The 144,179-nt window shown below is 37.1% G+C and overlaps 6 protein-coding genes across 6 annotated transcripts; all 6 read right to left on the bottom strand.

Annotated features, from left to right (window-relative positions):
- Nucleotides 1-5,340: 5,340 nt before the first annotated feature.
- On the bottom strand, nt 5,341-18,962 carry LOC108699024 (vomeronasal type-2 receptor 26). Its single transcript, XM_018230882.1, has 6 exons — nt 18,793-18,962; nt 14,166-14,457; nt 11,408-12,202; nt 8,964-9,185; nt 7,931-8,054; nt 5,341-6,245 (listed from the first exon to the last, which is right to left on the bottom strand). The coding sequence occupies exons 1-6, from the start codon at nt 18,960-18,962 to the stop codon at nt 5,341-5,343; spliced, it is 2,508 nt and encodes an 835-aa protein (XP_018086371.1).
- An 8,380-nt stretch (nt 18,963-27,342) lies between these two features.
- Nucleotides 27,343-43,162, bottom strand: LOC108699023 (vomeronasal type-2 receptor 26). The gene is made up of 6 exons (XM_018230881.1): nt 42,966-43,162; nt 39,827-40,118; nt 31,564-32,364; nt 29,827-30,048; nt 29,361-29,484; nt 27,343-28,259 (listed from the first exon to the last, which is right to left on the bottom strand). The coding sequence occupies exons 1-6, from the start codon at nt 43,160-43,162 to the stop codon at nt 27,343-27,345; spliced, it is 2,553 nt and encodes an 850-aa protein (XP_018086370.1).
- Nucleotides 43,163-49,302: 6,140 nt separating this feature from the next.
- LOC108699022 (vomeronasal type-2 receptor 26) lies at nt 49,303-66,573 on the bottom strand. The gene is made up of 5 exons (XM_041573937.1): nt 66,508-66,573; nt 54,022-54,825; nt 52,627-52,848; nt 51,422-51,545; nt 49,303-50,192 (listed from the first exon to the last, which is right to left on the bottom strand). Exons 1-5 carry the CDS (start codon nt 66,571-66,573, stop codon nt 49,303-49,305), a joined length of 2,106 nt encoding a protein of 701 aa, XP_041429871.1.
- A 948-nt stretch (nt 66,574-67,521) lies between these two features.
- On the bottom strand, nt 67,522-74,854 carry LOC108699313 (vomeronasal type-2 receptor 26-like). The gene is made up of 5 exons (XM_041573936.1): nt 74,669-74,854; nt 72,219-73,004; nt 70,440-70,661; nt 69,842-69,965; nt 67,522-68,423 (listed from the first exon to the last, which is right to left on the bottom strand). The coding sequence occupies exons 1-5, from the start codon at nt 74,852-74,854 to the stop codon at nt 67,522-67,524; spliced, it is 2,220 nt and encodes a 739-aa protein (XP_041429870.1).
- Nucleotides 74,855-91,350: 16,496 nt separating this feature from the next.
- Nucleotides 91,351-120,058, bottom strand: LOC108699021 (vomeronasal type-2 receptor 26). Its single transcript, XM_041573935.1, has 7 exons — nt 119,985-120,058; nt 109,785-110,076; nt 104,691-105,479; nt 101,727-101,948; nt 97,645-97,837; nt 94,527-95,389; nt 91,351-91,674 (listed from the first exon to the last, which is right to left on the bottom strand). The coding sequence occupies exons 1-7, from the start codon at nt 120,056-120,058 to the stop codon at nt 91,351-91,353; spliced, it is 2,757 nt and encodes a 918-aa protein (XP_041429869.1).
- A 5,901-nt stretch (nt 120,059-125,959) lies between these two features.
- LOC108699020 (vomeronasal type-2 receptor 26) lies at nt 125,960-137,227 on the bottom strand. The gene is made up of 7 exons (XM_041573934.1): nt 136,992-137,227; nt 134,214-134,391; nt 131,415-132,203; nt 129,617-129,838; nt 128,605-128,728; nt 126,690-127,189; nt 125,960-126,349 (listed from the first exon to the last, which is right to left on the bottom strand). The coding sequence occupies exons 1-7, from the start codon at nt 137,225-137,227 to the stop codon at nt 125,960-125,962; spliced, it is 2,439 nt and encodes an 812-aa protein (XP_041429868.1).
- Nucleotides 137,228-144,179: the final 6,952 nt, after the last annotated feature.

Below are 144,179 nucleotides of genomic sequence, written 5' to 3'. Positions count from 1 at the left end.
AACCGGGACTATTACAGCTCTCCTACTTTACTGTAGAGTCAGACTGATCCGAGCAACCTAACTCCAGGTTCTGGCTTAACTATTACATTACACCTACAGTTTACACATACAGTATGTGGTGTTACATCAGTAATATACTAATTACAAGAAGTTATAATATCCAAAGGGCAAGTAAAGTTGAAATGTTACATAGCCAACATGATTGAGGATAGGGTACATCACAGTGGCCCTGTTCTGTGTAGACCACAAGAACATTTATAAATGAAGGTATATCTGCATAACAGCACTGATCTGCCACAGTTCTTGTTTTTCAGTGTGGGTCCATTCTTCTAGGCTCTTCACTTTCTTTCAAAAGCATCCTGTTAGGGTGATTAATTTCATCCAATTTTGTATTACTTTAAGGGACCCATTAACTAAAATTAAAATTTATATTTTTTTCACAAGTCAAATAATTTCTCTAAAAATTGTCGTATTTATTAAGTGTAAAACCCACTAAAACTCTAATACAAAGATTTGCCAAGTAAAAGCAGTCAAGGTTCTGCTGAAATCGGTGTGAGCTGTGCTGATCTTTAGTGATGGGCGAATTTGCGACGTTTCGCTTCGCCGAAAAATTTGCGAAATTCGCAAAACGGTGCCGGCATCTCGTTTTTGACGCCGGCGTCCGTTTTTTCGGAAAAAAAATTTGACGCAAGCGTTTCGCGAATTTATTCACTGGCGGTGACTCGCGCGAATTCACGCCTGGTGAATAAATTCGCCCATCACTACTGATCTTACAAGATATTTTTGTAGCCATTCAGACTTTTAGAGGTTTTTGTAAATTTTTTTTACTAATATTTGCACTAATTGTCTGACAAACTAGACTTTTTAGAGGTTTTTGGGATTTTCATATCCAGATAGCCCTGAATTAAGGGAAAGTCACCACCCACCTCAATTTTAATCAATAATAATGGTTTGTTTTCTTAGGGCAGGACTTGCTACTGGGACTTAGTTTGTTCCAGGCTCCTCAGCAGATATCCAACTCAGCAATAGGTGGAGGCCAAAGAGGAAGAACAAGGGCTTCAAAATCCCTTTATTGAAGCTAAACAGGAAGAAGTCATACACTCCAATGAGGAATTCTAACCCAACCTGGTACTGAGGCTTAGGAATAGAGGGCAAATAACAAGCCATAGGGAAAGGTAATATTATATACTGTACCTACAATTGTGAGACAATTTACCTTTGATAAATATCCATCTTAGAAACAGGACTCCAAAAATGTGAAGAACACACCAAATTAACTTCTGGATTAAACCAAGCCAAGCAGTCACCTTTTCAAGCGTTGCCCAATAAATCAGTTGTAATGTAATTTATGCAAAAACAATTTATAATATTGCACTTTTATAATGATTATAAATAGGGATTGAGCTGAGCATCAGGCATCATCAACCTGGGGTCCAAGAAGGATAATTAAATAAAAACATTTAAAAAAAAAAAAAAAAAAAAAAAAAAAAAACATCAGATTCTAGATTTAGCCATTTTGGAAGAATATGATTTGCTTAAACACATCAGATTACATTAAATATACCAACAGAGCAAACTTTATTTTGACACACACACAAACCATGGCAAATCATCGCATACAAATACGTCTCCATGAAAATCACAACAGCTACAAATACTTCTCCATGAAACTGAGAATGATGACCTATTTATACATAGCATTATGGAACATGATGGGGCTTTCTTGGCTAGTGATGGGCGAATCTTTTCCGTAACGGCTAAAAATTTTTGAAACACATTGAAGTCAATGAGTGTCAAAATAATTTTGATGCACAACACTTTTTATGCATGCGACCATTTTTTTGTTGCTTTGAATTTTCGCTGCAGTTTTGTGGGTGATGAAACGTGGAAATTCGCTGCCAAATCCATGCCTGACGAATTTATTCGACCATCACTATTCTTGGCAAAATATTTAGATAAAGTTCTCTGATTACAGCAATCACACATCATTATAAGTATGATGTTCCCTAAAGAATCAGTTTTCTGCACTGGAGCTAAAGGGATACTTTCACTGGGATCAGTTACAGGGAGGGGCAGGAATTCAGCAGGTTATACATTGAATGATTGTAATGAGTAATTGGTTGGCTTTCTCTTCACCAACAGTTCCTTCACAGCTCTAGTACCACCTCCTCCACTAAGGTCTACTAAGAAAAGAGCCATTAATGTTATTCTAAATCAATGCAACCCCATGTCAGCTGTTCATCATGAGTCTCCCTCTTTAAATGAATTTGGGGTATATTGGAAGGAGCACACGTGATATATAACAGCTTGGTTTAACCATAGCCTGTCTAGTCTCTTTAATCTGTACCACTTTGTATGTTGTCTGTAAATATCAAGGAAGACATCGGAAGGGAGAGGGAAACTGTATGGGATACTGGTACCTTCCCATCTTTAAGATAAAATGTAACTTCTATTTATGCTTCTAAAACAAAGGCCAGTTAAATTGCATGTGCGCTGTGTGGGTTGTCTGGGTATTTGCCTATGTGTAAAGCCTAACTTGCAAGTAGGGGAATATGGAAATTATGTAAAAACATTGTTGTTTGTAGAGGAAAAGACAAAAGGTGGATATCGCCATGTGTCAGAGATAGGATAGACATACAATGGCTTAAGCAGACTGTTACAAACTAAAATTTGCATAAAATTACAGTGCCACTTGACATCATCTTGACCCTTCTTATGGAACCCATCCAAGACACCCAATTGTGATTATGGAATCAATATAGGCAAGCTATGTATACTAAAAGGGTTTCCCTTACCTTACACAATTGCACTGGCACTGGAAATGGCCTCTACTGCATCTGTTTTCTGTTTCACAAATTTTTGACGAAGCAGGTCAGATTCACCCATCACTAATTTTGACCCATGTGAGTACACAGGGCAGGAACTAGGGGTAGGCAGAAGAGACCTGCCTAGGATGCATTGACAGGGGAGCACTGGGCAGGTACCTGTCAAACTGTCTTCTGCCTACCCCTAGTCCATGTTCACTGCACTTCCTCGGTCTGTCTCCCTCTCCCACCCCTCCATCACTCTCCCTTGCCTTCCTCCCCTCCATCACTCTCACCTCCCTCATCTGTGCGTCCCTCATCTACAGTACATGTGCGCACGCTGTTTGTGGTCAGGGGCTCGTGTGCACAGTTGCATTCAGGGGCATGCACACCCACGGGGAGAGCGCAGTGGCTGGCAGGGTTGCCCAGGGCGCCCGGCCGGCTTGGCCCAGTGCTGTGAGTACATCCAACTTGTAGGATGTGATCCATCAATCAGACACCATCCTACATCATCCTAATCTTTTTTAGGTATTTTAGGTTAATTTATAAAACTGTGTGCAGTCCAGATTGATTCAGACAGTGAATGTATTTGCCCTGCTCATGGTTATATTTATAAAGCTGTATAAGAGTGGTGTATTTAATATGCAAACAGAATTATGAATTTGATTTAGTCTATGAATGTCGTAAGAGCTTTTTAAATATGATATAATCACACATTGTAAATATTTCTGTGTTTGAATAATGCAAGCAAATTTGATGGCTGAGAAAATATTTGCAAAACAATTACACAAAATGCAAATTTACTGTCACTGCTATTATCAAGCACACGAGCCTTGCACAGTGGTCGCACTCATGCAAACACCCGTCTCATTTGCAAGCTATTTGTGATTATTTGTGCTCAATGTAAATTCACATAAAATGTAAGATGGGCACAGCAGTGCTATGTTTTAGCATTCAGGAAAAAGCATACTATTGAATACTATTCTCATATCTACAGTTAGTAATGCACGTGTCAGCTGTTAGGGAGCTGTTATCCTATTACCTTGCCATTGGTCTGTTTGTTGCTGGGAGGGAAAACAGCAATTTACAGTGCAGCAGTTAATAGTGACTAAAGTTTATCAGAGCACTTGTCACATGACTGTGGGAACCTGGGAAACTAGCAACATGTGATTTATTGCTCAGAGAAGAAGGTATTGTCTTCATAATATTTGTCTTTATATTCTAGCTTTCAGAGCAAACAATTAAGACAATATTTGATTGCCAAAGAGAGCAATACCTAGCAATAAGGAAGCAGCATTCATCTATTCCTAGATGTTTTGCTATTATAGTCTTTTTTATTCATCTTCCAAAATGTCATTGATGTCACTTGTAGGTTTTCTATGGTAAATAGTACCTAAGCAGGCAGATAATGCATTGTAAGCAGGAAAACTTCAGAATTTAATAGCATGTTGACCATTGGTGTAAAAGTGTATGATGGCTCCAAGCATTACATGGTTCATGAACTTTCAGCATATAATATTTCACTGACTGAAATGGTATAGTGACCAAATAAAAATAAAACTATAAGTTACAAAAAAAGTGACATTAAATATTTAATAGCACTATCTACCTTCATATTAAGTGTTAACATGACACCCTCAATTACAAGGCTGATCTACAGCATTAAATGGAACATTGTCCAACAACATAAAATAATACAGTACCCACGCATTACATAGTAGAGTTACCCACAGCATTAAATTGAATTAACTTTCACTGAACACTAACATTGATTGGCATAGTGACTCCTAGCATAAAATCATACACTGCTCTCTGTCACTGAATGGCACAGTGACCCTCAGCATAAAATTATTGTTAAATGATATTGTGACCACAACACACAAGGGGGATATTTATTAAAGACCTAATGCCAAATTTTTTTTTTACTATAAATATAAAATCAGAAAATATTTAGTGAAAAAAAATAGCATTTTTCAAGATTTATTATATCGTGAGTATGGAAAAAGTCAGAATCTGAAAATATGGCATCTCAGACCTGCCAATGTTGTATATAAATCAATGGGAGAGGTCCCTATCCTATTTGTAAATTTCTGTGGTCTGCGCTGAAATTAGCCCCGAAAATTAGACTATATGATTATTTTTCAGGCAAAACTCAGCTCAAATTTTGTCTTAAAAAAATTAGCGATTTGGGGAAAAACTTTTTTTTTTGCTCGATTTTTTTATGTTTGTCCCCAATCTGATGAAATCATGCCTTTTTTTAATAATTAATAAGGTCCAATCTAGTTTGGTTGGACTTTTTTTATCAAAATACTAAAATTCGGATTTTGATAAATATGCCCCAAAATGGCAGAGTGATCTTTAGTTCATTACTTTAAATGGCACAGTGACCTTTAGTATAACATGGTACATATTGATGCTATTCATTAAAGGAACTTACATCCATGCACATTAATGTTATTCTAACATATTTATGATCTGCGCCATTGTACAAGGGCACAAAAAAAATGTACCATAATTATTACACAATAGCTTGATCCTAATTATAGTTGTATTCTAATAAATGACCTCTAGTGCTTAATGTTGGTTTAATAATGATAATATAACATTTAGGGATGAATATGAGGACAAGAAGTCCTGCACTGGAAATATGGATGGAAAATATCTCCACTGCTGCTAAATATTTGCCTTTGGTGCTCACATAGGCCAGGATGAAGGAGATCCACACACTGCAGAACAGTAACATGCTGAAGGTTATATATTGTGCTTCATTAAATATGGCTGGCAATTTACGGGCAAGATAAGCAACAAAGAAACTTACAAAAGCCAAAAAGGAAATATAGCCAAACATACAATAGAATGCAACTGTTGATCCCTCATTGCACTGCAAAATGATCTTCCCTATTCCAGAGCGAGTATCATTTTCAGGGAAAGGTGGAGAGATTATGAGCCAGAATGAACATATAAAAACCTCAGGAAGTGTACATAATATAAGAATATATTTAGGAACCCTAGCTCCAACGTAGTTCCTGAGTCTGCTTCCAGGTCTAGTGGCCTTAAAGGCAATAATAACAGTGACAGTTTTTCCTAAAATGGAAGAAACACAAATAGCAAAGTCAATCGCAAATGCAGCTTGCCTCAATAAACAGGACACTTTAGTAGGTCTTCCAATAAATAGTAAGGAGCAAAGGAAGGACACCAGGAGGGAAAGAAGAAGAATGTAACTGAGCTCTTGATTATTGGCTTTCACAATGGGGCTTTTTCTGTATTTTATGAAGATGTAAAAAACTGCAGATGTGCAGGAAGACAAAAACAGAGCAACGATGGTTAAGGCCAAACCTAGAATGTCCTGATAAGAGAGAAAGTCAATAGTGCGCATGATGCATTTACTTCTTTTCTCATTGGACCATTGGTCTTCATGACATTTTATACAAGTTTCCATATCTAAAATAGGAAGATGATGATATTAATGTGTGTACATAGAGATATTAAATGATAAAGCTGGCATATTAAAATGAATATGTTTAACATGTAACCAATCTTTTTTCTGAGACTATACTAATAGGAGTTTGACCTAACTACCAGCATTCTGAATTTAGCTCACTGATCTATGCCGTGGTGTATGTATTACTGACCCTATAGTTTTATCTTTGTCTGAATTGCCATTCTGTCTTTGGAAAACATGTTTTTTTTTTCAAAACACATCTATTAATAGTGCTACTCCAGCAGAATTCTGCACTGAAATCCATTTTTTAAAAAGAGCAAACAGATTTTTTTTATATTCAATTTTGAAATCTAACATGGGGCTAGACATTTTGTCAATTTCCCAGCTGCACCTGGTCATGTGACTTGTGCCTGCACTTTAGGAGAGAAATGCTTTCTGGCAGGCTGCTGTTTTTCCTTCTCAATGTAAATGAATGTGTCTCAGTGAGACATGGATTTTTACTATTGAGTGTTGTTCTTAGATCTACCAGGCAGCTGTTATCTTGTGTTAGGGAGCTGCTATCTGTTACCTTCCCATTGTTCTTTTGTTTGGTTGCTGGGGGGGAGGGGTAACATCACTCCAACTTGCAGTACAGCAGTAAAGAGTGATTGAAGTTTATCAGAGCACAAGTCACATGACTTGGGGCAGCTGGGGAATTGACAAAAGTCTAGCCCCATGTCAGATTTAAAAATTGAATATAAAAAAACCTGTTTGCTCTTATGAGAAATGGATTTCAGTGCAGAATTCTGCTGGAGCAGCACTATTAACTGATTAATTTTGAATAAAAAAAAAAATTTCCCATGACAGTATCCCTTTAAGATTTTTTGACCACAAGATTCTTAACAGTAGGTCCTTCCAGCTGATAAGAGGGCACCCAATCTGATTAAAAGAAAGGAGGTTCAGGCTAAATATTCGGAAGGGTTTTTTTTTTACAGTGTAGCTATGAAGATGTGGAATTTTCTCCCTGAATCAGTGGTACAGGCTGATACATTAGATAGCTTTAAGAAGTGGTTGGATGGCTTTTTAGCAAGTGAGAGAATACAGGGTTATGTGAGATAGCTCATAGTTGAAGATAGCTACACAAGTTGTTGTAGGGACTGGTTCCATTGGCATCTTGGAGTCAGGAAGGATTTTTTTCCCCTCTGAGGCAAATTGGAGAGGCTTCAAATGGTTTTGTTTTTTTTGCCTTCCTCTGGATCAACTGGCAGCTAGGAATGTTATATATAGACTTAAAAGGTTAAATTTAATGGGCATGTGTCTTTTTTTCAACCAAAATAACTGTGGTACTTTGTTATTATGTAACATCACCCCATGGAAATTTCTCGTCAGACTAGGGGGATTAACACAAATGGGATCCCATTCCCATAGGTTTTCTCAAAACGTATTCATAGAGCATATGTATTCCCCTATACTAATCACAATTATGCTGACAATGTGCTTGTATATTTAGTCTTAAGTGAACCCCAACATTTTCTTAGAGGATCTTTCCTTTTAGAGGAGTTTTTTTACATCCAAGCAGGTATTGCAGTCATATGCATGGGTTATCATTATATTGTCCAGTCATTTGGACTTTGGGGCCCTGTAAATTTAATTTTGTAAAAAATATTTTAACTTATTTAACAGACCAGCATTTAACATTTTCTACCTGGCACTGAGGATATTTCCCCTTCTGAGCACTTAACACAGTCATAGCAGCAAATATGTTTTCCTTCCATGAGAGATTTTCTATAACCTGGTGAGCAGCTGGCACTACAACGTGAAGTAGGGATCTAGGTATTTAAAAAGAAAAAAATGAATGAGGATAAACATTGGTAAGGTCAACATTAAAGGCCTAACATTTAAAAAGGAAGCTTATTTAAAGGAACAATTAGTGATGGGCGAATTTATTCGCCAGGCGCAAATTGGCGTGATTCGCTGCCGGTGAATAAATTGTGAAACAGGCGCAAAAATTCCCTGGACGCCGGCGCATTTTCGCCAAAAAAAGGACCACCGTTGTAAAAATACGGACGCCAGCGTCAAAAACGGACACCAGTGTCAAAAACTAGACGCCGGTGCCATTTTGTGAATATTTCACCGTTTCACGAATTCTTCGAATTTTTCGGCGAAGACGGCGAAACGGCGCAAATTCGCCCATCACTAGGAACAATAAGTAATCAAAACTTTTTCTGCATCAGAGTAGCATCTACCACCATGAATTCCAACTGGCATGGAGATGCTCTATTACGTAGAAGAACTAAGTGATACAATATTCCATGCATGATAAAAAATGATGCTATACCCAGCTCAGCACGGCAGAGGTACATGTCACACTGAACGCTAACGCTAAGTTATCAATTGGTCAGGAGAAGGCAGGGGTGAGTATTATAAAAGATATCCCTGCCCAGCAGAATTTACCTACCATAGACTGACAGACATTTCTATGAATTTGGTAACATCACTTTTAATGCCTTTGCAGTACCTTACATATATATGGGCCATTTAATATATACAAAAAATAGTTGATCTTTTTCTAACAGGTGTCTTCATGGTATTTAAGAAAAAAATGACATGCAACTAATGGTTGGGATGTAATGCCCTGGGCCTTTTTCTAAACATACAGAATATGTTTTATGATTTGATTTTCTATACATTTGTTGTAATCAGATTAAATCTTTTGGTTACATAAATGTTTGTAGTACCCCATTAAATCGAGGAGCCCAAAAGATAGCCTCTTTATCCATGACAAGTTCTGGAATTGAAGATGAAATGAAGGTCCCAACTTGTCTTTCAGCTACTGTTCCATTATGGAAAATGTTCCAGTTAAGTATATCAAAATGCCTCAGAACTTCACCTTTGTGGTTAAAGGAAATGTCACCCCCAGAAGGTGTTTTAAAATGGATTTTCTTCAGGTAGTGGTTTAACTATAACACATTAAGAATATTTATTTAAAATGGCTCATATACTTATTTAAGGAGAAGTAATACCTAATATGCAATTAAAGTCTAACAATGATTGCGCAAGGTTGCTGTATGTATTTACTGAGCATGCCCATATCTAGTCACTAGCAAAAGTCCATGAGGGATTAGAATTTTGGGAAAAACACTGTTAACGTATATCCTTCCTAAAGCAGGGCTCATTCTTTATATATTAGAATATCAGAATATAGAGCTTTTGATAACACCATTTTCAACTGTTCTTATATAAAACTATTGAAGGCATCAACATTTTTATTGAAAATAAAACACAGGTTTATGTAACACACAGAGATAGCATTTGCACAATACAATGTTGTCATGGAGGTATACGGGCTGCTGTAACACACTGACACGACTATGGTGCATCTAAAATACCTTTTAGTGGTCCAGACCCCATCCATTGAAAGCCTAAGTCTCTTTCCAAACCACGGTCCCTTTATTTTCAAGCAAAGTATCACCTGTGAGAACTACCTTCAGTCTGTCAATCCTAAATTGGAGCTTAGGGCTGCTTTTTATAGCTGACTTCTCACTCTTACACTCCTATGGGTATATTTATCAAAAAGTGATTTTATGGTATTCTTAAAGGCGTATTTATCAAAGGGTGAATTTCACTATCTCCCTTTGATATATAAGTCTTTAAAAATCCCATAGAAATGAATGGAGAGTGGCGGTAGTTCACTCTAGTGGACTGTAGTGATGTCTAACTTCACTCTTTGATAAATATACCCCCTAGAGTGTACTATTACAGGCTCTGTACCATCATTGTGTAATTGCCTGGCTCTGTTCCCATACTTGCAGAAAGAATCCCAAGGCACACAGGATAATTGCAAGCAAGCTGCCTTGCGTGTTTATTGTGAAGTGCAACGTTTCAGGGTCACGCCCCTTTCTCAAGCATCTTGAGAAAGGGGCGTGACCCTTAAATGCTGCACTTCGCAAGGCATCTTGCTTGCAATTATCCTGTGTGCCTTGGGATTCTTTCTGCTAGACTTTTTGTGAGGCGGCCGAACCTCTTCCTTCGTGCACCAGGTGTCATTATTTCAATTTACTAAGAGTGTGCGAGAGCCATAGTTGAACTACCACTCTGTTCCCAGACTTGCCATAAGGACTTGGTTCAACTAGGGCAGTGGTCCCCAACCAGTAGCTCGGGAGCAACATGTTGCTCTCCAACCCCTTGGATGTTGCTCCCAGTGGCCTCAAAGCAGATGCTTATTTTTGAATTCCAGGCTTGAAGGCAAGTTTTGGTTGCATAAAAACTAGGTGCATTGCCAAACAGAGTCTCAATGGAGGTTGACTAACAAATGACCAATCACAGCCCTTATTTGGCACCCCAAGAACATTTTTCATGGTAGTGTTGCTCCCCAACTCCTTTTACCTCTGAATGTTGCTCACAGGTTCAAAAGGTTGGGGATACCTGAACTAGGGTATTCTTCTTTACTAGGATATTGTGTCCTAGGCTCCCCACCAGCATCCACCCCTCTCAGCAGTTGGAGGCAAACAAAGAAATGCAATGTGCTCCATGTGGGTGGCAGTTACCCAGTAGGGAATATATCCCTACAGGTCCCTACAATACCATATCAGAATAGTTTAAAATGTTCATAATGGAATTATGGGTCAGATATTTCCCACTGTACATTTATGGAGGAATGTCTGTGATATATTTGAGTATTCCTGAATCTATTCCTTTGGGTACCACATTTGTCCTTCTTTTCAGTGGTAAGTGATCTTTTCCTTTTTTCTTCCTCTAATTCCTCTATATTTTATTACAGAATGAAAAACTGTAGCTTCCAAGTACAGAAACTGGGAATTATTCCTGAGCACAAACAGCAAATGTACAGACACTAACTTTACAGATATGCATAGATAAGTCTATAAAATATCCACCTTTAACACTGACATGTTCCATAGCCAGCATAATTGAGGAAGCAGTACATAACAATGGTCCTCTTCTGGGTAGCACTAGTGAAAAGTTCACATGAGCACATATAAATGGAGGGATATAGACATAACTGTGTGGCCTCAGTTCTTGGAAAATGGGTTCAACCAGGGAACTATTTGTGACTTGTAAATTATTATAAGTCTTAAAGCTTCACAGAATGTTATTTTAGCTTAGTTGCCCTATCCCTTTAAACAAGCACCTGTAACATTTATATTTATATGTTACTTCATACCTGTGTTGGCATCAGTCCATATGTTGTTTTATCAGAATACAAGATAGTTCCACCACTGGTTTTATCAGTATATATAGAATGAAGTGCATGGGCCACGGCATATATAGCAATGTACATACTGTATGTTACTCTGAAGTTATACACGTCATATCCATAGCTCTCATATTGCTTCAGGGTATGATTGGCATTGCATTTTTCATAAAACGCAAAAGATGAATTAGAAAAGGCATTGCATGCAAATATCTCTAACCAAACTGCAGCAGTGAATGGATCATTTGGAAACCTCAAAGGATTAGCCTTGTAAAGAAAGTCCTTCAGACCTGGGATAGTTTCATGATGAAAGTACACTACAAGGGACCCATTAAATATATTTAAATTGAGGCCCCCTAAAGCCGATGACAAAGGAGATAGCATCAGCCATACATGATTTCTGGTGTCATTCATCTGGACGAACATATTAAGCAAGATGGTGAATCTACTGTAAAGTATAACAACATTGGCGGTTGACTGTATTATGGTTTGCCTAGCTACTACTAGAGTCCGATAATCATTTTCAGCAATCTTAAATAGATATGCTACACATATTCCATTCTTAAGGATTTCATTCCTCATGTCTTCACTGTTCTTTTGGTAACTTTCATCATTAGATGTTATAATTCCTACCCAGTTCCAACCAAACATCTTGATGAGCTGGATGACTACTTTAAACCGGGCAGTTTCACTTGGCACTGTCCGGTAGAAATATGGAAAGCGGATTCTATCACTGAATGTAGGATCCACAGCTCCGTAACTCACCTAGAACAAACAAATTTAAATTGTGTTATATAAGCAAATAATACCCCTTCATTACTGACATTCCATTGGCCATAAAGCCTTCTATTTAACCAATAATTAATGCTGCTAGTCTGATGCTCCTCAGACTTCCCATGGTTTTCACTTAACCACACATAATAAGGTATTCATACAGATGAGATACTTTTTCAACCTGGTACTATTTCGCTGTGAAATTCAGGTTTTTTCCAGTGGCAGAAACCTTTGGAAATTCATGCTAGAATTGTGCCTTGTATCTTCCTCTGGGTAAAATAAGTGGTTTTTTTTTCCACCAGAAAAAATGCATTAAAAAACACATTATTATGCACCCCTTGTCTTCCATATCAACTATCGAAGCCCTCTACAGGCCTACCCATAGGCCAATGTGTTTAGGACAAATCGGCAGCATGCAAGCTTTTTTTGTGAAGAACAGTTAACAAGGAAGGGCAATGAATATGCTATGAAAATTTTTTTTTAATACAAGCAGTTTGGAATTTTTTCAGTTTCACTCATGTATTTGATATAAATGTCAGTAACACACATCCTTTGAGTATGCACATGCAAAAAGTTAAGCAGTCTCTTAGACAATATATATATCAGGGATAGGCAGCAATCAAAATGGTCAAGAAGAGACAGAAAGGTCAGAAACTGGAAAATCAGAATAGTAAAAAAAGCACTGGCACTTACAAGAGAGCACATTTGTTTTTGAATATGGCATCACTTGGCAAAGTAATAAGAAACATGTAAGCTTGAGCATATTAAAATAGTTGTCTGTGCACCCATTCAGTAATGGATCAATGTGCCAGCCTAGAAGTTCAGCAGCTCTTCAATAGTTCATGAGGGTTATTTGCTAAAATCCGAATTGATTTCATTTTTTAAATAAAAAAGCACAACCAAACTCCCATGCCCAATTTTACCTTATTTATTATTTAAAAAGCTTGATTTAATTGGTTTGGGTAAAAACTCGATAAAATTGAGTGAAAACTTGAATTGTACCATTTTTTCCCTGAATTTTATGATTTGTTGGGGCTTTTTCCTGAAAAGGCAGAATTTTTCGCATTTTTGCCTAAAAAAATCCAAAATGGTAGGACCTTCGGTCTAATGCCAGCGCAGACCACAGAAACTTCAAAGTAGGATTGGGACCTCTGCCATTGACTTGTATACTCAACCTCGGCAGGTCTGAGATGGAGGATTTTCTAATTCAAGCTTCTTGCTGCATAGGGCTTTAAAAAATCTTGAAAAATATAAGGTTTTTTTTTTTAAAAAAAATTAATTAAAAAAAGCCAGACTGGAGTTTAGTAAATAACCCCCATTTGTTTAAAATGGCCACATCCTTCGGATCCTTTCAGGTCATGTTTTGTCAGTGTTCAAGCTTAGTTTGTTCTTTCGTTGAGAAGTTTAGTTGAAGAGTCCAACTTTGCAAAAAGTGATGATACAGGGTTGATTAGTAATCATTTGTGATGTCTGCCATGTAATGTGAATCAAAAGTATTTACTAATCGGCCTTGTATTATGCATTTTATATTGTATATACCTGTGTATTGTCAGTCACTAAGCTCATGTAACTGACAGTAGTTCAGTGAATGTGCTAGGAATGAGCAATGTCTAAAAATTCAAAGAGTTAAGCATAAGAGGCAAGGTCCAGTTTTATTCTGTGTCTCTTAAGCTTATTGGATACATAGATAAGAATTACAAAGCAATATTTCCATTGTTAGCAAATTGAACATTGGAGAATAAAATATAGAAATGTGTAAAATCAATGGAACCACATTTTACTGTAGAACAGAGATGTACATAAAATTGCAATTATAAAACAGCTATTTGAATACCCTCAACCATATTGGTTCAGTAATACAGGTAATAGTGATTGTGTTTGCTGTTTATTTATTTATAATGACTCCTCTGCAGTTCAGTTTCTTCCAAGGACAACAATGTATTACATTCCATACCTGTGGAAATCCATATAAACCAGTAAGCTGAGACATGGCATTTGATACTGAAGACAGTAGGTGCCCTATGAATGCAGTGGAAATCCCTTTCTGGGTGCACCTGTAGTTAGGCACATAATTATTGCTCCCTGTCAGCATACTAAATATACTGCTAATTGCTTTTTTCTCATTTGCCCAGGAATCTTGGATATGAAATCCCAAGGTCATGTTCGGTAGAATATTTGGACTCTTGTTGATTTCCTCAATTGCATAAATGGCGGCCTGGAGGTGACGATAAAGCTGGAGGGAAGAACTAGTACAAGAAACATACATGTAAATTATATTTCAAGATTTTAATACATTTTATGACATTTGCGGTTTTCGAAAAAGTGAGTTTAGTTGTGGTTTCAAAAACCTCTAAACCTCTAAATGGGCCTCCATGTATAAATATAAGTTCTGTAAGACCACTTACTCTGTTGCTTCAATAAACACTGGTTAGTGGCAGATAACATTTTGCAGACGGCAAAGCTTCTTTTTATGTACAAATGTTACTGTATGATGCAATATTGGTGGTAAGATAATCCTATTTAATGTTTAAATTATTTTTTGCTAGGTGCTGTATGGGGATCCAAATTACAGAAAGATCACTTATCTAGAAAATCCCAGGTCCCAAGCATTCCAGATAATATCTAGTATTAGTGATTATAGAGCAACTGGACTTGCTAAATAATCATTGAAGACGTTTCACTACTCATCCGAGCAGCTTCTTCAGTTGCCAGTTGACTGGTATGGGAAGTGCACAGATCTGTACATTATGGAGTCCAGTTGCTTAGAATTACTTACACAAGATATACCATGACCTGGATGAATAAAAGTCTAAGTCAAAGTCACTCCTATACCTGTGAAAGCTATGAGCTTTTAGCTGATTTGTGTTGGACTTTACATAGAAAATGTACCCACAGTTGATTTATGGAGTTTATGGAATTTGATTACGTAGTTCTTGAAACTACTTTTTTTTACTTTTTAGATGATTTGTGAACTATACCCAGGGCTTGAAATGATTAGTGCAAATGGGCTGTTACTTTTTGGTGCACTGGATTCGAGATCCAGTCTTATACACAGCACATGGGCGTTTGGTCATGAATTCCCCTGCAGTGGATTTTTCATGTATTCCTCTGCAAGGGACAGTGGCTTAACTATCGGGGGAAGCTTCAACAGGACATGTTTTAAAGCAGCCCATTCCTTGCTATTATTTTCTACAAGCTATCTTACATCAACAAGTTGCATTCCACCTACATTTTTACACAATCAATTTTTTTATTAGAAATAACCTAGTTTGTTGAGTTTTCACTTGTTTAAACAAAAGCATGTGATTTGAACACACTGATCTGCCACACTGATCCTAATCTCCAGTTTTCCAATCCCAGGCAGGAAATGTATTTATTTTTGAGCTCGTACATGATTAAAAATTAAGATTTATATTACTGTTATTGATAAAAGGATTCATTCTTGGGCTACACAACTATTTTGTAAGGGTTTTTATATTTCTCTTAACCTACCAACTTGTTTTTTGGAGTCTTTTATTTCTGTATATAAATTATGTATATAAACAAGGGCACACTCTGAAGACATTGAATAATGATGTTAATGCATGTTCTTGAATGCAGACAAAACCTCACCAATATAAATGCCACAGATTCTTGAATAGTTTGATGAAATGCATATCATTTATTTACAAAATATGTGGCATGTAAAGGCTCCTGAATAAGAATAGTGCCTTCTGATTTTCTTTGACTTTTGCCTCTGGAATTGCAAAATAACATATACAGGTATGGGACCTGTTATCCAGAATGTTCGGGACCTGGGGTTTTCTAGGTAGGGAGTCTTTCGGGATTTGGGTCTCTATACCTTAAGTCTACTAAAATATCATATAAACATTAATTAAACCCAACTTCAATACGCCTTCAATAAGAATTAATTATGTCTTAGAGGGGATCAAGTACAATGTACTGTTTTATTATTACAAAGAAAAAGGGAATACTGTTGATTATAGTGGAGTCAATGGCAGATGATATTCCAGTAATTCAGAACTTTATGGATAATAGATCCCATACCTGTAATGTTAGAAACTATATTGTACATTCTGTAGCTTCCCAAATAGCTAAATATGAATTTCACTTCACTCTGTATTAAAGTACAAGCAGACATGGCGCAAGCATACAAGGTATATGATATATAACACTACAGGGCCATATTTACTAACATTTAAATTTCAAATTTTTTTTATAAATCTTTTTATATCTAAAAATGTGTGTTTTTTTTATTCCTGGAATAAAAAAGAAAAAAAAATGTAGGGCAGACTTCCTCATAAAGTAAAAACCATTATTTATTATTACATTAAAAAAGCACGGTGACTACGGTGGAAGGGTTGTCTAATTTGTTTTGTGAACACCCTTTAATCATGGGCGTCATGTCACAGCAGCCACTTGTGCTTTTATAATCTAATAAATAGTGTTTTTACTTTATGAGGAAGTCTGCCCTATATTTTTTAATGTTTTTGTTCTGGATGATCACAATCTTAGTTCTGCTTGAATGCAGGCGCACTGAAATGTGGAGCAGGGGTCAGGGTTAGGGTCTGAATTGAGAGTCTAAATTGGAGTCTGAATTGTTATTACAAAAAGTTTTTCATTTCTATATGAAAAATACCATAAAAAATACACAATTTTGGCAAGTAAAAGTAGTTAAGCTCCTATAGAAGTCAAAAGTAATTGAGGGTTCCCCTGCAGGCCAGCAATCAAATAAGTCCTATTCCTGTGTAAAAATCCCTCCTGGTTGGCAGACTTTGTCTCAGTGTTCATTCCAGAGTTGTATTTTCCCCACAAAGAGACCTAATACCCTATGCCGTGTGTTGTGCAATTTCAGATTGACTGTATATGGAGGGGGTTTCTCAGTCCTGATTGATGGTATGATATTATTGATACTTCTCATAATCCTGTTATATCATTCTTATTTCAGAAACATACAACTGCTGTAGTGCTCTATATGTATATATATACATGACTGTAAGGGGCAGATTTACTAAGGTTCGAATGGCAAATTAGAATTTTCAAGTTGGTTTTTTGGTCAAAATTCACAATTTCGAGTTTAAAACCACCAACTTGAATTAGAATTTGAATCCGAAAGTTATGATTCCCCTCCAGTGGAAGTAACTCAAATTCGATAGGGAACCACCTAAAACCTGCCCTGAACCTGAAAACTTAATTCAAATTGCGTTTGAACTCCATTCAAATTTGATTAAAATTTTCGGGTCGGTATCATTCGTTCGAATTTTAAACATTTATTTTTTCTTAAATAAGATGCTATTCGAGTTTCGAGGTCATTCTAGTTCATTTGAGGTTAAAAAAAAAAAAAAAACTCTAACACTCAAGCTTTGATACATAACCCCCTAAGAGTTCTGAAGCCTATAAACATTTACTAAAATAGGAGATAACTATCTCTAGTGATGTTTAAAATCTAATTGCTAATTGGTTGCTATAGGAAATATCACCCGTGATATTTAACTCCATTGTTAGTAAACACAAGCTCAAAACTTTGCCTTCTTCTATGTAATATGGGCTAATATAAATATCAACCATTATTGGAGTGTTGCATGTATCTTTTTATGCAAATAAGAAAGTTTCACTTTTATTTGTCCTACTTTCTAAAGACAATTAAGGGGTTATTTACTAAAACCATAATTAATCTCATATTTTATTAAAAATATCATGCCCAATTTTATCTTATTTATGAATAAGAAAACTTGATTTAATTGGATTGTGTAAAAACTCAAATTTTTCAGGATTTTTTACCAAATTGCTCTACTTTTTCGTGTTTTTTCCTGAAAACCATGAAAAAGAAGCTTGAAAATCTAATAACGTTTGGTGCTTCTCCCATTGACTTATACAGGACCTCAACAGGTCTGAGATGGTGGATTTCCAGATGCAGGCTTTTTGCAGCATTGGGAGTTTTTTTTCTCTAAAAATTCATGTTTTTTAGGGGAAAAGTTGAGTTGAGATTTTTGAGATTTTAACATTTTAATAAATGACGCCCTGCATATAGAGACCATAACGTGCTAAGACAATCTTCATTTAGTCTTGGTTTCAAAATATTGGACTTTCTGCCCAGTCATTTGAAACCAAATTTTGTGTTTTGGTCTAGGATTATCAACCACAAAGGTGAATAGAATAAACAGGAGAGGACCGGAATTCATACAGTAGATAACCATTAAAAATAAATAGTGATGGGCGAATCTGACCCTTTTGCTTAGCAGAAAATGAGCAGAAATGCAAAAATGTTCAGAAATGCATTGAAGTCAATGGGGGACAATTTTTTCTGACAATTCTTTTCACCCATTGGAGTCTATGGGCGTAATTTTCATGGAGAAACCTGGTGAAAAATTTCAATCATCACTACAAATGATTAAAAAAACTTAGTTCAGAGGAAATAACAGATCCATAGGCAACAAAAAAAAAAGAAGACAGCAGACTTGTATGGTTTATGTCCTTCTGCAAATAATAATTGAAATTTGAATTTAGTTGTCTGCGTTACTTCTATAGTGAATACAGTTTTACAAGTTCATAGAAATATGTCTAAAATTGCTACTACTCACAGTGAAAATACGATTTTCTCTTTCTTAGGGCCAAATTTCAAGTCTGCCGGGCAGAAACAACGTAAAGCAAAAATATCTATTAGAATGCCAATCATGATGTCCCCTTCTTGCATGTAGCCTTCCACATATTGCCCATTCAGTGAGCAGGCAGGGAAATTAGGGTCTCTCATTGCAGTGGACTTCACTAACATCCAAGGAACAACAGTCCAGGCTTGAGCTTTTTAATGATGAACAACGGTTCATTTATTATACTCAATCAACAAATTTGCATAACTGTTTGGATGCTGCTCATCATCCTTCCCCAACTGGAGTAAAACATTTACAAATATAAATTCAGGATGCACATGACAAAGACTTAAATGTTTGTGATTCAGCAAAACTATTCAATTTTAGCACAAGGGATGCAAATACTGGAGTTTTGAATAGCATTTGCATTGAGTAAAATGTGTAACTATGATGATAACGTATTCTAACCATTATAAGGGTAGTAAGATTCAGGCTCTCTCCAGCATTCCATAGCAGTGTTATGCTGGACAGGCTGGGAGCACCTCCTTACAGTATCTTTTCCAGGCAGAGGCATCTTTAATAGCTCCAAGCCTAAATGTTCAGTGCAGACATGTAGGAAGTTTTTTTATCAAAATCTGAATTTTTATACATATAAAAAGTCTGACCAAACTAGAATCCATGTTTTGCCCTTATTTATCAATAAAAAAACACAAAAAATTGGATTGTGAGAAACTGCAACTTTTTAGGATTGTCGAGCAAAGAATCCAAATTTGACACCCGAAAACCACAAAACATTTGAGTTTTCACAGAAAAACCAGAGTCGAACCCCGAAAACTCCAAACATTTCATGATGGTTAAAACATCTTCAAATGTTTAAGGGGACATCTGCCATTGACTTTAACATGAATTTGTCAGGATTCAGACTTGGAACAGCTTTGGGATATAATAAATCACAAAAAAATGGGGTCTTTTTTTACATTGACTTTTTCCAGGTTTTCGGCATCTAAACAGACACAGCAAAAAAATTGTGCCTTAATAAATAACCCCCGTAATGTTCAAGAGTATTGAAATTGAGCATCAGACATCACAAATCTGGCCTCCAAAAAAAGGTAATTAGACTAAATTGAAAAAAAAAAAACAGATTCTGTTTTGGAGGCTAATATGATTCCTGTATTGCATATACAATTATTATTTTACATTAAACATGCCAAAGGTTCACACATAACTCAAGAAAACCATGGTATATCACAGCCCAATGGCTGAAAACTCATGTTTCCATAAAAAGGAGTATGATGACCTATTTATATGGAATGACATGGTGGGATACAGGGCCACCTTCGGAAATCACGGGGCCCTGTACGGCAACATTTTCTGGGCCCAAATCCCTACCCCATATCAGTAAAAAGGCCACACAAAACTCAGAGCTAAAACAGTAACCCCCCCTAAGTTATAAAAAGCCATTGGTGGCCCCCACACCTGTTATAAAGAGCCATTAGTGATCAGGGGCCCCCTGCAAGTAAAAAAAAAAACAATTATTGAAGGCCTAGGCCACCTCCGCAAGTTATATAAAGCTATGGGTGATCTCTCCCCCCTCTTTTGCAAGTAAAAAAAATACTGATGGCCGGGCCCCCCACTCCACAAGTTAGAAAAAGCCCCTGGTGGCCAGGACCCTCGTTAAAGTTAAAAAAAAAAAAACATTGGTGGCCAGGCCCCCCAAAATCAAAAAATGGCTTGCCAGGGTCCTCCCATACATTTGGCTCTTAAGGGGAGCCTGGCCATGCTTCACTTACTTGATTAGCCAGCCCCCCCCCCAGCTGTCAGCCTGCTACATACTTCTAATAGGGAATAGTCCAAATTCGATCTGAATTTAAAAAAAGAAATTTAAAATTGTGATATCAAAATTTATCATGTACTGTCTCTTTAAAAATTTGACTTCGACCATTCGCTATCTAAAACCTGCCGAATTGCTGTTTTAGCCTATGGGGGATCTCCTATGACCTATTTGGAGTCAATTGGTGGATTTTTTGGGGAAAAACTTCTAATCAAGTTCGATCGAATGCGATATTCCTTTGATTCGTGCGATTCAAATTCGGCCAAATACAGACTTACTCGATCAAAAAAAAAACCCTTTGACTTAATTTTGGTTGGTCTTTTTGAATTCGAATTTTTGAATTTTTTTGAATTTTGAATTTTTTCAATTCAAAATTTCGACCCTTAATAAATATGCCCCTATGTGTACTGTCAACCAGACCCACCTGTAATCTGCCAGTCCACATTGGGCCTACCAAATAACCAATTACAGCACTTATCGGCACCCCTAGGAACTATTTTCATGCTCCCCATCTTATTTTATATTTAAATGTAACTCACTGGTAATAGATAAGGTTGGGGACCCCTGATATACAGTAGACAGACCGTAATTGCTTGGCTTTGACTTCACCGGCAATCCCTTCATACCTCCACTAACACCTTCTCTTTTAAAAATTTTACCCCACATCAGCTGTTTATCCTTAATCTCCCTATTTAAAGGTTTCTGGGGTATCTTGTAAGGAAAATGAACTGAAATTGACCAAGTATATTGTTTGACCCTTAGGTTTTGTGCCACTTGGATGTTACTTGTGAAGAGCAAACTGTATATGTGCAATTTATACTTAAAGACTAGTGATGGATGAATTTGGGGCATTTCGCTTCGCTGAAAAATTCACGAATTACCTGCGAAATTCAAGAAGCGGCAAAAAAATTGCGAAACGGCAAGAAAAACGCAAAACAGTTCCAAATTTTCGCTGTGGTTTCACAAATTTATTCTGCAGCAGCGAATTGCGGGAATTTGCTGCAAATTCGCCCATCACTATTAAAGACATACTGCAGATATGTGTTATAGGGAACTTTGGAAATTATGAAACTATTCATTTCCTTGGGCTAAACAAAGGAAGTAAAGTCTGCCATCTTCTCTAATGTGTAGGCTGTTGGTGAGCATTTGTATTGTGCTTCTACTGTCCCTTACGGACCATAAATATATATACAAAGAAAAATATATGCATACATTGATTCTGTCTTGTGCAGGATTTTTAATCTAGTACAGGTTGTATAGTACAGATGCAGATTGTAGATGCAGTGGGAAATTTACCTGTGATCCTACAGCATAAGGAGAATCAGAATACCCTAAAGGGTGTTAGAACTAGGAAGGGAGGGATAGTTAATTGGGATACTGATACCCTTCTACTAAAAAAATATCACTTTAACCTCTGCTTCAGCTCCTAGGTCAGAGTTTCCTGAAGAATAGGGCCACAAATATTAGATAAGTACAAACAACCTTAACATCATGTTAGAGATTTAATACAAAGCCTTCAGGCACCAGCTTGTTTCAAGTGCACCTAAGTGCATCTATGCCTTCTTCTATTTACTGCCTGATTGCAGTATAGTACTTACAGTTCATTGTGCAAGCATGGTCTCTTCACAAAGCATTACTATGGTCTAATGATTTCATTTTTATTTATACATCCTTCCAGTCATCAGCATGTAACAAGGTGATCTAATAAACAGAATCATGTTTTGCTCTTCAGCAAATATGGCTGGAGGTCCTGTGAAATCATTTCTGTTATTTGTCAGTTATTGAATGAACCACACAGTGAACTCATTTATATAGTCAGAAAATGAATGTGTGACGGCTGGAAATAAACTTTCTTAACCGGTATTGAATGCTATTGCTGAAATTCCCCAGGAATGAGACATGTTATTTCTAGGCAGTAAATACTCTTTTGCTTTCTAATTTTGAAAACACTGAACTATAGTTGTGCATGTTCTTCACAAAGTTGACTTAAAGAGATATTGGAGGGAATTAAACATTCTCACCATTGTTGACTTGATGCAAAAGTCAATTGAGTTGCATGCGTGAGTGTGTGTGAAAATTTATGTTGTTGTTAAAGTTGGTTAAGGAAGGAATGGAATAACCGAAAAAAGGGAGCAGAGGGGAGTCCTCCATTCTGGTCAAAGTCAGAAATAGGGAAAGGAGCCTATGTTCTACAGGGTGAGATTAGACAGAAAGAAAAAGATGGTGTGTCAACTCAGAGCAGAGCCATTAGTATTTTATTGGAATTTTAATTGTGCACTTTTAAGAAGTGCTTGAAGGTGACGTCATCTTTTGGAGCAAACTTAACAACTTTTTCGGTAAGAAGTTTTATTACATTTACTGCGCACTGGTGCAAACTATAGAATTCGCAAACTTTCTAACACTGTTGGAAGTGGTCCCTAAACAGTTTCTGGGTTCTCAAAGGCTATATTAAATTAAAGACACAAGCATTAAAGTGTCCCCCTACAAGTTAAAATAAAGAACTTCGGTGCCCAGGGCCCCCCTACAAGTTTTGATGGTCAAGGCCTCCTACAAATTAAAGAAAAAAATTGGTGGCCGAAGACCCCCTACAAGTTTAAAAAAAGCATTAGTGGCCAGAGCCCCTACAAGTTATTAATAAAACACATTTGGCCAGGGCAGGGCACCTACAAGTTATTAAGAAAAACATTTGGCCAGAGCAGGGCCCCTACAAGTTATTAAAAAAACATTAGTGGCCAGAGCAGGGCCCCTACAAGTTATTAAAAAAAAATTGGCCAGGGCAGGGCCCCCACAAGTTATTAAAAAAAGAAATATTTGACCAGGGACCCTACAAGTTAAAAAAACAAAAAAACTGCACTTACCTTAGCCAGGGAGCTCAGGTGCCGGTATCTTCAGTTTCTTGTGCTCTGATTTGCCAGTGAAATGTAATTGTAATGAAATGTCATGTAATAAAGCAGCGAGTGTCAAAAAAAAAAAAAAAATGGTGCGAGTCAAAATTTTAACCCGTAGACTTTAATGGGCGTCTGCGACATTTTGCCGGCAAGCCTTTTCGTAGTGTGGGGAAAAAATTGCAATTCTGTTTGCACACTTATTCAGCTTTATAAATGTAACCATGTGCAGGGCAAATATATTCACTGTGAGAACCAATCTGCCCTGCCCGAAGTTTATAACTGAGCCCCACCGACTTATTATTATGTGCCTTCCTGATACCTTCCTTGAACTTTACATGTGCAGTGCGGGGTTGCCTGGGTGAGAATATGACAATGAGGAAGAGTGGGCATTTTATTACAATTATTATTTATTATGACATTATGGATTGCTAAAAAAGAGAAGACAGAGATAGGGCAAACCTTAAGCAAGCCATGTTATCTCTCTGCCATATCATAGTAAGAGATTTTCTCTAGATTACAGCAAGGGCTGGTCGATCATCTTAAAGGGATTTTGTCATGATTTGTATGGTTGACTTTTTATTTCTAAATTACACTGTTTACATTGCAAATAATTCACTATACCATTTAAAATTCTCTTGAACCAAAACATTTATTTGTTTTATTCTTTTTTTTTTAGCTGTAATATTGGTGTGAAGGCAGCCATCTCATTGTTTTTTTGCTTGATTCTGAACTTTGATAAGGAGGATGTAACTGCTTTGAGACAGCTATTGTTTCTCCAGTTACATTTAAAAGAACAGTAACATCAAAAAATTAAAGTGTTTAAATAAAGATATACTGCAGTGTTGTCCTGCACTGGTAGAACTGGTGTGTTTGCTTCATGAACATTACTATAATGTATAGGCTGCTCTATAGCAATGGGGGCAGCCATTCAAAGGAGGAAAGGGTCAAGTTAAACAGCATATAGGAGATAAGCTCTGTAGAACATAATGTAATCTGTTATCCACTATTTATCCTGTGCCATGTAGCTATAGTTTTTTTTTCCAATTTCCGCCATTGCTATAGAGCAGCTTGTTTATATGAACTATAGTAGTGTTTCTGAAGCAAACAAATCAGTTTTACCGGTACAGGGCAACAGTATATTATATTTTCATTACTTTAAAACACTAGGTTGTAGTGCTATGCTCATGTCTACCACTAGGTGGAGCTTTAGCAAGGCTAAAAAAATCTTTCAGTAGATGTGTCAGGTAGCTGCTGTCTGGTTAGCTGCCCATTGTTCTGTTGATATGCTGCTGATGGGCCGCTGTGGAGGGAAGGGAGGGGGATGATATCACTCCAACTTGCAGTTTAGCAGTAAAGCATGACTGAAGTTTATCAGAGCACAAGTCACATGACCTGAGGGCACCTGGGAAACTGACAATATGTCTGACAATATCTCTAGTCACATGATCTGAGGGCACCTGGGAAACTATCAATATGTCTAGCCCAATTTTTTTTGCCGTGCATATTTTTTTTTTTAACGCACACCACCTTACAAGTCTATGGGCATCATTTTTCTGGTGAAACAAGGCGAAAAAATTCACCCATCCCTATGTATAATCTGACAAGTAAGTAGCCTATCATATTAAAAATGCACGATCCCAATATACTTCACTTGCTGTTCTACCCAATAACCTACACATCACCCTTTCAACACCCATCCCAGACACCCCATGTGGACTCTGGTGTCTACTAATTTCTGCATAATAAGTTTCTGCACATAAACAAGATGTGTATCGTAAGGCATGTGATATTTCTCATTTACAGTTTTGAATATTTAGACTATGTATTTACAATTCAGCATTGTAGGATAGCTCTTTTTTTTTTTGCTGTAGATCAATAACTGCCCATATATGTTCAAGGACAACACTCCTTAAAAAAAGTCTTTATTTATTGATGTCAGTAGCTTAGCAGGCTTCTCTTTAATAAAATTTCAATTATTGTAAGGTTACATTTTTATACACATTCCCAGCATATGATATACAATGTCAAGTTGCAGTGTTAACGCATACAATTCTATCAATTAAAAACAAATATTACAATCTTGTTATTTTATTCTATAATTAAATATAGTTTGTTTATTAATAAAACATTTTAAAGGAACAGTTCGGTGTAAAGATAAAAACAGGGTAAACCAGTGGAAACCAAGATAGCTGCAAAGATACTGAACTGTTCCTTTAAGTCAAATTCCTGGGAAAGTTCCCAATTTTCCTATAGTCTGTTGTCATCACACCTTGGCTTAGACCCCATATCAACTACCTGGGATTTAGAGTATGTAGCCACAGTCATTAAAGTTCCTAGCAACTGGTTGATCTACACTACTATTTTTGGCAAACTTATGCTCTGAGTTTATGTTTTTAATTGTTCCTGTAGTATTACCAATAAAAAAACTACAAACATCTAATCCCATAAACTACATATGTGGAATTATAAGTACTAAAGTACTTAATTTCTATAAGAGTACAATTTAAGGCATGATACAGCTACTGCTATTTCCTCAGTACCACAACTTACAGCCATAATAATGTTTATGTACATTTTTGAGGCACAACAAGCTTTTGTTTTAGCATAGTTTACTTTGTCTACAATAGTCTAATATTCTAATATGTGTCATTAAATTTGCAAACATGGTCTTTCCATTTCACAATTTTAAGAAACATCAAAATGACTCAAACATTTAAGAAACTATAGTGAACTATTAAACAAAGTAGAGTAAAATTCATTATACCTCACCACTTAATATAATGAGAATATAAAAGGAAATAAATGTTTATTGGTCCTCATTTTCAGGAGCAGAACTTGGAAGAGGCATTTTCCCTGGCAGCAATGGGCAGGGGGTGCCATCAGAGAGGAGAAAATGGTGGGGAACAAGCAGGGGGTAGGGGAGTGTGTGGGTCAAGCATGGGGGAGGAATAAAAGAAGTGTGGGTGGTTAGGGGCATGGGCTCCATCTTGGACTCAACATTATGTCAGTACATTCTATTTACTGTAAGATTATGGTCACTTAGAGCAGGCTCCAAAATCATTATAAATATACATAATGAATAATTTAGTGACATAGCATGAAAGGGCAGAATAATGCAACCATAATGTAGAAGAGCAAATCCTTGGTAGAACATTATCACATACCTCAAGAGACACCCTCCTTATTGTCCTCCACTAGGTTGTCAGACAACTCATGTCTGTTGTGTACAAACTGGAAACTAATGAAGGATTCCCCTGGGGATATTCCCCCCAAAAATGGTAAGTTATTAAGTTTTAAAGTACTTGATTGCAGCCTGCAGAAACGTCCAGTAGGTCCAAGAGAATGTACACATCTCTTGTCTCAAATATGAATATTTGGAAGGCATTATGTTCCTCAAGATTATAAATACATTATTCAGCATAAATATATAAGGTATATGATGAGATATAGTTTTTGTGGCATCTATAGAGGTTTACACATGTAATAAAAGATACAGATCCTGCCTCCATAGACAACAACGATTATACTTAAAAGTATGGGGGCAGGTTGTGTCAAAATCAGGATGACCCATCTCAGTGATAGATCTAGCATGGGTTATTACATATATAGCTGTCTGTTACCACATCATATAATCTTTACCACATCATATAATCACACTGCAAATGAAGTCTAGATTTTATGGCACAGATTCTGAAATCAATTAATCTTTTTTTATCTAATGAATTGGTCCCATAGATTCTGATGAGTATGATCTGTTAGATGGTGATCTGTAAAGTGAAGACACCTTAATTAAACACACTTAATTATAATGGCAACGTCTAACTTCTACATATAGTTTTGCTTCTGTTTTGTTTCCACTAAATGACCTCTAGCACATGCAGGTGGTTTAAATAAGATAATAAAGCACTTAGGAATAAATATAAGGCAAAGAAGTCCTGCACTGGAAACAAGAATGGCAAATATCTCCATTGCTGCTAAATATTTGCCTTTGGTGCTCAGATACGCCAGAATGAAGGAGATCCACACACTGCAGAACAGTAACATACTGAAGGTTATATATTGTGCTTCATTAAATATGTCTGGTAATTTACGGGCAAGATAAGCAACAAAGAAACTAACAAAAGCCAACAAGGCAATATAACCAACCATTATGTAAAATGCACAAGATGATCCTTCATTGCACTGCAAAATGATCTTTCCTGTTACAGAGTGAGTGTCATAGTCAGGGAATGGAGGAGAGATTATGAGCCACAGCGTGCAAATTAAAACTTCAGGAAGTGTACAGAGTAGAAGAATATATTTAGGGACCTTGGTACCAACAAAATTCCTGAGCCTGCTTCCAGGCTGAGTGGCATTGAAAGCAATCATAACAGTAATTGTTTTCCCCAAAATGGAAGAAAGATTAATAGCAAAGATGAAACCAAACAAAGCTTGTCTTAACAAACAGGTCACCTTCATAGGTCTTCCAATAAATAGTAAGGAACAAAGGAAGGACACAAAAAGGGAAAGAATAAGAAGATAACTGAGCTCTTGATTATTAGCTTTTACAATAGGGTTATTTTTGTATTTTACAAAGATGCAAAAAACTGCAGCTGTACAAGAAGACAAAAACAGAGCAGTTACAGTTAAGGCCACGCCAAGAGGATCTTCATAAGAAAGGAATTCAGTGTCACGCATGATGCATTTATTCCTCTTCTCATTGGACCATTGGTCTTCAAGGCACCTCATGCAGTTTTCCATATCTAAAACAATTGAAAATAGTGTTCATATAATCTGACTAACATCAAAAGAAATTTCTAATCTGTGGTCCTCCAGCTATTTTTGAATTTCAGCATTATATCCAGTGTTGTCTGGCTACTTTTGCTTCAGCATTTTAAAGCAAAATTATTTGCATTGAACATTCAGCTACTCTGTATTTCACCATAGATCAATGTTTTTTAAAAAAAATCATAATGAATACCTGTAAATTTAAGGTTCACAAATAACACAGAGATTGCAGGGAAATTAATTATTTTAGCACTCTTCCAACTAGAATGGCATTGTGTATGTAAATCAAGCCATATACAGTACATATTTCAATACTGCCGATTTGGTCCAAATAGGCCACCAACAGTCCACATGAATAAGACCCCATGAATTAAATTCTAGTGTTTTTTGTACTGGATGTAAGTTTTAAAAATGGATTTTATAGTTGGCCAACAGTTTAATTGGTAATGGACCATCAGCCAAAGACCTAATCTATTTTTCATTATATAATTTGTTTGAACAATTAAGTTGATGCCACTTGACCATGAAATTGCTTACAAACTGGTCATTTATTTTGCAAGCCAATTCAAATCTTTTCTGCACTTTACATTTTTATAATAATTTAGGCTGGAGCCACTAAGGTGAAAGTTAATAAGTTGTCTTACCCCCCAACAAATAAGAAAATAATCAACAATTAGTAACACATTATAAGTCTTGTCTTGTAAGTCTTATTGTGACTCTGGTTGATATAGCTATACTGTATATATATATATATATATATATATATATATATATATATATATATATATATATATATATATTTACATATATTTACATAGTCTACTTCTACAGCTTTTAACCCATTTAGTAGTGATGGGCGAATTAGCGAAACCATTGAAGTCAATGGGCGTCAAAATTATTTTGATGCACGCCCAAATTTTTTCATTGCAGCAGATTTTTCACTAGCGAATATTTGAAAATATATTCACTGGTGGTGAAATTTTGTTGCAAATTCGCGCCTAGAGAATTTATTCTCCCATCACTACCATTCAGTTCTATTTTTTCAATCATAATTTAACTTACTCATTACTACCTACCTGGCAATGGGGATATTTCTCCTTCAGAGCACTGAACACACTCATAACAGCAAATTTGTTTTCCTTTCACCAGAACTTTCCTGTAACCAGGGAGACAGCTGGCACCACAACTTGAGGTAGGGGTCTAAGCATTGAAACCATAAAATAATTACATCAAGGTAAAAAAACATACTTTAAGCCTCTACAGAATTATTTGCATTGTATCATGTTTGTTGGTGTATATAGTTATCTGTGTTTCCAATGTAATTTCCAGACCTAGTAACAAAAAAAGGTATGTGCTTAATAAATAACCTGCTTTCTTTAACAAGGAACCACAGTCACTATATTACACCACGTGCTTCATCTGTATCTTTCACACTGTAACAAATTAATTTACATGACCTGGAGTATAGTTGACTGTGATGAATGAATGATGAATGACAATGAAACAAACATGTTCTTATTTATTGCAGTGCATATACAGTACCCGATTAAATGGAGGTGGCCAATGGATAGACTCTTTGTCAATAACAAGTTCTGGAGACCGAGAGGATACAAAGGTCCCAACGTCTCTTGAAGTCACTGTTCCATTAAGAAAGATGTTCCAGTTAATTATAACAAAAGATCCCAGAACTTCACCGTTGCCGTTAAAGGAAATATTATCCCCAGAGGAGGTTTTGAAATTAACCTTCTTTAAGTAATTGTGTAACTACAAAGATAATAAGTTGCCACATTAGCATAGCTACGAGCTATATAAATAACATACAATATATAGGCAAAGGATATAGGAGTAATTCTTGATGTCTGGGGGTGCAAATGCAAGAGTGCACCAAATGTGCATTGTTTAGTTCCTGAAGCACTTGCACCCCCTCTGTACTGAGCAAAATATATCAAAGTAATTTCTGGAATGGCCAGCCCTACACTGAAAAGTACTTGATTGTATTCATCTATTTGTCCTTTTTGTACAAAACGTCTTAACGTCCATTTAGAAATGTGTAAGCACAGATGTTGTTTTTGCTCTGTGGATGAATTATGTGGTCACACCCACACTGCATGTACAGCAAACAGTGATGTACATTTTATTAAGCCTTTCAAATAAATGATCACTGATGTTGATTTCCTGCATATTGTAAATTTACAGTTGGAGGCCTATTTTTTAAAGGACATTTAAAACAGCTGCCATATTAGCTTGGTGTGACATAACTTCCTGCCTAAGTCTCTCCCTGCTCACTCATAGCATTGGGCTCAGATTACAGCGGGGGGGGGGAAGGGATGGGGAGACGGAGTGAGGAGCAAACTGAGCATGCTCAAGCCCTCTACCTAAAAGTCTGATTAAAAATGGTCTAATGGGATCAGGTAGCTCCCATTAACTTCTGTGTGATTTTGAAAGCTTTTTCTTGACAAAGTTTTGTATTTTAGTTTTTTGTGGTTTTTACACTTAATAAATCTTAAATTTTTAGATTTTTAGAGAAAATCCACAAAATTTTAAAGAAAAAGTACAATTCAAGAAAAGAAAGAAATTAAAATTTTTGTAAATTGCCATCCTAAAGCAAAAGACAAAAGCTTCCCTAACTAATATTCTTGTACACTACAAGATAGTATTATTATTATTATTATTATTATTATTATAGTATTTATATACACATTTTATCATGACACTACGGGGCACATTTACTAAGGGTCGAAGTGAATTTTTGAATTAAAAAACTTCGAATTTCAAAGAATTTTTTGGGTACTTCAACCATCGAATAGGCCAAATTCGACTTTGATTCTAATTGAAAACACTTTGAATATTCGACCATTCGAAAATCAAAGTACTGTCTCTTTAAAAAACTTTGACTTTGACACTTCGCCACCTTAAACCTGACGAATTGCTATGTTAGCCTATGGGGACCTCCTAGAAGTTTTAAAAAGTCAAAATATTTTTTTTTGAAAATCCCTCGATCGATCGATTTTCTTTTTTGGCCGTTTTCAGTCGAATTAAAATCGTTCAATCGATCGTAGAAATTTCTATGATCGATCGAACGATTTTAATTTGACCGAAAACGGCCAAAAAAGAAAATCGATCGATCGAGGGATTTTCAAAAAAAAATATTTTGACTTTTTGGCCAATTCGATGGTCAAATATTGAAGTTTTTTAACTTCGAAATTCTACACTTGATAAATGTGCCCGTACTATGATGAAATATCATATATGTGACAAACTTCATAAGAAAACTCATACCTGTGTTTCCTTAAAGACCTGTGTTGTTTTGTCAGAAGGCAGGGTACTCCCAACAATGTTTTTATCAGTGTACATAGCATGAAGTGCATGTGCCACAGAATAAATTGCAATGTACATATTGTATGTTCTTCTAAATTTATTTATATCAAATGTTGAATCGAATTCGTGTAATGTATCCCTGGCATCACATACACGGTAGCTGGATGATGATTTCCTAAAGGTTTGCTCAGGCTGGCACTTAAATTTATTTAACCAAAACGAAGCCGTGAATGGATCATTATAAGGAGACCTTGAAGGATTAGCCTTGTAAATAAAGTCTTGTAGACCTGGTATGTTTCCATTGCGAGAAATTAAAAAAATTGATCCATTAAAACTATTGGTATACATGCCATTAAAAATAAATGGTGAAGATGCCAGGATTAACCATGCCACATGCTTTGCTAAGGAACTCTTATTAATAAGGATCTGCAGAAAGAGAACATTTGTGCTATACACGATAACAACTTTGGCAGTTGCCTTCTTTAAAGTTTTTAATGCAAACCCTATACTACTGATTTGTTCACTAACATAAACAACAAAGGCAGCACAAATGCCATTTCTAATAATCTCATTCTTCATTTCTTCACTGGCTTTCTGGTGACTCTCATCATCAGAGAATATCATCCCAACCCAGTTCCATCCAAAAATCTTGATGAGCTGGATGACTGCTTGGTACTGGGCAGTTTCACTTGCCAATGTTCGATAAAATAATGGATAGTGAATTTTGTCAGAGAATGATTTATCCACAGCTCCGTAACTCACCTTGGCAAAAATAAAATGTGTGGTTTATAGACAATATAAAGCTGTTCTCCAGATATATTGTGTCCTACGACAGGAGGCCCATTTATTAACATTAACATTGTTGAGGTTTTAGAAACCACGAAAAAACCAATTTCTCTTAAACAATGAATGCCATGTCATTTATTATATGCTTAGAATATATAAATTTAAAAAAATGATGCTCAAAGAAATACAAAAAAAACCCTCTAAAAATGTTTTGCAGGCATTTACTAGAGAAAAAAATCTTAAAACTTCTAATGGGGGAATGTAATTTCTTTCGTTAGTGAAATAAATGTTTGTGATAATAAGCGACCATGTTTGCATTAATTTTGACCAGTAACTGACCTCAACGACCTTGCAAAGTTTGTGACCAAATAGCTTTTGCAGTCTATCTAATAACATTTTTCAATAGCAAAGTGTATTTTGCTATTAAATATTTAACAAAACTCCAGAGCAAGGGTTAATTTTAACCTTTGCTTAGCTATAATGTGTGATTTAATATTCACCAGCAAATTATTTTAGCAGTAATAAACATTCACAAAAATGCAATTTAAAACATCACTTGGGATATTTAATTACATTCCCCTATAAAATTCTTAATTGATTAAAAATGGTCCAATAAGATCAGCTCAGCTCCAACTGATTTCTATTGGACCTCAACAGCTCAACAGCTTTTACTTGCTTATATTAGAGTTTTTTGTGGTTTTGTGGTTTTTTGTGGTTTTTACTCAAGGGGCAGATTTATCAAAGGAATTTTCGAATTCGAAATTCGACCATCGAATGGCTACACTTCAAATTCGAATATCGAAGTCAAATTTTTTTTTTACCGAATTTGAGCTTTTTGCGGGCGAGGTAAAATCGTTCGATTGAATGATTAAAACGTTCAGCGATTGATTGAATGATTTTACTTCGACTACAAAAACTTAATCGAATTCGAAGTAAAATCGAAGTTGTAGTATCCTAAAAAATTACTTTGAATTTCGAATTTTTTTATTTCGAAAATTCCCTCAAATTCACTTCAACCTTGATAAATCTGCCCCTTTATAAATTGAAATTCTTAGAGTTTGAGCGAAAACCCACAAAAAAAGAAAACAAAATCCAAATTTTTGTAAATTGCCCCCCTAAAGCAAAAGACAAAAGCTTCCATAACTAAAATTCTTGTACACTACACGTTATTATGTTGGCTATGAAATAGCCAACATACTGTTCTTCGAGTTCAGCTCGTTCTTCTTATTATTATTAGTGGTGCTTGCGAAGCAAAGCATCACTACTGTTATCTTGCAAACTTATTTTTATTCTTCTTCCGTATGAAAGTTTGGCGCGTAACTAGTCCCGCACCGTTTGTCCTAGACCCATGAATGAGGTGTCAAATCGTGCGGCTTAATCGGGAATGGGGTGGTATGACTTTTCTAAGGGGTGGGTGGTTAATTGCCCCTTGCGGGGGCAATTAACCACCCCGAAAAGTCCCATAGATTAACATTGAGGCCAACTTTTGACGGATTCTAGCGCAGAGAGGGAATCTTGTAGAAACGTTAAATTTACCACATTTGAAGAGGTTTGTGACCTGTGTCAGATGATACCCCACACGAGGGTATAAGTTTTACCCCCGGGGCAGGAGAGGTCCCCAAATTTGCCCCATTGACTTATAATGGGGAATTTATCGAATAATTAGTTTGTCGCAGACCCATGAATGAGGTGTCAAACCGTTCAGCTTATTCGGGAATGGGGTGTTGTGACTTTTCTGTCCTATTTTGGGGACCCAAAAAAGTGAGCGGAGCCGCAAACAACCAATCAGATTTTCCCTATTGACTTCAATGAGAAAATGTAAACAGCTGTAATTCTCACAGTAATAAAGCCAGAGCTCCCAAACTTGGCACCGTGGGTCACTGGGTGACTGCGGCCAAAATTTACCTAAAGTGGGCGGAGTCTACAACAGCCAATCAAATTTCAGCCATTCAATTAAATAGGAAAATTTTAAACTGCTGCCGCTCTTAGACGGTTAATGGCAGGGTCCTCAAAGTTGGCACAGTTGGTCACTGGGGGACTGGGATTAAAATTAAGAAAAGTGGGTGGAGCCAAAACCAACCAATCAGATTTCTTTGATTGGTTTTAATGGGAAAAATTAAGAAGGCTGCCATTCTCTCAGTATTGATGTCAGGGACCTTGAATATCACAAATGTGGTCGCTGGGGGTTTCCACTTCAAGTTTAGAAAAAGTGGGCGGAACCACCAACAACCAATCAAATTTCATTCATTGATTTTCAATAGAAAAAAATAGAAATGCTGCCATTTTTACACATTAAATGACAGCATTCCCAAACTTTGGAATGTTAGTCACTGAATGACTGTGGTTCACAATTAGGAAAAAAAGGGGCGGGGCAACAACAGCCAATCAGATTTGGGCCTGAGTTTTGCCACGGCAAGCACCACTCACATTTTCTTCAGGAAATGTACCTCTCTAGTTAAACCATAGAATTCTTAATGAATCAGATGAAAATTGAGCATAGGACTGGCCAGATATGGGATGACTTTGACGTAGTTGGCCAGCTTAAATATATTGCAATATATGGACAAACAATCCCTGTGTTGTTTAAAGGGTAAGGCATTTTTCAGTAGCAGTATGTACAAAATGTCTCTGTCTTAAATATATTGATAATGGGTTGAGTGCAGAGGAATCTTGTATTTGTCTATATGTATTTTGTGGTCACAGCCTCATTGCACCCCCGCCTAATGTTTTTAAAAACTAGTGGTGAGCACAACTTTCCCTTGTTTGTTATAGTTCTACAAGAGCAGTGACCAGCTCTATGTTGTAGCTCCCACCCCCTCCAACTATAGTCAGGTGATCCCACTGGTGCCTAATAAAAGGGCAGCCAAGTTTGGGAGTTTTACTTTGAAAGCAGCAAGTAAGTTGCAGGTAAAACGTATTCGTCCCTTTTATAAAATGTATAATTAAACCATAGAATTCTTAATGAATCAGATGAAAATTGAGCGTAGGACTGGCCAGATATGGGATGACTTTGACGTAGTTGGCCAGCTTAAATATATTGCAATATATGGACAAACAATCCCTGTTTTGTTTAAAGGGTAAGGCATTTTTCAGTAGCAGTATGCACAAAATGTCTCTGTCTTAAATATATTGATAATGGGTTGAGTGCAGAGGACTCTTGTATTCTTCAGAAACGACACCCTCTAGTTATTATTGGCGAACCCCATTTTCTAAATGCTACTCCTCCTACAGTTTTAGGGGTGCAAGCGCCAAACTTTCCACACTTATTCCTCTTATAGCAAAGTACGTTGCTTGTGCTTTAATAAGCGATCTCACCCACCCCGCCCCTGTGGCGACCCCCCGACGACCCCTTTTTTCCCGTTGAGATTGACAGGGAAAAATTTCAAATCGCTGCCACTCGTACAGTTTTGAAGATACAGTCCCCAAACTCGGACCACATATAGTTGATGTCACCCCGAATAAAAATAAGTATTTTGGGGGGGCACCCCAAAGTGGGCGGAGCTACAAACGCCCAATGAAAATTTAGCAATTTTCTATACGCTACTCCTCCCAGAGGTTTAGGAGTACAATTATGATACTTTGCACACTTGTTCGGCTCATACCCGAATAGGTTGCATGTGCTTTGTTAAGCGATCCCACCCTCCGTGCCCCTGTGGCGACCCCCCGACGACCCCATTTTTCCCCATAGACTTTCATTGGAAAACTTGAAACTTTTGCCACTTGTACAGCTTTGAAGTTACACTCACCAAACTTGGGTCATTTAGTCATGGGGTGAAGCTGAAAAATTCTGTCCTATTTTGGGGACCCACCCCGCCCCTGTGGCGACCCCCCGACGACCCCTTTTTTCCCATTGAGATTGACAGGGAAAAATTTCAAATCGCTGCCACTTGTACAGTTTTGAAGATACAGTCCCCAAACTCGGACCACATATAGTTGATGTCACCCCGAATAAAAATAAGTATTTTGGGGGGGCACCCCAAAGTGGGCGGAGCTACCAACGCCCAATGAAAATTGTGGGGACCCAAAAAAGTGGGCGGAGCCGCAAACAACCAATCAGATTTTCCCTATTGACTTCAATGAGAAAATGTAAACAGCTGTAATTCTCACAGTATTAAAGCTAGAGCTCTCCCAAACTTGGCACCGTGGGTCACTGGGTGACTCGGCTAAAATTTACCTAAAGTGGGCGGAGTCTACAACAGCCAATCAAATTTCAGCCATTCAAATAAATAGGAAAATGTTAAACTGCTGCCGCTCTTAGACGGTTAATGGCAGGGTCCTCAAACTTGGCACAGTTGGTCACTGGGGGACTGGGATTAAAATTAAGAAAAGTGGGTGGAGCCAAAACCAACCAATCAGATTTCTTTGATTGATTTTAATGAGAACAATTAAGAAGGCTGCCATTCTCTCAGTATTGATGTCAGGGACCTTGAATATCACAAATGTGGTCGCTGGGGGTTTCCACTTCAAGTTTAGAAAAAGCGGGCGGAGCCACCAACAACCAATCGAATTTCATTCATTGATTTTCAATAGAAAAAAATAAAAATGCTGCCATTTTTACACAATAAATGACAGCATTCCCAAACTTTGGAATGTTAGTCACTGAGTGACTGTGGTTCACAATTAGGAAAAAAAAGGGGCGGGGCAACAACAGCCAATCAGATTTCAGCCATTGACCTTAATTAAAAATGATAAACTGCTGCTATTATCACGGTTTAAATGCTAGGTGTACCAAACTTGGCTCAATTACTCACTGGGTGACTGCGGTCAAAATTTAGGAAAAGTGGGTGGAGCCAAAAACGGCCAATCAGTTTTCACCTATTGACTTCAATGTAAAATTTTTGATTACTGCCGTTCTCACAGTTTTAAAACCAGAGGTCCCAAACTTAGCACTGACCATGACTAGGTAACTGGGGTTAAAATTCAGAAAACTGGGCGGAGCTTAAGACAGCCAATCAGATTTCTTTGATTGATTTTAATGGGAACAATTAAGAAGGCTGCCATTCTCACAGTATTGATGTCAGGGACCTTGAATATCACAAATGTGGCCGCTGGGGGTTTCCACTTCAAGTTTAGAAAAAGTGGGCGGAGCCACCAACAACCAATCGAATTTCATTCATTGATTTTCACTAGAAAAAAATAAAAATGCTGCCATTTTTACACATTAAATCACAGCATTCACAAACTTTGAAATGTTAGTCACTGAGTGACTGTGGTTCATAATTAGGAAAAAAAGGGGCGGGGCAACAACAACCAATCAGATTTCAGCCATTGACCTTAAGAAAAATGATAAACTGCTGCTATTATCACAGTTTAAATGCTAGGTGTACCAAACTTGACTCAATTACTCACTGGGTGACTGCGGTCAAAATTTAGGAAAAGTGGGTGGAGCCAAAAACAGCCAATCAGTTTTCACCTCTTGACTTTAATGTAAAATTTTGTATTACCGCCGTTCTCACAGTTTTAAAACCGGAGGCCCCAAACTTGGCACTGACCATGACTAGGTAACTGGGGTTAAAATTCAGAAAACTGGGCGGAGCTTAAGACAGCCAATCACATTTTACCAAACGCTATTCAATGGGAATATTTAAATTCCTGTCAATCTTACACTGTTAATGTAAGAGTGCTCAAACTTGGTCCATTTGGTGAAGGGGTGACTGGGATGCAAATTTTTAAAAGTGGGCAGAGCCAAAAATAGCCAGTTTGTTTGAATGGATTTCAATGGTAAAATTGGATTGGCTTTAAATTTCACCGTTTTAATCCGGATTCTACCGACTTTGTGTACTCTCTAGGCACCGGGAGCGACTGGGCAAGACACCTATAGCGTTTCATAGCCAACATCCCGTGGTTTCTTCAGAAACGACACCCTCTAGTTATTATTATTATTATTATCATATATTATGGTTTTTACTCTTAATAAATCTAAATTTTTAGAGTTTTAGAGAAATAAAAAACCCACCAATTTTAAAGATTTGTGAAGAAAATAGAAATTCGAATGTTAGAAAATAGACCCCATAGCTGCCTCTTCACACGTGTCCACATCAAATAAATTTAAATTTATCTCCACAAGTTCCATTACACATTATGACATAGTAACTAGGAGAGTTGCAAAAAGAGGAATGTTTCCACCAGGGGCAGGATGGCAGTACTGCTGTTACAAAGAGGGAAAACTCTGTGTTGTCAGTCCTTATATGAGCATGAGTTTATTTAGATTTGTTGTCTGCTCACAACTATGTTCCCAATATGTGTTATGGGACTGCAATTAAATAAATTCAAGGCAAAGCCCTACTGTACTGCATTTTTGGTGTCTCTTTCTCACTTGTGTACCACTGTAAAAATCTAAATCACCCACATACACTTAACAGTTATAATCCCAGTTGCCCTTTGAGCTCCACAAATAACACTTACTAATCATTGATCTAAATGTTCTCCGCTAATAGTAATCTCCTAGTAAGTCCACTACCTTAGCCCTTCACTGTCGGGTCAATTTAGTTAGGGGCAAATGTATTAAGGGTCGAATATTGAGGGTTAATTAACCCTCAATATTCGACTGGGGAAGTAAAATCCTTCGACTTCGAATATTGAAGTCGAAGGATTTTGCGCAATTCGTTTGATCGTACGATCGACGGATTTTAATCCATCGATCGAAGGATTATCCTTCGACCAAAAAAAGATAGCCAAGCCTATGGGGACCTTCCCCATAGGCTAACATTGACTTTGGTAACTTTTAGGTGGCGAACTAGGGGGTCAAAGTTTTTGCTTAAAGAGACAGTACTTCGACTATCGAATGGTCGAATAGTTGAAGGATTTTTAGTTTGAATCGTTCGATTCGAAGTCAAAGTCGTAGAAGCCCATTCGATGGTCGAAGTAGCCAAAATAACACTTCGAGATTCGAAGTATTTTTTCTTCTATTCCTTCACTCGAACTTAATGTCAGTAAATGTTACTGAGCTGTCTTGATTATTTACTGTTTGGTAAAATACTACAAACACAATTTATGTTCTGTGCTGGAATTCCTTCTGAGCACTGCATCTACTACATAGGACTTGACTTTAAAATTCCACTTTATCCAGTAACAAATCAATACCAACTTTGTTCCTATGCCTACAGAATCTAATATTGCATTTTTCTTTGAAGAACTACCTTAACAAAGAGGCTCTTTCAGTATTAGCATTTTCAGATGCCCCCCCCCCATAATTCTGGATTTTCAACAGTATTAGCTTATGATATCTTACACTTCATGCCACATAAAACATCTGGTGCATAAAGCCAAAAATATATGCTTTGTTAATCCTGTTAAAGCTGGTTGTTGTATTTTACCAAAGTTCAATGAAAGTATGTATATTTGCACAATTACTGTTTGGTTTGCCACAGTTATATTTGAATTAAAATGTTTGCACTTTAGAAAAATACTTAAAAGGTTATTATGGGTTATCCCATACCTGTGGAATTCCAAAGATGCTATTAAGTTGGTATATGACATTTGATATGGAAGAGAGCAGATGTCCTACAAATGCACGAGGAGTTCTTTTCTTATTGCACTTGTAGTTAGGCACAAAATTAGTGCTCCCTGTCAGTATACTAAATGTACTAGTAATGGCTTTTCTCTCACTGGCCCAGGAATCATGGATATGAAATCCTAAGGTCAAATTAGGCAGGATCTTCTGGTTCTTGTTGATCTCTTTAATGGCAAAAATGGCAGCCAGAAAGTGACGGTAGTTTTGGAAGGCAGAACTTAGGCAGGAAAAAGCACAAAATATTACAGTTAGACAAAGGCCTCAAAGACAAGATGTGTAGTATTATGAATCCTTTGGGTGCTTGGCTTGCAGTTAGTGCTTGTTGAGGTTAGATGGGTATACTAGTAAAATTTACACTTCTCAAGTCTGAGTGCATACATTTTTTTTGTCTTTGGTTCCTCTTACTTACTCCATTTCTCCACTGAAATCATCAGGTTCCAATTCAGCACTAGGGGCAGAGCACAGCCAGACCCAGGACACAAGTGTAGAGAAAAATTAAAACAGACCAACTACTGAAAATTGGGACAATCCACATTAAGGAGAACTATTGACTATGTTTTTTTTTTCTTTTTTACTGTGTTCTTTTTTTCTTTTATTCCTTGTACTTACTCCATTACTCCATTTATACTCCATTACTCCACTTAACCTATCAGGTTCTAGTCCAGCACTAGGTGCAGAGTACAGCCAAACCTAGGACACAAGTGAAGGGAAAAACCACAACAGACCAACTACAGAAACTTAGCACACCCTAACAACTAGTGAATATGTTTTTTGTTTTTAATTAAAGGAGGTTGGGTTAGATACATAGTATGAAAACCAGGGCATGGCTCAATTGAAGATACAAATGACTGGAGATTTTGCAATAGAGGGAAGTCAAACAATCAATCAAATCAAATCCAGCAAATCAATAGCACAATCTTTCCAAATGATGACTCCATAGCTGAAACACTACTGTCTTGTATGAATTATCATAGAGCTTACACAGGCCTGTTTAAAGGGCCAATACCAATGAACATGATCAACATGAGTTTAATGAATAGGGCCTGTACATAGAATACTTTTTTGATTATTGTATTAATCCCAAAAAACTATGTTTTTTTGTTATTTCTTGAGATAAACAGATTTAATTTTGAAATTTGGAATAAGTATATGTTTGGTCCTTGAGAGCTAGATAATTAGATGCACAATTAATCCCTGCTGCATGATGGGGTAACAAAACAGTTAAAACAAAGGGACGAGAAGGATTAATGATGTATACTGGTAATTTAATTATCTACTTAGCAAGAAGCAAAAAATAGAACAGCTTCAATTTAGTATTAGTGGAACAATGTTTTGCCCATACCATGAACAGAGAGAGAAGCCATAAAATGATGTTAGCAAAGTTTTCCTTAAAGGAACATTTCAGTGTAAAAATAAAAACTGGGTAAATAGATAGGCTGTGCAAAATAAAAATGTTTCTAATATAGTTAGTTACGCAAAAATGTAATGTATAAAGGTTGGAGTGACTGGCTGTCTAACATAATAGCCAGAACACTACTTGCTTTGCAACTATCTAACTCTAATTTAGACCACAACTTTAAGTGGGGGGGCATAACTGTTCAATGAGTTTGCAATGAATCCTTAGCTCACAGGTCAGGCCTTGTGCCCCACTGCCACTGACCAATCAGGGGAAACCATGAGAGCTGCAGAGCAGTAAGTAGTGTCCTGGCTATTATGCTATACATCCAGTTTCAATCCATATTGAAAACATTTTTTTTTATTTTGCACATCCTGTCTATTTACACAGTTTTTATTTTTATTGAACAATTCCTTCAAGGTGAAAAAGAAGCACCAATAAAGGAAGGCTACCAATAAAAATGACTAAGAAACGTGGTTGCTGAGCTCTAACACCTCACAAAGCAGATAAGTGTTCAATTGCTCAGCACACTTGGCCACATTCTGAAGAATTGCAGCAATAAGGAGAAAATAAAAAGGAACCACACTTACTTGGAATTTAAGGCACTTTGCCCTTAAAGCACATTTTAAATAACATATTGTTGAATTGGGGAACCTTGGGCCCAACAGATGACCTGATCTCAAAAACAACGGCTGCAGCTGTAACCCACTGCCAGTACTGGTCTGGTAAACCAGTGCAATACGCCTAGATTTCATTGATTAATGTGTTAGTTGGTTAACAGCAAAGTGTTTAGTGAATATACAAAAATGTAAACTAGTCTATTTAAAATATTTAAATTTAAATTCAAATTTCAATAAAACTGCTTCCATGTGTAAATGTAAAATTGAATCTTTCTTGAAACCTTCCATTCATATAAATAATGCAGTTATATACATTGTTATGCCTCCAGCACTTTTTTATTGTTTGTATTGCATCACCTTGTCATTTACCTATATGGTTATGCCTTTTCTATAGAAATGTCCTTCTTAGGCCACCATACCCCTACCATGTGATCCTGTGTAATACCACGAAATCATCACTGTAGCTGCCATCTTCATATTGTTCACAGCTAGCGCATCCCTATCTGCAGCAATCCTTACCCATCCAGCCTCGTGGTAGCATCGTTGGTAGGTATTGTTTATAGTCCAAGCCTATCTATAAAGGCAGATAATTATTTACTTGTTTTGTATATTAAATGCAAGTTTATATCTGTTATATTTGCAGCTACCTCATGGCCCTACTATACAGTATATGTTTCTCCCTAGTAGTGATGGGCGAATTTGCGAGAAATTTGCGAAACGGCGAAAAATTTTCGAAACGGGGCTGGCGTCTAGTTTTTGATGCCAGCGTCCGTTTTTTTGACAACATTTTTTTTTGATCCTGCGAATTTGCACCTGGCAAATAAATTCGCCCATCACTACTCACTATCTAGGCCTTATATTATATGCAGATGCCTCTCACCCCTTTAGTTTAATATATGCTACATAGTGTTTATGTATTTATAAGCTATGCTATATTGTACAGCCTTACTAAGCACTGTCATTTCTGTCTTCCCCTAGTTTTACACCTTGCCCTTTGTTAATACAACTGAAGCTCAATATCCCGTGTCAGTGTCAGAACTTGCAATACCTAGAAAAGATCATATATTTTTGTGCCGGGTGGGCTGTGAAGTTTTCTTGTTGATAATCCATTTTAGTGAATATATCTAGGATGATCCCAATCATGATGTCTCCTTCCTGCAGGTAGCCTTTCGCATGATTTTCATATTGTGCATATTGTGCATATTGTCTATTCAGTGAGCAGGCAGGAGAGTTGAGGTTATTCATTGTTGAGCAAGGGAATGGTATCAACATCCAAATAATGACAATCCAGGTAATAGATTTCATTATTATACTCATAATACTCATCATTATGCAATGGCCATGACTGGTCTGTGCATTTTTAACATTTTGCCCCTATAGTGAAACATTAAAGAAGAAAAATGTATTTATAGCAGTAGTGGCAACATGGCTAGTGTTCTGCAAGTCCTCTAAGCTAGGGATAGCAGCTGGTGGATATTGCTTATTGGAAGGACTGAGTGACAAGGCCCCAGGTTTATTGGTTCATTCAATGCTTTAATATGACTCACTGAAAAAGATTTAACCAATGCAAACCAGAAAGTCAAGCAACGCTCACCAAATTATTTTTGAGGTACAGGTGCACAGGTCCCAAATGTGCAGTAAAGGGAGAAAAATATACACAGATATCAAGGAGTGATTGAGTTGGTTCTTAAAATGGAGCACAATGAGGTGACATTGCATTCTAATAAAGCCAGTCTAGAGAAGAGATCAATAGATCAGGTATTTTTTTTTCTCTAGCTGGTATTTAAACAAAAATATGCATCAGAAATGGATTCATGGAGTAGGGGATATCTGCAAGAGGTACAAATTAAAAACAGGGATATATATATATATATATTTTGAAGTTAATCTCAAAAATTTTACATCCCTCACATCCCCCACTAGCTTGGAGGTTGTTACATTATTGTATAACTGATGTTATTACAATTGAGAAAGTTGTTTTAAAGGTCAGACTGAGATCTCTTTACAAATCTCAAGGTTAGAGGTCCACAATTATTGAGACAATGCTGTTATAGATTCTTTTGGAACCCTACAGAACAGTAACAGGCAGGGATGAATACATTCTGGCAAAGTTTTGCAGTTTTCCTGCAGCTTCAAAAAAATTTTGGTGAAGAGAAACACTGCAGTTTTGCTTGTAACTTGTAATGGGGAGCATATTTTATATATCTGTAAGCTTGTTAAATGCTGAATCACAGAGAAGCTGGAAGCCTAAATCTCCCTTTGTTTTAGATATTTTTTTTTTTTTTAAATGTTATAATATATTCCTCCAACATATTGAAGCCTCCTGTACTAGATTATCTCATTAATAAACACAATTTATGAACACATGTGAAATTTGTGGCTTTTCTCTAATTGTCTGCAAACAGTCTGGTACTTACAGTGATAAAGACCGATTAGATCTACGGAATTGAGTGATCATTTGTATTGTCCATCTTCATTTTATATCCTTCAATTCAATGGCACACACCAGTGTGTTTTAATAACACAGATCAATTATTGCTCAAGAAACAGTTCTGTGGTCTGTAAATTATCCAGTAATTGTAAATGCATAGTGAGCGGTGAAGTCATTTATATAGTTTGAAAAGGACAGGATCACGACTGCTCTGAAAATAAATTCTCCTTTCAATGTTTATTATATTTTATTTGGAAATTCCCCAGGAATAAGACATGAGGTTATTCTGACTAGGCAGTAAATATCTGTTGCTAATGCAAAAATAGATGTTCAGTTTTTTTATGTCTTTTTATACTGTAGACTTGTATTTTTTCAGACTTTAATTTTTCCACTTATTCCAGTTGAATCAATGGTCATAACTATAATTCAAATCTACTGCTTTGCTGTAAGAGATGGACCATACAGGATTTCACCATTCAGATTTGCATTTGATTTCAAAGGAAGGAAATAGATTTGAGTGACACTATAACATAACTATTGGTATAACTGTGATAGTTGCAATACAAATACTGGTTTGTATTGACTGGGGCGGCTGGGAAACTGACAAAATGTCTAGCCCAATGTCAGATTTCAAAATTGAATATTAAAAAATCTGTTTGCTCTTTTGAGAAATGTATTTCAGTGCAGAATTCTGCTGGATCGGCACTATTAACTGATATGTTTTGGAAAAAAACATGTTTTTCCATGACAGTATCCCTTTAAGTACGAATTGTCACCAGTGACCCCCTTGCCACACGCCGTGCCACTTTGTCAGGCGCCAATCCGTTACCACTACACTAATTCATTCGCTAAATTGGAAAGTTGTGTCCTGGGCACTGAATGCTGGCAGTGCAAGCATTTCAAAGAAAACTGATGCTAACATTCATTTTGCCTAGCGAAGCTTTACTAGCACTTTTGCATTTAGGTTAATTTGAATAGGGTGGGTATATTAAAGTTGTATGAACGTCTTTCATAGTATTATTATTATTATTATTATTATTATTATTATTAACATGTATTTATATAGCGACAACATATTGCGTAGCACTGTAAAGTAAATGTGATTATACAACTAAATCACATGAATTATATACATAGTACATATGGAGTTACATACATCACAGTCAATACCGGTACAAAAGGTGAGGAAGTCCCTATGCATAGGCATACAGTCTAAAGGGAAGGGAGTAATACACAAGGTGTGAGAGTGGGCAAGATTGAATTAAGTGGGTGAGAAATGTGGTACTGTATGTGGTGTTGCATTTGGTAGTTAAGCAGAGTGAGGGTGGGCTTCTCGAAAGAAGTGCATTTTAAGAGATTTCTTGAAAGCAGAAAGGTTGGGAGAAAGTCGGACAGACCGTGGGAGAGAGTTCCAGAGGAGGGGAGCAGCCCTTGCAAAGTCTTGAATGCGAGCATGTGAAGAGGTAATGAGAGAAGAGTTGAGTAGCAGGTCAGTAGAGGAGCGTAGTAAGCGGTTGGGTGAGTATATAGAGATGACTTTAGAGATGTTGGGTGGGGCAGAGTTATGAAGTGCTTTGAAAGTCAGTGTCATTAATTTGAATTTGATTCTGAAAGGTAACGGAAGCCAGTGCAGGGATTGACAGAATGGCGAGGCAGAGGAGGAGCGGTTGCTGAAGTGTATGAGCTTCACAGCAGTGTTCATTATGGACTGGAGAGGTGACAATCTCTGGAGGGGAAGGCCAATTAAAAGAGAGTTACAGTAGTCTAGACGTGATATAACGAGAGAGTGAATAAGAATTTTGGCAGCATCTTGGGTGATAAATGATCGTATTTTGGATATGTTCCTTAGATGGAAGTGACATGATTTAATAAGTGACTGGATATGAGGAGTGAATGACAGGGCAGAATCTAGGATAACCCCAAGGCACCGGGCCTGGGGAGAGGGGGTGATAGTGGAATTGTTAACTATGATGGATACTTCAGGGATGTTACTGGTGTTAGTTGGAGGAAAGAGAACCATTTCAGTTTTAGAGAGGTTTCATTTAAGGTAGCGTTGCAACATCCAGGTAGAGATAGCGGACAGGCAGGAGGAGATGCGAGTTAGGAGTTCTGGGTTGAGATCAGGAGATGAGAGATAGATCTGAGTATCGTCAGCATACAGGTGGTAGTGAAAACCATACGAGTTGATTAATTTGCTGAGGGAGGAAGTATAGAGGGAGAATAGTAATGGTCCGAGGACAGAGCCTTGAGGAACTCCAACAGAAGCAGGTAGGGGAGAAGATGATACTCCGTTGTAGGAGACACTGAAGGAACGATTGGTGATGTAAGAAGAGAACCAGGACAGGGCTGTGTCAAGAAGGCCAAGTGAATGGAGGGACTGGAGGAGGAGAGAGTGATCTACAGTGTCAAATGTGGCTGAGAGAGAAATGATTGTTGGCTTAAGCAGTTAAAAGATCATTAGTTAGTTGAGTCAGGGCAGTTTCCGTGGAGTGTTGTGGATTAAAACCAGATTGTAGGGGGTCCAGCAGGTTATTGTCAGAGAGGAATGAGGTTAGTCGGATGTAGACTAGGTGCTCAAGTAGTTTAGAGATGAAAGATAGCAGAGAGATAGGTCGGAGGTTGTCAAGATTGGAGGGATCAAGAGAGGGTTTTTTCAGAATGGGGGTGACAAGAGCATGTTTTAGTTGAGAAGGAAATAGTCCAGTTGAAAGTGAAAGATTAAATAGGTGAGTTAAGGCTTTGATTAGACAAGGATTGGTATTGCGGAGAAGCTTAATAGAATCGTTCGAATCATTCGATTTGATTGAATTTGATCGAATTTGACCCATTCGATGGTCGAGGTAGCCAAAAAAAATACTTCGAAATTCGATTTTTTTTTTATTCGAATTGTTCACTCAAGCTTAGTAAATATGACCCTATGTTTATGGGGACTGTGTACCAAAAATATGTTGCTAATTCTGAACATAGTTGGCACTCTTGTGTTGAAGCTTTTCATTGCAAATTAAATGTAACCCTTTCTGGCACACTCCTTTAGAACATGATAACACTCTCAGTGTACAAAGAGCATGCTGGTGATCAGGCAAAGATGGCAACCATTTTCTATACTAAAGGGGAACTCTGGCTTCCAAACCAAAATTTGATAAAGAGGCCCACACAACTTAAAAAAACCCTAATATATCCATCACAGTTACCTGTTTCTTAAAAAAGTATGAATAAATGCCATTAACTATGCTGAAATCCAGCTGTTTAACAGTTCTACTCTTTCTGCATCATTTGACATCCTGACAGGGAAGGAGGGACTAAACACTGACGTTACAAATGGTAACAACTACTCAACAGCTGACAGACAGCATGCAGGAACTACATAAGCCACAATGCATTGCAATGTGCTGTTCCATTCCTTATTGAAATCACATGTGCAGGGAATTGTGGGGTTTGGAGGATGCAGACTAAGGAAACTGTCCTTAGTCTGCATCCTCCAAACCCCACTATTCCCTGCACATGTGACTGTTGATAAAAAGTAACAGTAGTCAGCCAGCTCAGCAAAGTAGTCAGCCAGCTCAGCAGGAGAGCAGGGGGCTAGGCTTATGGAACTGTCAGAAACCATTAAAACTCATGAAAAGTCTGCATATTTTTTAACAGATGTATACTGCAAAGTTGCTTGCGTGTAGATTCTCTTAATGACATTAAGGGGCACATTTACAAAGCTCGAGTGAAGGATTCGAATTAAAAAAACTTCGAATTTCGAAGTGTTTTTTGGGCTACTTCGACCATCGAATGGGCTACTTCGACCTTCGACTACGACTTCGACTACGAATCGAATGATTCGAACTAAAAATCGTTCGACTATTCGACCATTCGATAGTCGAAGTACTGTCTCTTTAAGAAAAACTTCGACCCCCTACTTCGGCAGCTAAAAGCTACCGAAGTCAATGTTAGCCTATGGGGAAGGTCCCCATAGGCTTGCCTGTGATTTTTTGATCGAAGGATATTCCTTCGATCGTTGTATTAAAATCCTTCGAATCGTTCGATTCGAAGGATTTAATCGTTCGATCGAACGAATAATCCTTCGATCGTTCGATCGTAGGATTAGCGCTAAATCGTTCGACTTCGATATTCGAAGTCGAACGATTTTAGTTCCTAGTCGAATATCGAGGGTTAATTAACCCTCGATATTCGACCCTTAGTAAATCTGCCCCTAAGGGTGGATTAGAGGGATATGCACAATATTTAGACCCAAAGCAATCTCAAGGTGTATGTTTAATTTTTATGCCATCCACTATGGTGGATTTTAGGTCATGGATAAATGGCCATAATGTCAGCCATAAAAAAATCATTTATCTAATCCGCTTACCCTTCCTCCCTATTTAAAATAGTAACATATTTGTTGTTAATTTAAAAACACACATTCTTAACACTCCTAGCCCTTTATATGTTGTTACCAGGACAAAGCACTAAATACTGTTTGTTGCTTTCAGATTCTGAACACAGGTGTTACTCTTTATTGTCATGGGACGTCAAAGGTTTAAAGAGACCTTAACAAAGATATAACTAGACTATAGCAGTTTTCCTGAAAGCTAGTATTTGTTTATTTTGCCATAATTATAACTCATACCATAGGCAGTTGAACAAAGTAGACAAATCATAAAAAGTGGTTTATGATGTCAAGGAAATATTGGGATGAATGTCTTGTGCTTGACTGGGAAGTTCCATGGATTAACATGCCCAGTGAGATGCAATGGACAAACAGAAAGTCTTTGTCTTTTATTTGCAGAGTATATTTTAAGGCTGGATATTGTGAAAACATAAGAAGTCACACCAAAAATTTGTATACATTTGCAATCAACTATATAGATTTTTTTAATACATACATTTTGTCTGTCATCTATTCACACAAGACACGTTTTATTAAACTGAATTGTTAGAGTAGTTTCTGAAATGATCATAGATTTGACTATATGAAATGACCTCTGGTGCTCACTGATGGTTTAAAAAAGATAATATAGCACTTGGGAATAAATATAAGACAAAGAATTCCTGCACTGGAAATAAGAATGGCAAATATCTCCACTGCTGCTAAATATTTGCCTTTGGTGCTCACATAGGCCAAGATGAAGGAGATCCACACACTGCAGAACAGTAACATACTGAAGGTTATATATTGTGCTTCATTATATATGTCTGGTAATTTACGGGCAAGATAAGCAACAAAGAAACTAACAAAAGCCAACAAGGCAATGTAACCAACCATTATGTAAAATGCACAAGATGACCCCTCATTGCACTGCAAAATGATCTTTCCTGTTTCAGAGTGGGAGTCATAGTCAAGGAATGGAGGAGAGATTAATATCCAAAGTCCACAGATCAAAATCTCTGGAAGAATGCATAGCATGAGAATATATTTAGGGACCCTGGTACCAACATAATTTCTGAGTCTGCTTCCAGGCCTTGTGGCATTGAAGGCAACAATAACAGTAATGGTTTTCCCCAAAATGGAAGAAATACAAAGAGCAAAGATGATACCAAATGAAGTTTGCCTCAGCAAACAGGTCACTTTTGTAGGTCTTCCAATAAATAGTAAGGAACAAAGAATGCATAGTATGAGAGAAAAAAGAAGAATAAAACTGAGCAGTTGATTATTGGCTTTTACAATGGGGCTATTTTTGTATTTTAAAAAGATGCAAAACACTGCACCTGTGCAAAAGCACATGACTAAAGCAGTGGTGGTTAGAGCCACACCAAGAAGATCCTTATATGAAAGGAAGTCAATGGTTCTCATGATGCATTTATCTCTACTCTCATTGGACCATTGGTCTTCAGGACATCTCAGGCAATTCTCCATATCTGAAACAAAAGAAGAAGGTTCATCTGACACATAATATTGATTATCAATTCTGAATTTCCCCAGACTCCCCTGAGGCGCGGGGGAGAGGCGCGCGCCGCAGCTGGGGCGATCCACAGGAAGGGCCCGGTGCGCGTCCAGAGTCGCCGCTGCCGGAGGGTGGCTCCCGGAGAGAGAGGGGGGCGGGAGAGGAAGGCCGTCGGGGCACCTCGTCCAGCCGCGGCGCGTGCCCAGCCCCGCTTCGCGCCCCAGCCCGACCGACTCAGCCCTTAGAGCCAATCCTTATCCCGAAGTTACGGATCTGACTTGCCGACTTCCCTTACCTACATTGCTCTATCTGTCATGTCCTAAATATTTCTGACATCAATAGGTTTGGAGAAGAGACAAAAGAGACAAATATTGTATATAAACAACTGATTGTATCCTTATAAAGACAATGAGTATGAGTGGTGTATCTTGATGCAGTGAGATTCTTTGCACAACTGACTGTTGGGAAATTAGATGCCCTGCAACTGTGGTGTGGCAACTAAATGATCCCTAGCATGTCCTTAGGATAAGGTTACACATGGCAAAATTAGCCCTGGTCATCTTTCATAGCTGTGATTTGCAATTAATTGGTTGCAAAACCCAACTTGCTTAATAGTCAGAGAATGTTGCCAGTAGTATTCCCCACTGTGTCTGAGCTGACATGTATCATAAGAATACTTGCAACTTACTTTCCATAACTCACTAACCCCCTCACACAAAATAGGGATCACTTACACAAGAGGTCATTCAGGAAGTATTTCTGATTAAAAAAGTAGTGCAGACCACACTGGCAGTGGGCACATATACCAACTATTGTATAACGTGCAGAAAAAAGTACATTGAACTTTGCACATTGACTTCCTTATAGTAGATGACCCCTAATAATACAGTGAATTATACCTACTTTCTCATCAAGTGCATCACCTGATATTTTACCATCAGACAGCAGGCATCAGCAAGCTTGCAGAACTGTCTCTCTTTTTTACTTTTAAGTACTGTATTTAGGTCCTATCTGGTTTTGGGTACCCCAAAAGTCTATGTAAATATAGCTTTTGGGAACATGTTTGGAGGCATTCATATTTTCCGTTAAAAGGCCCCCCGATAAGTATAATAGATACAATATGCACATAATGTGCATGTTTTAAAGGGAACTGTCTCTTTCCCTTTTTTATCAATTTGCCATAAAACATTCATCATTACTTACCGGGCAATGAGGATATTTCTCCTTCCGAGCATTGAACACACTCATAGCAGCAAACTTGTTTTCCTTCCACAGAAGCTTTCCTGTAACCAGGGAGACAGCTGGTACTGCAACTTGAGGAAGGGATCTAAACATGGCAGTAGGAAAATGGACTGATATTTTATTTTAATATTTTATATGTTAAAGTAGTCCAGCCATAATTATTTTCAGTCCCTTTTTTTCTAAAGTGAACAGCTGTGCACTCAGTGGGTCTTTCGAGAACAAAATAATATTTTATTCAATTACATATTCAGTCCAACATTTTGGTCACTACACATTGACCTTTCTGAAGAACCTGTACATCCACAGATAGATACCTGCTCTTAAAAGCCCCATTGAGTGTAGGACGGTTTTTCTTTTACTTTCAGTGCACTCAGGCAGATGACATGAATACGTGTGCACCTCTGCGTATGTGTATTTTCATGTTCTATGTCAGTGCAGATTAGTAATGAGTAGTGATAGGCGAATTTATTCGCCAGTCATAAATTCGCGGCTGCGAAAATTCACTGGCGTCCAAAAAAAATGGACGCCGGCATCCCTTCTTTGGATGCCGACGCAATTTAGCCAAAAAAACGGACGCCGTTTTGCACATTTTTAGCAGTTTTGCGAATTTCGCACGAAATTCGGGAATTTTTCGGGCGAAACAGCGCATATTCTGTCCTGTTTTGCTTTACCAAAAAATTTTCAAAACTGCAAAAAAATGTGTGAAATGGCGAAAAAAATCATGAAATGCATTGAAGTCAATGGGCACCAATTTTTTTTACATGCAACCATTTTTTACAATTTTTCTCGGACCAAATGCATTACAGTCAATGGCCATTTTTTATTGTCTCTGTGACATTTTTTTTGTAGACTTTTTTTGTTAAGGGAAAATTTTTGCAAAAAAAAATTGGTAGGTGGTGAAATGCGGAATTTCGCCATGAATCCATGACTGGCGCAAAAATTCTCTCATCACCAGTGCAGATATTTTATAATAAAATCACTGTATCTGATAAAGTGGAACAAATGAATCTATGTGACCTGAAATACATTATATTTTTGATATATTTTGATAGCTAATGTCTGTGCCATAATGCAAAATTTAACAGTGTACAATTGGCCAGATTTTAATCATTAAATGAAAAATGCTTTACAATGCCTTTCAGCTGCCATATAAATGTATGCCGTACCCCATTAAACGAAGATGCCCAAAGGATGGCCTCTTTGTCAATGGCAAGTCCTGAAGACTCAGATGAAATGATGGTCCCAACATGTCTTGTAGTCACGGTTTCATTTTGAAAAATGTTCCAGTTTATTATATCAAAATACCTTAGACTTTCTCCTTTCTCATTAAAGAAAATTTCATCTCCAGACTCTGTTCTGAAATGGATTTTCTTGAGCTGGTTGTTTAACTGCAATAAAAATATTGACATGTTAAAAATCGACACATGCCCAGCAAAGCTTAAGTTCTGAGCACTGATGCTATGTGGTTCTCTGTATCATTTCAATTCTGCCTTCCCACTGAGCAGCACCAGTTGAACGCATAGGGCACACAGATCTGAGCTGAGCTATCTACCTACTGTACTTCTAAAGAGTGATGACTCCTCTGTGCAATGTATTGTGGGGACAATGGCATCATACTATCATTGCCAACTGCAGCTTTATACTGTATATTTCCTGAGAAGATAGTACAGCACATGCTCAGCATCCTTTGGGTAATTCTATGTTTTTACTGGACATATTCTGTCCTGGATCATCATGTCTTTCACTACCAGGAAGCTACAAAAAAAAACCTTTAGGGGCAGATTTATCAAAGGTCGAAGTGAAAATTCGAATTAAAAAAATTCGAATTTCGAGTTAACTTTTGTGTACTTTGACTAGGGAATAGTCCAAATACGATTCAAAATTGAAAAAATATTTAAAAATTTTTTTTAATATTGATTGCGCTATTATTTCAATTCCTATGATTCAAATTCTAGCAAATACGGACCTATTCACCTGAAAAAAATGAATTTTGATTGGTCTTTTTTAATTTGAATTTCGAAGTTATGGGAGTTCAAAAAAACTTGATTTGAATTTGATTCGAATTTGAAAAATTGAATATCGAAATTTAAAAATTCGACTTTGACCATTCGCCATCTAAAACCTGTGAAATGCTGTTTTAGCCTATGGGGGACCTCCTACAATCTATTTGGAGTCAATTGGTGGACTTTGAAAGAAGAACTTTGATTTATACGATTCGAATTCGAACGAATATTCACCCAAAAAAAAACCTTCATTTTTTTAATTTCGATTGATCTTTTTTAATTAGAATTTCGAAGTTATGGGAGTTCAAAAAAGCTTCCATTACTTCGAAATTCCACCCTTGATAAATCTGTCCCTAAGGATTCACTGCTAAGAGGCATAGATCTTATCATAGTTATTCTGTCTGGTAAGTAGCTAATTTCCAGCATAATACCATATTTGATTCATGTACAAAATGACAAATATTACTCATATTTAGATGTGTCTAAAAGTTTTTATTTTAATTACAGCATTCTTTTGAATAAATGCCAGTAAATACGTTTTTATAAGAAATATTATACCTGTGTTTGCATAAGGCCATTTATACTTTTATCACCATGCAAGATATTTCCACCACTGGATTTATCAGTATACACAGCATGAAGTGCATGGGCCACAGCATATACAGCAATGTACATATAGTATGTTAATCTAAAAGAGCTTGTGTCAAATCCATGCTTTTTATATTGCTTTAGTGTATCATTGTCATTACATATATGGTAGGATTTGAATGATGACTTAGCAAAGGCTTCTTCAGAGTAGCAACCAAACACCCAAAACCAAACTGCAGCAGTAATTGGATCATTAGGAAACCTTGAAGGATTAACTTTGTAAAGAAAGTCTCTTAGACCAGGTATGTTTCCTTGATGAAAGAGTATAACAAGGGATCCATTAAATGTATCAGTATATATTTTCTCTGAAGTTGATGACAAAGGAGATAGCATCAGCCACACCACATTAATTGAGTTTTTTTGAAATAAAAGAAACATCAGAAACGCAACTGTTTTACTATAAACTATGACAACACTGGCATTTGACTGCCTTATGGTTTGCCAAGCAAAGTAAACAGTTCTACGATCAGTATCACCAATCTGAACAAGGTAAGCGATACAGATTCCATTCTTAATGATCTCATTCTTCATTTGTTCACTGGCTTTCTGGTGACTCTCATCATCAGAGAATATCATCCCAACCCAGTTCCAATTAAAAGTCTTGATGAGCTGGATGATTACTTTGTACTGGGAAGTTTCACTTGTCACTGTTCGATAGAATAATGGAAAGCGGATTCTGTCACTGAATTCAGGATCCACAGCTCCATAACTCACCTGGGTAAAAAATATATTGCAAATGTATAGGCAATTTAAACCACTCTATCAATATTATTAAATGGGAATACAATTATTATATGCTGAGATATAGAGGCCGATTAAACAACAGTCTCATTTTTGTGTGCTAACATTTCCTACGTGCTTAGAAATGGCAGTTAAACAAGACAGTTCCATGGAACTAACTCCTATATCTTCTCACTCCTTCAGTTTATTCTGTTCATCTGTATACTGCTATATACACCACTCTATTGCAACTCCTGTATACTGCTTCATTCTGGTAATTCTGCTTGTCCTTATACTGCTATATACACCACTCTATTGCAACTCCTGTATACTGCTTAATTCTTTCTCTGATTTAATACTTGTGATAAATATCTCAAACACACATCTGTGTCCACTACATTCAGACCCAGCATAGAAGATTGCATTAGTGCGAGGAAAATGGCAGTTAAACAAGGCAGGGCTAATATTTCACAAGTGCTTAGAAATGGCAGTTAAACAAGGCAGTTGGCCAAGGCAAAGATAAGACTCAGTGCACGAGATTCCCTTCAATCAACACTGAAACAAGAAAACACTGATTTGTCTTTTACATTACACTTCAAAATGTTTTTTCCTTTATTTCTCCTGTTTGCACTTTCATGCATCCTAAAAGATTTTTGCCATTTCCTCCAACAAGCCAAAAAGGTATAGAGATCCAGCCTCCTCCAACTTTCTCCCAGCCTTTCTGCTTAAAACACACTTATTTAGAGAAGACTACTCTCACTATGTGTAGCTATCAAATGCATTAACATATGATACATATCTCATCTTGCCCATTCCCACACCTTGTGTCTCATTCCCCTTCCAATTAGATTGTAAGCTCTTTTGCAAAGGGCTTTGCTCACCTTTTGTACCAGTACTAGTCATTATGTATAACTCTGTATGGTCTATGTATGTAATTCATGTGATTTCTTTGTATAAGCACATGTAGTTTACAGCGCTGCATAATATGTTGGCGCTCTAAAAATACATGGTAATAATAATGATAAAGGGAAATAAACACACTTTCTCTAAAACCACGAATGTCATGAAGATCTGAATAAAAAGAAGCAAGAATGAAAGAACAATGCTGAATGATCCGAATAAAAACCCAAAAACCTCTAAAAACGTAAGATTTTCAAACCATTACTAATGAAAACAAATGACTAAACATTTTCAGCTTTGGGACATAATAAATCTTGAAAAATTTAAGTATTCTTAAAAAATAAAGTTTTTTACTGAAACTACCCTCAAAAATGTTTTTGGGGGAAACTTGTCCTTTGATAAATAACCCCCGCCCTCATGTTTCATGTATTATTTGTGGCATAAAAGATTAGACTACCTATACTAATTCGAGATATGCATACAATTGATCTGATTACTGGTTTTCTTAGCAATACCAGGCATTTCCAAATATCTCTGAGAGTTAAATGTCCCATATATTTATGTTCTCAGACTAAGGACACAATTTTGGCATAATTCATTATTTAGGAATGCTGCATGTGCAAAATGGTTCAGGCAGAGCTAGTACAGTTCATTTTAATTCAGTTATGCACTGAACAATTACAGTGTTGTGTGGGCAGGGAACATTTTAGCTCATGTGCAGGCAGAGATTGATGGCCATCTTTGTTATGTCTATAAAAAGCAACATGGTGGCTGTGAGTATGACAAGAAATACAATACTGAATGAAATTGAGACTGGAAGGCCCATATATCAAAATGTGTATTTCTGTGGTAATAAAAACTTGTTTTTTCTAAACTACAAATGTCATGTAATTTATTAAAAGATCTGACTATAAAAAGCATGAATGAAAAAAGAGCAGAACGAATAAGAATATTTCTAAATTGTAATTTTTGTACAAATTTTCTTCAGATTCAAAATTAACAGAAACCCTAAAACCCCAACGCAAAAATATATTGTAGGGCCCTAAGTAAGCACTATTTAAAAAAGGAAAAAATCAGGAAAAGGAGTCAAACAGTTTGATAAAAGTTATAAAATAGGGTTGGTTAGTTCTTTAACTGAGAAAGTCCCATATTATGTTGACTCTATTTTACAAAATGAAATGTAAGGGACAGATGTATTAAGGGTCGAATATCGAGGGTTAATTAACCCCCAATATTCGACTGGGGAGTTAAAATCCTTCGACTTCGATTATCGAAGTTGAAGGATTTTGCGCAAATAGTTAGATCGAACGATCGAAGGAATAATCGTTCAATCGAATGATTAAATCCTTCGAATCGAACGATTCAAAGGATTTTAATCCATCGATTGAAGGATTATCCTTCGACCAAAAAAAGTTAGCCAAGCCTATGGGGACCTTCCCCATAGGCTAACATTGACTTCGGTAGCTTTTAGGTGGCGAACTAGGGGGTTGAAATTTTTTCTTAAAGAGACAGTACTTCAACTATCGAATGGTCGAAAGTTTAGTTTGAATCATTCGATTCGAAGTCGAAGTCGTAGTCGAAGGTCGAAGTAACCCATTCGTTGGTCGATGTAGCCAAAAAAACACTTCAAAATTCGAAGTATTTTTTCTTCTATTCCTTCACTCGAACTTAATGAATGGGACCCTTAGTGATTCTATTGATGATAAGAATGTTAATCTGTTGCCTTTGCAAAGTAGAGGACTCAATGTCCTAATCAATACATAGCTGTAGTGTTTTACAATGCTTGGCATGTATTAGTAAGGATTATTGATGAGTGAATCTGTCCCGTTTTGCCTTGGCGAAAAATTTGCGAAATGGCAAAACATTTGCAAAACAGCGAAAAAATTGTGAAAAGCGTTGAAGTTGATGTACATTTTTACCGCACCTTTTTTATTACACAGGTGACAATTTTTCTCACTCAAAATGCATTAAAGCCAATGGGCGTTTTTTTTAAGGGACTTTTTTTGTCCTAATGCATTAAAGTCAATGGGCGTTCGTTCTCTTGGTGAGTTTTTGTCCAAATGCATTTAAGTCAATGGGCATTTTTTCTTAAATGTGTTTTTCTTATAGGCGCTTTTTCTCTGCGGATTTTTTTGCTCGTCAAATTTTTACCATAATTTTACAAAAACATTCGCACCTGGCGAAATGGGGAATTTCACTGCAAATCCATGGCTGGCAAAAAAAAAAATAGTAGCTTATCGCTAGTAAGGATAATCAGGCACCTGTGGAAGAGAGGTCTAATTAAGAACAGCCTGTTTAGATGCCCATTTACTAACAATCACATTTCTGTTTTTTCTATGAATCTTGAAAATCTCATGGTTTTACAATATTTCTTAAAAACTTTAAACATGTTTTAATTAAGTGTATAAACCATGAAAACCTTGAATACAAACAAGGTGGTCCCATTAAAGCCTGTGGGAGCTGAGCTAATCTTTTTGGACCATTTTTAAACAATTTGTTTTTGTTTTTTTGCGAATGTTGATAAATTAGCCTCTGGATGTTAATTAATGTGTATGAGGAAACTAGTACAGTTTTGGGGCAGAATTAGCAGATTTGCTAGTGGTGCAATTTTTCATGAATCTGCACTAAAATACCATCCAAGTGGCCAAAGAAGGGCAAAATATATGCTATTGCAGGAACAAAAACGTTTTTCATTTTGCCTCCAATGCATTCTTGAAAAACTGAGAAATTATAAGTGAAAAACCACAAGTTTGCTCAAAACTATAATAATCAAGACTTTGCAATATCATTTCCTAAAATCCATTCTTTATAAACAAATATTAATTTAAATTAATACCCAAAAGCAGAAAGCTAAAAGTTATTTAGAAATATTCCATACCTGGGGCAATCCATAGATGCTGGTAATCTGATACATGACATTTGATACTGAAGACAGTAGATGCCCTATGAATGCACTGGGAATCCTGTTCTGGGTGCACTTGTAGTTAGGTACATAATCATTGCTTCCAGTCAGCATACTAAATATACTGCTAATGGCTTTTCTCTCGTTACCCCAGGAATCATGGATATGGAATCCCAAGGTCACATTAGGCAGGATGTTTACGTTGTTGTTGATTTCCTCAAAAGCAAAAATGGCAGCAAGAAAGTGACGATAATACTGGAGGGAGGAACTAGAAAAGAAATCCTATTTTTATATATATATATATATATATATATATATATATATATATATATATATATATATATATATATATATATATATATATATATATATATATATATATATATATATAGATATATAGATATATAGATATATATATTTATTTATTTATTTATTTTATTCTATTCCGTTATTTACATTTGTTATATTCATCAGGTATGGTTTGTTTTGTGGTTGTTACTTGTTGGATATTGATCTGTCTTTTAAATATGAGTATGTAATTAGAGAGTGATTAATTGGTCCTTTCTCCCAGTTAAGTTATCCCTAAGAATCCAACCAACAGTAATAACTAGAGTGTACGGAACGCATTTTAGGACATCCTGCGGCGAAATACCCTTCCTTCCTGCGATGTCCTATGCCTTCTGAATGGCGCATCGGGTCCTTTTACCGTCACTCATCTTCCAAACCTGCAGTCACACCTCCGTCCTCTACTCTCCCTTCTCAGCCGTCAGTCATGCTAACTCCGCCCTCACCCTTCAGCCCGAATAAAGTAAGTATCAAAAAAGGAGGGTAATGTGGAGCCACTATTAAAAGGATAAGTTTTGACCAACAAGGAGTGGGTAGGACTTCCAGAAGGGGTCAGTGACTAATACACACTTTCATTTACACTTACACACACACATACATTTATGAGGGATTAAGGGCTTTCCACACATTCACAGCACTCACAACTACTTGCACACATGTTAACATGCAAACAGCACACTTTTTTTTTTATTGCACCATGTGGGGGGTATTTGTCAAACCACACTGTGCAATGCCTTTTGTATGTTATTTTAGTGATTATATTATAATTTTGGTGCATTTTTAGACATTTAATTGCATTTTAGCCATTTTATTGCATTAATGCATCTGCATAGGTGTTCACTTGTGTATGTCTGTTAAATGTATTTGACAAAGCTAAAATACTCAAACTGTTTTAGTGGTTATATTGGATTTTAGTGATTTTATTGCATTCGGCCTTCTTCTTTCTTACTTGATTTTGTCTGCTATATATCCATTTTAGGATCTCTAAAAGTGGATGTTTTGAGGCGATTTTCAGGGATTTCATCAAAACCAACAATTTTTGGAAAGCATTGTGAGTAGAAAGACATGGTTACCCATTTTGGATTCATCTGAATGTGTACTTTCCAAAAATATATGGTTTTGGGTTGTCTTTGTGTTTTTACCCCCCATATATTGCAGTAAATGTGTTGATTATTCAATAGTGACTTCCAGGACAAGATGTATGCACTAACTTAATTCTGGTGTCTCTATATGCCAGATACTTTGGCAATCCTATGGCATTAACATTTTCAGTGGACCCCTGGCATTCCTATTTAGGATTTTTTTTTTATTGGTACCTGATGCTACGTGGCAGATACGATACTAAAAACTGGAAGTTTTTAGATGATTTTCAGGTATTTCATCAAAACCTACAATTTTTGGAAAGCATTGTAACATTTGTACTGTTAAAATGCAGTAAATGTGATGAATATTCAGTAGCTGAAGTAACTGCCAGGAAAAGTAGTATGTGCTAATTTTATTTTGGGGTCTCTAAATGGCAGATACTTTGGTAATCCTATGAACAGTGTGCATCAAACTGTTCAGTGGACCCCTGGCCTTTACATTTAGAATGTTTTTTCTTGGTACCTAATACTATGGGAGATACAAAAGTAAAAGTTTTGAGGCGATTTTTCTGAATTGTCATATATTTTTATAAATGCCGCTAAGTTCAGTAAAGCTTTTATGTTTGTTAATTAGTATTAGAATGACATGGTTACCCATTTTGGATTTGATAGGCATAGTCATTTTCAAAAACAAATGTTTTTTTAGGATAAACCTATTGCCTTTGGAATCCAAAATATGCCATATTCTACTGTAGTGTTTTGGAATTTAGCAATTTACTGCTAGGAGTTTTTGATCTATAGAAGTCAGAAATCTTCATAAAACTATTCATATCTGATATTGGCATGTTCGAGACACTCAGTTGAATTTTTTGTATTGAATAAAAAAAAATTCTGGTATAAATGTATTAAATTATTTTTTGATATTTAGAGTTCTATATCTTGTTCCAGAATTTAAAATACACAAAAACAGGCAGATTTAGAAAGCTCAGGTTCTCCCAAAAAACAATGTATAGTTTTCCTAGGTAAACTAAAAATCCCCCCAAAGAAATGCCCCTAAAATGAGAGAGAGCAAAAAACGTCTGGCACTGAGTGCAAATGAAATGTGAAATTCTGCTGGCACTTAAAGGGTTAAAGGAACATTTATATCATGGATAAAGAGGTGTCAAACAATAACACTAGAAGGTTTTCTCCAGGAAAAAATGTAGCATTACTTAAAGCAGCTAACAGAATAAAGGAAGAATAAGAAATTAATTGCACTGATAAGATATGAGTAAGAATAAAAGAATTTCAGAAAACAGGAAGTATTTATATGTGATATTGTTAAATAAAATTTACCAATTGTTTGTGAAAGTATATGGGCTTAAATTCATAAAAATATGCTACTGCTACTTACACAGAAAACACAATAAATTCATTCTCTGGATGGGCAATAAAGGTTTCCAACTCTGTGTTACTTAAATCAAATATATCTGTTAGGATTCCAATCATGATGTCCCCTTCCTGCAGGTATCCTTCCACATGTTGCCCATTCAGTGAGCAGGCAGGGGAATTGGGATTTTTTGTTGCAATGCAAGGTAAAGCCAACATACAAGTAACAGCAAGCCAGGCTGTACCTTTCATTACAATATTCAGTAAATTTATCATACTCGTTATTATTTAACTGTCATATAGTCTATGAGTCTACCCCTATAAAGGAACAGTAAAAAAAGTTAGTCAGGTTATGGGACACTTAAAAACAATATCAATTTGTACTATATTGTTCACAGCATCAAGCTTGCTGCATATTAGAGAATTTTAGTAGAAGAGCAAACACATGAAATCTTGCTCACATAGCAGGAAAAAAATGAACATAGTGAAAATGTTTCCTTTGTTAAACAATAAATTATAACATTTAGAGAGGATTCAATGTCCGATCCACTACTGATGCAGTGTATATAATACAACTTCTTACTGTCACAAAAATGCACCATGTTTTAGAAGTCTGTAAAAACGTGTCAGCGCACAATCCAAATTTGTAACAACTGTCTAATGAAGACTTCCGTGCAAAATGCTATTTTTTGTTTGTATTAATGCATTTTGCTTCTGTTATTGACTTTCATTACATTTTGTTGTGAAATTGAGATGAACATTTTTTTTTTGTAATATTGAAATATGGTTAGTTATACTCAAAAATACTGTGGTGGGGTCATTTCCTAACAATTACATTTAGAACTTTTCCATAAATCTCCAAAAAATCTTGGTTTTCTATTTTTTTAAAAAAAGCTCTAACAAGATTTATGAAGTGTAAAAACCACAAAGCCTCTAGTATAAAACTTCACCAGGTACAAGTTGTGGAGGTCCTTTAGAAGTCAATGAGTGTTGCACCGATCTCTTTGGACCTCTTTAAATCAATTTAGACGTTTTGAAGGTATCCTTAAGTTTTTTAGTGCAGAGTAATTTTCTGTTTGTACATTCTGATTTAAAAAAAAAAAAAAAAAAAAATCTCATGACAATTAGACTGTTGAGATTCAGTGGTTTATTTAAACGTTTTGACTCCTAAACTCGAGCCGTCTTAAGGCTTGAGTTTAGGAGCCGAAACGTTGAAATAAACCACTGAATTTTTCACTAAATATCTGTGAGTGCCTGTCCTTCCTTTGTTGTACCTTTACATGACTTTATAACCAGCACCCAGGCAGTTGTGATCCTTTATTTGTGTGTGCTCCAGCCCAAATAGCTTATATATTTACAATATATGTCAGAACACAGGATACAAACAAATACAGCAACTGGCACACTGAATTCTGCTGTTTCCAAATTGCCTCAAATTTGTAGTGCAGAGACCTGAAGTTAGTCCCTTATATAGAGCACTGTTTGTATTAGGCACCATTCTATCCAAAAGGTGTGGGCATTCGGTAGGAACATATTGTAAGTGTCAATACATTCTGCACCTACCAGTCCTGCACATCATTCAGTGGTCTGATTTTCAATTCCCCTAGGCACAAGTGCTTGTTAGATGAGTACGAAGGAGTGTGGAAAACAATGTGTCCCCCTCCAGTCTGCACAACACACCAGACTTGCACTGCTTCATGTCCACAGTCCTGGCATGAAACTCTAAAGAGAGCCATGAAGTCAAACTTTCTGTTCTGTCATACTTGTGCTTTTGGTTCTCTTTTAAAAACATAAATGCCCCTTCTCCATGAATACTAAACTGAAGCCTTCTGCGCAAGCTTATCTGAGTAACACAAAAACTGTAAAGAGTGCATGGGAAAAGGGCAGCTTACTACTTACAGTTCAGTGAGAGATCAATAATATTTGAAGATATCAACTGCTTTCCTGAATTGTCCAGTTTTGTTCCATATCCAACCAGCAGCATGTGCCAATTTATTTCAAGGAATAAATCAGTTGTGGCATATCAATATGTAGTGTGTATGAAATCAAGTCTACGCCAGTCTGTGTGCAGTGAACTCAAATATATATAATCTGGGAAGCAGAGGATTGTGACTCTTCTTTTAATTGTTATTCTATTTTATTCTGATATTCCCCAGGAATAAGACATTATGTTTATGGGGACTGTACACCAAAAATACGAAGCTAATTATGAATTAGTTGGTGCTGTTGTGTTGAAACTTTTCAATGAAAATGAAATGCAACCCTTTTTTGGCACACTCCTTTAAAATGTGATACTCCAACTTACAAAGCGGACCTGCCTGCTGGTGGTAATCAGTGAAATATGGGAATTATTTGCTATATTAATGACTCTAAATAATAACCTTGTGCTTCCATCTGTCCCACTAAGAAATAAAATGTTTAACACATATACAGAAACAATTATAAACTTATAATATAGAAAATGTTATATGTTTAAAGTTACAGTGTCACAGTTTAGTTTCAATGAGCCACCTGTTGATGAACTCTTGAGAGGGCATCTGTCCTTTCCTTGTAATGCTCCAGATCTGTGGTCTTGTGCAATCATAAAGTTCTGTAGGGCCAGAAACCATCTTTTCTTTATTTTCCGACATTTACCTAAGGGGAACATGGTCTAATGTGTGGCTTAGTAGATTTTTTTTTTGCTAAACGATACAGTATAGGCTTTTTGCCTTGTCCTTTTAAAATAGAGATGTCTCCTGTATCTTATAATGTTATTATGGACTGAATATGATGAATGGCCCAAATAATTTGCAGTTTTATGTTGAGAAACACAGTGTTTCACAGAGTGAAATATAAACTGAGCATATATTTTTTCAAAGGCAACGCAATTTCTCAAATTTTCAAATCATTCCATTTTATTTTTATTTATATTTTACACAGTGCCCCAGCTTTTTCAACCCAGCTCATTCATTGCATAAAAAGATATTGATTTAAAGGAGAAGGAAAGGCATGAACTAAGTAAGCTTTATCAGAAAGGTGAATGTACATACACCAGTAAACCCTCAAAAGTAATGCTGCTCTGAGTCCTCTGTCAAAAGAAACACAGCATTTCTTTCCTTCTATTGAGTACACATGGGCTTCTGTACCAGACTTCCTGTTTTCAGCATAAACCTCCAGGGCTAGGGCTTGAGCATGCTCAGTTTGCTCCTCTCCCCCTCCCTTTCCCTCTCCCTTCCCTCCTCCTCTCCCTGCTGTAATCTGAGCTCAGAGCTATGAGTGAGCAGGGAGAGACTCAGGCAGGAAGTGATGTCGCACCAAGCTAATATGGCAGCTGATATATTAAACAGAGAGAGTTTCTAGAGCTGTTTACTCAGGTATGGTAATCCATTCTGCTGAATAAATATAGTGTTATAGCTTGCACTTTTTGGAAATAAACTGCTTCGGTAGCTTTACTTCTCTTTACATAATTTCTGCACTTTATGGCTACCTGGTTTTGCCTCAGTGTGCTACTAAACTATGAGAAAAGGCTATACCATTTGCAGGTGTTTTCTCTGGAGAAAATGTTCTTGCAAGTAAACAAGGTTATTCTTTAAAAATACATTGAAATAACAAAAAACAATGCTGGATATTTTTCCATAGAAAAGCACAAGGGAACAGGATGTAAATGAGTCTTCATGGTAAATGCAGTGAGGTCTTGGAATACCCTGTTAAAAATTGTGATTGCAGAGTCTCTTAATGACTTTAAGGCTGAATTCAATGGCTTCTTGATCATGCACAATATCCAGACCTACAGCAATCTCAAAGTGTACATTACCTTTTTATACCATCCACTGGTGGCTTTAAGGTCATGTATAAGTGGCAATAATGTCAACTAAAAAATCACATGGGCATTAACAAACATGTAACTAGAATATATCAGTTTTCCTGAAAGCTAGTATTACCTGTAGTTTACTTGACCATAATTTTAACTCATACCATAGGGCCTGTTCTGAGTGCTTACTTGTTTGGCCCTGCTCTGTCTGCCCTAACCTTCTTATGTGTGCCATACTCTGCCTGTTCTATGCTTCCTGTGTGTGCCATACTCTGCCTACCCTACACTTCCTGTGTGTGTCATACTCTGCCTGTCCTATGCTTCCTGTGTGTGCCACACTTTGCCTGCCCTATACTACCTGTGAGTGCCATACTCTGCCTATTTACATTATACACCAGCCTTTTCATTTTTCTTTCTTTACAGCAAATGGACAAATTGTCATAATTATTATTCTGATCCAAAACCATGGATCAACAACTCCATTAATTACTTCTGAAGGCAATTCCAAAAGAAGAGATCCAACTGACCTTCCTTTATGTGTTATTAATGTTCTTATAATAAAGCATCAGATAGAGCTTTCCTTTTTTTCTTTAGGGTAGAGTAATTAAAAAGCATCCTCTCTATATAGATGTATATAGTTGTCAGCAATTTACATCAAGTCACACATACAATTATATGCAACGTTGGAGCTTACCCCATTTTATTAGAACATGAATAAAACTTGAGGGTGTGTGACCCTCACCCTTGGTATCAGAAGATAGTAAATTGGTTGAAGAACTTGGGGAAAAAGCAAAGATATTAAGTTATTTCTTTGATTATTTCTTCCATTTACATACATGAGGAACCAAATATTGAAGCTTTATGCTTTAATAGATGCAAACGTAATCATTAAGTACATGTTCAATAGATCTTGCTAGACAAAGATGCTTGCCTTCTGTAAGTAGAATGCTAGGTTTTGCAGAAAAATTTGACTAAACTGAAGAACTGGCAAATGGCATTCAGAGTTGATAAATGTAAACACTAAATAGAAGTGTGTTGGATACAATAGTCAATACAACCATCATTCTAAAAATTTAGAACACAGTTTAAAATATAAATAAAAAAGAATGCAATGATTTGCAAATCATTTAAACCCTATATTTAATTGAAAGTAGTATAAAGGCAATATTTCAAATGTTGCAACTATGAAATGTTATTGTTTGAAAAATATACTTATTTTGAAGTTGATGCCAGCAGCATGTTTTTAAAAAAGTTTGGTAAGGGGCATGTTTCTAGATGTATTGTATCACCTCTTCTTTAAACAACACTCTGTGAACATTTGGGGACCAGTTATTAATTCTGTGTTCCACATCCATGTTATCTGAGGTACAATGCACCTATCATGCAGCTCATGTGCTGGGCTTTCTGCCGCCTGGAGCAGCAACCTATCATTGAAGACCTAACACCTTCCCCAATTTAAATTCATTGTCCCACTTCTGAAGTATCTCTCTCAGGTACCGCTCAGCCAACTTCAAGTTGTATAAGGAGCATTTCTCCCACCCCTATCCTAAAATGATCCAGAAACCCTCAAGAAATCCTAATGCCAAGAGGGCTGCATCCTGGCACCCATTTTATCATCTACAGTTGCATCTTGCTTAAACTCTCTGGTGTCCTACCCTTTGGGAGCCTCCCTTGGTTTTCCACTGCCTTTTTCACTTTTTAAAGCAGCATGCATAGGACTGTGCACTGCTGCATCCAGAACTTTAATGCTTAAACTTGCACAAGGTGCCCTAGTTGCAATGGCCTCTATTAATCTGCCAACAAAACCTAGCTTTATTCTGGACTGAGGCTGTACCTTCCTGAGATCCCCAACCATTCTATAAAAGGGCTTAGCCTTCTACATCATCATGAGCTTTATCCAGAGGATGATATCCATCTGGTCCCATCTCATTTTTCAAGTCGTAATGCCATGTTTTACTTTTCATTCCCCCACCACCTGACAAGCCTCTGATCTCTGCTTCTATTGGGTCTTACAAAATGACCAGCTCCTGGAGGCACAATTGGACTTGCTATCCTGTCACCTGCCTTAAGACCTGTGGTCTGAGCTGTAAGATTTGCTCCTGTGGGAATAAAAGTGTGACCAATCTCAGCTCCTGGAGGGGCTTCTCTGCCCCTATATATTTGAGTCTATTTTAAGGCTGCTGGGTATCGTGAATACATAAGAAGGCACACTAAAAATTTGAAACCTATTATTTTTTATTTCCATTATTATTCACATAAGACATGTTGTAATCTTGATTGTTAAAGTCGTTTCTGATATACGATTACAGTTTTAATTGTATTAAATGACCTCTAGTGATAACTGGTGGTTTAAAAAAGATAATATAGCACTTAGGTATAAATATAAGGCAAAGAATTCCTGCACTTGAAACAAGGATGGCAAATATCTCCACTGCTGCTAAATATTTGCCTTTGGTGCTCACATAGGCCAGGATGAAGGAGATCCACACACTCCAGTACAGTAACATGCTGAAAGTTATGTATTGTGCTTCATTAAATATGTCTGGTAATTTACGGGCAAGATAAGCTACAAAGAAACTCACAAAAGCCAACAAGGCAATGTAGCCAACCATTATGTAAAATGCACTCGATGACCCCTCATTGCACTGCAAAATGATCTTTCCTGTTTCAGAGTGAGAGTCATAGTCAAGGAATGGAGGGGAGAATATGATCCAAAATGCACAGATGAAAACCATTGGAAGTGTACATAGCATAATTATATATTTAGGGACCCTGGTGCCAACATAGTTTCTGAGCCTGCTCCCAGGTCTAGTGGCACTGAAGGCAATAATAACAGTAATGGTTTTCCCCAAAATGGAGGAAATACAAATAACAAAAATGATACTAAATAAAGGCCATCTCAATAAACAGGTCAATCCAGTAGGTCTTCCAATAAACAGTAAGGAACAAAGAAAGGATAGCATAAGGGAAATAAGAAGAATGTAACCAAGCTCCTGATTATTGGCTTTCACAATTGTGCTGTTCTTGTAAATTAAGAAGATGCAAAAAACTGCAGCTGAGCAAAAAGACAGACCTAAAGCAGCAGTGGTTAGAGCCACACCAAGAGGGTCCTTATAAGAAAGGAATTCAATGATTCGCATTATGCATTTATCTCTGCTCTCATTGGACCATTGGTCTTCAGGACATTTAATGCAATTCTCCATATCTGAAACAAGAGAAGAAGGATCATTTGACATATTATTTAGATCATCCATTGTCAGCCCCCCAGCTGTTATATATCTATCATGTGCATTGGTCTTGAGGGGACCTCATGCAATGGTTAATGTCTCAAAGAAGAGAAGAAAGATTGTATTCATCTGTCAGGTCCAAAATATTCATAATAGCAATAGGTTGGTAAACCTGTGACAAGGTTATTTTTACATCAGTAGCAGACCCACAACTGTGGTATGGTAAGTAAATGGCTCCTTAGATGTGCCTAGCATGAATCTGCACATGACAAAGTTAGCCCAGGTTATACCTCGCAACTGCCATTTGCAATGAACTGTTCCCTTATCACACTTACTTGACATGCATGGAATTTTTCTACTATTATGTTATCTCAGCTGACACTTACCCATTGGGCATCAAAAGGATCTTTACAGCTTTAATTTAAAAACACACTTATACCCTAGATATAATAGGGATCACTTACACAGACAGAAAGCAGGAGGAAGTACAAGATCACTAAGGTGCACAAGAGCAAATTTTTTCCTCCAGTCTGACTGCATTCAACCCTTTATGCAGACAAAAAAAATTGGCATAAGGTCAGACCAGAGTGTCAGGGAGCACAGGCCATCAGTGCGTAAATGCAAAAAAGCTCAGGGCTTTTGCATACTGCCATGACCCCTAATAGTTCCACCTGTGTTTTTCCACATGAATAGCGATGGGCGAATCTGACCCGGTTAGCTTTTTCTAAAAATGTGCAAAATGGCGAGAACCTGCCGATATGCATTGAAGTCTGCGGCCGACTAGTAGTGGTCGAATTTATTCACCAGGTGCGAATTTGCGTGATTCGCCGCCGGCGAATAAATTCACGAAACGGGCGCAAAAAATTTCTGGCAAAAATTCACCGGAGTAAAAAAAAATGTCGCCGGCGTCCAAAGAAACGGATGCCGGCGTCAAAAATGGATGCTGGCGTCAAAAACAAGACGCTGGCGCCGTTTTGCGAATTTTTTGGTGCAAATTTGCCCATCACTACAGCTGACAACATTTTTATTTGATACACAACAATTTTTTCTCCTATTGGAGTCTATCGGGATAATTTTCATGGCAAAACTTGGGGAAAAATTTCGCTCATCACTACTAAAAAAGTGTCTCACCTGATACTATACCAGCAGGCAACAGGCATAAGGAACCTTGCAGTCCTCTTTTTTTATAGTGTTAAGCTACTACCTAATATTGAGAACCCCTAAACTGATGAAAATATAGATTGTGTCAACATGTCTGAAGGCATGAATACTTCTGTTAAAAACAACTCCTGTTCAGTACAATAAATCTGTACACAATATACTGTACATATATATCGTTTAAAGGGACTTTGCCTATTTTAAACCAATTTTCCATACAACTTTTAATATTACCTACCTGGCAATGGGGATATTTCTCCTTCCGAGCACTGAACACACTCATAACAGCAAATTTGATTTCCTTTTACAAAAACTTTCCTGTAACCAGGGAGACAGCTGGCACTGCAATTTGAGACAGGGATCTAAACATTAAAACAGGAAAATTATATAAAAAAAAAAAAACGCAGCAATAATTAGGTTCTACCCATCCTTTCAACTCTACTACAGAGTAGTACAAAATAATATTTATTCAATTACATATTCTGTCCAAAGTTTCATTCACACTAACTTGACCTTGCTCAAGGACCTGCGTATCCACAGAAGGATATCTGTTCTTAATAGACCCGTTAAGTGCAGAACTGTATACTTTTTTGTTCTTTTACTTCATTGTATTTGGGCAGTTATATATATACATCGATAGATAGATAAATGATAGATAGATGATAGATAGATAAATGATAGATAGATAGATAGATAGATGATAGATAGATAGATAGATAGATGATAGATAGATAGATAGATAGATAGATAGATAGATAGATAGATAGATCACTAAAAACAAATTTATGTAACTGCCTTGCAATTGCTTTCAAGACCCATATAAATGTATGCCATACCCCATTAAAATGGGATGCCCAAAGGATTGCGTCTTTGTCAATGGTAAGTTCTGGAGACTGCAACGGATTGAAGGTTCCAACATGTCTGGTAGTCTCTGTTTCATTATGGAAAACGTTCCAATTTATTATATCAAAATGCCCCAGAACTTCTCCTTTCTCATTGAAGAAAATGTCATCCCCAGAGTCTGTTCTGAAATGGATTTTCTTGAGGTGGTTGTTTAACTAATAAAAAAAGTGACCTGTTAATAATGACTCTTAAATCTATTTTAAAAAAATTTAACAAAGTATCATTCTGAAATTAATGGAATTATGTTGCATTTCTTTGTCATGTGGTTAAGGGTCAGTTTTGATTCCTGGTGCTCTGTTGTTCTCTGCAGTATTTTGGCAGTTTCTATCATGAAAGTGACATCTTTCAATAGTTCTGCAAAGATATGTATTCCACTTTGAATTGATGAGTGAGTGTGTGTGTGTGTGTGTGTCATATAGAAACCAGCACTAATAGTTTGACAAAAGCAACAACAACAGATCATTACAATCTAACAACCTCTGAAACTGTGGGGAATATTTTAGATTCCCTATACAGTTGTGGGATCCGTTATCTGGAAACTGTTTTCCAGAAATCTCCAAGTTACAGGAAGGCTATCTTCCATAGACTCCATTTTAAGCAAATAATATTTGTAATTTCTGTCTGTTACAGTATAATAATAATAATAAAAATAAACCAGTACCTTGTTCTTGATGGTAGTTAAGCTGCATTTATCTGCATTGGTGGCAAAACAACCTAATTGGGTTTATGTAATGATTTTTATTCAATGATATTTAAATGATCAAAATTACAGAAAGATCCCTTATCCCAAGCATTGTGCATTACAGATGATATACTTGTAGAATGTATAGTTAGGGGCAGTGGTATTGAACTATCCCAAATATAGAAATGGATTCCCCTACTGTAGCTTCATATATTTTTAATTGTTGTCAGCAGATTCCCTGGTGAAGATGGTACTGCACATGCTCAGTCTACTATAGCCAGCTGTATGTATATTTACTTGGTATAATGCATAACTTGGCATAAGTTGCATCATTTGTAACATTTAATTTGATGCATTTAATCAGGCAGTTTACTAAAATGAATCCTGAAATGTATACTTAGGGTTCTATGTTTCAATAACTGACTGATATGTGTATTATAATTAAAGACTCTAAAAAGGAAACTCCTTGGATCTAGAAAAGGTACAGTGAACCTGTATACTTGTATTTTTCCAGCTGGGAATCCCAGTAGGACACCAATCTTAGTAAGGGACTTAAATCCTCTGTGTAGTTAGAGCCCAGCGTCCAGAGATGGCATTTTTATTTAAAAAAAACTGTTCGCCCCCGATCCTGCTCACAACATCTTAAACATCTTATTAGTTCCTACAGTCAGATGTGCTATTAATATAATCTACTAATCTAACCATCTAATCTAACTAATCAAAACCATTCCTCAGGACACTTGTTAAGACTATTGCTCTAGGGTAGTTGGAAAGTGCCAAATAAAAAAATAGCACTTTCTATTCTTTCTTCTTTTACATAACTTTACTCATTTGTTTGAAGGGTTTAAAGAAATGCAAACCTATTCATTAGGAGCTTAATACCTGTGCTAATATCATGTATTTTGAGAACACAAAGTACAAAAGGGCCCTGCATAAAATTACCCATAATTATGTGCTTCTAAATGCTTTTTAATTACACCATTATTTTGAACAATTGTCTGTAGTTATCTATTTATTAGAAATATTATACCTGCATTTGTATATTTGTAGTTTTATCAGAATACAAGATATTCCCACCACTGGATTTATCAGTATACACAGCATGAAGAGCATGGGCGACAGCATATACAGCAATGTACATATAGTATGTTAATCTAAAATAACTTGTGTCAAATCCATATTGCTGTAGTGTATCGTTGGCATTACAGACGCGGTAGATTTGGAATGATGGTTTAGCAAAAGCTGGTTCATAGCAACCAAACAACTTTAACCAAACTGCAGCAGTAAATGGATCTTTTGGAGATCTTGAAGGATTAGCTTTGTAAACAAAATCTCTTAACCCTGGTATGTTTCTTTGATGAAAGAGTATAAAAAGGGATCCATTAAACTCATGAGTATACATTATTTCTGAAGCTGATGACAAAGGAGATAGCATTAGCCACACCACATAAGCTGAGTTCTTTAGAGAGCAAAGAAACATCAGAAACACAACTGTTTTACTATAAACTATGACAACACTGGCATTTGACTGGCGTAAGGTTTGCAAAGCAAAGTAAAAACTGTTAGATTTATTTTCACCAATCTGAACAAAAAAAGCGACACAGATTCCATTCTTCATGATCTCATTCTTCATTTCTTCACTGGCTTTCTGGTGACTCTCATCATCAGAATATATAATCCCAACCCAGTTCCAATTAAAAGTCTTGATGAGCTGGATGATTACTTTGTACTGGGAAGTTTCACTTGTCACTGTTCGATAGAATAATGGAAAGCGGATTTTGTCACTAAATGCAGGATCCACAGCTCCGTAACTAATCTGGATAAAAATATATATTTGTAAAGTTACGGCCAATTTAAATCTGTTCATTACTGCTCTTCCACTCTATCAATTCTAGTAAATGTAAATGTTATTATTATTATTATATGCTGACATATAGGCAAAACAGAATATTTTACATTCTTATAAAATATCCAACTAAAATGGAAATAAAAGAGACTGTGTGTAGAACCTTCACTTCAAGGTAGGGTAAGGCAGGGTATTTATCATGACCATGACGGACCAGAAAAACCTGTTGCCAACATCCATAGTTAATAAAGCTGGGGGGATCTCCTGGAGCAGGGATCCCCAACCTTTTTCACCCATGAGCCACATTCAAATGTAAAAACAGAAGAGGAGCAAATCAAGCAAGAAAAAGTTCCTGGGGTGCGAAATAAGGGCTATGATTGGCTATTTGGCTGTCCTGTATGGACTGGCAGCTTACAGGAGGCTCTGTTTCACCATAAACCTAGTTTTAATACAACAAAAACTTGCATGCCTGTATTCGGGGCTTGTTCTTGGCCTGTGTTTTTCAACAGGCCATTTAGCATTAGCCTAAACTTTCAAACCTGAGGGGGATGAATTTGGCAATCAAAATGGACACCCCTGAGGTGGTAAGATGGGTCCCTTGTAAAAACGCAATAGAGGCAGAGTAGTTCCTGAGAAAATCTAAGACTAATCTAAACTTAATAGGACAGTTAAGACCCCTAACATTCCAGATTGTTACATTACCCAACATCCTTAAATTTAGACATATAACATAATTTATAAGCATATAGAGACAAATGCAGGACATTCACACCATTGAGCAAAACATTTAACTAAAATAGAGCACACATCTTGAGAAAAAGCAATGTAACACCCCCCCTCCACCCTGTGACCAACAGTAGGTAGAATTTGTCCTGTAAGAAAACTTGGAAGTGCTTCATTGGGGGTGGATCATGCCACTCTGTAAAGCTAAAATGGTAGTTAATGGTTTAAGTATAGAGCAGGTGAATCAAAAATATCCAAGGGGAGATAGAGCTTATCCAATGACAAACCCAGTTACCACTTTCACCATTCCTGCATTATGTACTGGCCAGCCTGCCCTGTGGTATGGCAGAGGTGGCAGAAGGTAATTATTGCATTTTTGTGCTCTCAACAAGGGGCATAGACTCTGTGCATTGGGAACTTGAGCAGCAAGGTAAAGTTGTTCATAAATATAGTCCAGGAATGCAGTTGAGTAAATCAGTGACACCAAGATAAATAATGCAGGACTACTAGTGGTGAAATATACACTGTTTGGCTCAAAAAAACTCTGGCACCAGATCTCCAATGACTTTAGGCTTAGACACCTCTTTCATCAAGTATATAGCATGGCACAGGTAATGCCAGCTGCACAGTTTTTACCACTTTGGACTCCTGAATGTTGCTGTTGGACTTCCATGGAGTAGTCCTCACAGCTAGAGATGGCTGCCTTGACTTACAAATGTCCTTGTATTCTGTCTAGAGACAGTATTTTTGCACAGTCCCAGGCTTTGAGAAGCATGGCAAATAGTGGTCTGGGTGGTTCTCCTGAAGGTGACTGCCTGGTAGGAAGCACTCTCTTAATGTCAAACATATTAGAGCATTGAACTAAATTTGCCCCTTAACCAGGTTTAAAATTAAGCTGTCTGAAGAATTACCTTCATATAGTTCTGGGAATCAGACCAATCAGAGGTTGCTGTGATGTAACCTATTTCCAAGGTTGTCAGATTTTCATTGGCATTGTACCACCAGCTGTGGTGCAGTGTGGTATTGCACCAGTAGTCCTCTAGGCTGCTTCCATAGGACTTTACTGCCTCCTCTACTTTCACATTGCTTGTGTACATCATGCTTTATTATAGAGAGGTCTATCTTAATTTGCTGACCTGATTTCAGCCCAACACATCATCAAGAGTAGGCTCAGCAGGACGTGAGGAGGTATCATGTAGCTGTGGAGTGGCTTCTGGAAGAGCCCTCTTGCTGGAGCCTGCAGGTGAGCTAGGGCTGGTCTTGGCCTGTTCTGAGTCATTTTGTGTTGAGTTACGGGCAACTTTTCCAGGTGAGCCACACTCACCTTGTTTCTGCACCTGTCCTGCACCATTAGTATTCTCTGAGGTAAAGGCTGCCAGGAAGGATCTTCCAACTCCAAATGTAATCATTTGAAGCAAGTGGATTCAATTATTAGGCAGGATATTTAGGACTTCTATAGAGCATTTGGAACAACACTATAAGATGCGTGTGCTTACATTGGTGACCATGCTCTACCCCAAAGTTCCCTAGTCAATGTCCCAGTCTAATTTTATTTTGGCTATGTATGCAAAAATAATAGTTTATGTACATATTTTAAACTTGTTTGTGTTTTTTTTAACTCTGTGTTCAGGTCAGCATAAATGCAGTGTGCACCACAATTTATAGTGTGCACTGGCCACAAAATGTATGTGATTGCAAACAAGCACAAAGCTTAGAGGGAACATTGTTCCCAACAATAAACTCAGAGGATCTGTGTAATTACATTGTCAGGTTGAGCTCCCTAAACCTGATGCCTAGAAAAAAAGTATATTTTCAATCTTTATATCAATTGAAATTGCTACCCAGCAGCAGAAAGATATTGGGTTATTTAGGAATATTCCATACCTGTGGAAATCCATATATGCTGGTAATCTGATACATGACATTTGATACTGAAGACAGGAGGTGCCCTATGAATGCACTGGGAATCCTGCTCTGGCCGCACTTGTAGTTAGGTACATAATCACTGCTTCCCGTCAGAATACTAAATATACTGCTACTGGCTTTTCTCTCACTGGCCCAGGAATCATGGATATGATATCCCAAAGTCACATTAGGCAGAATGTTCCGGTTGTTGTTGATTTCCTCAATGGCAAAAATGGCAGCAAGAAAATGCTGGTAATACTGGAATGAGGATCTAGAACAAGAAAAGAGAGCTGGAACTGGTAATGAGTTTTTTTTTAGCATTAAAGAGAGTGAAGGATTAGTTAGAAAGCTAAGAATAGAGTCTATATGAAGCTTGATTATGGATACCAAGCACATTGGGTATTTGCACACGGAAGGAGTGCCCAACCATATTAGCTAAAGATGATAGGCCAAGGAGAATTAGAATGGAGAAGCGACCTTTGGCATTAACAATCTGAAGATGATTTGTAACTCTGGCTGTCTCAGTCGAGTGTGCCAGCTGAAAGCCACATTGCAATGTGTCTAACAGATTATGGATGTGTAGAAAGTTAGTAATATGGGAGTATGACTATGAAGATTTTCATTCATCCAGGTCATAGTATATCTAGTATAGGTCAATCTAAAAACAACTGGACTTGCTGAGTAATCAATGAAGACGTTTCACTACTCATCCGAGCAGCTTCTTCAGTTCAACTGACTGGTGTGGGAAGTTCTCGGCATATAAACTCTTCCACTAAACTCTTCCACCGGGCGGAATGTGTGGCAACTGATACAGAGTCCAAAGACAAAGAGCAAAAACATCTCAGAGGAGCTTTGAAAGCGTGTGGCTACCCAGACTGGGCCTTTGTCAAAACAGCAGCAACCAAGCCCAACAGGAACACCAATAGAAATAACCGCCCGGAAACACATAGTAGGCGAAACATAGTCATCCCATATGTAGCTGGAGTATCAGAGAAACTCAGGAGGATTTTCAACAAACACCATGTCCCTGTGTTTTTCAAACCTAGCAACACACTGAGACAAAAACTGGTACACCCAAAGGATCCAACACCAAAAGAAAAACAAAGCAATGTGGTATACGGAGTCCAGTGTAGTGAGGAGTGCACAGATCTATGCATTGGGGAGACAAAACAACTGCTCTCCAAGCGAATGGCTCAGCACAGGAGGGAGAACTCTACAGGGCAAAACTCAGCTGTCTTTCTACACTTAAAAGACAAGGGACACTCCTTTGAAGACAGCAAGGTCCAAATCTTGGATAAAGAAGACCGCTGGTTTGAACGAGGCGTGAAAGAGGCGATTCATGTCAAGGTGGAGAGACCATCTCTGAACAGAGGTGGAGGCCTTCGACACCACCTGTCTGCTACATACAATGCTGTTCTAACATCTGTACCCCGGCGGATTCAGAACACTTCACACATCCATTCATGCAACTCTCACAAGTAACACCTGTATCTAGGAGTTGCATGACACATTGGATAATCCTATCACAACTACACAGAATCAACACCTCGGTGAGTTTCTTCAGATGTCACCTCTTTGAAGAGTTACAATGTGTCATTGTAAATGGATTAGTGGAAGAGTTTATATGCCGAGAACTTCCCACACCAGTCAGTTGAACTGAAGAAGCTGCTCGGATGAGTAGTGAAACGTCTTCATTGATTACTCAGCAAGTCCAGTTGTTTTTAGATTGACCTATACTAGATATAGTAATATGGGAGATCAAAATAGGATTTTAGAGGTAAGCTGTAGAAGGGAGACAGGATGGTAACTAGACAGACAAGAAGGTTCAAGCTTGGCCTTTTTAAGAATATACATAGGCCCTTTTAAAGGGAGGGGGGAAAGTTTTTCAAGGCAGTGAAGCATTGAAGGTGTGAGTAAGAGCTGACATAAGCTTAGCAGCACAATGCTTAAATAGAGGAGATGCAAAAGCATCAAGAGAACAGGTTGTGAGTGGGAAGGACAAGAGAAATCAAGAGACTTTAGCGGCAGTTACAAGAAGGAAAGCATTAAGGCAGGCAAAAGGGGGCTTAGAAAGGAGGAGCCGGTTTATGTAAGTAGAGGTAGGAATCTGATTGCGGAACAAAATCCCCTCTGATTTGAGTGTAAGTATTGTATTTAAAAACAATTTTCAACTTAATTTTGAAATCACTATTCTTTTTGTATTATTTAACTTTTGTTCAGCTGCTCTCTGATTTCTATGATCCAATTCACCCTAATAACCTAGCATTTGGTTTGAATGGCATGATTAGATGGCCTGATTAGAAAGGTAATGCAATAACAATTTTTAAAAAATGATTAGAGCCACAGTTCAACATTTAGAAATGTAATCTTAAAATGCAGAAGAAGACAGCAAATAATTTAAAAACAATAAAAAGAGCTAAAAGAAAATTAATAATCTTAATTAGGAAATACAGAACAAAAAAAAAGATAAAAACAAATTAAAAAATAGATTTAACAATCTTTGTGGAAGAATGTGGACTAATATTTTTATTTCTAAACAATATAAAAATGCAGCATAGGGTGATACTCACACAGAAAAAACAGTGTATTCTTTCCCAGGATGGACTGTAAAGTCTGCATGTATTGTGTTACATAAAGCGAATATATCTGTTAGGATTCCAAGCATGATGTCCCCTTCCTGCAAGTAGCCTTCCACATGTTGCCCATTTAGCGAACAGACAGGGGAATTGGGGTTCTTTGCACTGCAAGGAAATGCTACTAACACCCAAGTAACAGCAATCAAGGATATAACTGTCATTAATATATTCAGTGTATTCATTATACTCATCTGTCAGGATTGGTCAGTGCATGTCCAGCCTTATACCTCCTATAAAGTAACACAAAAAAGCAATATATTGCATCCTTGAAAAAGATGTAAAATGGATATCATATTGGTCAGAGATCAGTAGCATTTAAGAGCTAGCAACATAGAACCTATGAGTAAGTGCCCATTTGGCACGAAACGCGATAGGCTATACATGTCCTATTAAGATTTCACTTTTACAACTAGTTTTGCTATTGCATTTTTTGTTAGCAGGTCTCTATACTTTAGTGATTTTTCCAGTTCTTGGTAGCCCCTGGACTGGGGCTTATGTAGTGAGACTGCACATTATTATTTTCTAAATTTGTTTCAATACTTCTTTTTTTAGCATATATACAGTACATGCCATTTCTTTTTGTTTATTCAGTCTTACAACATTTTGCTTGTGTAGTTCTTTTTTTTTTTTGTAAAACTGTTTTATTGTTTTTGTCCTCATTTACTTCTGACACTTGCCTTTGTAATAGTGGAAGACGCTAAGCATGCAAACCATGGGATATCTTTAGTAATAAAACATGATTAAACATTAATTAGAAAAGCATATGAATTAAAATGAAACAGTTAAACATTAACATTTTCTAAGTTAATCGGAAATGGACTTCTGACGGGACTTCCACTGAACAGAAGACCTTCTATATGATCTATGCTGACAAAACTGGTCCAGGTCTATGGTCCAGGTAAAATAGTGTTGCATAATGATATTCACTAATAACTAGACAAAACATACCCAAAATGTGTTGGATAAGTAGAAGATATCAACTTCTTTTCTGAGGCGATCACCGTTGATCGATATCAGGCCAGTCAGTAGCAGGTACAGGTATGGTTTAATGAAGATGATCAGTTATTATTTACCAAGCAATGATGTTCCATGGTACAGAAATATGAAATCCAGTCTATGTGTAATGAACTCATCTATATAGTCTGGAAAGGAGCGTGACTTGTCTGAAAATAACCTCCCCTTTCCCCTGTTATTATACGTTATTCTGAAATTCCCCAGAACATGCCTTGGGAACTGAGCCACAAATATCTCTTGCTAATTCTGAAAACAGATGTTATGCTAAGATGTCTTTGAGGTTTTAATGAGTAAAGACAACTTAAAGCGACGATTACACCTAGAATAAAATGCCACCCATTGCCCTCCATTGAAGGCTATAGTAATGGCTTAAATGTGTTGCCAGGTTTTGTTACGAAAAAACGTCTGTAGTCTGATATATTTCTCAAATTTTCTGTGAGACACGACAGATTTGCCCATCACTAAAAGGCAATTCTGACATTACAACCCAGCAGGCCATATTGGACCAAAATTACAGCATGGAGCAGCTTTGGTGAAAGAGGCCAAATTGGATCTTACTGGATCATATACTTGGCATTTCAAATGCCAAGAAGTTAAAAAAAAAGTGAAAAGAAGTTAAAAGTATCGCTATATATTTGACAAGGTCCAACTATGATAGACCAAAGTGCAACTGTAAGCAATCCTACATACATCTACTTCTAATGGAAAACTCACCATAGTAATGGCAATGGCCCAGGTGCTCCTGCCCCAACTATGATATGTGCTGTAAAAAAATACAGGGCAGAATTAAACTTTAATGATAACATTAGCTGCAGCATTTCTGTGTGCATTATTATGTTCCTACAAATATAGTATCCTTTGAGAAAAGAATTCAATTGAAAGCTTGAACATTTCTTGTTCGGGTTTACTATAAGCTGTTTCGGTTTCAAAAGTTTGGGTTTCAGCCATGTGAAAGCTGAACAATAATCTAGCCAATAACTTCCACTCCCAAAGCCCAACACAGCCCCAAATGTCATGACCCCATATGTCACTTCTCTGCCCCCGATATCATCACCTCGCCCTCTTGTCCAGTTTTTACTGAGATCAAAGGTGTCAACCCAACTGCACAGTAAATAAAAAGGCATCATGCAGATGGCACATATTTAAGGGTCAATTCAGTAGCTGTGGTTATCAATATTATTCTTTATATAGTTAGTGCCAACAGCATTTTACATCTTCCATATCAGTATTTTCCCCAAAATCATAAAGGTGTTAATGATAACATATAGATCATTAGTGATTATTATATTCATAATCAACATTGGTAATAATAGTAGGGCCTAACCTATACTGGGAGCTTTACTGCAAAGTCTAAGTGAAGTCCTTAGGGATGGGCGAATTTGACCCGTTTAGTTTCGCCAAAAATTGCCACGGGCGAAATGTCGCCGACGCCCATTAAAGTTTATGGGCGTCAAAAAAAAATTTGTAGCGTGGCGAAATTTTTTGTGATGTTTTTTTTTTTGGTGCATGACGCCATACATGTCTATGGGCGTCATTTTTGCGGTGAAACAAGGTGAAAAAAATTGCCCATCCCTAGTCCTTATCCACAAATCCTCATTTGACCCCAGTGCTGGTCTTCAATGTTTACTAAGTGCACAGTTTCTGTTCTGGTTTTACATACTCTCTTAATCCCTCCTTAGAATGTCACATGTTTTACCCTACCTATTTATAGTAATACCATTATTCTCTGTATATGTAGTTAACTTGGCATGGCAGTCAGAGAGTTAATTAGCTTTGCGCTGGGGGGACAGAGGGGGATTTGCTCCTGTGGCCGGGAGCCCATGTGGGTAGCAGAGGAGGTGCGAGGGGCCAGTCCGACACTGACCCAGGTAATACTCAGAGTCCCCAGTAAACAGGCACACAAGATGCCAGGGCAACAGGCACAACCTGACTTTATTAAACATCTGCAGTTGTATGAAAGGATTGGTTAGAAGAATGATGAACAATAACTGAGTTGACAAGACTGGATGGGCTGCAAAATGGCACAGCAGTCTAAATGAAATTCAAAGGTTAACTCCACCTTCGTTGAACTGGGAAACTGTGTTCTGTCAGCACAGGACAGTGACTTGTCCCATGGTTAGGGTTTCCACCTTTTAGCCTAGAGGAGACCGAGCAGGGGTGGGACTGTGACACAGAAGGGGCGAAACTGCAACGCGGAGAAGGAGGACAGTGATCCCGGGGTGGGGCTTTGACACGACGATCGGTGAGTGGCCGATTGCCGTGTAATAAATAGGGAATCCTGCCCTGTCCAGGCAGTTTTGACCTAGACAGCCCTTCAAAATACTGTGGTGGCAACCCTACCATTGGTGTAGGTATATATGTGCTCCCTCTGGCACAGTTTGATTTGGTAAGCAATGCTGTCAGCATTCCTTATAATTCTTGTAAACTGAGGAGCTAACAATATGTCTCTCCCCCAATGGCTGGTTTTATATCTTCCAGTGTCCCTTAAACTGGCAACAAGGAAGTTAATCAATTACAGTTCAGAAGAAACCCTGCTTCTCCTCACACTGTAATTTTGGGAGAGTGTCACCTAGCAACAGCTAATGGGTTTGGCAGCAGCTTCTAAAAGATACCCTGGAAAAAAATTATTTTACATTCCTCTCCTGACGTGCTTGTGCCTTTAACTTGGGGGGTCAATGGAGGGGGCCAAGTGAAATCCTTTCACATTTGTTGATGCTCTCACCTAAGCAATAGGTGACATGGTTTGCTCTCCCCTCTCGCTTCTTTTAAGATCTAGGTGTCTATTACCCAGACATTCACATATTTTTAATCTATCTATATAAATTATCTTAAACCTAGACCCATTCTTAGGTATATATATTTAGCAGTCTGAGCTATAATGAAGTGTGCCAATTATAATATACCATGTTAACCTGTATTCAATGAATTTATAAACGAGTATTTGGGGATTTGTTTCAATTGTATAGATATGTTTCCAAAAGGTGTGCTCAGGATCAGCAATCGTTTTTGTTGTTGGTCCATACAATTTTGTGTAATAATTTTTCTCTGGTGGAATTATCTTGGTCTCAGCTTCAATTTCGGCACAATTAAAATGACCAAAATATTTAAAAATTACCAGTTTATTTATAGTATTTAGAGGCAAATGCATTTTTGCCTCATAACCTCAAATATGGTTTATATACCATTAGTGATGGGCGAATTGCGGCGAATTCCCGCGATTCACCGCCGGTGAATCAATTCGTGAAACTGCTGTGAAAAATTTGCCAGTGAAAACGCGCCGGCATCCAAAAAAACGGACGCCGGCGCTGTTTCGGCCCAAATTCACCCATCACTATATACCATTAAAAAGATGACTTGACTTCAGGGTCTACATTTACCAGATAATCGTTAACCTCAACTGTTATCCAAAGTTTTGCACAGAAATGTAGAATGAAAACTTTTCTCTTATAAAATACAGTACATATAACAGCCTCTTTGAACTCTTTAAATACCAGCCATTCCAGTTGTTCAAAGGTTAATAGTAAGGCTGTAGCATCCACTTAATGATTTAGGATTCCTTCACCTAATCTTACCCACTTGGCCTCCTCCCTTGGGAATTTACTTTGGCTGTTGGCTACTGAGCAAGCTCCATTCTTCTCAAATCAGGTAACTAAATACACCTCCAGTCTAGTAGCCAATGAAGAGATGGCACTGCTGGTTCCCACAGAAAATCTGCTCCATTTTTTCTCCTAAACTCAGCTTAACCCTTACAGTGCTCCAATCAAGCAGAATGTTTCATCAAAGTAACTTCTTCATGTGTAGGCCTGCATTCTTGTTTACATGAACTTTGCAATGCTGTTTGCAGAAGTAAATCACTGATGATGTGTCAGAGGGAAAATGGCTGCCAGTGAAAGTTGCTATTTGTTTCAGGAATATGTGATGGTGCTGGCAAACAGATGTTATATATGCAATACAAATGATGCAGTTCAGGTGGTGAAGATATGCCCAATTTATATGCATAGTTGGAAAATATAGGCTTTACAAGTCCTTTAAGTTCATTTATCAATTTTTGTTGTGTCTTTCTGAAGCAGCTCTGGGAGGAGGGGTCACTAACTCTGTAAACTGTTCTAAATTGATACATTAGTTAATGCATTTCTTATCTTTGGCCCTGCTGAGCAAGTCAAAGTAAACTTTATTGTCATCTCAGCAGTATACGAATACACAGTGAGACGAGATGACGTGGCTCCAGCTAGTACATATCACAAAAAGGCACTTAGAATACACAATAAATATTTGAAATGTGCAATATACTGGCAGAAATTGGATATATACATGTGTAAACCTTTAGAATCGTGCAAATAAATTAACAGTGCACAGAGTTGAGTTCACAGTTCAGGTGTGTCTGGAATGTAGTGGGAGGGCAGGCCATGAGTTGAAAAAAAAAAATAAAATAAACAGTTTTTCTACTGTATTCGCTGGAGCACAGTTAGCCGCTGCCAGTTGTGGCGCCGCCCGACTAGGCCCACAGTCTCCCCCGGGGTGCCCTACGTCACCAGGCCAGCAATCTCCCTGCAGCTCAGCAGTCTGCCCTGCAGTTCAGGCCCCCAGCTCGGTCCTGGGTACCTCTACAACTCGAGTCCCCAGCTTCTGTTGAGGAGCTAGGCCCCGTTTTGTTCTCCGGCTCTGTATGTGCTAGAGAGCCAGTTTTTCCTCCTTTAAGCAGCGGATGTCCCTTTTAGGCTGCTGGTGTGGGAGATGTTGGCAGAAGGGGACTTGTAAAGCACGGATGGGTGCAGATTTTAACATTGCCCTGTGAGCCCTTGCAGATGTGTCTTCCCTGGGGGAGGGTGGGTGTGGTTTTCATTATATTTCATTATTGACAATGGAAAGCAGTTGAAAATTACCTTTATCTGGTGAACAATCTGAAAACAACGGAACTGCAAAAGGTGAACAACCCCTTTAAGAACAGCAGAAATATTTATTCCATTGCTTATTCAGTTCAAAGTTTTAGTCACTGCATCTTGTCCCTTCTCAAGGACTTGTGTATCCACAGAAGGATATCTGTTCTCAAAATCCCACTGCAGAACAATTCACCTTTTTGTAATTTTACATTTACATCACGTGAGCAATTGTCAAGACATGAATTGGTGTGTATCTCAGAATAGCTATATATACAATGTTAGAACATGTATACTTTTGGAATGCACCCATGCTCTGTTGGTTCTAATGCATACGAGTGGTAGCTTTCAGTGATATGTATGTTTGAGTTTGTCTTTTGTGACATTTCGGTAGCTAAGACTGTACGCCACGACACAGAATAAGCACAGAAATGGAGTCTAACACCAACTTTTACAGTTTAAATGCAGCTTTGCTGGCTTTTATTAGGAACACAATCCACTTCTTAGCATACTAGCTTCACATAACATTAACAGTGCCAGTTCAACAACCACATTGGTAAACACATTAACATAACTTTCCAGCACTTCCATATTTCATCAAACTCTCGAGTCCCAGAATCCACTCTTGTACTCTTGACACTCAGTCTCTTGGGAAGGGTTTCTCTTACTCTCTTACTCTATCCCTCTCTCAAGTCCTTTGGAGCTCTCTCCAAACACTTTAGGTCAGCAGGGAATGACTCTTCATCTCCTTCCCAGCTACACACACAATCACACCTTCTTCCTGTACTTGGAGGTGTCCACAGCCCCTGCCCTCCTCCAGTTCCAGGAGGTCTCTAGGGTGAAGCACTGAGGTGCAGTCCCACACCTCATTTTAACTACAGCTCCCCTGCAGCCTAATTACCTAGCTACCACTAGCTTGGCAGCTGAAAACCCTTAATGGAGCAAGGAAAGGAAGGCCCATCCTGCTCTCTTCCGTTTACTCCAGGGACCCATTAGCCAGCTTTTCCTGAGCTGGCAAAATTACTTATTATTACACTTTTTCTCAAGTTTTAAACCATATGTAAAAGCCAGCTCAAGCAAATAGCTTCAGTATTTTCTCTTGGCATTGCACAATTATTTTGAACTAAACCCTCATGTTTCATGTTTTCCGTATTTCTTATTAACTGAGAAAGTTCCTATTATGTTAATTACTTTTTGCAAAATGATATGTTAGTGATTCCATTGATTGTGAGAATGCTAATCTTGTATACCTTACTACTGAAACCCCATCTTGGCCACTCCCTTGAATCCCCTTTGCTAAATTAAAGGGTATTGGGAATATCCATCATGGCAGTGCCTCCACCAAGTGGGATCTGGGGATACACCTACTGGTTGCCCCACTAGGAACAAATGATTAACCACATCATTGCAGTAAAACAAATAGAAATTTATATAACTGTAAAAGTGCAGAGTAAAATATAATCACATCTCAATACCCTCTACCCTGAGAACCCGTGTGGCATTCCAACCCTGGCACAGTCCCACACTCCACTCCTGGTGGACAAAGAGAGTCACAGTTCCTTTTCCACAAGAGCTCTTATCCTTCCCAAAGTAGTGCTACATGGCCAAAAACCTCTACTGTTGGACAAAGGTAGTTGCTCCCATGTAGCAGGTACACAAACAAAGCCTGTTTTTTCAAACAGGGGACACGCTGGAGCCTTTCACTTCCCTCCCTCAGGCAGACTTACCTGGGGGCTCTCACAGAGCTGGCACAAGCATCCACAGCAACTCAATCCTCAGACTGACTCCCAAGCTTTCCTAGCCGAGCACACAAAAGGTACTTACATTTTTAGGGCAAGCTTCAACACTATCTACAGTGTGAGCACAACAAACCCTTTTAGTGCATCCATCTCTAGGCATCCCTTATCAGGGTCCCATTATCCCTGAGACTACACAGGGCATCACCACCCATGTGGTTTCTCTATAGTTGAGTGAAATGTAATTATTCCACCTCTAATTCTCTTTAACTGCAATGGTGGTGCTGGTCGTCTGTTGGCCTGGCTGGGTCCCTTAGCAACAGCAATCGTTTGGAAACAGTTCCACACACACAAGATCATGCATTGGGGGGTTGACTCCTTTTATTGCGCCATCAGAAATTCAAAGTTTTGGGGGGAAACCCTCCCTTCATCAGGATACAATGCAGACCCATTTAAACCAAACAAACTCCACCTCCATTTCCCATCATGCAATCAATGAGGTGTTTTACCACCAAATGTATTCAAACAGTCCAATATACCAAATCAATTGTCCAATTAGGTATAGCAACATCCCTGTGCAAATGGGTATCACAAGATAAAGTCCAAATTTGTGCAACATTGTGAGAGGGAAAAAGGTTACATATACTGCAACATTTATAAGAAAAATAGTTATAATAATAATACATTTATGGTGTATGAAAACATAACTCACTGCCCATAGGATTTAATAAGGGATTACGATCTCAGCCTGGTAATTATAGACCAGTAAGTTTGACATCGGTGGTAGGCAAATTGTTTGAAGGCTTTTTAAGGGATCACATTCAAAATGTTGTCTTAGTGGAAGGCATTATGAGCAGCAATCAGTATGGCTTTATGAAGGATGCGTCATGTCAGACAAATTTTATTGCTTTTTATCATGAGGTAAATAAGATGCTGGACAGTGGGAGGGCAGTAGATGTGATCTATTTTGGATTTTGCCAAAGCTTTTGATATCGTGCCCCACAAACCACTGCTTTCTAAACTAAGGTCTGTTGGGCTTAATGAAGTCGTTTGCACATGGATAGGAAACTGGCAACAGGATCGGGTACAGAGGGTGGTTGTTAATGGTACATTCTCTGCTTCAAGTAAGGTTCTTAGTGGGGTTCCCCAGGGCTCAGTATTGGGTCCACTTTTATTTAACTTGTTCATTAATGACTTAGGGGAGGGTATTGTAAGGAATGTATCAGTGTTTGCAGATGACACAAAACTATCCAGCCCAATAAATTTCATCCAGGATGTGTCATCCTTGCAACAGGATCTTGACAAACTGGCAATCTGGGCAGCTAAGTGGCAAATGAGATTCAATGTTGAGATACGTAAAGTCGTGCACCTGGGGTAAAGGAGGAAGGGAAGATTAAAATCTATCTTTGAAAGGAAACACTGAAACTAAAATTCTCATTGAGGCCTTTGGGAGTGAGTGTTTTAAGATGCCAAATCCAAAAAGCCTATTGTCTTAATAAATATCTTTTGTCTACATTACCTTTCTCTCTATTTATACTTCTAGGATTTGTCATCTGACTTGTGAAATGTTCTGTTTAGCTTCGTAAAAATGTTTTGCTAGTAAGGTCTCCTTTTTAAATTTCTCTTTTTCTTTCTCTTTTTTCCGGCCACCAATAGTATCCTCTACTTTAGCTTCAGGTTTAAAATTTCCTATTATGCTTTTATGTTCATTCATTCAGATTTTTAAAAGCTCTGGAAGTCTGGCCGACATAGCAAATACCACAGGGGCATTTGAGCAAATTCACAACACCTTCAGTATCACATGTTGCGAATTGTTTTAATTGAATATCAAAGTATGGTGTTGGCATACTTCTTCTTTAATGACCCCATTGCAATGTCCACAATGGTAATAAGGATAGGTGCCTTTTTTTATTGGATATTGTTAGTCACGCAGACCGTATTTTGGTTTTTATTATTAATATCTCTCTTTTTAGTTTCTAAAGGTGTTTTCTATCTATGTCCAACACCTTGCCTTTTTTAACCTGTAAATTCACCCCTTTCACACCCCCTCTCCTGGAATTGTTGTACAAACTCATCTACCTGGTTTCTATACAGTTCATGAGATGAGGTAATCCTCCTGGCCCTTATAAAGTGGCTTTTAGGTAGTCCTTTGGTGACCCCTACTGGATGAAAACTGTCCTTAATAAATTATTTCTACTGAATTTCTATACATGTCAGTAGTAAACCGCCCATCAGAAAATATCACCTCTACATCTAAGTAGTTGACTGTGAGTGGACCTATTGTCATAGTAAAATTTATGGTGTCGTGTATACCATTAAAGTATGTGAAAAACTCAGATAATAGTTCCCTGGTACCCGTCCATATTAGGAATATATCATTCACGTAGCGTGGCCACATGGCAATATGTTGAAATGACGAATGTTCCAATATGTATGTGTGATCAAAATGGTGCATGTACATATTGGCGTTCACTGGTGCCATATTTGCCACATACTTGTGCCCTGTATCTGCAAGTAATAGTTGGAATCGATTCAAAAGTTGTTATATTTCAGAATAAAATCCAAGCATTCACATAGAAAGTTTACTTCATATATAGGTAATTTTTCATTAAATAAATATTCTCTGCAACACTCGATGCCCTCATCATGTCTGATGTAGGTGTACAGATCTTTCACATCAAGTGTGCATAATATTGGGGATTGGGCCACTAAGCTGACATCATTTAGGACATTGAAAAAATGTGGTATCCTTAAGGTATCCTTAAGGCAGGTGTCTAACTTGGGCAAAATTTCTTGTAAATATATCCACATAAATTGCCAATGGTTGTAACAATGAATCTACACCAGAGACAATGGGTCTTCCCGGGGGATTATTTAATGTTTTATGGACTGTTTTATGGATTCTCTAAAGTTGAGTTTACATGGCTTGGGGCCCTGTACCTCAAACCCCTCAGGCCACTCAAATTCCTTAGGCCTCTTACATCTTAGCTGCAGTCCCGCACTTCTGACTGGGATTAAAACAGGAAGTAGACTGACTGAGCACATGGCTGTTCAGATATATGAAGAAGTTCCGCAACAATCACATCTTCTGGCCAAACCAGGAATTTGCCAGGCCACACTGCATTAGGAACAAAGGACTCACCCCCTCCCTTATCCAATTTAGGTACAGCACTTAGCTGGCCAAGCAGGGGATTTCCCACCATGCAGTACTTTTAAGACCATAGGGGAACTTAAACCTATGGGCCCCTACACTAAGATATAGGACTTTATAATTGCCAATACATGTCAAGCATTGGAAGCAGCAGCTATGTACTTGTTTGGGACATTACCAAAGCAATATGAAAGAGAGGTCTTATTAAGAACAGCCTCATTCAATCATTAGTGAAAGAACTTTTAAGTCTGGTAGAGTTTTGCTAAGAAATTTACAGTTTTTCAAGTGTCTAATTTTCTTCATGAATCTTCTCTAGAATTTTTTCTTGTGGTTGTTTTCTCTCTTGCGCAAGGTAAAAAACTAAAAAACTATTATGTCATTTTTATCCGCCTGCCTCTATGCCATCCCCCTGTCTGTCTACTGAGCTATCTGGCAACATGGGAGTCTTTTTCTACAAAGAACAGTTGTAGTAGAGTGGAAAGCTGACCCTTGAGTGGCATATTGCAGAGAAAGGAAGAATAATATGGCAGGATAATACTAACCATGCAGGGTTAATTTAGTGGGATTAGCTATGCTAATGGAAGGAGTGGAGCCAGGTGAAATTTGAAATGAGAGAAGAAAGGAAGAACATCCACCCTGAGGTTCTTAGCCGGATTGTGTTGTCACAATCTGTGGCCAGGCTTTGTAGGGCACATGTTGAGTTTATAGCGTGTCAATATTAGGTTCAAATTGCTAGTCTGGTTATTAATGTTGCAGTGTAGGGGATGGGTCCATGGCAACGGTATGAACCCTTGGAAAGTACACAGGTTCCTGTTTGCTTTAATGCCCCGTCTAAGATCAAAGGCCTCTGGGATGTGTTGTAGTTTTTATGGATGGTAAGTTTGTAAAACCATGCCTATCCATCATACTGGAGCTGGTATAGTTATTGGTATATATATGCAGGGACTTAGCGTAAGCCATTTAAATGTTAAGATTATTATACATTCCAATCTGTTATTTATTGTAATTTATGCTACTGTTATATAGAATGACTTTGTCAATAAAGTGTTGCAGAAACTTTAATTCAATAAAGCTGTGGCCAAATTATTCCAACTTAATTTTAAAGTGTCTGTAACTTATTATTTCTAGGCCGATCATGGAGTAGCAGGACAGGTATTTGCCTTTGCCATTGTTATGGAACTTCTGTAACAAAGCAGTGCAAGGTTTATGCTATTGCAGAGCTCAAACACCATAAATGAAATGTAATTATTTCTTTACATTTTTTTTTCTGGTGGGCGTCTGTCAAGGCTCATAATAATGTTGTTGTTGCTACTATTGCCGCATTGTTAGCAAATTTATTCAGGTGGGGGTCTGTCAAGGGTCCCACTACTGTTGTTTTTGCTATTACTACTGCTGCATTGTTAGCAAATTTATTCTGGTGGGGTCTGTCAAGGTAATATTCATCAGTTGGGAGTCCACATCTGATTTCCGCCTTAGTTAAGCCTAAGGGACTCGCCCCAGTTCACAGGCAATCATATGCAAAAAATTCCTTTATCCAAAGATAACTGTCCCAAGGCTTTTTTCAGTAAAAAAAAATATTTTTATTTCAGTTAGCGTTAAAACTCAGATACATACTGACCCCACCAGGCCCACCTTACACGTTTCGCACCCTCCGGCTCCTAATAATGTTGCTGCTACTACTGCCGTATTGTCACTAAAATTATTCTGGTTGAGGCTTGTTAAGGCTCCTAATAATGTTGATGCTACTACTGCCACATTGTTGGCAAATTTTTTTCTGGTGGGTGTCTGTCAATTCTTGCTGTCTGTATTATGCAATTTTCATCCTGGTGGGGCCTAGTTGTCACTCAAGTTGGGTCCTACTCTCTATTCTACAGTTTCTAGACAGGCCTAGGGCGGCATAAATTTAGGGGGGGTATGCTGCCCAGCCTCAGGGGTAATAGGCTCGATTCTGGAGCAATAAGTGCTCCAGTAAGAAAGTATGCAGATGCACGTAATCTTGTGGGAGGAAGAGGGGCACCAGAGGAGGCTGGCCTCCGGGTGCCCTCGGAGGAAATCAGCACCTGTTTGTGGAGAATGTAGAGACACCTGCATTCATACCAATAACAGTCTTTTAAAGAAATGCTTATATCTTTCAAAGCTATTGTTGTCACATGCCTAGTGTAATACTAATAAAAGTCCTGTTGCCTCTAAGTACACTTCAGACACCTGCAATCATATTGGCATTCTCTTTAATGTGTGCTTACATTTAAAATCATGTCTCTAAGACTATTGCTGTTAAGTGAGCTTAGCCAAGTGGTACCAGAATCCAAACATATTACACAAGTCCTGCTGCATCTTCATCATATAAATAACACTGTCTTCAAAGTCTTCAACTAATGCTAGAGTTGGGTTATACTTGTATTGAAAGCTTGCATTATGAAAATCTTTCATTGCCAGTTGAATAGCTCCAAGTGGATCCGGCTGCGGATGGTACAGTGGCAGCACCACCACCATCACCTGCAGATGTTCCCAAGCTGGCAGAACCTCCTGAAGAAGCTCTGCAGATGCCAGAACCAGCAGAAGGAGAGCCAGTGACAGCAGCAGCTCCTCGGGATGTTGCTACACAGATTGTGGAGCATACAGCAGGCCAATGTAATGAGGTAGGAGCTATAGGAGATGAGAGAAGACTCTCCAGAGGGACAACCCTTCTCCTCCTCCTCCTCCTTCTGTTTTATAAATTATTTTATTATTATGATCACTGTTAATCTTTATTTATCAGCATTAGCACTGTTGTTCTATTTTTTTATTCTATTTTTTATATTTTGAGATTTTTTTTCAATTAACTACTACTCAGATGGTACTTGAAGTTTGGTTTATATAACTCATGTAATATTATATTACATAGTATTTCAAATGTATCACATTTACACATAAATACATGGTTCATTCATATAAATATATGGTTTATTCATTTTAATGTGGGATACAAAGCATCCAGATAATAATCTGTATGTATTATTAGTTGTGCCTGTGTTTGTAAGCTTGTAGTTTTATATGAACTATAGATGTTACTTTTTGGTTAAACAGCAACATAGTGAGTAGTAGATACCATTACCAGTGGACCAGAGGTAATGTAAAAAAACATTTCTATTAAAAAGCAGTTGTAGCATAGCGGATAGGATGTTCTCAAACAATGTATGGCATGTGTGTAGCACTATACTGAGCGACACATGCATGTAAATTGGTCTTCCAATTGACTTCAAAACATGGCACATTCACTTAAAGGAATAGTCTAGTATAAAAATAAAAACTGGGTAAATAGCTAGGCTGTGCAAAATAAAAAATGTCAGTTACTATAGTTAGTTAGCCAAAAATGTAATCTTTAAAGACTACAGTTCGTCTAACATAATAGCAGAACCAAACTGCTTTTCTGCTCTCTAACTCTGAGTTAGTCAGCTACTTTAAGGGGGGCCACATGGGACATAACTGTTCAGTGCGTTTGCAATTGATCCTTAGCATTCAGCTCAGATTCAATAGCAAACAGTTATGACCCATGTGCCCCCCCCCTCAAGTCTCTGGTTACTGCCTGGTAACCAATCAGTGGAAACCAAGAAAGCTGCAAAGCAGGAAGTAGTGTTCTGGCTATTATGTTACATATCCAGTCACTGTAGCCTTTGTACATTACATTTTTGGCTAACTAACTATATTAGAAACATTTTTTTATGTTGCACAGCCTTTCTATTTACCCAGTTTTTATTTTTATGCTGAACAATTCCTTCAACAACAAAGGCAAAGTTTACGGTAAATCAGTGTCGCAAATTTTTCACCATTTCGTAAATTTTTTTAGTAATTTCATGAATTTTCGGGCTAAGCAAAACAGAAGAGATTTGCTCATCACCTCCAAGAATGTCTTGATGTAAGGTACCCCGGGCAACCAGTGTGCCTCCCTACCTCTTGTCACACTTGCCCCTGGGTCCATCTGCATGTGCACTGGCATGCATTGTGATGTCACCAAATGTCCCACTCGCATGTACTGCACTGTGATGCTGTGACATCACTGGTTGGAGCCAAATTTAAAAATTAAAGCATTCCCAGGCCCCTGTGAGATGTGGTGAAACTTAAAATGTCCACTTGCTTTAGACTTATTTATACTAGATACTGTACAGTATATCATGACCTGAGTGAATGAAATTCTTCAAAGGCTATTGGTCCCAATGTGATTGATGATGACAAAAATATAGGGCTGGATTAGGTTTTAATTATAATTATACCTGCAGCATTCCTGTATGTGTTATAACGTCCCTTCAAACAAATAAAAATCACCCTGCAGATGCTGAAATTGCAATTTAAAGGTCAATAAATATTAACTGGTTATTAAAATTGGCATCTATTCATATTGTGCAGCATTTTATATCTTGCATATCAGTTTCTTCCCCAAATTCACACCTAAACGAGTGTTGAAGATTACATATACATAATTATTGAGTATGATATCCAAAATCACCATTGATTATAACTGCTGGTTCTAACGTAAACTGAGAGGTTTATTGCAAATTCCAGTGATAACTTGCTTAACCATCTGACGTTCAACAGAAGTTTTTACCCATACGTCCTCCAGTGCTAGTCTTGAGTGTTTCTTTAGTGCACAGCTTCCACAACTGCCTTCATAGTAGAGCTTTCTGAAGTGTGTATCCAATATTCATTGCTGGCCTGCTAAGACTATAAATACTACTTTGAACTCTCTCTTCTGGCAGTAACCTAAAAACCCTTATTCATTCCCTAATCCAAAAAGTATAAAAAAAATATATCTGATATCGGTCACGTTTAAATGTAAGGTACTTTTAAGAGATTGTAAAAGTTTCATATTAAACGCATACACAAGTCATATGGCTGTGTTATGAAATCCACCATATCTTTATTATTAAGGACATAGTGGGGCTCATTTATAAACTTCGCGCAAGGCAGATTGGTTCCTAAATTGAATATATTTGCCCTGCGCATGGTTATTTTTATAAAGCTGAATAAGTGTGGTACAAACAGAATTGCGAATTTTTTTTCACAATGTGAATGTCTATAAGAGCTTTTTAAATATGTCAAAAAACACACATTGTGAATATTTATGTGCACACTTAGCAACTGAATTACTCCACAACTTTGGTGGCGGAGAAAATATTCGCAAAACAGTTTTGCAAGTTGCGAATTTAAGTCACTGTCAATGCTATTTTTGCGCACAACAAAATCACGCAAACACCCATCTAATTTGCAAGCCATTGCGAAAATGTATTCTAATGCGAATTCGCAAAAACTGGAAAGACAGGCACAAGAGTGCAATGTTTTAGCTTTCTGGAAAAAACCTGGGCAATATAACCATTTGCGAATAAATATGCCCTGTGCGAACTTTATAAATGACCCCCACTGTATGTGGCTTCTAATTATAGTTTTGCTTTTACTAATTGACCTCTAGTGCTCACTGGGTGTTTAAAAAAGATAATATAGCACTTAGGTATGAATATAAGACAAAGAAGTCCTGCACTAGAAACAAGGATGGCAAATATCTCCACTGCTGCTAAATATTTGCCTTTGGTGCTCACATAGGCCAGGATGAAGGAGATCCACACACTGCAGAACAGTAACATGCTGAAAGTTATATATTGTGCTTCATTATATATGTCTGGTAATTTACGGGCAAGATAAGCAACAAAGAAACTAACAAAAGCCAACAAGGCAATGTAACCAACCATTATGTAAAATGCACAAGATGATCCTTCATTGCACTGCAAAATGATCTTTCCTGTTTCAGAGTGAGTGTCATAGTCAGGGAATGGAGGAGAAATTACAGTCCAAAGGACACAGATGAAAATCACAGGAAGTGTACATAGTAGAAGAATATATTTAGGGACCCTGGTACCAACATAGTTTCTGAGTCTGCTTCCAGGTCTAGTGGCATTGAAGGCAATAATAACAGTAATGGTTTTCCCCAAAATAGAAGAAATACAAATAGCAAATATGATACCAAATGAAATTTGTCTCAACAAACAGGCCCCTTTTGTTGGCCTTCCAATAAATAGTAAAGAACAAAGAAAAGATAGTATGAGGAAAAGAAGAAGAATGTAACTGAGCTCCTGATTATTGGCTTTCACAATGGGACTTTTCTTGTATTTCAGAAAGATGCAAAAAACTGCAGCTGAGCAAAAAGACAGAACCAAAACAGTGGTGGTTAGAGCCACACCAAGGGGTTGAATATAAGAAAGGAAGTCAATGGTTCTCATTATACATTTATCTCTACTCTCATTGGACCATTGGTCTTCAGAACATATCATGCAATTCTCCATATCTGAAACAAGAGAAGAAAGATCAATTGACATATTACATAGATCATCCAGTCTGAGTCTCCCCCAACTCTTTTTTTATCTATGATTTCCTGTAGGACATTGTGTGCAATTGTTAATGTCTTAAGGGAGAGAAAAAAAGATCTTAATTTAAGAAGTTATTGATATGACATGTCCAAAATATTCCTCCTGACATCAATTGATTGGCAAACTTATTTCAAGGTTATTTTCAGGAGACAGGGCAAATATAATGTTTTACTGAACTGGTTTTATACACTTAAAATGTGTGCAATCATGTTTAATGAATGGATTTTTTCGAACACTGACTAATATCCTTAGGATAGGGACATTTATAATGAATGACACACTTATTTGACATTCATTGAATGTTATTAGGAATATGTTACTGCCACTGATACCCATTAGGCACAATAAGGATCTCTGTAGCTTTATTTTGGAAACTCACTTACCCCCATAAAAAGGGATCACTTACAGAGACAGAGTTATAAAGTACAAGATCATTAAAGGAATAGTAACACCAAAAATTAAAGCATTTCAAAGGAATGACACTATTATTTTGTTGCTCTGCACAGGCAAACCTGGTTTAATTTCTTCAGAAACACAACAATAGTTTATATAAACAAGCTGCTGTGTAGCCATGGGGTCAGCCATTCAAGCACAACATATAGGGGCTGATTCACTAAGGGTCGAATATCGAGGGTTAATTAACCCTCGATATTCGACTAGGAATTAAAATCCTTCGACTTCGAATATCGAAGTCGAAGGATTTAGCGCAGATAGTTCGATCGAAGGATAATTCCTTTGATCGAACGATAAAATCCTTTGAATCAAACGATTCAAAGGATTTTAATCCAACGACCTTCCCCATAGGCTAACATTGACTTTGGTAGCTTTTAGATGGCGAACTAGGGGGTCGAAGTTTTTTTTTAAAGAGACAGTACTTCGACTATCGAATGGTCGAATAGTCGAACGATTTTTACTTCGAATCCTTCGATTCTAAGTCGTAGTCGTAGTCGAAGGTCGAAGTTGCCCATTCGATTGTCGAAGTAGCCCAAAAAAACTTCGAAATTCAAAGTTTTTTACCTTCAAATCCTTCACTCGAAGTTAGTGAATCGGCCCCATACAGTAGATAACAGTTCTGAAGAATCCCATTGTATACGACTGAGCTTGTCTATTTTCTTCTGTGTATCCTGTGCCTTTCCTTCTTTTTCCACTTTGAATAACTGCCCCATGGCTAATGAGCAGTTTATTTATATGAACTATAGTAGTGTTTCTGAAGCAAACACACCAGTAGTTCTAATGCAGGGCAACAGGACATTATATTTTCCTTACTTTAAAACACTTTCATTTGTGGGTGTTACTGTTCCTTTAGTGCTCATTCAGACAGAAATTCTTCCCCCAGTCTGACTGCATTCTAGTACATGAAGAAAGAAGAAAAAAGATTTCACTACTTGGAACATTGGGTTTGGGTGCCAAGCCCCAAATCATCAGCCAAATTGAGTGGAACACCTTAATAGCATATGGACTTGAATTCGAACAAAAGCACCAACATATAAGCCAAATGTATAAATGTTAAATAATTCTTTATTTTAAATCATGTGCAATGACAGCCTAGTGTGTTTAGTGTCCATCTGGCACTTAATAATAGGCTATCTTTGCACATGCTATTTAAGTAAAGACCTATATACGTTTGGCTGGTATGTTGGAGCTCTTGTTCAAATTCAAGTCCAAATTCTGTTACCTGGCTGTTTTCTACCCTTTACTCCAGATAAAAAAAAAATTGGTGCTAGGTGCATGCCACTAGTGATGGGCGAATTCCTCCCTTTTTCGCCAAAAAATTGTAAAATGTCCCGCAAAATTTGCTAAACACGAATTTTGACACCAGCGTCAAAATTGGCACTATCTTCTCTCTGTCATCTGATAATTTTTTGTTGGTTGCCAATACAGATCTTCTGAAAGCATGCACAGTAGAAGTCGATTCAGAACATAGATTTATCTGTGAATGCTCCTCCAAGGTTTGTGTCACTGGTCTATCATAAGAGGACCAGAAGACAGGGGAAGATGGACTCCACTGCAGGTCAGCAGACAGGGAGACTTCTGAACAGAGGAATAGATGCTGCAGGGAGGGAGCTTGGAGGGGCAGTAGAGGGGTCTAGGGTTTAGTTCTTCTTTAAGGGGGGCTTTGCTGGTCCATTTCTATTTTTAACCAATTTGCCATACAAGATTCAACATTATCTACCTGGCAATGGGGATATTTCTCCTTCCGAGCACTGAACACACTCATAGCAGCAAATTTGTTTTCCTTTCACAAAAGCTTTCCTGTAACCAGGGAGACAGCTGGCACTGCAATTTGAGACAGGGATCTGTGCATTCAAATAGGAAAGATTTAAAAGAGCACAGAGACCATAATTAAGTTCCACCCCCACGTCCAACTCTTAGTCATAGTCACACACAACAGGTCATTTAAAGGTATTGTTTACCTTTTAATAATTTTTTTTCTGTTCAGTTGCTTTCAGAAATATACTTTTTTCAAATACTTTTTATTTTCTATTGCTGACCATATTTATAATATTAACATTTAATGGACAGGTAATACCCCCCAATAAAAATGTAATTCATGAACAACCTTTAAAGGGATACTGTCATGGGAAAACATGTTTTTTTAAAAAGTCGCAAATTTTTTGGAATTTATTAAACCCAGAGGATGGGAAAAGTCCAAATCTGAAAATCCGGCATCTCAGACCTGTCGAGGTTGCATATGGGAGAAGTCCCAATGATTTTTTGATGTGCGCTGGGTTTTTTGTAATACCCGAAGTTTTTGTAGTTTTCGGGTGAAGAATCCGAATAAATCATGAAAATCAGATGACAAATCCGAAAAAATCATGAAAATCGGATGAAATTTTTTTAAAAAAAACATGAAAATAGGATTTTTTCCAGAGTGGTCAGAGTTTTTTTCAGAAAATATTAGTTAAATTTGGACTTTGATAAATAATGTTTTGTGGGTGACATATTCTTACTATGGGGTTCTGATGAATCAAAATTATGTGAATGTATTCAATACAATAAGCATCCAACTATTAAATTCACTGCTGAATATGATGTAAAAATGGTCCATTATTTGAATGTAAATGTCATCAAGGATGGCAATATCCTGAATACAGACTTATATAGTAAACCCACAGAGCGCAATAATATGTTAAATAGCGAAAGCTACCATACACCTAGCACTCTAAAGGCATACCTAAGGGACAATTGCTTAGGATACGGAGAATTGCCTCGGACGATTTGAAATACCTTAATAGTGCTAATGGGTTAATTGAGAAATTTGCAGCCAGGGGTTATGAAAGAGGTAATCTAGTTAAACTACGTGATGAATTACTGAAAATCAGAAGAGAATCTTTATTATATAAGACTACAACAAAAAAGAAAAAAGAACAGCTCCCCTTTGTATCCACTTATGGCCCCAGCAGTAAAACAATACAAAAGTTAATTTCCACCATTGGCCCATAGTACACAAAGGACCACTTTCCCCCTCTTCTCCTATAGAAGTGGTAGGAATATAGCGGATAGATTGGCAAAGTCGGACCTAATACATATATAGTAGTGATGTGCGAATTTGGGGCGCGAAACAAAATTTTTTTATTTTTTGGATGCCGGCGCACATTCGTCGGCGAAAAAGCGCCTGCTTGAAAAAAATGACGGCATCCATTTTTTTTGATGCTGGCGAATCTTTGCTGGGGAATTTTCACATCCGTTTTGCGAATTTAATCGCAGGCGGCGAATCGCGGGAATTTAATGATGCACAAAGTTATAAATGCTTTTTGTAAATCTGATGAAATTCCTTATCATTTCAGCATATATGGACTTATGAACAAATTGCGTGGACATTTTACTCAGCAGGTAGGAGACTACCAATTGTTGTGACATATGATGTATAAACATTCTGAATGTCATTACTGGAGCAGGCCAGTAGGTGGCAGTGTTCTGTAAGAAATTTTGTAACAATGTATACCAATGTGTCTAGCCACATGGGGGAATGGACACATTTGTTTGTATTTTGTTGGCTTTAAAAGGTGACTTTTTGTTTTTGCATTTAGTTTTTAAATCTGACATGGGGCTGGACATATTGTCAGTCATGTGAGTCATGTGCTCTGATAAAATTCAGTCACTCTTCACTGCTGCACTGCAAATTTAAATATCACCCCCTCCCTGCCCTCAAGCCCCCTTCAGCATTTTATCAGCAGAACAATGGGAAGGTAGCAAGATAACTGCTCCCTGGTATATAGAAGAACAGAATTCAATAGTAAAAATCCAGGTCCCACTGCGACTCCTTCAATTACATTGAGTAGGAGAAACTATAGCCTGTCAGAAAACAGTTCAATAGCGAAGCACTGGCTCTTTCTGAAAGCACATGACTAGGCAAAATGGCCTGAGATGGCTGCCTACACACCAATATTACAACTAAAAAAATACACTTGTTGGGTTAGGAATGACATTTTACATGGTAGAGTGAAATATTTGCAGTGTAAACTGTGCAATTTAGAAATAAAGATGATGACAGAATCCCTTTAAATATCTTTTTATATATCTGCCACTCCAGTTAAGAAGTTAATAGTCAGGCTGTAGAACCCACTTAATCACTTAGGATTTCTTCTCCTCTTCCTACTCACTCAGCCTCTTCCCTTGGGAATTTACTTTGGCTATTAGTCACTGAGCATGCTCAGTTCTTCTAAACTCAGCTTACTAAACACATCCTTAAAGGGTCAGTAACATCAAAAAATGTAATTGTTTTAAAGTAATAAATATATAATGCAGTGTTGCCCTGCACTAGTAAAACTGCTGTGTTTGTTTCAGAAACACTACTATTGTTTATATAAATAAGCTGCTGTGTAGCCATGGGGGAAGCTATTCAAAGGAGAAAAGGATCAATTACACAGCAGATAGCAAATAAGCTCTGTAGAACAGTTATATGTTATCCACTATTCATCCTGTGCCATATAGCCTTTTTTTCAGTTTCCACCATTGCTACCCAGCAGCTTGTTTAAGAACTATAGTCGTGTTTCTGCAGCAAACAGATCAGTTTTACCAGTACAGGGCAACACTACATGATATGTTCATTACTTTAAAACACTCATTTTTTGGTGTTACTGTTCCTTTAAGTCTAGCAGCCAATGTAGAGATGACATTGCTGGTTCCCACAGAAGCCCTGCTCTAGCTGTCTCCTCCACTCCTGAGCTCAGCTTAAATGGAATGTCAACCCCCAACATTCTTTTGCCTAATAAAAGAAAACATGAATGACTGAATGAATATTTGCAATATACATTTATTATCAAATCCGCTCGGGTTTTGTACGCTTATTTATTATCACATTTTCCCGAAAATTTGCTTTGCGGGAAAAAACAAGACTTTCACACATAATATTCATAATTTTCACACCGAAAACTTCGGGGTATTGCCCGAAACCCAGCGCACATCAAAAAATCATTGGAACTTCTCCCATTGACTTATATGCAACCTCGACAGGTCTGAGATGCCAGATTTTCAGATTCAGACTTTTCCATCCTCGGGGTTTGATAAATTCCAAAAAATTTGTTATTTTTTTAAAAGTCAGATTTTATGGGAAAAAAAATCACGAATTTTTCGTGATTTTTGCATTCGGAGTTTAGTAAATAACCCCCTTTGTCTTTTTAAAGCTCGGGGGGGGGGGTCGCTAACTCTATAAACTCTATGAACTCTATAAATTGATGCCTTAGTTGAACAACACCTTTAAGAGCAACAGTAATAATTGTTCAATTGCTTATTCAGTGCAACATTTTGGTTACTGCATCTTGACCTTTCAAACGGACCTGTGTAGCCCGAGAAGGATATCTGTTCTCTAAACTCCCATGGCAGAACTATTCACTTTTTTGTACTTTCCCTTTCAGAACACACGGGCAATTGTCAAGACATGAATTGGTGTGCACCTCCCAATAGCTATATATATATATTCAATGTTGGCACATGTATACTTATGGAGTGCACCCATGCTCTGTTTGTTCTATTACACTAGTGCCAGCATTCAGTGACATATATATATATATATATATATATATATATATATATATATATATATATATATATATATATATATATAAAAAAAAATCTGCCTCTGACAAAGTGGAACTAATGAATCTAATGTGATAACTATTGACTGTGCTAAAATGCAAAAATATAACAGTGCGCAATTTGTAAAACTGTAATCAATGAACACACATTTTTTTAGAAAAATCGATATAAATGCCTTGCAAGGGCTTTCTCATCCCTTATAAATGCATGCCGTACCCCATTAAAATTAGGTGCCCAAAGGATGGTCTCTTTGTCAATGGTAAGTCCTGGAGACTGAGATGAATTGAAGGTCCCGACATGTCTTGTAGTCACTGTTCCATTACAGAAAACATTCACGTTTATTATATCAAAATGCACCAGACCTTCTCCTTTGTCATTAAAGAAAATGTCATCCCCAGACTCTGTTCTGAAATGGATTTTCTTGAGGTGGTTGTTTAACTGCAATAAAAATATTTTTCAAATCTATTCAAAGAACAAGGATATTTGTTCAACAAAGCCCAACAAAGGGGTTATTATAGAAATTTTCAGAAGAAGGTGTATTTCATTGTCACATGCTTAAGGGTCCATTCTAATCATTGGGGCCCTATGGTTCTTTGTAGCATTTTGACAGTTTGTCAAGTTCACCAGTTGAACTTCTTGGGCACTTGAACCCAATGTATCATGAAACTTCAGATCTGCTGATAAACTGTATCTAACCATCTTCTTAAGAGGTGAAAATACTTCTGAATGTGGGTGAAATGTACAAGTCAGCAGCATCTGCTTGACAAAAAAAAGATATAGGTACTCTTTACCTGAAACTGTGGGGAGTATTGTTTATTCCCTTTACAATGTTTTGTGGGGACAGTAGTATTGTACTATCCCATACGTGTATAGACTTATTCCCCTGCTGGAACTTCATATCTTTCTAACTGTTGACAGCACATTCCCTGGTGAAGATGGCACAGTACATGTGTACTGTAGCATCCTATAGACAGCTACATATTTTTCTGGGCATTCTCCTTGAGGTTATATAGCTTGAAGGACCAACTTGAGATTCATATGTCTTATCATAGTTATTCTGCCTGTTGCCTACCTAGCAAGTTGCATAATTTGTAGCCTAATTAAATATTTCATTCAAGTGATGAGGTCATTTATTAGAATGCATTATGAGATAAAGCAAAATGGCAGCATTTAGATGGCAATATTTTGTTTTTCATGGTTTTAACACTTAGGGGCAAATTTACTAAGCTCTAGTGAAGGATTAGAATGAGAAAAACTTTGAATTTCAAAGTATTTTTTTTTTGGCTACTTCGACCATCGAATTGGCTACTTCGACCTTCGACTTCGAATCGAACACTAAAAATCGTTCGACCATTCGATAGTCGAAGTACTGTCTCTTTAAAAAAAACTTCCACTACCTACTTCGCCAACTAAAACCTACCGAGCACCAATGTTAGCCTATGGGGACCTTCCACAATGTTTCTAAGTAATTTCTGATCAAAGGAAAATCATTCGATCTATGGATTAAAATCCTTCAAATCGTTCGGTTTGAAGGATTTAATCATTCGATCGAACAATTTTGCCTTCGATCGTTCGATCAAAGTAAATGCGGTAAATCCTCCGACTTCGATATTCGAAGTCGAAGGATTTTACTTAGATGGTCGAATATCGAGGGTTAATTAACCCTCGATTTTCGACCCTTAGTAAATGTGCCCCATAATTACAAAAATTGTGGATTACAGTATTTACAGAAATACACACTAAAAACTGTGATTCATATTAATGAGCATTTATAAATTGGGTAAATTGGAACGGGGTTCTGTTCTGTATTATTTTCCCCTTTTGCTCTATGTTTGGTTGTATTTGGAATTCAAATTCAGTTCAGTTTTGGCTTGCATTGGGATGTTGGGAGGTGCTAATGTAACTCCATAGTATTTACCTAAATTACCTATAATAATCGATAAGATATGCTTATAGTAATATATTATATTAACTGACTTCAGCCTGTATGATTTCTGCATTGTGTATTTAAAGAAAATGCTTTCCAATACAGTATACTAAAGAACGATTAAAGACATATTTTGCATTCTCAGCCAGGCTTTCTTTTTTCTTAATCCCCAAGATAAAAAGTGTATTGATTTTTACAGCCAAAACTGCTACTACTTAAATTAAACCTTTATAATAAAAGACCATTACGCAAGAGTGAGAATATTGCTCTAAGGGGGTTTTTTTATCAAAAATTGGAGGCTACGTTTTTGCTCAATAAAACACACAGCAAAAAATGCTAATGTGAATACTTTCACATACACATTAAGGGGCAGATTTACTAAGCTTGAGTGAATTTTCAAAGTTAAAAAAGTTCAAATTTCGAAGTAATTTTTTGGGTACTTTGACCATCGAATAGGATACTACGACTTTGAATTTACTTCGAGTCGAAGTAAAAATCGTTCGAATACTCGACCATTGGATAATCGAAGTATTGTCTCTTTAAAAAAAACTTCAACTTCATACATGTTTTTTTTGATTGAATAGAAATCCTTCGATCAATCGCTAAAAATCGTTTGAATCATTCTTTTATTCTTTCGCAGGATTGCCAAATTTGTTGAACAAACTTCGAATTCGAAGTTTTTTAATTCGATGGTCGAATTTCGAAGTTTTTTATACTTCGAAATTCGATCCTTAGTAAATCTGCCCCTAATAGTTGTGATTTTTAAAAAAATAAAACATGAAAGTCTTCAGGAAAAATTTGAGAAGTTAAAGCTGGTGAGCATTTATAGAAGTGAATGGGAATAGTCTCAAACAATTTTATTTACTTTACAATTTCATTAAAACATTTGAGATTTTTAGCCTCAATGAAAGTACCTGTACATTGAATAATGTCATTCAAAATGGTGTGCAACTTTATATCTGGGGAATCTGAAAAATTATTTAGTGCGTCAAAAGAGAAAGTAAAGCTTTCTAAAATAACTTTGCTTTACAACTTCATGTGTTGGTTTTAGGGGTTCAAATAAATACACAGCAATTTATAAGCAACTTCATACCTGTACTAGCCTGATGTTTTATAAGAACTCAAATTACAAAGGGACCCTGTTTTGAATATTTTTACCCATATCTATATGCTTCTAAATGCTTTTTATTTTAATTATTTTTACATCCTTGAAATAAATGTCAATGAATATATATTTATAAGAAATATTATACCTGTGTTTGCATATGGTAGTTTGCAGTTTTATCAGAATGCAAGATATTTCCACCACTGGTTTTATCAGTATACATAGCATGAAGTGCATGGGCCACAGCATATACAGCAATGTACATATAGTATGTTGATCTAAAATAGCCTTCATAAAATCCATATTGCTCTAGTGTATCATTAGCATTGCATACACGATAGGATTCGAATGATGGCTTAAGAGCTGGCTCATAGCAACCAAACACCTTTAACCATACTGCAGTAGTAAATGGATCTTTAGGAAATCTTGAAGGATTCGTCTTGTAAAGAAAATCTCTCAGACCTGGTATGTTTCCTTGATGAAAGGGTACAACAAAGGATCCATTATGCTCATAATTAAATAGTTTCTCTGACGTTGTTGACAAAGGAGAGAGCATCAGCCACACCACATTCGTTGAGTTTTTAAAAAATAAAACAAACATCAGAAACACAACTGTTCTGCTATAAACTATGACAACACTGGCATTTGACTGCCTTAAGGTTTCCAAAGCAAAACCATAACTTTTAGGGTCAGTTTCACCAATCCGAACAAAAAACTCAACACAGATTCCATTATTAATGATCTCATTTTTCATGTCTTCACTGGCTTTCTGGTGACTCTCATCATCAGAGAATATCATCCCAACCCAGTTCCAATTAAAAGCCTTGATGAGCTGGATGATTACTTTGTACTGGGCAGTTTCACTTGTCACTGTTCGATAGAATAATGGAAAGCGGATTCTGTCACTGAATGCAGGATCCAAAGCTCCGTAACTTACCTGGGTAAAAATATGTATTTGTAATTTATAGGCAATTTAAATGTTTTTATATGGTGACATACTGTATAGATTAAACAGAATTGGTTTACAACATTCTAAAGAAAATATCTAACTAAATGAATTGAGATGGAAAAAAACCCACTGTAGAACTTTCACTTTCAGGTAGGATAAAGTTTCATTATTTATTGCAATTCAATATTACAAAACGCATTATGGGGCAGATTTACGTAGGGTCCAATATCGAGGGTTAATTAACCATAGGCTAACATTGACTTCGGTAGCTTTTAGATGGTGAACTAGGGGGTTGAAGTTTTTTCTTAAAGGGATACTGTCATGGGAAAAAATTTTTTTTTCAAAAAGAACCAGTTAATAGGGCTGCTCCAGCAGAATTCTGCACTGAAATCCATTTCTCAAAAGAGCAAACAGATTTTTTTATATTCAATTTTGAAATCTGACATGGGGCTAGACATTTTGTCAATTTCTCAGCTGCCCCAAGTCATGTGACTTGTGCCTGCACTTTAGGAGAGAAATGCTTTCTGGCAGGCTGCTGTTTTTCCTTCTCAATGTAACTGAATCTGTCTCAGTGGGACATGGGTTTTTACTATTGACTGTTGTTCTTAGATCTACCAGGCAGCTGTTATCTTGTGTTAGGGAGCTGCTATCTGGTTACCTTCCCATTGTTCTTTTGTTTGGCTGCTGGGGGGAAAAGGGAGGGGGTGATATCACTCCAACTTGCAGTACAGCAGTAAAGAGTGATTGAAGTTTATCAGAGCACAAGTCACATGACTTGGGGCAGCTGGGAAATTGACAATATGTCTAGCCCCATGTCAGATTTCAAAATTGAATATAACAAAATCTGTTTGCTCTTTTGAGAAATGGATTTCAGTGCAGAATTCTGCTGGAGCAGCACTATTAACTGATTCATTTTGGAAAAAAAATTTTTTCCCATGACAGTATCCCTTTAAAGAGACAGTACTTCGACTATCGAATGGTTGAATAGTCGAACGATTTTTTGTTCGAATCGTTCGATTCGAAGTCAAAGGTCGAAGTCGAAGTAGCCCATTCGATGGTCGAAGTAGCCAAAAAAAACATTCGAAATTCGAAGTTTTTTTCCTCTATTCCTTCACTCCAGCTAAGTAAATGGGTGCCTATATTTACTGCAACATAATTCAGATGTTTAAGTCCTTGTTGATATGCCAATTAAATTCAATTGAGATATCAATATTTTGGAAGTGGTGAGACAACATCAACTAAATAATCAATAGGGTTAGATCTAAGTTGATACTCAGATACAGTATGTTGTTTAATATTCATGCAATCTTTAACATATTTTATTGCTTTCGAAGTTTTGCACACATTTCGTAACTGTCCGATTTAATAAATCATGAATACACTATTTTGCAGTGCTGTATCAGCTAAATCTCTTGTTAACCTACATATTTAAATTCAAGATAATGGAAGAACTTCTCTGCTATCTAATATAAGTAATGTAGCTGTTAGATGGAATAACATCAGTGCTAACTAGTATATAAAATATAAAAGTTTCACTACTCATCTGCGCAGCTTCTTCATTTCAACTGAAATGAACTGACTGGTAGGGGAGATTCTAACAGCTACATTACTAGGTTGGGGGGGGTTGCAACAAATGCATTTAAGTCAAAGAGCATTTCTTCTTGCCTTTTTTTCTTCTTGCAAAAAAATTTTTTTTTCCTTTGGTGAAACAAAATGTATGGCAGATTCACAAGCATTTTTGCAACTGCCTAAAACAATTTCACAACAAATCTGTAGCAGGTGAAAATATTGTTAGTTAATACATAATCCAATGAGTTTTGTTGATTCCACTGTACATTAGAATCTTAATTCTTCTTTAAACTAAACTAGGCTTGGGCAAATGACCCGCTTCATTTCGCCAAAAATTTGCCTCCACGTCAAATTTTTCCTATCTCTAATCTAAACTCCTACATTCTCTTCTATCCACTAAAATGTATTTTTATTTGTATATTCTGTTTTTTACTACATTCCACTTTTATACCATATCTAAAAGCCATCTCAAGCAAGTAGCCTCAGTATTTACTCTCAGGGTTAGTATATTAACAACAAACAATAATTATTTATTTTAATTTTAATGAACTAAAATATCATATTCTCCGTGTTCCTTATTTTTACTAACTGATACAATTCCTGTTATGTTAATTCAGTTTTGCAAAATGATATTTTAGTCATTCCATTCCAGTGAGAATGCTAATCTGTTGCACCTTACTAAGGTACAGAACTTTATTCTTGCTAATACATGTCAAGCATTGGAAACAGCAGCAGCTATGTACTTGTTTGGAACATTACCAAAGCAATTTGAAATTAAGAACAACCTCATTACAGTATATTGTCAATCATTAGTGAGGAAAGAATGTTCTACTCTGGTACAATCTTGCTAAAATTTAGCAATTTTTCGGTGGCAGCATTTTTCATGAATGTAGTCTAGAATTTTCGCTTGTGGTATTTTTCCCTTTTGTACCAGGAAAAAAAATGTAAAATGTAAAAGATTGCCTTCCACATCAAATAATGTGACGGTAGCCCTCTGCATCCATCCCCTGTCTGTCTACTGAGCTATCTGGGCACTGTGCTGCACTGTGCTATGCTAGTGGAAGGAGTGGAGCATGTGGGAAGTTGAAATGAGAAAGGAAGGACATCCATTTTGCTAAGATGAGTTCTACCCTTTCCTAACCTCTCAGCTGGATTGTGATGTCAAAATTTGTGGCCAGGCTTGGGGGGCACAAGTTAAATTTATAGTGGGTATATATTATGTCCAGATTGGGAATTGCCAGTTGGAGTTTTAATGTTGCAGTGCAGGGGGCAAGTCCACAGTAATAGCATGAGGCTTTCGAAAGCCAGGAAGTACATGGGTGGTGGGTTCCTCCTTTAAGCTCCTATGCAAGAATAAAGGGCCTTTGGGAGTCAAAAATATATATCCCAACACCAATTCTGAGATTCTAAATTGATATAAATTATTTCTGTCCGCTTGACCCTCTATAGCATTAAGATTTACAGCGGTTAAAATCCGCTCACCGTTGGTGGTAATTGGCCCGGGTGCACCTGCCCCTAGCCCTGCGTTTATTACACAATCCTTCCCACGTTCTTTCCAACAGCCCGCCGCGCTGTCCCAGCGCCCACCTCACCTCCCCTTCACAGCACGCCGGCGCAGCTGCTGTAATTGAATGGGGACGCACACGTCCCCATAATGCGACTGGGCGGCATGCCGCCCCTATTTTTTTGCCACCCTAGGCCCGGGCCTATGCGGCCTTGCCGCAAATCCGGGCCTGCTGTCGAATTTTCGCAATGGACGTAACTACGCAAATTCACTAATGCGCGCATTGTACTGAACGCTACCTTCTACGCTAGACTTCCTTCGCCACCTCAGACCAGGCGAAGCGCAATAGAATAGATAGGGATTGCTTCAAAAAAAGTTCAATTTTTTTTTCTATATTATGGGTAATAGGCTGAAAAAGATCGAAAACATTTTTGGGGCTCCCCTCCTTCCCCCCTACATTTCCTAACTCATGGCAACTTAACTATACAGTGGGCACATTTGTAGGGCAAAACATTTTTTTTTATTTGATGTTTCGAAGGTTTCCCAGGCATTTGTAGTGATTGTAGGTATTCCTCAATTGAAATTTGAATTTGGCGCCGTATGCAAATTAACCATCGCTAGCGTAACTTAGCTTTGCTTAGCGAATCAACGCTAGCGCAACTTCCCAACCTTACGCTACCCCTGAGCGCAACTTCAGGTTTTAGTGAATTTGCGGAGCGCTGAGGAAACTACGCCTGGCAAAGTGCGGCAAAGTGTGGCGAAGTTACGCCTGGCACAACTACAAATCTTAGTGAATTTGCCCCTAGATGTGATATGCAATAAATTTTTTCACCCATTGTAGTCTATGTGCATCATTTTCACAGTGAAACTTGGCGAAAAAATTTTCTTCATTACTAATAGACAATTTATCGTTATTAATGCTATTGTTATATAATATAACTTTGTTCATAAAATGATATAGAGATCTCCTAAAATTAACTGTGACCAAATAATTATAAAACATCTGTAACTTGCTATTTCTATAATGATATATTCTATATTTGTCCTTGCCAATGTCATGGAGCTTCTCTAACAAGATAGGCCAAGCTATATTCTATAGCAGAACTAAAAACATCATAAACAACATAATCTCGGTTGATTTGTGTAATTAGGCTGTTCGTTTGAATCCCCTAAATCGGATGGTCTAGAAAAAAAAAATGTTTAATTTAGACGGTCCATACCTGGGGAAATCCATAGATGCTGGTAATCTGATACATGACATTTGATACTGAAGACAATAGATGCCCTATGAATGCACTGGGAATCCTGTTCTGGGTGCACTTGTAGTTAGGTACATAATCACTGCTCCCTGTCAGAATACTAAATATACTGCTAATGGCTTTTCTCTCATTGGCCCAGGAATCATGGATATGAAATCCCAAGGTCACATTAGGCAGAATGTTCAGGTTTCTGTTGATTTCCTCAATAGCAAAAATTGCAGCAAGAAAGTGACGATAATACTGAAGGGATGATCTAGAGCAAGAAAAGGAAAAGAAAAAATAATAATAAAAAAATAATTTTATATATATATATATATATATACAGGTATATATATATATATATATATATATATATATATATATATATATATATATATATATATATATATATATATATATATATATATATATATATATATATATATATATATATATATATATATACTCATTCTAGCAGCTGGAGCACTCTCAATCCATTAGGCAATTGCCCGGGTGCAGGTTATAGTCAATCATACATAGAACAAAGAAAAAAAACCGCACACACAGGACTTATGAAGTGCAAAAAAATAAAAAATTTATTGCAACGTTTCGGCTCCTGTACTCGAGCCTTCTTTACCACCTGAAGAAGGCTCGAGTACAGGAGCCGAAACGTTACAATAAATTTTTTATTTTTTTGCACTTCATAAGCCCTGTGTGTGCGGTTTTTTTTTTTTTTTTCTTTGTTCTATATATATATATATATATATATATATATATATATATATATATATATACATATATATATATATATACATATATATATATTGAACAGCAATGGCCGCACTCGCAAGTCTTAGAAAGTGAAAAACTTTCATTGTTAGCATAACATGTCAACAGCACATTAATTACATAAGAACATAGAAAGAAAGCGTGAAAAAATAAAAGTAACTTGTGAAATGAAATGGACTTATGTAGGGAGAACAATTACAACTTTTAGGGATCGAATAGCAAATCTTAGAAGCTTCCAAAGAATCCTAAAGATACTTAAGAGGCAGTTACAGGAAGGAAAGAATTAAAGCAATCAGAGGGGGCTGAGAAATGAGGAGACTGTATTTTTTTAGCAGAGTTGGAAATCTGCGTATGGAGTCTTTATTTGTTTTTTTCCCCTATGTTTTGATTTTTAAAATACTATTCCTGAGTAGAGTGTAACTAGGGGATGATATTTGAAAGCAATTTTCAGCCTTTTTTTTGTAATTACTTTTTGGATGATTTTGTTTTTTAAAAGTTCCAAAGACTGCTACGATCATACCTTAGAAAAAAAGGAAAAATTTAGAAAAAACAAGAAAAATATATAGTGTAGCGTTCTTAAATAAGACTGCCCTCAAACTGATTACTTTCACACACTAAGGGGCTGATTCACTAAGCTCGAGTGAAGGATTCGAATGAAAAATACTTCGAATTTCGAAGTATTTTTTGGGTACTTCGACCATCGAATTGGTTAAATTCGTTCGAATTCGAACGAAATCGAACGAATCGAACGAAAAATCGTTCGACTATTCGACCATTCGATAGTCGAAGTACTTCCCCTTTAAAAAAAACTTCGACCCCCTACTTCGGCAGCTAAAAGCTACCGAAGTCAATGTTAGCCTATGGGGAAGGTCCCCATAGGCTTGCCTGTGATTTTTTGATCGAAGGATTTTCCTTCGATCGTTGGATTAAAATCCTTCGAATCGTTCGATTCGAAGGATTTAATCGTTCGATCGAACGGAAAATCCTTCGATCGATCGATCGCAGGATTAGCGCTAAATCCTTCGACTTCGATATTCGAAGTCGAAGGATTTCAATCAGAGGGTCGAATTTCGAAGTATTTTTAACTTCGAAATTCGACCCTTAGTGAATCGGCCCCTAACAGTGTATTAACCCAACCTCAAAATTGGTGCAAGTGAAATTACTCTCATGTGTACTTAAAACACCATCAGATTAAAGTGCGCTTGTGCTAACTGGTGAAGAAAAGTTTTTTTTAGAAAATAGGTGGTTGATTATATTCACAGACGGGCAGAATATGATTCACATATCAAAAATGATCAGTTTCTCCCCAGGTCCTTCCTTTTGGACAACAAAAGAGTGGCATGTGCGGATAGCATTTTAAGATACTTTAATAAAAATATATTGCACTTACAAACCACCAGAAAGGGGGGTTCCAATCTGTGTGGGTACCCACCTATTTTCTAAAAAAAACCTTTTCTTCACCAATAAGCACAAGCGCACTTTAATCTGATGGTGTTTTAAGTATACATGAGAGTAATTCACTTTTGAGGTTGGGTTAATACACTGATAGGGGACCATTTACTTAGCCCGAGTGAAAGATTAGAAGAAAAAAACTTTGAATTTTGAATGTTTTTTTTGGCTACTTCGACCATTGAATGGGCTACTTCAACCTTCGACTTTGAATCGAACATTTCGAACTAAAAATCGTTCGACTATTCGACCATTCGATAGTTGAAGTACTGTCTCTTTAAGAAAAAACTTCGACCCCCTAGTTCGCCACCTAAAAGCTACCAAAGTCAATGTTAGCCTATGGGGAAGGTCCCCATAGGCTTTGGTAGCTTTTTTTGGGCAAAGAAAAATCGTTCGATCGATGGATTAAAATACTTTGAATCGAACGGTTAGAACGATTTTTCGAACTATTTGCACTAAATCCTTTGACTTTGACAATCGAAGTCGAAGGATTTAACTTCGATGGTTGAATATCGAGGGTTAATTAACCCTCGATATTCAACCCTATGTAAATCTGCCCCATAGTGTGTGAATGTAATCAGTTTGAGGCGCAATCTTATTTAAGAATGCTTCACTATATATTTTTCTTGTTTTTTCTCCTTTTTCCTGAGGTATGATCAGTAGCATTCTTTGGAACTTTTGATATATATTGGAGGTTGGAGAGAAGCTTCATTGCTACTGAACTGGAGAACACACTCCTTTTGGGACTTTAACTTCTAATAAGTATTTGATTTTTTTTTTTTTTTCAGATTCCCTCAAGTTTGAAATTTTAGCAGCTGTCTGGTTGCCAGGATCCAATTTACCCTAGTAACCTGGCATTTGGTTTGAATAACAGATTGGAAAATAGATAGCAGATCAAAAAGTTTAGTAATAAAAATCAAAACAGTTTAACGTCAAAATTGCAATCGAGAATGAAACAAAAAAAGGAAGGCAAATCATCCAAAACCTATAAAAATAATGTAAAAAAGAAACAAGAATAATCTTAATCTCAAAATCAAATGTACCATTCTTTGTGGAAGCATGTGGAAATTTCATTTCTAAATTATGTAAAAATGCAGCAGAGACAGATACCTACATAGAAAAGATTGCATATTTTGTTTCAGGAGGGGCCGTAAAGGTTTCTGGAATTGTGAATCTTAAAGCAAATATATCTGTTAGGATTCCAAGCATAATGTCCCCTTCCTGCAGGTAGCCTTCCTCATTTTGCCCATTGAGTGAGCAGGCAGGGGAATTGGGATTCTTTATCGCCCTGCAAGTTAATGCTACTAACATCCAAGTGACAGCAAGTCTGGCTGTAGCTTTCATTAATATATTCAGTATAGTCATTATACCCCCTAAACTGCCAGGACTGGTCAGTGCATCCTTATACCTCCTATAAAAGAAAACATAAGCAGCCTTTAAAAATGTCAAATGCATTTTATAATATAAGTCAGAGATCATTATTATCAACAAATCAGATGTAAATTATAGGCTTTAAGTACAAGAGATAGAAAATGCTATTTTTCTCATTTAAAATGAGAGTCACTTTCCTTTGTAATAGTGGAAGATGCTAAGCATGCAGCCCAAAGGATATATTTAGTAATAAAAACCTATTAAACATGAATTAAAAGAGCATACAGATTAAACTGAAACATTAAAACATTAAAACTGAGCCAAAGAGTAAACCGTTGGCTGTGTCTGTGGCTTTTCTATTTTCTAGGATAATTGAATATTGACTTCTTTTTGGACTGAAGAGCCCAGTCAAGGCCCTTCATTACTGAAGTAACCACTGAAGCTCATTTACCTACACTGGACAGTAACCCATGCCAACCAATCAATATTTTGTTTAATTTTTCTACTCGTTCTTGGCTGAAAACGGTTGATCCATGGTTGGTTGCTCAAGGTGTTCAAGGTGTATCTGTATTTTATAAAAAATAAGATTCCAGGTAACTGGAATTTCTATGGGGTGTGTCAAATAGCGGGATATCATGATGTTCATTAAACAAACCATACCCCAAAATGTGTTGGAACTGGAGAGATCTGAATAGGATTTTATAAACACCATGCAGTGCGTACTTTTTTAGCCATAAACTGCCATGTTATTTCCCTAGATTCTCAGCATAATTGTGACCAACCATAGATTTACATCTGCCACAAATGTGAACCATACATGGAAATGAACAAAATTTCACATGTGCATATCAGGTGAAATGAAATGAAACTATAGAAATAAAAGTATTTGAGGAATATTGGGGAGCAGCAGCCTAGAGAACATTTAGGGTAAAACAAGGGGCCAATGCTGATTTGTTGTGCTGAATAATACTCTAGAGTGATGTATTAACAGATTTTAGTAACCTTACTATGAGCATAAAGAGCTAAAGAATTTGGACTTCAAACAAGGTTGGAACCCCCCAAAAAACTCTGTTCTAGACTGTCTTTTAAAATGTGATTCCCCTATTGTATAAATACTGTAACTAAAGCCATCCGCACAAGGTAAGAGAGCATGTTAAGTGTGCTGCCTAGTACTTACAGTTCAGTGCGAAAGTTTGTAAGACTATGCATAGAAGATATCAACTGTTTTACAGAGTTGGGCTTGCTATTTCAATATCCTTCCAGTAAGTACTATGTTGTAGTATGGTTTAATGAAAAAGTTCAGTTGTTTTTTATCAAGCAATAAGGCTCCATGATAAAGTAAATGAAATCCAGTCTGTGACAGTCTAAGTTCAGTGAACTCCTTTATATACAGTAGTCTGAAAAGCAGAGGATTGTGGCTGCTCTGAAAATAACCTCTCCTTTTAATTGTTGTTATGTCTTATTCTGAAATTCTACAAGACATTGGGAACTGGGCTGCAAATATCTATTGATATTTCTGAACATAGCTGTTATTCTAAAATGTGTTTGGGATTTGAACATGCAAAGGCAAATTTGATTTTGCATTTTGGATTGATTCTTGATTTTTTTCATAACTTGAATAAACTTGAAATTGGACTAAACCTAAATTTATTAAAAAAAAAATTGAATCCAAGAAATTCAATCAAATAAAACCGTAAAAAAAAACTTAAATGCTTATCAATGTTTTAAAGGTAAATTTTATTAGTTTTAACAAGCAAAATAAACCAAAACAATTTGACAAACATCTGTTGAATGGGTGCCAGTTCAGCTACAACATTCTATAGATGGCAGCTTATTTTCATGAACAGTTATTAAGATTGAATATACTAACTGGGCCTCAAAGTCAGGCTAGTAAAGGGTTAAGCTTAAAGTCCTTGCTTGCTAGTGTACAAAATGTTATCGGAATTGAAAATTTTTTTGCTTGGCACATGGAAAGCCCCTAGAATTCAGTCAATAAATCATATAAGAAAATGGAGAAGTTATGCAAAAAAAAATGCATAAAAATCTGCTTCGTAAGAAATGATGCTTGATAATAAAATCCAATGACTAATAAGATTGATTCAAGTAAAATACGTAATCTAAAATGTCAGTGATGTTTTGATCTGAGTATAAAATTGTATAGCAAAATGTGAAGGGCAGAATTCTCTGTCCGGACCTGTATGATTTGCTGTATTGCTAAATCTGTTGCACCTGCCAAATAAATCTACCTACTGAGTTTGAGCATTATGAGTGTGTCCAGGTGGGATTGCCTGAGAGATAAACTCAGGTGCGAAGTTTGAAAGATTAGGGGGCAAATTCACTAAAGCACAAAGCGCCTAACGCTGGCGCAAATTCGCCAGCATGACGTCGTTTCGTTACTTCGCCGATTTACTAACGGGTGCTGGCGTAAATTTGCTAGCGAACTGGACCTACTCTAGCGCTGCTTCGCCCCCTTATACCAGACGAAGTTGCGCTATGGCGAAGGGACATAACTACGCTAATTCACTAATTTGTGCATTTTACTGAACGTTACCTCTTGCGCCAGACTTGCCTTCACCACCTCAGACCAGGCGAAGTGCAATAGAGTAGATAGGGCTTGCTTCAAAAAAAGTTGAAATTTTTCTTACTACCCAAAAAATGCTGGCGTCTTTTCCTTTTTTAAGGGTGATAGGCTGAAAAAGATCGTAAATTCCCCCCTACATTTCCTAACATATGGCACCTAAACTATACAGTGGGCACATGTGTAGGGCATTATAACAACTCTATTTTATTTTATGAAGCTTTCCCAGGCTTGTGTAGTGTAATGTATTTGCTGCTACATATACGTCCATTGTTCTTTAACTTGGCGCCGTGTAAAAATTAGGCATCGCTAGCGTAACTTCACTTTCGTTGATGAATTAACACTAGCGCAACCTTTCGCCTCCCTGAGCGCAACTTCGGATTTTAGTGAATTAGCGACAACCTGGTGAAGTGCGGCGAACTGTGGCGAAGCCCGCGCTAGCGCAACTCCGCAGGTTAGTAAATTTGCCCCTTGGCATTCCCATGCCCCTCCTTCATTGCTCAAGCTGGCTCTGTTGTTACAGTCCCAAAAATGACAATTTGCATCTTATTTGACAATTGACTAAAAGGCGAAGAAGACAATTCACAAGCTAAATAGCTCAGAGCTTGTGAACTTTTGCGAATGACCATTAATCCACAAATTTAGTGTGATATGTTACACTTTTTCACCAAATCATCTATTTCGCTAGATTCTACCTGGTGAATTGATACAATGAAACTACATCCTCAACATTATTATGTCAGTGACATCATATCCTGTATTCCATAAAAGTCATAAAAAAGACAAAGCACTGGAGTTTTTTCATATTTTAATGTGGGAATATGTTTATATATTGTAACTGTTAAATATGTTATTTAAACTTTTTTAACCATTTGAAAACCATGCCACATTTGTTTTAGGGTGGGCTCATGTCTAGGGCATTAAAGGATCTCTTCTGTCTTTATTTTGCTTCCTTGGACATTTTTAATAATAAGTTGCCACTTCCAACAATTTCACTAACAATAACTAATAAAGACATACATCTGTCCTGCATGTACCCACCATATTTAAATTGCCATAAGCGTAAGTAGTTTCACTAGGAAAAAAGTTATGCTAGAGAAAATTCCCTTAGAAACCTTTGCGCTGATGAATTTTTGCTATCGACATAACACCAGAGTTCATTTGCTGAGACTAATTCTTGCATTTTGAATATTTAATGGTAGTTAATTAATGTCTGACATAGTTGAGAGATGTATGGTGAAGATTTTCAAAGTAAAAATTCGGACCTAATAAATGTGCCCCTAAGTCTATCAAGAGATTCCTGTTCAATCATCTTGGCGCCCTCTGCTGGGGTGATTCTGAAGTTAAGATTCCTGCTCCGCTTTAATATGCAAGTGACCAGAGAACTTTTGTGGGTTCTTGAATCAGTGCAATATTTAGATTGAACTTACTCCACAGTGCTTCCCTTCCGAGAAGTCTAAAATTGCCTACAGTATTACTCTGCTTTTCAGAAAGGTACTTGCTAAGGCTTCTACTATGTGGGTGTTGATGATCCCCTTGTGAATGATGCTGCTGGTTTCTTTGATACTGTACCTTCCAATAGATCTTTGATAGAATAAATAGATAGGCTATGCAAAATAAAAAACATTTTTTAGTAAAGTTACTAAAACAAAAATGTAAACTATAATTTGTAATCTGGTTACTGCCTGGTAACCAGTCAGTGGAAACCAAGAGAGCTGTAAAGCAGGAAGTAGTGTTCTGGCTATTATGTTAGACATACAGTCACACCAGCCTTTATACATTACATTTTTTGGCTAACTAACTATATTATTATATTTTTATTTTACACAAATTATCTATTTACTCAGTTTTTATTTTTACACTGAAAAATCTTTTTAAAGTCAATATAAAGGTGAATACACCCTTTAAATATCACTGAATGCCATAAAATATCACATAATATCCTAATTGATGCCATAAAAAATCTTGATTTCTGCTATAAATTTTTTCCCTCTTAACATTTTTTCATACCTTGTGCTAGATCTCTTTTTCTCAATAAATCAAATACTTGACAGGTTTCCCATTCTGCACAATCTTTTAACAATGGCTCTTTTTCTGCCAGCCGCAGATCTAGAGCTCAAATAGGTTGATGATAACAAATTAAAATATTAGACAGGCACTCACATATGCCAGGATAATAATTTGTTTTACAAAAGTGTGTCTGATAAATATTAATATTTTTTTAAGGCTACTAATTATTGGGTTGTTTGTGACACTGGCCTTATGCATCATACTCATCCATTGACAGGCCCAGGGTCAGACTGTTAGCACACACAAACTAACATTCTCTTGACGTGTTGTTTACCAACAACTGAATTTTTTTTTTGCAAAAGTAAGAAACACAACAAATTCTTTACTGAACATACAGATTTTAATTTGATTGGAGCCTGGAAGCCCAGAGTCAGGGGAAGAGTTGATGAAACAAAGTGAAAGATATACAGTATCTTATATTGATTATGTTTAAATGCGAGGTATTTCTAAGACATTGTAAAAAGTTTCATATTGTACAAGTACACTTTCAGTATTGGTAAATGTTATCAAATCTTATCTTAATTATTAAGGAAATATGTGATTTATAATTACAGTTTTGATTCTACTAAATGACTTCTAGTGCTCACTAGTGGTTTAAAAAAGATAATATAGCACTTAGGTATAAATATAAGACAAAGAATTCCTGCACTGGAAAAGAGAATTGCAAATATCTCCACTGCTGCTAAATATTTGCCTTTGGTGCTCACATAGGCCAGGATGAAGGAGATCCACACACTGCAGAACAGTAACATACTGAAGGTTATATATTGTGCTTCATTAAATATGTCTGGTAATTTACGGGCAAGATAAGCAACAAAGAAACTCACAAAAGCCAACAAGGCAATGTAGCCAACCATTATGTAAAATGCACAAGATGATCCTTCATTGCACTGCAAAATGATCTTTCCTGTTTCAGAGTGAGTGTCATGGTCAGGGAATGGAGGAGAGATTATCATCCAAAGGACACAGATGCAAACCATAGGGAGTGTACATAGTAGAAGAATATATTTAGGGACCCTGGTACCAACATAGTTTCTGAGCCTGCTCCCAGGTCTAGTGGCATTGAAGGCAATAATAACAGTAATGGTTTTCCCCAAAATGGAAGAAATACAAATAACAAAGATGATACCAAATGAAGTTTGTCTCAACAAACAGGTCACTATTGTTGGCCTTCCAATAAATAGTAAAGAACAAAGAAAAGATAGTATGAGGGAAAGAAGAAGAATGTAACTGAGCTCCTGATTATTGGCTTTCACAATGGGACTATGCAAAAAAACTGCAGCTGAGCAAAAAGACAGAACTAAAGCACTGGTTAGAGCCACACCAAGAAGTTCAATATAAGAAAGGAAGTCAATTGCTCTCATTATACATTTATCTCTACTCTCATTGGACCATTGGTCTTCAGAACATATCATGCAATTCTCCATATCTGAAACAAGAGAAGAAAGATCAATTGAGATATTACATAGATCATCCATTGGGAGTCTCCCCCAAATCTTTTTTTTTATCTATGATGTCCTCTAGGACATTTTGTGCAATTTTCAGTGTCTCAAGGGAGATTCATTTAAGAGGTTATAGAGCTGACATCCAAAACTTTCCTCCTGACATCAATTGATTGGCAAAGCTATTACAAGTTTGTTTTCAGGAGACAGGGCAAATATACAGTTTTATCGACTCGTTTTATACACTTAGGGGCAGATTTATCAATGGCCGAATTGAAAAGTCAAATTTTCAAAAAATGTTATGGGCAAACCTGTCAAATTCGACTAGGAAGTTATCCAAATTCAATTAGAGTTTCTTAAAAAAATTCAAATAAAATTCATACTATTTTAATAATTTGATTCTTCGCCACCTTAAACCTGTAAAATTGCTGTTTAAGTCAATGGGAGAGGTCTATGGATCAATTTGGAGATGTTTCAACTTACCTGACATTCAAGTGCTTTTTGGAGAAAAAACTTGAATCAAGTTTGATTGAATTCGATTTGTATTTTCGATTCATTTCAATTTAATCTGAGTTTTAAAAATTCTATTTAATAATAATTTTTGATTGGTTGAATTTTGAATTTAAGAGAGTTTAGAGGAATTTTGAAAAACTCACATGAATTTGAAATTCGACCTTTCATAAATGTGCCTCCTCAAGATACATTTATCAAGGGTCAAATTTTGAATTCATGTGAGTTTTTTTAAAACTCTACTACATTTAAATATACTCGGAATTCGACTGGGGGTTATTTAAAAAAAAAATCAAAACTCAAATAGAATTTGATACAAATTCGACCAAACTGGATTCGAGTTTTTTCTCAGAAAAAAACTTAAATGTCAGGAAGGCAACAAGCAACTCCAAATTGGTCAATGCACCTCACCCATTGGCTTATACAGTAATTCAGCAGGTTTTAGGTGGTGAATAGTCAAATTCAAATTCTTAAAGGGTCAGAGTATGATAAATGTCGAAAATCTAATTCAAATTTGTTTTAAGAAATAAAATCCAGTTTGGAATTTTCCTTTGTTGAATTTGACAGTTTTGAACATCAAAAAATTTGAAAATTAAAATTTTCAATTCAACCCTTAATAAATCTGCCCCTTAAAAAGGAGTGCAATCATGTTTAATGAATCGAATTTTTTTAAAAACTGACTTTAATGTCCTTACGCTAGGGTTACAAATGGCTAAATCAGAACTATCCATCCCTCAAAGCTGCCATTTGTAATGAATTGTTCTGACACACTTATGTGACATTCATTGAATGTTATTAGGGATATGTTACTTCTGTTTACACCCATTAGACATCAATGTCCAATTCTAACAACACTGGTCCAATTAGAAAATGTTCCATTTACCACCACTCTTTGTATATTTTAGCCAATTCTCTATCCAAGTACAAATACTATGTTCCAGGCCAACTGTTGACCAAGGATATATTTATGTAAATGTGTATATTTATTCTTATATACACATGTACATAAGTATTCCTGTTTATAAGGGTTCTTTAACGAAAGTTCAATCAAAATATATATTTATTTACAAAAGCTATTGACACAAATCTACAGAAATAATACACTAAAACAAGTTACACTACATAGAATGTATAACAATTACAAATATGGACCTAAATCCACTGCCTCCCTGGTCAGTGTTCATTAAATTAATCTTGGTAGGGCATGGATTCCTGAGGCAGTTCATTCAAGAATCAGGACAATGGAAGGGGAAAGGCAGTGTATAGCCAGGAAGGTTTGCTTTTTCAGCTGCTCCTGGTCAAAGGGGAGGGTATTTAACAACTGTGTGCTAAATATGGTGTCTTTGAAGCTTGGCTCTGTTATGTCCTGATACTATCTAATATGTAAATGACACAACATTCTTAGATACTAATCACAATGTATACAAATATTGCATATAATAAACATATAACACAATCAAGTCTTCTTAAGTCAACACCAACATCCCTTAATTTAACCAGTAACCTTCTGTGTGGCACTGTATCAAATGCTTTAGCAAAGTAAATCACATCCACTGCCATCCCAGAATCGAGGTCCCTGCTCACCTTCTCATAAAATGAAATTAAGTTAGTCCAGCAAGATCTATGACGCATAAAACCATGCTGGCACAAACTCATAGGGGCAGATTTACTAAAGGGCGAAGTGACTAATGCTGGCGATGATTCACCAGCGTTACCGCTTTCAGGCACTTCGACAATTTAACAGGCACAGGCGTAACTTCACTAGAGAAAGAGACAGACGCTAGAGGTCAATCGCACTCTATCGGCAGGCAAATTTTTGCTCTGGCGAATGAACGTTACTCCAAATTAAACTAAGATGCAGATTTTACTGAATGTTACCTCTTTCGCCAGACTTGCCTTCTCCAGCTCAGACCAGGCAAAGTGCATTGGAGTGCACAGATCTTCCTCAATCTTCTGTTACTTACATCATATTTTTAGTGGAAAAAGTTTCCAAAAAATGCTGGCGTCTTCTTCTTTTTTCAGATAGCCTGCAAAAGTCCTTAAATGTTTTTTTGGGTAACCAGGTTCCCCCATACATTTTCTAACATATGGAACATAAACTATACAGTGGGCTCATGTGTAGGGCATTATAACAACTCTATTTTCTTTATTAAGGTTCCCTGGGCTTGTGTAATGTAATGTATTTGCTGCAACATATACGTCCATTCAACTTTATAATTTCCCACCGTATGCAAATTAGCCTGAGAGAAGACCTCTAACAAAGTTGCACTAGGCATAATTGAACACTAGCATATCTTCGCTTTGATTGCCAAAGTAACGCTATCGAAAATTCAAAAAAAGTGTTGCAATGGCTCCGAGGTCGTCGCTGGTGATTTTTCGCTGCTTAGTAAATTTACCCCCATAGTAGTATGATTTGCTATGAAGTCCAGAATCTTATACTTTATTAACCCTTTGTATAGCTTTCCTACCATGGATGTCAGACTAACTGGCCTATAGTTTTGAGGCTGAGGCTCAGGATCCGTTTTTGAATAGCAGCACCACATAAGCAATTCAGAGTATTTTGGCACCATGCCAGACCTCAATGAATACTAAAAAATTAAGTAAAGAGGTTTGGCAATCACAGAGCTAAGCTGGTCCCTGACCATTCATCATTAGTTGTATTATTAGAATTGGGACTATTAAGAAGGAAACCTTCATTTGTGTAGACAGATGAAAAATATGAGTTCAGATATCTTTAACAATATTTTATATGTAAAACTTCACCTAAAAATATTGTTTCTGGTGAGACAGGACCCTGCTATTTAAGGCTTGGTTGCTGGAAATAGAGGTTGCAATTGTGCATCAGGCACTCTCTTTCCTTATGTTCCTTTGAAAAAGTTTGATTTGTCTGGATGAAATATATGGCAAGAACCTAATCTTTCCTTTTGATTGCTTCCAGACCTAGGCTCTTTGGGGGGGAAGGGTGACATATATTTTACTATTTCTTACATATCTTATGCTGCTTAGCATAGAGATTCAGCTGAAGGACAGAAAGGATACTGGTGTGTAGGTACCCTACCCTCCATGTACATTTCACTAAAGCGGGCAAATTCCCTAAGCGACAAGAATTTGCCAGCGACAGCTTCGCAGTCATCGCAGCACTTCACTAGGCGTAAATTCCCTAAAGTGCAAAGTTGCATCCAGGGCGTGGAGTGCTGACTAAATTGACCCATTAATAATCTACCCATAGCATCAGGGTTTTGTTTTTATATACTTGCTATATAACAGATTCTCATTTAAAGGACAGTGTACCCCCTTCTTTCAAACTATTTTTTGCCAAGTGTTTTACTTGTAGAAGTACCGTATATACTCGAGTATAAGCCGAGTTTTTCAGCCCCCAAAATATGCTGAAAAACTCTACCTCGGTTTATACTCGGGTCAAGCACAAAAACGGTGGCCGGCGTCTAAAAATAGTTGCCGGCGTCCAAGAATAGTCGCCAGCGTCCAAGAATGGTCACCGGCATCCAAAAACGAGACGCCGGGACCTCCAATGGGAGCAGAAACCCTAAATTTTTTTATTTAAACGTACCAGAAGCCGCTGCATTTCTCACCCTAGGCTTATACTCGAGTCAATAAGCTTTCCCAGTTTTTGGAGGTAAAAATAAGTACCTCGGCTTATACTCGGGACGGCTTATAGGTATATACGGTAGATTTCCAGAGAACAGATAATTGTATAATGGACATCAAACACACTTTTAACTGAACTTGTGTTGAACAAGGGGGTTTACCACCTCTTTAATACCCTTGAAGGTATACACTTAATGAAGTTTGTTGTAACTGTGCTAAAACATTAATTTCTATTTAACTGTGGTAACTGTGAAGGTTTTTTTAGTTTTGGTTATTGTAGCTTCACAATGCCAGTAATTATTCCATGAAATAGTGAACAGTTCATCAATTGCAAATGTATTCCTTATAAGAAGAAAAACACAGCTTAGGAATGTTACTGGCTAGCTTTATATGCAGGGTATCGCAAATTACTTTTGATAATAGCAAATAATGATGTGCGGGTTGACTCGCCACTTCAGTGGGTTCTGGTTGAAATTTGGCCAGCCATTAAGGATTAGGGTTGGGTCAGATTTGGGAAGTACACTCCTGTTCTGCTCCTAAGAGTCCCTGTTTTGGAACAAGAAGTGAGACGACATGATGGGTACAGATTGAACACGTGTCCTAAAATGACAGCATTTTGCTGGCTAAGGTCGGATGAGGGTTAACGTTTTGTAGATTAGGTTTAAGTGTGGGTTGAATTTTTCCTGACCCACACATCACTAATAGCAACTATGTAGAGATAAAAGAAAATAGTTCAACAATTACAGATTGATGAGATGAATTGCAGAGTTCATTATTATAGAATTGGAAAAGAAAACAGCAGTCCAACGTTCCCAATGGTTATTTTAAGTAAGGATTAATATAGTTAAGCAATGCAAATGGCTGAAATTTGAATGTCTGATAAACAGCAAAACACAATTAATAATTTAAAATTTACACCATTAGACTAAGCCAGATAAGTCAGTCATATATTTGGTTAAACAAGGAATCAACCCTCAACACTTAATCAAGACTTTACTCAAAGTACTCAAGAAGTAAAGCAGTTCTTATCTGTGCTCAAGTAAGTGGGAATGAATTACACACCAAAATAAATACTAATTACTAATTACAGATCTCCTTAGATTGCATTCATATTCATTCCTTTATAAATTTGAGTTTTTCTCTTTAAAAACTCAACCATAACAAATTTGAGGTTTAATAAATGGGCCCCTTGCAGTGATGCTTTATGCTGTAGCCTAAATTATGCACATGTAGCTAATTACTATGAACTAATAAATGAAAACACAGGCCTCATTTACTGTATGTATAAACCTCTAGGCTAAGATGGTCCTGAACAATAGGGACAAAAAATGTGAGGGGAAGCCTTAAAACTTAAAATCAGGATTAAATTATACTTTTTGCCCGTAGCATGAACACATCAGTGTTTCCTGACTCTCAGACTGGAGTGCTCTAGCTCTCAATGTGGAGTTGCACTCTGGCTGTTGAGTACTAACACCCCATGGAAAATGAATGTGTTCAACTGTTCAAAACCGTCAACATAGATTCTGAAGAACTGACACATTTGTGTTTGATTTGCTACCACTATGTGAAAGTTCAAGAAATCCAATTTTTAAAAAGGTTAGAATTGTTTGTATAATGTAAATCATCAGCTCACTATACATTCTGCAAGATCTCCCCTATCTCCACTGCAGTTCTAGCTGAGGCAGGCATCTTGGATTTCACTGGCTCCTCCTACCTATATCTTCCCAGCCAACTGCAGCTCTGAAATCTCCCACATGCTCATTTGAAATTCCTTGGTTGCTTATCAACCCTTCTAAGCTATTTTTAAATCAGCCAAACCTGTGTGTTAGCTGCTGTTCAGCAGTGCTGGCAACTTCTGGAAGTTAGTGTGTGCCCTTCATTTGCATAATGACATCACCAGCAGGGGACAAGATAGGGAAATCTCCTGATACTTCTAGTGGAGGAGTTTACTAAAACAAGGCATTCTGGGTAGAATACTCAAAGCAGTGTTATAATCTGAGCATGCTCCTGAAATTTGCATATTATAGTCTCTGTTATAGTCTCAGTATGGCCTCCCTCAGTGAAAGAACCCATTTGACAAAGTAAGGGATTTTTTAAAACCTGCAGTTTTTTCAAAAAACTATATATGTAGTTTGATTAAATGTGTTTAGGTTGTACTGTTAATATATGTTTGATTTTGGCTGTGATAGGTGCCCTTTAATTCACTTTGGTGTTTTTTCAACATAAATTAACTACGTAATTCATAGACTTTTATTGCAATAATTTGTCACACAAACACATTTCTTTACTTCTCTTACTTCTTAATGATTAATATAGCTTCTGATATGCAATTATAGTTTGGACTATATTAAATGACCTCTAGTGCTCACTGGTGGTTTAAAAAAGATAATACAACACTTTGGGATAAATATAAAGAAAAGAATTCCTGCACTGGAAACAAGGATGGCAAATATCTCCACCACTGCTAAGTATTTGCTTGTGGTGCTCACATATACCAGGATGAAGGAGATCCACACACTGCAGAACAGTAACATGCTGAAGGTTATATATTGTGCTTCATTATATATGTCTGGTAATTTACGGACAAGATAAGCAACAAAGAAACTAACAAAAGCCAACAAGGCAATGTAACCAACCATTATGTAAAATGCACAAGATGACCCCTCATTGCACTGCAAAATGATCTTTCCTGTTTCAGAGTGGGAGTCATAGTCAGGGAATGGAGGCAGGGTCGGACTGGGAGGCATGGGGCCCACCGGGGCTACTGCCCCAGGGCCCCCTCCAGCCGCCACTGCCGCTCCGGAGTGCTGCAGGGGGGCTAGTGCGCATGCGCAGAAACGCGGTGTCGCGTTTGTGCGCATGCGCGCGGCGCCGCGTTTGTGCGCATGCGCGCGGCGCCGCGTTTGTGCGCATGCGCAGCCATTGTATTCTACCGCGACCCCAAACAAAGTGGGGTCGCACCGCCCCACTAAGTAGCGGATCTGGGCCGGCGGGGCCCACAAGAGCCCGGGGCCCACCGGGTTTTTTCCCGGTGTCCCGCCGGCCCAGTCCGACACTGAATGGAGGAGAGATTATCATCCAAAATGCACAGATGAAAATCATAGGGAGTGTACATAGTAGAAGAATATATTTAGGGACCCTGGTACCAACATAGTTTCTGAGCCTGCTTCCAGGTCTTTTAGCATTGAATGCAATGATAACAGTAATGGTTTTCCCCAAAATGGAAGAAATACAAATAACAAAGTTGATACCAAATGAAGTTTGTCTCAACAAACAGGTCACTTTTGTAGGTCTTCCAATAAACAGTAAGGAACAAAGAAAAGATAGCATGAGGGAAAAAAGAAGAATGTAACTGAGCTCCTGATTATTGGCTTTCACAATGGGACTTTTCTTGTATTTTAAGAAGATGCAAAACACTGCAGCTGAGCAAAAAGATAGAACTAAAGCAGTGGTGGTTAGAGCCACACCAAGAGGCTCCTTATAAGAAAGGAAGTCAACAGTTCTCATGATGCATTTATCTCTACTCTCATTGGACCACTGGTCTTCAGGACATCTTAAACAATTTTCCATGTCTGAAAGAAAACAAAAATGATCATACTGATGAGTTAGCAGATGTCCAATGAGTCATAAGTTAGAGTACTTGTTATGTAATACAGGGTCAGACTGGGCTGGTGAGACACCGGGAAAAAACGCTGGCCTAGTCCCACTATTGACACTGCCCCTCCAACCTCCTTCTCGGCTCCTGGCTGTGGGTGTGAATAGGAAAAAAGGTATGCACGGGGGGCAGGAGGGAGGTGTAGCTGTGGAGGGGGGCAGGCTTACACTTCTTCACAGCTGAGGCAAGGGGGTGGTGTGGGGGCCCTAAAGCAGTAGCCCTGGTGGGCCCCCCAGTCCAAAACTAATGTTATATTTTCACTACCAATAAAAAGATAAATAATTGTATTTAAGGATTAATTTATTTTATCAACATTAATGCAATCTTTCAAATCATTATGATCAGTTACAAATCCATATGCAAACAGTGACTTAATATTACACAGTTTACATCATAAACAACATTACTACCTGGAAATTCTTGTCTACTCCATTGGAGTGAACGGGCCCCCCTGCAACGCAGGCTACCCAACTGCACTGCACTAAGGTGAGCAAGTGAAGGCTTAATAAGGCCACACTCTGAACTCCTAGCACCCAGGACCATGACCCAAGGAAGTTAAACCACACACTATAAATGCCAGGGGTACTAGCACCTTCCCACTCTGGCAAGCATTCCCCTGCCAAACCCCTATGCTGTGATAAATGAAATCCCACCAGGAGAAGCCAAAACTTCCAAACACCACCAAATCCCTTTCCCTCTCGTCAAACCATTTTAGGATGGGTAGACTGTATGCTGCTTTCCACTGACAACATGCTCTGCCTTGATCCTGCAGTCTCCAGTTAACCTAAGGAACTCCTTCTTTCCTTTCTCCCTGTGATCTTAGCTTGACCATTCCACCTCCCTGCCTTCCTAGCCCTGTCAAGGCTCCCCTCCTTTAACCCTTCAGGTCCAGGTAGCTCCAATACTCCCCAAAGTAAGCTTAATAGTTTGTTTTTTTTAACTTATTTTTTATTGGCATTTTTCAAAGTATTACAAACAATGTTCAAAACACCTCTCCAGTCATAGCATATGTATCTATAAAGTGTAACAAAAGTGGCTCAAATTAGAGCTAGGGCCTTTATGGTCTGTGCTCTGGTGTTTGTCAGCATTTAATTGTGTGTATTAATCAAATGTACAGTACATATGTAGCTGGGACTGACACTTAAATTCGGGTATAGATAGGTTGCTGTGTTACTCAAAATAAATACATCATTGTAATTCAGGTTTAGGATCTGGTCTCAGTGGGTCAGGGTGGATCCCAAACCTCGTAACTCCCATTTAGACCAAATGTTAAGATAATGTTCTGTATTGTGACATTTACAAATTTGCCAGACAGTATGCAGCATTACCTACCTGGTGATGGGGATATTTCTCCTTCTGAGCACTGAACACAGTCATAACAGCAAACTTGTTTTCCTTCAACAAAAGCTTTTCTATAGCCTGATGGGCAGCTGGCACTGCAACTTGAGACAGGGATCTAAGTATTTAATTAACAAATTCAGTTGAAATTTTGGCTTTCTTTTTTTATGTTTTAAAGCCACAAACCTTAATAGTAGACAGATTAACATAGCACCCCCTTAATTAAGAAAAATCTAATGGCTTTGTTGTTCTTTATTCCTGTTGTTTTTCCCAAAACCAATTTGGGCAATGGCATACAGTTCAATTTTGTGCCCCCGGTAAACCTGCTCTACCGTTGGAAAAAATCTCCAGAAATTGCCTTGGCATTGTCTAACATTTGGATCACCACAAGAAGACAATTTCCTGTGATTAAGATGTAATATGTTTTACTTGCAGCAATCCAAATGTTAGGAAAATGCCATGGCATTTTTGGAAGGTTTGTTGCCTGTAGTAGCACAGATTTACCATAAGCAACAAATCTTACCATGTGCCTTTGCCCTTAATAGGCAACACCTTGACTTAAGTTATACTCAATGGGGCTCATTTATAAACACTGGGCAAATTTGCACCTGGGCAGTAACCCATGGCAACCAATCAGATGATTGCTTTAACTGTTCAATCTGCAGCTGGATGAAAAAAGCTAATCACGGATTGTTTGCTGCCCAGGTGCAAATTTGCCCAGTCTTTATAAATGAGCCCCAATGTGTTTAAACTGTGTCATTATGAAGGATCCTTAATATTGTCCTTCTACTTCTGCATATCATTGAACTCCCAACATTCCCTGTACTGCATATACAGTGTATTAGATTGCCAATACAGGTACAACTGCCTCTACTTTAAATCAAACATTTAGCAATGCTTATGTTGCCAATATTTTCCAAAGTCTGTGATTTTGTTCGATAAGCAGGATTTTAAAAAAACAGGTTATTTAAATGCCTTTCAAATCCCATATAAATGTATATAGTACCCCATTAAATGGAGGAGCCCAAAGAATGGCCTTTTTGTCAATGAAGAGTCCTGGAGATTGAGATGAAATGAAGGTCCCAACGTATCTTGCAGTTTTTGTTCCATTATGGAAAATGTTGCAGTTTATTATATCAAAATTCCCCAGAACTTCCCCTTCCTCATTGAAGAAAATCTCATTCCCAGAGTCTGTTCTGAAATTGATTTCCTTTAGGTGCTGGTTTAACTACAATACAAAACAATAATGCTCAAAGAATAGCTCAAAGTCTATTTAAAAAACAACAAAAAATGGTTAAAGATGGCCATTGGTGCTTTGTGGCATATTGACAATATATTCAGTACTGCCCTCCAACTGAAGTGCACCAGCTGAACGGTCAGTGGACTCATATCCCAATGTGTGAGAAAAGTGATGCCTTGCAAAAGATTTTAAATCTTCTTAGACCATTTCTAAAATATTCTCTGTACATGGCGGGGATAGGTAATGCAGTCATGACAACCAGACAAAACACATATTGATACAGCATTATTTTGGGCACAATGAACTATTATGAGGATTGCATTGACATCAATGTACTTTGGACTTTGCTGCCTTAGCTTCTGTTCATTCTATACTGTGAGGTTTGGGGGGGATCACCTATCGGGATTTGCACCATAAATGCATGCCACTCCATAGTGGAGAAATATGTTGAAGAGTATGTTTCTTTAAGTTAAGTCCAACACAACAGATTTTGCTTACTTTAGTAGAAATGTCTCCAACATTCTGTCAGACCCAAACAAATTGGTCTCTATATATTCAGCAGGTGAAGTGCACAGCAGCTCCCACTTGTATCTCCTACTCTCACCACCTCCTCCAACACAAGAAGTGTCCAGTGTCTCACACCCTTCACCAATACAAAGAGGGATCCAAGGAGCCTCACACCCTCCTCCAGCACAAGAAGGTGTCCACTAACCCTGATGTGTAACCCTACACTTCTATTAACTACAGCTCACCAGCAGCCTACAGGCAGTGACCTATGGCTGAGCAGCTGAAAACCCCTAAATGGAGTATGTAATGGAGGGCCCACCCTGCTCTCCTCCATTTACTCCAGAGACCAGTTTATCCAGCTTTTCCTAAGCCGGTAAAATACAGCCTTACTTGCTGCAGCACTATTTATTTTCCCTGGAGTTGAACTGTTTACCAGTCTACCACTGGTGAAAAATACACAAAATTGTGACATTTTCAAGAACACCTCTTACAATATTATTAATATAGTAACTTGGCTGTAGAATGGGCAAAAACATTAGCAATAAAACAAAAAACCCGAATAGAGCTATGCCAAATGATGCAGGAGGCACGAATGTCCCCAACAGGAGCCTCCAACTAGAGCAAGGTCAAAAAGGTGGGCTGCTGAATCTCACTCAGCTTAATGCAACATGTTTAATGCAATTTCACTCTAGGCTGTGCTCAACTCCATCAAATAAATAAAACTGCGAAAAACAAAAAAGCTAAAAAAACTCAACACATTAATTCAACACATTAATTCACAAAGAAAGCAAGAACATTTTGGGTGGGAGGGAGAAAATTTGAATCTAAACTCCACCACCAGAAAAAATTATGGGATGGTGATAGTTTCTAAAAACTCTTGTCTCCACCCACTTAAATAACCGTAGCCCTGGAGCCCAACCTCCCCTTCATGTTGCCAGTTTTGGAAGGTAGCTTTCCATAACTCCCTACTTTGTACAGTTTTACATATTGTCTTTAAAATCCTCATCAATTTTATTTAAATAACAAAATCACAATGAATTCAAAAGCTACTCCATACCTGTTTTAGCAACAAGCCACCTGTTACTTTATTAGTGTCATTGGCTTTACCAGTAAACATGGCATGTAGGGCATGCGCCACAGAATATATAGCAATGTACATAGTGTATGTTAATCTGAAGTTATTCACATCATATCCATAGCTCTCATATTGCTTTAGTGTATTGTTGGCATTACATATATGGTAGAACTTGAATGATTTCTCAGGAGAAGAGTGGCAGTGAAACAGCCGTAACCAGACTGCATTGGTAAATGGATCTTTGGGAAACTCTAAAGGATTAGCCTTGTACAGAAAGTCTTTAAGACCTGGTATGTTTTCATGATGAAAGAGTACAACAAGGGATCCATTAAATGCATAAGTAAAAAAGTTTCCTGAAACTAATGACAAAGGAGATAGCATTATCCACACCACATTAACTGATGAGGTGTCAATAGCCACAGTGACAAGAAATTCCATAAAAATGTTCACTCTGCTATAAACTATGACAACACTGGCATTTGACTGACGTATGGTTTGCAAAGCAAAGTCATAGTTTCTAGGGTTCTTTTCACCAATCTGAACCAGGTAATCTACACAGATTCCATTCTTTTTTATTTCATTCTTCATGTCTTCACTGGCTTTCTGGTGGCTCTCATCATCAGAGAATATCATCCCTACCCAGTTCCATCTGAAGAGTTTGAAAAGCTGGATGATTACTTTGTACTGGGCAGTTTCACTTGTTACTGTTCGATAGAATAATGGAAAGTGGACTCTGTCACCAAATGCAGAATCTATAGCTCCATAACTCACCTGGGTAAAATTATAAAAATGTGAATTACAGAATAATGCGACCTCCTTCTTACTGCCCTTCCACACTAACTGCCTGTTACCACAATATTTGATCTCACCTTGATGTCAGTTATGTATGTTATTCTGCCTTTCAGTTGCTAAAATGTTAACACTGATCAGGCCCATGTTATTAGTAAACCGATATTTAGGGGGTTATTTACTAAACTCCAGTCAGGCTTTTTGGGGCAAAACTCGAATGTTTCATTTTTTTTTTAAACTCAAAATTTTAAAAATTTAAGCTTGATGCAGCAAAAAGCCTGAATCTGCAAATCCACCATCTCAGACCTGTCAAGGTTGTGTATAAGTCAATGACAGAGGTCCCTATCCTATTTTAAAGTTTCTGTGGTCTGCACTGGAATTAGCCCTAAAATCTGATAATTTCAGGCAAAAATCAGCTTGAATCATGCAAATTTTTGATTTTAGGCCTGAAAAAACAAGGCAAGGTGAGAAACCTCTTCAAATTGTAAAAGGGACATCTGCCATTAACTTTTACATGTCTTCGACAGGTTTTAGCTGGAGTATTTTTGGTTTCCGATTTTAAGAAGTTTTGGACTATAACAAATCTCGAAAAACTTGTTTTTTTCCTCTAAACATTTTAGTTTTCCCCTAAAAAACTATACCAGAAAAATGGAGGCTTCATAAATAGACCCCTTAGATATATATATATCTTCTAAAACTCATGTCTTCGCTAGTGAAGAATAAAAGCCTGGTTAAAATCTTGTCTAACTGCCAATCCCCTCTGGAACTACACCACTGGGGAGTGGCACAGTGAATATGTCAGACATCATCTAGCTCTGCTTCAGGTCCCCTTCTGCAATAGCCAACTCAGCGCATGTGCTGTTGAAGGGAGGTCTGTATCAGCTTTAAATTCAAATATTGCTGTCATGATATGACTTTGAGGAGGACACAACGGGGGCATTTACTTAAATGCAAATTTATCAAACATTTTTAGTAAAACAAAGTTGACCTAACTCCAATCCACAAAATGAACTAATTGATCAATTAATCATCTTGAAAATGTTGTTGTGGAAAAGTCTCAATAAAATTGTATGAAAATTCGGATCATGTGACTTTTTCGAAATTTGACGCCCAAATTGTACACTTTTTCAAGTTGTCATCCAAAAACCCCAACTTTATCTAGTGCAGATCATGATGTCAAGAACCATCTTTAGGGACATCTGCCATTAACTGCCATTTTCGGATGCAGCTTTTCAGCAGCTTTGGTGTATAATAAATCTCTAAAATAAAGTTGTTTCCTCTAAAAATTTGAGTTTTCCCCTTTAAAAACTCAATTAGAAAAAAATTGAGGTTTAATAAATAGACCCCAAAATGTGCACAAGATGTCATCCGCCAATACTTTACTTTTTATAATCAGGTACAACAAATGGGGGCGTTTTGGGGGTCCCCAGTGGTGCACATCAGTAGGGATTTAGCCAGGCTTTCTTTTTTAATACACATCAAAATTCAATTGTTAACAGGGCTTTTAATCCACTTTATATGGATATGAATATGCCTCTTTGAATTGAACAAATGAACAGTACAGAACAGTACTGTATCGGCTCTAACTACTCCCTTTTTTTTTAATTTTTTTACAGACTTCTCGTAAATTCTGTAAATAAAACCAATCATATTTAGCATACTGTATATCATGACTTTCCAACCTACAAATCTCAATGTACACTATACGTCAATAATTTCAGTAAATCTGGATGCCAATGCTGTGGGTTTTAATTTACTATACCTGTATTAGTAAATTTCAGTATAATCATTTCTATACATAAATATGAATTAACATAAATATGAATTAACATTTCAGCTTAAAATCTGAAAGGTGGAACATTAAGGAACATTCCATACCTGGGGAAATCCATATATGCTGGTAATCTGATACATGACATTTGATACTGAAGACAGTAGATGCCCTATGAATGCACTGGGAATCCTGTTCTGGGTGCACCTGTAGTTAGGTACATAATCACTGCTCCCTGTCAGCATACTAAATATACTGCTAATGGCTTTTCTCTCATTGGCCCAGGAATCATGGATATGGAATCCCAAGGTCACATTAGGCAGAATGCTCAAGTTGTTGTTGATTTCCTCAATAGCAAAAATGGCAGCAAGAAAGTGGATATAATATTGCAAGGAGGAGCTAGATAAAAAAAACACGTAAGAAAGCTTTATTAGCTATTTTTACATATTTAATATGTTTTTTTTTTTATTTCCATAATTTATCTTTGCCATTCTCTTTATGTGTGCAGCTACAAATTATATTTGCTTATAATATGCAAGAGTATGACTATCCTGTAAACTATTTCCTGTGGCCTTGCTCTTTTATATATTCATTGATCTGATATGTTTATATTTAAGATTCTATGGTACATTATTCCCTATATATTCTATAGCTTTGTGATTTCCAATAGTCCTAACGGTAAATATCCTTAGAAAACTGTTTGTTCTGATGCCAAACCAAAATGCTTGTATATCTTCAAGAGACAGCAACAAGTCAATGGTAAGCTGGTACATCTGATGCAGGCACTATATTGCCATTTTAAAATATCACACTATATTTAAATAATAATATAAATATTAATGCATAGGTTAATGAATTGAAAAATAAATCAAAGTTGGAAAATAAATCAAATTGGAAGTATACCAAGGACTTGGACTTGTCTACTTTTATTTGGAGAATTCCAGCATCACTCTCTCTATACCAAGTCTTTTTTGTGTTACTGTGCTACAGCATTAATTTCCTTTTAACTGTCTTAACAGTAAAGAAGTTTCCATTTCAGTTAGGGCAAGGTCACATGTGGCTATTTTATGTTGAATTTTTAAAAACGCGTGGTTCAGCGTAAATACGTCAAAGAAACCACACATGCATAATACTGTAAATATGAGTTTTTTCATCCAAGATATATTTAATAAACTTTTGTGAAAAAGTGGGAAAGCAATTTACATGCAAAATGTAGCCGTATTGATCGTCAATATGCAAAGTAATTACGTCAACAGCATTAAAAATTATTGCACGCGTCAAAATTGATGCATGTTAAAACTATTTTGACGCCCATTGACTTCAATTAGTTTCACAAATTTTTTCGCCATTTTGAATTATTCTGTGAATCGAAACGGAACAGATTCGTCCGTCACTAGAGTTTGATACTATGGAAGTCCAAAAATTCCAATGGCTATTATCATGAGAACAATGGAACAGTTTAATCATTTAAGGATACCAGGCAATGCAAATGGCTGACATAAGGTTTATAATAAACAAAATAGTTATCAATCATTTAAAACATTTACAATTAGCGTAAGCCAGATAGTTTACTCTTGTAACTTTGTTAAAACAGGGGGCCAAACAACAAAATTTCAAAGCAAGGCAGTTCTCATTTACTTTCAACTAAGTGGGAATCATTAAAGAGATCCTGTCATCGGAAAACATGTTTTTTTCAAAATGCATCAGTTAATAGTGCTACTCCAGCAGAATTCTGCACTGAAATCCATTTCTCAAAAGAGCAAACAGATTTTTTTTACATTCAATCTGACATGGGGCTAGACATTTTATCAATTTCCCAGCTGCCCCTAGTCATGTGACTTGTGCCTGCACTTTAGGAGAGAAATGCTTTCTGGCAGGCTGCTGTTTTTCCTTCTCAATGTAACTGAAGGAGTCTCAGTGAGACATGGGTTTTTACTATTAAGTGTTGTTCTTAGATCTACCAGGCAGTTGTTATCTTGTGTTAGGGAGCTGTTATCTGGTTACCTGCTGGGGGGGAAAAGGGAGGGGGGGTGATATCACTCCAACTTGCAGTACAGCAGTAAAGAGTGATTGAAGTTCATCAGAGCACAAGTCACATGACTCGGGGGAGCTGGGAAACTGACAATATGTCTAGCCCCATGTCAGATTTCAAAATTGAATATAAAAAAAATCTGTTTGCTCTTTTGAGAAATGGATTTCAGTGCAGAATTCTGCTGGAGCAGCACTATTAACTTATATATTTTGAAAAATGTTTTTTTCCCATGACAGGATCCCTTTAATCAGTTAGGAAATCCTATGCCTAAACAAAAAGAAATACGAAGAACAGAATTCTTTGGATTGCATCCAACTGCAGCATAACAAGAAGGTTATTTATTTAAATCCAAATTTATCTCTATCTCTAAACACTACCAAACTCCTATACCCAATTTAACCTTATTTATTATTAAAAAAACCTTGATTTAATTGGTTCATACAAAATCAAGCAGAAACTTGAATAATACTATTTTCTCAAAGATTTTTTTTTGTGTTTGATTTTTCGAGGCCTTTCCCAATAAGCCTGATTTTTTTTGGATTTTTGCCTGAAAAGTCCAAAATGGTCAGATTTTTGGGCAAATTCTAGCACAGACCACAGAAACTCCAAAATAGGATAGGGATCTCTGCCATTGACTTCATACACAACCTCGGCAGGTCTGAGATGGCGGATTTTCAGATTTGGGCTTTTTGCTGCATTTGGCTTTAATTAATCTCGAAAAATTAGAGTATTGCCCCAAAAAGCTTTACAGGAGTTTAGTAAATAACCCCGTAAATGTTAATGTAAATTTTAATGTCTCAATTAATCCTCCATTTCTACAAACTGTAAATGCACCTGTATGAAGAGAAAAGCTAACTATGAAAATATTTGGTGCAATCCAGAAACTTGTAAACTCTTCTGTAAGAATGAAGGCTGAGAATACATAATTCTACAGGATATAAAATGACCTGAAACTGGTGATACTCACCTCGATAAGACAAAAAAAAGTCCCAGAGGCTGCTCTTTAAAGGTTTCCTGTCGATCATTCATTAAAACAAATATATCTAGGAGGATTCCAAGCATGATGTCCCCTTCCTGCAGGTAGCCTTCCTCATACCCCCTATTTAGAGAGCAGGCAGAAGAGTTGGAGATCTTCATTGCAGTGGAAGTCATTGCACCTAACATCCAAGTAACAGCAAGCCAAGCTGTAGCTTTCATTGACATATTCAATACATTCATTGACTGCTCCTACAGTAAATTTTTAAAAAAAAAATTATATATACTTGAACTATGCATAATTGAAACATCTTTTATATAGGCTTAGACATTCTCAAATAATAGGGACAAAAATATTGGAATGTGAAGTGTATTCTTGACCATTTCTAGGATATGCTTAGAGGTGAATGTTGATTTACTGTTCTGGTTACTCTTAAAACACTATAGCTGAGTCATTTATGAACATAATTTATGTATCTGAAATCTCATTATAAACTTAAATTAATGCTTGACCACAAAGGCTAACCCCCACCCAAAAAAAAAATCTAGGCTTTCTATAAAAATATTAAAGAAAATACTCTTAAGATATATATACCTGAACTGAAGCCTTCTGTACAAGCGTATATAAGTATTACACAAAATGTAAGTAAGTATATACTGTATAATATATCCTGATCATTCTTCCTGTGAAGCCTGGTACTTACAGTTCATTGTAAAAGACAGGTTACACTCACCAGGCATCAACTGTTTTATTGCATTATCCACCTTTATTTCATATCTTTCCATTCATCGGACGCACCAGAATCTCTTAATAAAGAAGATCAAATATTGCCAATCATGAACTACAGCTCCGAGGAATGTGAAATCAAGACTGATATTTCTCAGTCATTTTAAACGGTCAGTGAACTCATTTATACAGTCTGGAAAGGAGAGGAGTGTGATACTCTGAAAATAACCTCTCCTTTTAATTAGTATATGTTATTCTGAAATTCCCCATGAATAAGACATGAGGTTAAGGGATCAGGCTAATAAATATCTGTTGCTAATTCTGTATGTATGAACATAGTTGTTACAAGTTGAAGCTATAAAATACAAATATAACTTAAAGTGATGCTGACACCTTGCATTGGCAAGTTTTTAGATATAGTGCTTGGCTACAAGTCTGCTTAACAAGAAACTTTGAAGACATTGAGCCCCCTGTAATTCACTGAAATCAGATTCACTGAGGGGTAATGGCAGAGAAGGGTGTTTTGTAGCTTTTATATAGTTAAAAAGAATTCTCTCATGATTTTTATGATGTATTTTTCATTTCTAAATTACACTGTTTACACTGCGTATAATTCACTCTACAAATTAAATTCCTAAACCAGCAAGTGTATTTTTTGAAGTTGTAATATTGGAGTGTAGGCAGCCATCTTATGTCATTTTGCCTGGTCATGTGCTTTCAGAGCCAGCACTTTAGGATGGAACTACTTTCTGAAAGGTTGTTGTTTCTCCTACTCAATGTAAACAAATGTGATGCAGTGGGACCTGGCTTTTTCTAGTAAATGCTGTTCTTATTTCAACCAGGCAGCTGTTATATTGTGTTCTGGAGCTGCTATCTGGTTACCTTCCCATTGTTCTGTTGTTAGGCTGCTGGGGGGGGGGTGAAGGGAGGGGGATGATATCACTCCAACTTGCAGTACAGCAGTAAAGAGTGACTGAAGTTTATCAGAGCACAAGTCACATGACTTGGGGCAGCTAGGAAACTGACAATATGTCTAGCCCCATGTCAGATTTCAAAATTAAATATAAAAAAATGTGTTTGCTCTTTTGAGAAATGGATTTCAGTGCAGAATTCTGCTGGAGCAGCACTATTAACTGATACTGTTTGAACTAATTATTTTTTTCCCATGACAGTATCCCTTTCAACATCCCCAGTAATAGTCTTTTCTTTATGTTATCTCAAGCTAGGAATGCTGGGGAAGCTAATGTAATTTTAAGCAAATGTGCTACCCAGCACACCAATACTTCCTATTACTCCAATATTTTCAGTATTTAGAGCTCTGTGAATCCACCCCCCAATGAGAGTGCATATAACTGCCTGTTGAGGGCTATTCTTTTAATGCACTTAAATTGCTTTTCTGAACCTTTACTGTGTAGCACACCCATAGGTGGGCTTGAGAAATGTGTTTCTAGTGTGACCTGCTGCCAGTGTACTTAGTCATCCCTGTATTATGGGCAACTCATTATCATTCATAATTCATTATAATTGCAAGGATGCTGTCCCCAACGAATCTCCTTGTTGGAGTCCATAGTTGCTCACTAAATTAACTGCTCCTAGAGTGACTATAACAAAAATTACTATCACTAGCTAAACTTTCCATAACTGGATCTGACACCAGCTCAGACCCAATCCTCTACCCCCTTCCCATCAGGTGGGATCCAAGAATGCATCCAAAGCATATGTGCTCTTCCTTTATGTAAAATTACACTGCCTACTGGGCAAACATTGAATTACCATTACATCAAACTTTACCCTGGAAAGGAAAATAGTCACACAGGGCTTACTGAAGACAACTTTAGGTGTCCAATTTAAATTGTACTACATGGGAGATATGTCTATACCTCATGGCCTCTACACTTGTGTGTAGTGCAGTCTTGTGTTGATCCCGTCAGGTCTGATTTTTCCAGCATTTTTTTCCAATAACAGATAAAGTATTCTGATTGGGGATAGAACAGATGTAAGTAACAGGTAATTATTAGCGGTAAGTTAACAGCCCCACAGATTACAAGTACAGGCACTTTAACATGTTTGCTATGCTGTTTATACTCCATTATGTTATTGAATGACTGGTCTGATGCTTTCCCAATTATAACCACAAATATAGAGTAGATGAGCTATATTATAAGTAGAGACCTCGATTCTGGGATGGCAGTGGATGTGATTTACTTAGACTTTGCTAAAGCATTTGATACAGTGCCACACAAAAGGTTACTGGTTAAATTAAGGAATGTTGGCCTTGAACATAGTATTTGTACCTGGATAGAGAACTGGCTAAAAGATAGACTACAAAGAGTGGTGGTAAATGGAACATTTTCTAATTGGACCAGTGTTGTTAGTGGAGTACCGCAGGGCTCTGTACTAGGTCCCTTGCTTTTCAACTTGTTTATTAATGACCTGGAGGTGGGCATTGAAAGTACTGTTTCTATTTTTGCAGTTGATACTAAATTGTGCAAAACTATAGGTTCCATGCAGGATGCTGCCACTTTGCAGAGTGATTTGTCTAAGTTCGAAAACTGGGCAGCAAACTGAAAAATGAGGTTCAATGTTGATAAATGCAAGGTTATGCACTTTGGCAAAATAATATAAATGCAAGTTATACACTAAATGGCAGTGTGTTGGGACTTTCCTTAAATGAGAAGGATCTAGGGGTCTTTGTAGATAACACGTTGTCAATTCTGGGCAGTGTCATTCTGTGGCTACTAAAGCAAATAAAGTTCTGTCTTGCATAAAAAGGGCATCAAGTCAAGGGATGAAAACATAATTATGCCTCTTTATAGGTCCCTGGTGAGGCCTCATCTGGAGTATGCAGTGCAGTTTTGGACTCCAGTCCTTAAGAGGGATATAAATGAGCTGGAGAGAGTGCAGAGACTAAGTGCAACTAAATTGGTTAGAGGGACGGAAGACTTAAATTATGAGGGTAGACTGTTAAGGTTGGGGTTGTTTTCTCGAGAAAAAAGGCACTTGCGAGGGGACATGATTACCCTTTACAAGTACATTAGAGGACATTATAGACAAATAGCAGGGGACCTTTTTACCCATAAAGAGTATCACCGTACCAGAGGCCACCCCTTTAGACTAGAAGAAAAGAACTTTCATTTGAAGCAACGTAGGGGGTTCTTCACAGTCAGGACAGTGAGGTTGTGGAATGCACTGCCGGGTGATGTTGTGATGCTGATTCAGTTAATGACTTTAAGAATGGCTTGGATGATTTTTTGGACAGACATAATATCAAAGGCTATCGTGATACTAAGCTCTATAGTTAGTATAGCTATTGGAATATATAATTTATGTAAAAGTAGCGAGGGGTGTGTGTGTATAGATGCTGGGTTTTCATTTGGAGGGGTTTAACTTGATGGACTTTGTCTTTTTTCAACCCAATTTAACTATGTAACTACGTATCCTGTTAATTATTTTCTGTGGCCTTATGCCTATACAATCCACAGTATGGTTATTTTCCAGTAGTCCAAACTGTAAATTATATCCTTATAAACAATTTGTTCTGTCAGACTGCACTGTTTATATCTAAAACAGGCAGCACTGGTTGGAGATACTTGTTAAGCTGGTAAATGTGATACAGTTACTATATTCCAATTACGAAATCTTGAAAATATTTTACTGGATAATGTACCCAATTCAAAATAAACAAAGATATGAGAGGTCACCAGAGTAAGGTGACTTCTAAAGAAGATAGTTGGCATTAATCTACATGATTCCATTCAGAATATAATTGCTGCCCTTGATCCTAAATGCAATATCAATGGGAAGATATAGACACTGCTTAAAGGAGTAATTCCCCTTTGAGTTAACAGAATGTTCTAGGCAACTTTTCAAATGGTCTTTATTTTTTATTTTTTGTAGTTTTGGCATTCATCTTCTGCCTTCTTTTTCTAGCAGTCAAATACCTGCAAGGCTACAATTTTATTGTTACTGTATGTCTGTATCACTTATCTTGATGTTCAAGCCCCTCCTATTCATCTTCCAGTCTCTTATTCAGACCACTACCTAGTAGTTTTGGTAACTTGGTCCTTAGCAACTAGAATACCAGATTATTAATGTCTACATCATACTCAACATTAATTAAAATGTAAACTACCCCTTAAACATTTTATAGTAACTCTGCCATGACAATATGTCTAATATTGTGCAAGATAATATGTCTTTGCTAGTGATGTGCAGGCTGGCCTGAAACCCACAGGTCCAGGCTGAAATTTACCATCTGCCCTCCCCATCCATGGCCTCACTGTGGCCCGCTTCCACCTCCTAGTGGCTGCATTCTCAACCCTGTCTGTGCTGTCAGAGATAGGTCAGGTGTGGGTATTTACTTTGGGTATTTTGACATGGAGGAGGAGGAGGAGGGATGGAAGCTCACAGTCTTTGAAAAAAAACCCCAAGTGCATGTTTTGTCCTTTGCCACAATGTGCTGCTTAGTAGTTTTAGGGTACTATGAAATGGCATAATGATTATGCCATTTCATAGTACTGTAGAACTACTCACCAGTGACATACCTTCCCATGTAACCAACATACCTTCCAATCTAACCATATGCCATAATCTGATTGGTTATATGGGAAGGTATGTTGATTCAGGGTCAACATATATTATGCTTAACTCAAAGTCTTTGAAGAAAAGTCAGGTGCATGTTTTGTCTTTTGCCACAATGCACTGGTAAGTAGTTCTACACTATTATGGAATTGCACATTCTGAACAGGTGACTTTTGAAGGTCTTCCAATTAACAGTAAACAAAGAAAGAAACGCATAAGACAGAGAAGAAAAATGTAACTGATGGTCTTCTTGCATATTATGATGATGCATAAAACTGCAGATCTTAAAAAATCAGAACTAAAGCAATGGTGGCTAAAGTCATTTCAAAAGGGTTACTTATCAGACCAGAAGCACTTGGTTTGCATTATGCATCTATCTCTTCTTGTATTGGACCAATGGTCTTCAAGACATTTCAAGCAATTTTCCATTAAATGTGAACAATTTAATGATTTAACACTTCGGGGCAGATTTACCAAAATGTTTAAAAAGGTTTAGTGCTTAACAAATAAAAACTCACGAACGTTCTATTAATTCCAATGGAGTTTCAAAACTCAAACATTTTTGTTTGCCTTGGCACAATTAAACAGAAGGTAAATCCCACATAAGAATTCTACCCAGTTGCTACAGTTTTGCATTATATTATATGTATGGTGGAGGTCCTGTCCTCCTAAACTCTCCGGCACCAGGGCCAATTACAAAGGAGAGGTCAGATATACTGATGTTATCTTTAAATGATTACTGTATTTATTAAAGGTCAGATTGTAGTGGTTTTAGAGGTTTTTGAAACCACAACTAAACTCACAAACAATAAAAACCCCAACTATTGAATCTATTAAAAGTTCCAATTTAAAAAAGTACAAAAGAAAAAAAAAATGAATACCTGTACCACAAAAATCCTCTAAAAATGTTTGGACAATTTGTATAAAAAATCCAAAAACCTCTAACATTCTGAAATGGTCCTAAAGGATCAACTTTCCTGAAAGTGAGAAAACCACAAATTTTGTGGACAAAAAGCAACATTTTATTGTTAATGAGTGAAAAGGTAAATTTTTATTTATGAAGCTCTAAACTCATATTTTGATAAATATGTCCCATAGTATAGGCTTTTTCCCCACAAATTTTATTTTTACAAAAAATAAAAAGCTAGCTACCTAAAAAGTGAGCATTTTATTTTTTGAAACAGCCAGTTTAGAGAAAATAAACACTTGTGAGGTAATTCAGGTAATAACTTGATCATTCTAGCACCCATTTCAATGGTCCCAGTGCTTAGTGTCAAGAAATGTCGAAGGCCAGAATCTGTTTGATAAAAAAATTGATATTTTAAATAATTTTTATAATTTATCACATGAACACTTATGGGTTCGATTCAAATTGAGGAGAGAAAAAAAAAATCTCCTAATTTAGTTCCAGTTTTAATAGAGTTTTCATGTGAGATCATGAATTTGAATCATCAAATTGAATTTGGCCCTTATTGAGAAGATAAAAGTGTATCCCTAAATTCAGTTCAAGATTTCCAAGTACTGTACTATATTTAATTGAATGAGAAAAATGTATCTCCTAATTCAGTTACAACTTCCCCCATAGAATTACACTTAGTTTTCATAAGATAAACTATGATTAGTGATGGGTGAATTTATTCGCCAGGCGCGAATTCGCAGCGAATTTGCGCGATTCGCCGCCAGCGAATAAATTCACAAAAAGCCCGCGAAAATGCGCGGAAAAAAATTTGCCGACGTCAAAAACTATGATTTCGCCCATCACTAACTATGATTTTTATCTCATGGAACTGAATCTGGCCCTTTGACTAAGTTTTCATGTGATTTACATTCACCATAAGAAAGGTTTATCAGTAAATTAATTCAGGCAATAAA

This window comes from Xenopus laevis, chromosome 8L (genome assembly GCF_017654675.1).
Source record: "Xenopus laevis strain J_2021 chromosome 8L, Xenopus_laevis_v10.1, whole genome shotgun sequence".
NCBI classification, from domain to species: Eukaryota; Metazoa; Chordata; class Amphibia; order Anura; family Pipidae; genus Xenopus; species Xenopus laevis.
This window is presented reverse-complemented; position numbering and strand designations above follow the sequence as displayed.

What these genes read in the sequence shown, in the direction of transcription:
- LOC108699024 (XM_018230882.1), bottom strand. Translation starts at nt 18,962, where the DNA reads ATGAGAGACCCTAATTTCCCTGCCTGCTCACTGAATGGGCAATATGTG. An exon ending in ATGGACTGATGCCAACACAG is followed by an intron (nt 9,186 to 11,407) that starts GTATGAAGTAAC and finishes AATGTGTTATAG; the next exon opens with TTAAACCACTACCTGAAGAA. An exon ending in GGGCTCCTCGATTTAATGGG is followed by an intron (nt 8,055 to 8,963) that starts GTACTACAAACA and finishes TTAAATACCTAG; the next exon opens with ATCCCTACTTCACGTTGTAG.
- LOC108699023 (XM_018230881.1), bottom strand. Translation starts at nt 43,162, where the DNA reads ATGAATAACCTCAACTCTCCTGCCTGCTCACTGAATAGACAATATGCA. An exon ending in AGGTCTTTAAGGAAACACAG is followed by an intron (nt 30,049 to 31,563) that starts GTATGAGTTTTC and finishes TTATCTTTGTAG; the next exon opens with TTACACAATTACTTAAAGAA. An exon ending in AGAAATATCCCCATTGCCAG is followed by an intron (nt 28,260 to 29,360) that starts GTAGGTAGTAAT and finishes CAATTGTTTTAG; the next exon opens with ATATGGAAAACTGCATGAGG.
- LOC108699022 (XM_041573937.1), bottom strand. Translation starts at nt 66,573, where the DNA reads ATGGATGTGGAACACAGAATTAATAACTGGTCCCCAAATGTTCACAGA. An exon ending in GAGTGTTGTTTAAAGAAGAG is followed by an intron (nt 54,826 to 66,507) that starts GTGATACAATAC and finishes TTTTTTACCCAG; the next exon opens with GTGAGTTATGGAGCTGTGGA. An exon ending in AGAAATATCCTCATTGCCCG is followed by an intron (nt 50,193 to 51,421) that starts GTAAGTAATGAT and finishes CTTTTGTTTCAG; the next exon opens with ATATGGAGAATTGCCTGAGA.
- LOC108699313 (XM_041573936.1), bottom strand. Translation starts at nt 74,854, where the DNA reads ATGTACACAAGCAATGTGAAAGTAGAGGAGGCAGTAAAGTCCTATGGA. An exon ending in CTACAAATATACAAATGCAG is followed by an intron (nt 70,662 to 72,218) that starts GTATAATATTTC and finishes TTTTTTTATTAG; the next exon opens with TTAAACAACCACCTCAAGAA. An exon ending in AGAAATATCCCCATTGCCAG is followed by an intron (nt 68,424 to 69,841) that starts GTAGGTAATATT and finishes CTCTTGTTTCAG; the next exon opens with ATATGGAGAATTGCATTAAA.
- LOC108699021 (XM_041573935.1), bottom strand. Translation starts at nt 120,058, where the DNA reads ATGAATCGAAAATACAAATCGAATTCAATCAAACTTGATTCAAGTTTT. An exon ending in AAAAAGCACTTGAATGTCAG is followed by an intron (nt 110,077 to 119,984) that starts GTAAGTTGAAAC and finishes TTCTTGCTCTAG; the next exon opens with ATCATCCCTTCAGTATTATC. An exon ending in GGGCACCTAATTTTAATGGG is followed by an intron (nt 97,838 to 101,726) that starts GTACGGCATGCA and finishes TATGACTAAGAG; the next exon opens with TTGGACGTGGGGGTGGAACT.
- LOC108699020 (XM_041573934.1), bottom strand. Translation starts at nt 137,227, where the DNA reads ATGTCAATGAAAGCTACAGCTTGGCTTGCTGTTACTTGGATGTTAGGT. An exon ending in GTGGCTTGTTGCTAAAACAG is followed by an intron (nt 129,839 to 131,414) that starts GTATGGAGTAGC and finishes TTTGTATTGTAG; the next exon opens with TTAAACCAGCACCTAAAGGA. An exon ending in AGAAATATCCCCATCACCAG is followed by an intron (nt 127,190 to 128,604) that starts GTAGGTAATGCT and finishes GTTTTCTTTCAG; the next exon opens with ACATGGAAAATTGTTTAAGA.